Raw genomic sequence first — 144179 nt, 5'->3', positions numbered from 1 at the left:
TTCACTATAGCAAACACGAGCGACTTGAGCCATGTTGTGCCACACTTTGGCTGTGTGGCCAAGTAGATATCACTTGGATGAGGTTTAAAATCGTCTTGTGCTGCCATAACAGTCATAATTGAAAACATTCGAGCAGATTGGAACCAAAAACCTTGATACATGTATAGTTCATCAGTCATCCAACCCTTCTCTTTGGGAAAAGTTATGATTTTGGACTTGTATCTATCAAAAAATAGAGACAACTTGTTCGCAATGTGATCTTCATCAAAAGTCTTTGACGACATTTCAAGAATTGTGTGTAGTTATAAATAATGACAAAAACTCTATGTGCCTTACATTTCTTTATATAGAGGGAGCAATATGATTGATTATATGGCATGTATCTAACAAGTGGTTAACATTTGAAGACACATTTTATAAGGCCCACAGGAGTTAATACATGAACAATAATATGTGACAATTATTATTTACATAATTGCTAGATATTTATACAATATATATATATGCATGTTTATAGGTGCACATAATGTTCACCTATATAATCACGATTCATAACAATTTAATCAATATTGATGCAAGTTAATGTCGTCCTTATTCACATTTTCACTTTTACAAATTAATCTTGGTTTACTAACATTTTTTCCTTTAAATCCAAATGAGAATTTTAATAGACGAGCATAGTGCCCGCGCGTTGCAGCGGCTAGAAGGCGAAGACAATATAAAAGGGAGGTGCTGTTGTTGATCGAGGGCGGTGGTGGAGAAGGAGGGCGGAGGCGGAGGGTGATAGGAGGTCGAGGAGAGCGTGTAATGATTAGAAAGAAGGTAGGGGTGTAAGGGTATTATGGAAATACTGAAAAAATGCTTAATTTCCAAAAATAAAAAAAAAAACAATATGCTTTATAGAATAGTATAGATAGGTCTCCTTACAGTTTTTTTAAAAATAATTAATCCTTACTAATATTTGTCTAAAAAGTGTTACTAAAATCATATCAACTTAGCATTAAAAGGATTTTAGACATATAAATTTAAAGGATTGATCATTAGTTTTTTTATATAGAGATAATTCTTTTACTATCCTATCATTATATTTTAATATTTAAAATATTATAAATAAAATCTCCATCCATCCATCTATATATTTTCATATACAATCCTTTTATTTTTATTTAGGTTTTATGATATTTTAAACATAAACTCATTGTTATGATGTATATATATTAATCATATCGTATATCACATATTTTTAAACAATCCGTAAATCGCACGGGTGTATAACTAGCAAAATAATACATTCGTAATTACCTAAGGGTTATATCGATAAGTCTCGATCTTATTCCATTCAAAAAGTTCAATACAAGTAATATATACATACTAAATTAAACTTGTTCGTTAGATGGTAACATTATAATAATTAAATAATAATATTATAATAAATACATAATAGATGTTAAGAATGCAGAAGTGTTGATGGGTTGATCATTGTTATTATTGATCATATAAGAGGTAATTGATGAGTATGAGTGTTATAAATACTATGCAGGTGCGGAAGTTATGTTCCCTTTGGGGAATGCAGCTGGATGGCATGAAATGAAACTGAAATGTGCTGGTTAGGTTTGGAATGGTTGGTGATCACAGATATATGTTTGGAATGGTTGGTGATCACAGATATAGGTTTGGAATGGTTATGCATGTAATGTAATGAACTACGAAAGTGTTTAATTGATATAAGAATCTATCTGTTTTGTTCTCTCGATGTATGTTATCCAGTTACTCCGACGACTTTATACTCCGGTCATCTTCTCTGGCTAATTTCCGATACTATCTTTGGTAACAACATTTTTTTCCGGAGAGCAAATGTGAAACTATAACTCAATGTCTAACTTTAATCCCGAACACAATTCAACACTAGATATAGATAGATGCATACAGTATTGATGAGCATCCATTTTGTGATAAAAACCCTTAAAGAAAGGCTTTATTTCTATGCTTAAATGAGTTATTATTCCAGAACTATTGGTACATGAACGATGTGTTTATGCACAGAGGCGAAGTCAGGATTTACGGTTGGCGGGGGCTGTGATGACATCTTCTTATATACTAAAAGATAATTGCTCTAATAATTTATCGACTAATCATAGCTTTCGATTTTCTTAAGTAACTATTGTTTTTAATTTTCACTTTAATTTATACTTTTTTTTCCATCATCAATTTACATTTTTTAACAAATAAATTCAATATAATAAATTAAAAAATAATATCTAATATATATCAACAATAATTTTTATATTTATCGTTTATCTTTTAAAAAAATATAGACTTTTAAAAAATGAAAATTACATCAGTTTTATGAACCAAAAGTAATGATAACATGAAGTTCTCTATAGTAACTGTCATCCAAATAGTAAAACATCTTGAAATCTGAAATCATTTATCACCACACACTCATTTCTCTCAGAAATAAAAGTTACTCCAAAAAAGTTCTATATATAATCAGGAACGGAGCCATAACTTTTTTTGTAAGTGGACAAATTTAAAAGTCTCTTATTATATTTATTAGAGTCATCTTTGAGGGGAAAAAAATTTTTAAACAAAAATTAACTCTCAACGAAGAATTTAGAAAAAAAGGACCCTTAAAATAATTTCGTCTGAGTGCCAGTTATGAGAACATTTATCTTTAACTTGAACATTGTTCTTTGCAATTTTAGAGCATGTGATAAATTTTGATACAATTACCCAAACAAATAAAACACTTTTTTCAACTTCTCTTTTTCAACTTCGTTAAAAATCAAAATAACCGAATATTTTTACTTTACCAATAGAAGATTTTATCTCAAAACTAATGCTCCCAACATAAGTAACATACTTCCAAAGAAGAGTCTTATGACAACGATGGTGACATTTGTATGTATAATGTATTTTCTGTTTATTGTTACGAGTATTATTTAGGAATAAAACTATAAATGTACCTCTAAAAAATTACATTGTACCAACATTGGAATGGGGGCAGTTGCCCACACTGCCCCCATTGTGGAGCCGTCCCTGTATGTAACTTTCTTTGTCATCTTGACATTCTTCTCTGATTCTCTCCTTCCAAACCCGTCAACACCGTCCAAACACCACCAGCACCGCCGTCAATTTCCAACGCCTGTAACGACATCTTTTATTATGCATATACATGTCCCTATACAACACCCCATCAACAGCATCGCCGTATCACAGCCGGATCTTCTTCTATCTCGTCGATATTCAACAACCGGTGACAGTATTGTGACACTCACTTGAAGACTGAAATTTATATGGAATATCTCGCTTCTCGATTCATATCTTTCTAATTAACATGACCACATATTACATTATTGGAGATTGGGGGTGGCTCGGTTATAAAAAAGAACATGTGTAACAGTCGGCTATGGCTAGTATATCAACGGAAAGCATGGATGGTTGGCGGGGGCTGAGCACCCCCCAGCCACCCCCCCTCTCCCTTGGCTCCGCCACTGTTTATGCAGGTTCCTGGAAGATGCGAGAGAGGGTAAATGACATCAACTGACTCAAGAAGGAAGCCTATGAAGTTACAAGACACAAGGAAGTGATTCGGGAGCCAAACGAAGACACAAGAACAAGAACAGCAACCACCAGCGCCGCTGGCCAACCATGAGTGCCGCTTCCTATGTCACTAGCGGCGCTAGCCCAGGACCAGCACCGCTGGTCGGCCCAGATCAGAAACCGACTTTTCCACCTATTTAAGTCGAACTAACCCTCAAAACCCTAGGAGAGAGCCGATTCAACAGCCCTAGCCGCCCAGCAACAACCCTAGATCGAAATTGCAGATTCCAAGAAGGTTTTGGAGCTTCTAACACCTTCCGATCTTCACTCTTGGTATAGATCTTGCATCTTTATTTACTTTATATTATCAAACAATGTCTTTCATTTTTTCAGACTTTGTTATTTCTTTAATAATGCTAGGCTAGTAGGCTGAATACTTATTTGGATCGATGTGATCATGTAGACGCTTATTGTTTTACTGTGTTTGTTTAGATTCTGTTGGAGTGTGCTTTATTGTTTATCTTTGATCCATGTTTATTAGTAATTCATGTTGATATTGGTTTTATATCTGAACATATTAGTTTAGTTCTGATGGTTGTCTATGATCATACACTAGGACTAATATGCTAAGACAAAAAACGACTAGTCGGTCTATAACTAGAAGTAAAAAAGTGATTCACTTTTAGCCGAGGGATCCAGAACCATAGTAACTAGAATGAATTGAACATGAAGCTTAACAATGCCAGACGCGATCCTTTGACTTGAAAACGAGCACTGTGGTCATTGGAGGGAATTATATCTGGTCATGACTTAAGAGCCAGGCAATTAAAAGATGAATTAGTAACACAAAATTTAGGTCATTAATGCTTAAAACAATGAATCTAGCGTGAATTTGTTTTAAAGGGTAGTGTGAGTTTAGGGACAGCATTACTAACTTGGCAAAGTGAATCTAACGAGAATCTGAACCGTGATTAAGTTTCCAACACACTAACAAACCAATAGGATAGTATTTGGTCGCACCATGAGATCGAAGATGCCAAACAAGTATTTTAATTTAATTACTGTTATTTGCTTTTTCCAAATATTTTCAGATTAGCCTCTCGCTGAAAAGCGTGCGGTTAGATTTTAATTTACTGTTTAAAAGTATCAGTTTATTCGGAGTTACTGACAAACCCCTAAACAAACTAGATTTACACATACTACTAGATTAGGTAAAACAACGCGTCCCTACGAACGATCTTGTAACTTCCCACTAGGCTATATTACACTGACCGAGTTCTCTGCTCGTTACGTGTGTTTAGGTTAGATAGTTACTTGTACAACATAAATTTAAAGACAAGAATAAAAATGCAAATCAAGTATATACATTTAAAGATTTCTGAACACGATTCAATAATAGTGATATAACTTCCATTTCTAGACTTTAAAACTAGATATAGATAGATTTATATATACATTTATAAATACACTGTACGTAACTATGGTCCTACTGCTTCCTCTTCAAGAACAAATCCCAAATCTTGTTCCTAAAATCAATTTCATTTCATTTAATTCACTTTTTGGTGGTGACAAACCCTAATCCTCAAATTGGATTGTGTTATGATCACCCCATCATCGTTAACCATAAAGATCCGGCCATCCCATCCCCACCACCATCAAAATCCAGCAACGTTGGTTTATAATGGGCTAAAAAGGCACTACAAAAAAATGTTGATTAGTTACGACTTTGTTTAGCGACAACTAAAATTTGGTCACTAATAACCTTATTTAGTTACCATTTAGAAAAAGTGGTCACTAAATTTGGTTACTAAACAAAATTGGTGGCCAAAAAATGACATTTTTTTGTCTCTAAACAAAATTAGCGACGGACTTTTAGTGACGAAAAATGACCACTGAAAATTTTGGTCACTAATATATCATAATGACCAAATTTTGGTCACTAAACAAAATTAGTGACGAAAAATGACGAATTTTATCTAAAATCCATATATATAACCGAAACCAAAATGAATTTATATAATAAAATGTTAAAAACTTTCAAGTGAAAGAGATAATCAAAAAAGTGTTGACGTACAATTTAGTCAGGAAATTAAAACTTAAATGTAATAAGTTTAAATTTTCCCTTTCTAACAGCTAGTTAGTATTTTATATCGGTTAATTTAAATTGACTCCTAAGTTACCTTATATATATATCTTAATATTAATCTATATTATATGACCATATATGATAGTTGAACTAATTATTTATTAATCAATCATATCGTTCGATTTCATTAAATTGATTTTCGCTTACGTCATCATTTAATTCAACTATAAATTAAAAATCTTAATAATCATTATCCAAATATATTATTATATTAATGTTTATAGAAAATTTCCCATTAACTTTTTAACCCTATATTTAATTTTATCCATCAAATTAAGAAAGTTTTTTAACATTATTAATCATTTAATTAATTAAAAAAATTTCAAACATATGAATATTGTTTACAAAAAATTATTTCAAAAAGACTTATAAAACAATTAAATCGCTCAATTTCATCAAACTAACCCCCACTTATGTCATCATTTAAATCTAATTATAGATTAAATATCATAATAGTCGTCATCCAAATATATTATGATATTAATATTTATATTAATATTTGTAGAAAATATCTCATTAATTAAAAAATTTTTTTTCAATCGATAGCATCTGCATTGTGTAATGACTACGACAAACAATTTCATCAATAAGTCTCAGTTAATAATGACAGTAAAGAACCTGTGATTATTGTAATACAACTTGCAATGTGCTACACTTGGAACCCTTTATCTTTAAAATTATAAAATTTTATTACTTAAATGTATGAAAATATAATATTGACAATAATGTAACCCGTGTCCAGGGTTAGACCTGGGTCTAGATTCTAGTACTGTTATACGCATGTCAAAAACGAAAACTTGACTTAACTAGACTAATCCTGCATTGACGTAAAATATTAGTTGTATTAGTTGCTATAAAGTATGGAGATGATAAACGAGGTGGTTAGGAGAAGAATGCACGTTTCACCCGATCAAAGCAAAAACTATGGCTTTTATTTTTATTTTTTAGATTTGCGAATTTCTGAGGGTCTAGACTATGTTATCTTAATCGGACCCGTGCTAGGACACCTCAGAACCGCAACACCATGACCACGTGGGGGGAAAACCCCTAACTAACCGCTTGAAGACATGACATTAATTAGGGTAAATCATGTCCCCTCAGCAAGCATTGAACCCAAGACCTGCCTCATAGAGCACTAGGGCAGTAATTCTTGATTGATTCTTTTCTAAGGGGGAGAGGAGTGGTCACGGCATGGCAAGCGGCTTGCCCAGCCCGTTGAAGGAACACCACCGCCATCAATGCGGCATGACAACAGCATGGAAGTGGACGGGCTTTAAGCCCTCGGCGGTTTGGAAAAGAATGTGACTGTTGGGAGCTAGGGGAGTGTATGGAGGTGGGGTCACACCGAAAATAATGTAACAGCTATAAAAAAAACTCTTATTTAGTTAAACCCATTTAAACTATATTTGTAGTAAGGAAAAATGATGTTTTTTTGGTTTGGTAAATGATGAAGAAGATAATGGAAAAAGAGAATAGGAGATGATGAGAAATAAATTAAATTTAATGAAATTTGAAGTCTCTATAAAAAGCACTTGGTTTTGTATGACCACTCCACTAGATTAATTTCATTGTACTTTTTTTATTTTTTTTACTCCGCTTGCTAGTTTAGGCTTGTGGCTAAAGTGTTTCATTGATTTAAATATATAGTTTTTTTAATTATGTTGATGTATTTTCTAAATTATGTTTATGTTTGATTAAATTAAATGAAAAAGAAAAATTTTTTTTGAGAGGGTTGAGAAAGTAATTAATGTCATTGATTTTGGTTGGGAGGGTTTGTTGGAAGGATTGAAAAAAAAAATTGAGTTGAAGGTATTTAATTGGTGAGATTTAAGAGAGATGAAAATTTTAAGCTTCAGTTCATTACGGGAAAGATTCTGACTCTTACAAATGTTTTTCACATGCCAACAATCAAGAAGTGTCTCTTATCACTTGGCAAACTTACCCCGATTGGTCAAGTTGGTTTGCTAGCTGTCTCCAACTTCTTTGACTAGAAAACGACTTCCAAGCTTTTATATCCATATACATCCCCTTATCTTCACTCCAACTTCTATGGAATACCCCTTTTCTATACCCACTATGTTAGATATAGCCCTCTAGTTCCTGATCTTCATCATAAGGAATCCAATGATATTTGTGCATTTTAGTCGAGTGAGGTTTTCTATAATACTTTTCAATACAACCTGATATAGGATTTGTATAGGACCTTACAAATCACCTGTCTAAGGGACTCGTAGCCTTCCTTGAGATTTGTCCTAGCATACCAAGAAGGAATTAGCCTAGTGGTAAGGCAAATATTTGGTGACCTTAAGGTTTCAGGTTTGATCTCTGCTGGGGATAAAATATAATTGCTTTAAGGTATATGTTACTAATGAAACCTAGACCCATATGTGAAGTTTAAATACGCGGGTTCGATCCTTCGAGGTGCCTAGATCATATGGGGATTAAGATGGAGGTATTTTACTGACATCATATGACTCATACGAGGTGGGTCGATGGATATCTAATTGTGGTACCGAGGTTAGGGTTTTCCTATTACCTTTTTGAGATTTGTCCAAGCATCTCAAATGAATTGGGAGTGGTTCGATAAACTAGTGCCATTGCGGCATTAGTTATAATGCATTTAATAATATTCATTTTTTTAGATAATCAAATTTTTTTATAATACTCACTAAACTTGTAATGTTATCAGTTTTTATGTGAATCATAAATGCAAATTTTCATATGTGAGGAAAGTTAGAGCTCATTATCTACATTTTCACTAATGTCCGAGAGACACTAATTAGCAAATAGCAGATCTCATTTACTAAATTAACTTACAGGCAATTCTATCTCATTGGAAATAAGCCGGTTGTTTCAATAACTTATGAAACAAAGGGTCTAATTCGGAAGATCGTGTATTTTATAAGACTTCTTTTGCATTAAATTACATTACATGTAAATAAAAATAGATTTTATAACTAAATAAATAAATACATCTGTCCCAATATCACCTGTCTTACAAGCAGAAGGTTTTGGGTTCAATACTTTCAAAGTACATAGGAAATCCTTTGATGAAAGTTTGACTTGGGTATACTCAGGTTCAAGTCTGAGGAAACAGAGTTTACCCCTATTGAACGTCGTGCCTTCGGGCGAATTAATAGGGGTTTTATCACATCGGGTATTTGAAATAGATATTTTTACTTCGAGGAAGCCTTCTAGCGCTGACCTGATTAATACAACGTATGTTAAATCTTTCGCTGTCGAATTGCGATACAAAGTTTGAAGCAAAATTCAAAAATATGAAAAAAAAAAAAAAAACATCAGTCCCCATATAGTTATGATTCCAGACAAGCACATGCACTCCTCTCTCCCAAACAAAGACTAGGATGTTACAGAGCTTAGGTGGTCCCATTGCCAGTTCATTGTTTAAGATTTGTTCATGATCTCCAAGAAAACTTTCATTCAACTATAAACTAGAATCTACTCAGTTTATAATAGTTCTATTTAAATAATTGAAATATGAAATTACACTTTTCTATTTTCAATCGGGTTGCTTGATGAAAGGAGAAAGTCATATTAAATTACTTTTTGGGATATAAATAGGGTAAATTACAAAAATCATACCTGAGGTTTATTCAAAACTACACTGGTCATACCTACAATTTAAAAATTACATGAGTCATACCCACTGTTGTCAAAAACTTACGCTAACCATACCTATCGCTGACGGTCGTCTATTTGACCGTTAAGTCAAGTCACGTTTCATGCATGCGAGGTATCAAAACTGTAATTTCGTGGATACTTCAGGTATTATCCTTGTAATTTACCATAAAAATAATTATTAAGAATTTTAGAGTATTATTTATACTTCATTTATTAAGTTGGGTAGATATAACATTTATTATGAAACAATAATTTTTATAATGAAAAGTATATCGAGAAAAATAGTTGATACAAAAATAAATTAATTATTATTAATGTCGTTATTATTTTGTTATATGTGTATAGTAAATATAACAAGGATGAGAACCATCAAAACCACTAAAATTTTCACTTTTATATCTTATTATTATTATTATTATTATTATATTATTACTATTATTAATTTATGATTTATTCTTTTTAATAAAAACCTATTTAAAAAAATATAATTTTAAAAAGCAATATAATTTTTTCGTATGGTTTGTTGACATCCCCCTCAGATTAGAGGGTAAAGCAATATCGAATACTCGTTACGATTTTAGAATATATCTTAAAATTAGCAATTTGTGGTATTTTGTGTTTGAAGTTCCAGGGTTAATCGTTAGTCTAATCTTAGAATTTCTAAGCCTAAACTTGTATCATATGATGACATTCTTTTATAATTTTTTTAATTTTTATTTTGAAATAGGTTTTTTTTAAAAATATATATATGTGTGTATGTGTGTGTGTCTGTGAATTTTAATATAGAATATCTACCCACTTTAATAAATGAAATATAAATATAAATATCGTAATAATTTTTATTAGGGTGAATTACACAAATGATACCTGATGTATACACAAAATTATGGTTTTGATACCTCACATGCACAACACGTGACTTGAATTAACGGCCAAATTGACGGCCGTCACTGATAGGTATGGTCAATGTATGTTTTTGACAATGATGGGTATGGCTCGCGTAATTTTAAAATTGTAGGTATGACCAGTGTAGTTTTGAACAAACCTCGGGTATGATTTTTGTAATTTACCCTAAATTTAATAAGAAGTATTGGTTGAGAGGGGAAGGAGTGGTTTTTGACCTGGGTAAAATACTCAAATGTTTATCCAATCAATACCATCCAACTCACCACTACCCAATTTAACCCAATTTTTACCCAAAACACTTGAAATACATAACCAATTTATTAAACTTACCCAAATTCATTTTCTTTTTCTTTTTATTTTATTCCACCAATAATTTAACTAAACATTTTATTAAAAACTTAAAAAAAACATTACATAACATTTAAAAAAAAAATACATAATTAAAAAAAACATTAAAATAAAAACAATACAAAATAAAAAAACATTAAAATAAAAACACTAGACTTATTTTAAAAAAAAAAAACTAGTCGTCGAGATGTCCCAAGTCTTGAGCCCACACGTGTTCAGTGAGTTCATAACGAAGACGATGATGGATGTCTTCGTTTAGCAACTCCGCGTAAAAGGTATCGTCCCACACCGGTTGGACCGGTTGGTCCATGATGTGAACCGGCGAGATAGCTCGACCATCACCTTTTATCACCATGTTATGCAAAATACACGCCGCGTAAACATACTGACCAATCTTCTCTTTGATCAGTGGTCGGAGAGGACGTCTAAGAATCTTCCATTTTCCTTTTAGAACCCCAAAAGCACGCTCCACATCTTTCATCGCCCCCTCCTGTAATTTCTTGAATCTTTTATCCTTCGAGTCAGTAGGATACGGGTATGCTTTAACAAACGTCGAGTACTTGTTGTAGATGCTGTTGGTTAGATAATAACCGCGTTTGTACTGTCGACCATTAACGACGAATGAACTATCCGGGGCCGTGCCATTTCGCTCCGTGTTATACAAGTCGGATTGGTTCAACACGTTGATGTCGTTGTTTGAACCAGAAGCACCAAAATAAGCATGCCAAATCCACAAGTCTTGAGAAGCGGTTATCTCAAGCATAATAGTGGGAACGGTATGGTTGCCTCTTGTATATTGTCCTTTCAAGTGTCTTGGACAATTTAACCACTGGACATGTGTACAATTGATGCTACCAAGCATCCCCGGCATGTGATGGCGTTCTTCGTGAGCTTGGAAAATACGAGCAACGTCGTGTTGGGTATGCCTACGTAAGTACTCATGGCCATACAACTTAATGATGGCGTCACAAAAATGATCAAGAGAATCGCGGCCGATTCTCGCGGCCATGTGTAAGTACTCATCGTACTCGTTGGGCGGATTGCCCGTTGCGAGTTGGCATACTGCCGATGCGAATTTTTGGAGTGGTTTGAAACTGCCTCGCCCACGTGCATAGAACCCGTCTCTAAAATATGGAAAATTCGCCTCGATGTCGGCGACGATTGTCAAAAACATGCTTTTTTCCATTCGAAATTTCTTTCGAAACTAAGTGTCATCGTATTTTGGCTCATCAACGAACCAATCATTAAGCAAAATTTGATGACCAATTTCGCGTTGGCGCTTTATGGTTCAACGGTTTTGAACCGCGTTGGAAGATGCCGTGTCTTCCATCCACTAAAGTGCGTTATGCAGGAACATACCATCGGATTCAGATGATGAATCCGATCCGAGAATGACACAACGAGATTCCGATGAACTAGACATTTGAGAAGAAAGGGTTTTTTTTTGTGTGTTAAAATGATATTTGTGTTTGGTGTGTGTGTTAAAATGAATGTAAGTAGTAAATGTATATATAGGGAGAAAGGTTTTTTTTTTTAAATTAAAGGGGTATGTAGCCGTTGGGGGGGGGGGGGGTCCACATGTTCCAACGTTCAAATCAACACCACGACTCTCGGCTTCACAAACCAATCTAATACCCGAAATCTACCTACCCGAGTCCTAGCCGAACCCTGAAAACGGTGTAGCCGATCGTGGTCGGTGAACCCGAGTGGTAGCCGACTCCCACTCCTTCCCCCCTGAATAGAGTTGAACAAACTTTATTCCACACCACAAATTATGATATACATATCTTAGTTTATAGTCGTTCTAAACAAGTTTAAAATGACTTGATTTACTTGGACCTTATAAAATCAAGAATCTTTTTTCATAGACTAATAGATGCCTAACAATAGGAGATACGGAACTGAGCAGCTAGTAATTTTGTAGTCATTTCCTATTCCAGTACCGGCCTTAGACTATTCCTTGACAAAGTGATTGTTGCATACCAGCCTACCCTAGGGTGTTAAGATGTAATATTTTATCAAATTTTTTTCATACTTGAGTTTTGACTATGTAGTGTCTTTCTTATGGATCTATAGTACATATATTCATTTTATTTAGCCCATTTCAAAGCCTACATTGGAGAATATCTCCACAGCTTCTAGAAATGTGTTAACTATCCCAACCCAACAAACATAGTCCTAGATAAAGCCCACTTGGGAAAGTAAATGATCGATACCCACTGGATGCATGGATCACCAACTGCCCTTGTTTAAATGGAAGTGGACAACTGGTAACACTAGGCTTATTAATTTATTATTGGACCAGCAAGAGCAGCCTTTACAACTTTATTTTCCAGCTCCAAGGAATTAACAAATGCATATGGCATACTTGCCTCTTTAGCATTTAATAAATCGTTTATTTATATTAATAATTTTTATCGTTATACTTAATGAACTAAGTAACAACCATGCTCAACTATATTTTCCACAATAGATAAAGATGTGAGTATAAATAGTTTTACTTTTATTCAAAGTTAGAGACTAGCAGAAATTACTTCTAACCCAAACTGATAGATATTTCATACTTGGGCCAATAACCATCTGGATTGATCTCATATCAAAAAGTTTACAATTTTTCTTCATTAGTTTATCTACCAACTAATAATTTATTTTTCCGTATGTTATCAAAATATCTTATTTTAACTTAAAGAAATTAGTATGTTAGAGTATATTACTGTCTACTGGTTACCATTTCATTTAAGTATATATCTCAAAGACCTTTTTACTTAGAAATTATATGAATAAAAATCTATTCATATGATAAAAGATGATCTATCTTTCTAACTTTTTAGCCTAAAACCTTTTTAATAATAAAATAATGACATTTAAGACAATCAAGGGACAAGAATAAAAAAGAAAATTAATGTAATTCACATGTCACATTTATAAGATTTTAAGAAAATTTTTAAGTTAATATTTACAAAGATTAATCATCTCTTTCATTTTAATCATCTCTTTCATTTCAATTATCCATATTTAATCATGAGATTTTTGTACGAAAACAATATTTTTGAGATGGAAAGTAATATGCATGCCATATGGTTGTTCCATTAAAGGTAAGAGGCACAGCCGCATTAGCTTTGCGTTGCACATGTGGCTTAAGCCTTGGAATATTTATACTTTAATGTATTTGTATCTTCTTCATTTGACTTTCCTTACTTGATTAGAATGGACGTTTTCCATTTCAATTCACACTAACGAAAACGTTTCAACATCATAGAAACAATTTACGTATTCGGATATTCGCTAGTATGAGATTAGCTCATTCGATAAAAGCTTTTGTTTAAGAGTGATGTCTATTCATGACATATGTGTAATTAGAATATTTTGGGATAATTTACAACTATATTAACATTTTTTTTTAATCTAAAAATGGATTTTTGCTGCAGTAGGTCACGTGACGTGCACCGATTTGGTGGCTGACTGGGCTTTTGACTTGATCAAAGCAGAGAAGCTCGCCTTCTTGGTATTTAAAAGCAAAATTCGGACGAATTTAATGAAAAGGAATGTTAATAGCTTGAAAAAAACTTGTATTTCTCGTATTGAAAGCTTACTAGGTATTTGAATTTTATGATAATGGTTATCACTTGCTGTAAGGTGTCATTAGCAAGAACTTTAAAAAAGTAATTAATTACTAGTAGTTAGTAATTAATAAAATTTAAAAATTATATATGAAATGCTATTTTACGAATTTTAAATCAAGATCTCTAATGGCAAGACTCCCAAGTCTCATTTCCGCTTTGGATACCAATAATATGTCAGAATTCATCTTCGGTTTAACATGGCCTTTAGGTCTAGCATACTAACCGTACATTCTATTGAGCTTGGTATAGTAGAGGAAAGAAAGGTATATTATCCCCACTTATAAATTCCCCAAGTTGGTTACGTGGTAATAGTGGCCGTACCAAATTTATATATCTAAGCCTTTTTTTCTCTTGAATTTTGTATTGAGTTTTTCCACGCATATCGGAAAAAGGGATATTAGCAAATGAGCTCTTGATTAAATGTAAATGGTCAAATATAGTAAAATGGGAGGCTTTGTCTCTGTAAAAAACAACCACGTACGGTTAAATGTAAATGATTAATATATACGTTTAAAGAGAAATAAACATATTACACACCAATCTGTTAGTTGAAAAGAAAAAAAAGGAGTAGTAGGACGAAAAGGGGAAACGACAAGATATGGTTGTTGTAAATCCTTTCTGCTTTATTTGAGTGAACATAATACATGTATATACGACTATGAAACTATTGTTTGTTTAATTACTTTGAGATATAAAATAACACTAGACTTTCAAATGAATAGATCAAGTGGTTAACATAAGACAGAGGTTACAGATTCGATTTTTACCCCATGCAAATGCCGATGCGTGCCGGAGATCATTTTCTATGATTTAGATAAAACCTCTAAGAGTTTTTCTACCTAGATAGTGATATTGTATCGTTTCTGTACAACCCCCATCATAGACCATCGAGGTAAATATTGTCTAGTTTCTGTACAATCACATGAGATACATAGGAATAGACTTGAGGCATTTTATCATATAAATTCGATACCGAAAACCAAATGACAAGTTTGTTCATGGCTAGACGCATTTTATCAGCTTCAACATATTTGCTATTCCAAGAAAAAGAGAGAAAAAAGCTTCGATAAATTTCATCTGAATAAGAGCAAATTAAACTAAACTAGTTAATATAATTGTCGGTTGTTATCACGTAATATATTCCATCAAGCAGTCGAATGTAATACATTGCAATTTTAAATTGAATACTACATCCAAATCTCGAGGGGAGGTTGATCGAGGAGGTGGTTCTTAATTGCTTAGAAAACAATCAAATATTGCAATAATTACTTTGTATAATATTACTATTATACCTCGGGATCGTTTGTTTGCATTTAATAATAGTGCTTTACTTATACCACGACGCGGCTCACTCGCAAGTGCATTGCACCACCAACAACGAAGGTTCTTCACTCGAGAGTAGTTCTACTAAAGTATCATATCTATCGGCTTTATTAGAATTACTATATAATTAAAAAGTTAAAACCAAAAAATATATAGACTTATGTATATAATTTTGGAGAGTTGTGTATGTCTGGTTCAACCATATTTGTTTCTTTGGCTTGCTGGGAGGGAATTTAGGAGAAATTTTACACATACCGTTCCTAATTGTTGAAACCATGTTTGGTAGTATGTGCATATACATGTTTATTACATATGTAGGTTGATGTTTAATAAGTTTAAATGCCCATTTTACTATATATTGTTCATTTTACGCTAAAGTGTGTTATGTGCTGTCTGTTATTCTTCTCTAATTATAATGTAGTCAGACAATACTCGACCAACATGTATGCTTACTAAACTTTTTACACTCTCTATCTTTTTCCTCTTTTTAATCGGAGATGTTTCTGAAAGTAGTCTATCTATCTTCGTGTATGGTTAAGGTTGTCTACATTCTAACTCCCCCAAACACAGCTTTTGCCGCATTAGGTACCGTTGTTATTGTTGTTGTTAGTATGTAATTTGTTGTCGACACATTATAATTTTTAATATGGAGATAGCAACATATTTATAAAGATAAAATTAATATATGAATCCGATTAGGTGATAAAAAAAAAGTAAAACTAACTAGCATAAATCAGTGGTAGATATAGAATTAAAAATAAAGAGAGCTAGAATACAATCGATCATTTTTCATATTAATTTTAAAAAAATATAAGGTTACAAAAAAATGTAAAAAAATAAATAACATAGGGCCTAATATATATAAAAAAAGTTTTTAAGGTTACAAAAATAATATGTAAAAAAATAAATAACAAAGGGCCTAATATAAAAAAATGAATTTTTGATAATAAAGAAAAATAATTATAACATCATAAATTTGTAGAAAATAGCTTTAGAGAAAATATGGGTATGTTACATAAAAAAAAAGTTCTAAAAACAATTTTATTTTATTTATATAAAAGAAGAGAAGAATTAATAATACTACTTTCTAATTACGATTTAAATCTGTGTGTGAGTAATCATTTACGCTAGCGCTAGCTCTAGGTAGAGAATTAATATTTTAAATGAATTGAGAAAATTTGGAAGAAGTATTTGTCTAATTAGTAAAAGATTAATTTGTTGAGATAACTCTAACAACGTCAGTCATGGTTCTATTCAAATGACTTGAGGATTATTTCATGACTCACCCCGGCCCATATCTTCTAAGTCAAATATATATGACGAAAAATTGAAAGAAAAAAACTTATAATTAGTCCCAAAGAGTCTAATGACTACTATATGACCTGACTTTTATTCGTATGAAAATAAAACAGTATAACACCGCTTTTCTCTTTTATCCAAGAAAACAAACAAGCAATGCACACTCAGCAAAATGCAAAGATCTTCACCGAATGTTGATTATTTACAACCTAGCTTCTACAGGTTTGACAAAGTTGTTTCCTACTCTATTGCCCTATAATAAAAGGTACTCGTAATATATAGTAAATACATCCATGGGCGTAGCTTTTAAGGGGCCGGAGGGGGCGTCCGACCCCCTGAATTTTTTTTTTTTTGCGATATAGGGGTTTATTGTTTTCGTGTAGAAAAATTTTTGATATACTCGGTTTCGACCCCCATTTACCCGAAAAATAGAGTTAGGGAAAAAAAATTTAGATCCCGACCCCCCACTGAAATTTTTCTAGCTTCGCCACTGAATACATCTCTTGTTTTTTGTCCAAGAAATTACCAAGTGTATTTCTTTGTAATACCTTGTGTATTTTTGGTCTTTGTATGTTAAGTATTTAAGCCTTATATCCACTCATTTACTACATGGAAAATATAATATACAATTGTTTAAACTGTTATCTATTTTTTTTTAAACGTTCATGTTACGGGACGGCTAGCCATTACATCCATATGGGTAGACAGTCGCTAGCGACCGATCCACGAAGTCAGGGACCACAGGGGAGAGAAAACCCACCAATTTAACCGCTACAAAAGACACGGCGTTAAATTGGAAGTAAAACCTCGCCTGCTCAGACTCGAACTCTGCTCTCCCAGGATCCAAACATCATTGCAGGACTTCGGAATGCCACTGGGGTTTTAATCCATTGGCTCGTTATCTAATTGCTTTTGTGTTCTTTACTTAGTGTTTAACATTAATTGTGAATTAAATATTATGCAATCTTTGGACCTTACAGTTTTGTTGAGTGTAATAAAGTTTTATTAATTGGAATCAACGTTAAAGTGACCTGGTGATTAACTAAGTTTTCTAAATAATATCTTAAACCAGATGATAAAAGGTTGTAAACAGCCATAAAGTTACCCGATCGATTAGACAGGCATATATATATTCGAGTTAACTCGAAAAAATTAGGAAAATCTCCATGCATTATTAATAACTTCATCCAATTTATTTTCATTGTTTTTTTTTTTTTTTTTTTTTTACCTTTGACTGTAAATATTTTAGTTTATATTATGTAATAATGATACAAAATATATAAATATATTGGATTTTAAATGTATTTTTCAGCTATTTAATTTTTATGCACTATATAATACAAATGAAACTATTTACTATTAAAGTTGAAAGAAAAAAACTTTAAAATAAACTAAAGGGTTAAGTCACTAGATGACTAATGTAATTTCACTTATTTTACATGGTTGCCCATTTTTGACCTGATGACCTGCTATAACAAGTTAAATGCTTTTCTTTTTAAAGTAGAGTTCCAGATTTCATCATCGTTGTATATTCATTTCCAGATGTCATCAAACATTTTCAGATTTCATCAATATCACCCTAAAAAAATATTTCTTTCATTAAAAAAATCATTACACTTTTTCCAAATTCAACATTCATCCATTTTTCTATCAATATGCAAGTCAGAATATCCCTCGTTCTCTAAAAAACGGATAAAAGAAAAGACAAAAAGGACAGAAATACTAATAAATCAAAACAAGTCAGTATATAGATGAAAGCAACAATAAGTCTTGGGCTTGTGATTTAAGATTAATAAAAAGTAAAAGAAAATATCAAAACAAGACTTAAAATTCATTCCTAATGCATCTGTTTCCATTGATACATAAACAAATACTCCGCGTACTATAATTATATATATATGTGTATATATAAAACATATACAATATGTGTGTACAAAGTTTGAAAAACAAAGAGAATCTGATAAAAAAAATCGAAGAATTCAAGCCTATTGAATCTGGATTGAAAAGTTCGCATCTGAAAACAAAGAAAATCTGTAAGGCCGACCGGGTCTTCTTCAACTTGAATCTGGGTCTTCTATGGAGTGTTCGGATATGGGTCTTCCATGGGATATTTGTAATATAAACGAGATGTATCAAATTAAGAAGTTGGTTTGTTTTTGTTGAGTTTGTCCCTCACGAGATGATTGATGCCTTCCTGATCCAAGTTGTATATTGGATTTTTGATCTTTGCCTTCCTGATCCAATTTTTTTTTATAACTAATGATTAACCCATATTGGAAGAGAGATAAGCATATAAATAAATGAACTTATGAATTTTGAATTAGAAAAAAAGTTTAACTTATTACAACAGGTTATCAGGTAAAAAATGGGTAACCATGTAAAAAAATTAAAAAGTATATATGTGGGTGATATATATCAATAATCCAGTTTAATGGGTAACCATGTAAATGAGTAAAAGTACATTAGTTATCCAGTGACTTAACCTTAAACTAAAACATTTAAAATGAGAGAATTTTTTTTTTTATTTCTTTATTTTTAGAGTGACATCCAAGCACAATTGTATCATCAAATTCGGTTCATGCAGATTGAAGTGTAACAAAAAAAATTGTAAGCGGGAAAGTACATGTATACACGCGCATATAGAAAAGCGCGTGGGGAAAGAAGTTGAAATTGCATGGGATCATGTCTAAGAGTCCAAATACTATGACTTGCATTCTACGTTAGCTTTAAGCTACACCGCCGGCGTAGTCACCGGCCTTCAACTTTCACATCCCTTCTTCAATTCCTTGACACCTCACAAAATATATATAAACATTATTAACCACTATATAAAACCTTTTTGCACATCAATTTTAGACTGATATATGATCGATCGATCCGATCCTTTTTCGTAAAACAAAGAAAAAGAAAAGATCGATACGTATATCTATTTAGAGAAAAGAATTATAAGCACTTAGTGAGCGTGTGATGGCTTCGTCGAGTGGAGGTGTTCCACCGGGGTTTAGGTTTCATCCAACGGATGAAGAACTGCTTCATTACTACTTGAAGAAGAAAATTTCTTTCCAGAAATTCGATATGGATGTTATTAGAGAAATTGACTTGAACAAGGTTGAGCCATGGGATCTTCAAGGTTAGTTTTGTTATTTGATTTGGATATATATTTAATATAATTAGCTCTTTTATATATGTATTAGAATAGAATTATTGCATGCATGTTATTAGTGTGTTAATAAAAACATCATCAGGCTATATATTGTGTTACGACTTACGAATCTTTTATATATGAAAATGAAATTAAGTATGAAACAAAGTAGAATATAATTGAGTGACAGACCGAACGATTTGATGTTGAATTTGACTAATTAGCTAGTTACGTACGAGCTTGGTTTAATGAAAACAAGCTTTTTTTAAAATTAAAGTTAAAGAAAAAATTATATATATATTCAAAAATGTCACATACAAAAATTAAACAAACTTAAATTTTACTGATTAAGAATGAGTTATCTATAATATATAAACTTATAAATATAAACCTTTATAAAGCATATTAGTTTTTTATATTTGGAAATTAAGCATATTTTTCAGTATTCTCATAATACCCCTATTTAAATATAAAATCCTTATATACCCTTATTTATCTAATTCTCTCTAATCATAATACACTTAATTTCTTCTACCTTTTATCACTCTCCGGACTGCCGTCGCCCTCCTTCTTCACCGTCTCCCTTCATCTCCACGACCGCCCTTCATCTCCACGACCGCCCTTCATCTCCACCGCCGCTGCAACAGGCGGACACTATGCTCATCATCTCAAATTAGTGTTAAAGGACTAACTAAACGTTTTACATCTAATAGTAAAATTGGAAAACAAAAGTAGGCATAAGATATCAATAATTCTATTAATAAAATGTACGAGTATCTAGTAATGAAAAGTAGCTTTAGTCATGTGGTTACATTTAGCCACAGGCGTAAATTTATAGAACAAAGGGGGTAGTCTAGGCTACACAATCCGTTAATAAAGTTATGTGTATTTTGTTTCTTCGGAAAATAAAAATAATAATATATACAGTAGTTTTAGTAGTGTTACGGGTGAAACGAATATCCGATATAGATCAATGTATTAATTATCAATTTTAAACTTGCTTATAAAACTCGTAAAGACGTATTTGTCTAACTTAAGGAGAGATAACTATATATCAAAATGCCTAAAACTCGAAAAAATCATTGAAAACATAGAAAATTTTTAGAAATACAACTGAATTTACAATGACTTAAAGGAATGACTGTAAAGTATAGCTAGTGAGTTAAATATTTGGTAACACTTCCTAAAAAAAAGAATAAAAAATAAAAAAAAACAAAAAAAAACAAGTATGGTCGGATCAGTGGTAATTAAACACTTTGGCCTCTGAAAACAGAGGTCATGGTTTGATCCTCATCCCATGCAAAGGTTGAAGGGTCTTTTCTACCATTTAAGTAGAAATGGAAGTAGACTCTCTACATAGGTAGAGGTAAGGTCTGCCTACATTTTAACCTCCTCCGTACACCGTCGAAGTATTAAGGCTCAAAACCAGCGGAAGAGATAAAGTTTCTTTCTTTCTTTCTTTACTTCCTTTCAAATAAACTATTTGGTCAAACTTAACAAAACGTACATTATCTGTATATACGTAATACAAACGATGACTTTTACTCCTAACTGAAACGAGATTGATGATTCTTACAGAAAGGTGCAACATCGGATCGACGCCGCAAAACGAGTGGTACTTTTTCAGCCACAAGGACAGAAAGTACCCGACAGGTTCAAGGACGAACAGAGCGACGAACGCTGGATTTTGGAAGGCAACTGGGAGAGACAAATGTATTCGCAACACTTCTGAAAAGATTGGTATGAGGAAAACCCTGGTTTTCTATCGGGGACGAGCTCCACACGGCCAAAAGACTGATTGGATCATGCATGAATATCGACTAGAAGATAATGATGATCATCATGATCCTCTCAATCCCTCGCTCACATCTCCTGTAAGTTACATCTTATTATATATATGCTTAATTAATTAATAATCATGTCTAACAATTTGAACTTAGACCCAAAAATTCATTTAATAATTAGGTTAGTTGTGTCTAGCTACCCATTGAACCATGTATAAAATAAAATACATTCATATATATATAAAATCACAGTGTCCTTTAAATCTGCTGCTTCTTTCTTTAATCTTAAGTGAATAGTGACTTATCTAAAAGACTTTTGTCAACGAATTAACCACTTTTTCAGGAGGATGGATGGGTAATTTGTAGGGTATTCAAGAAGAAGAATTTGTTTAAGGTTGGAGGTAACGACGGGTCATCAAGAAGTAGCATGGGATCTGATCAACTTAGCCATGGTCCGAACCAACATGGTTCATTTCCAAACGCTAGAGTTGATAACCATCAATACTTACCATACCATCAAGAACAACAACACCAAAATCTACAAACCTTTGTTGATTTAGGGCTCAACCATGGTCACCTTCCTCATTCTTACCCTCATCTCCAAGCTCAAAATTTCATACCGACTCACAAACCTTTAGGTTACGATTTTTCCAATCTTCCATCTGAAGATTCACCCGTCATGGTTAAACAACTAATGTCTAACCATGGCGACTGTGACAGTGGAAGCTGTGAAAATCAGCTTCCAGTTGCATACCAAACTTGTGAGCCTGGTTTGGAGATCGGAACCTGTGAACCGGCTCAAAGCATGGTAAATGCAACTGGAAACGAATGGGGGATGATGGATAGACTAGTGAATACTTCTCATATTGGGGCAACCGATGGAGACGGGGATTCATCAAAAAGGGTGGTGAGGTATGAGAGTAATACAAATGCATCATCGTCTTCATCAATGCAACAAATCAATCAAGTATCATTACATGGAGAGATGGACTTTTGGCGCTACGGAAAATAGTCTATATATATTTGTATTGTTATTGTTAACTTTCTTCAAAAATATGTAAAAACATGGATTGGGCTTCAATTAACGATGCTTCTAACCATATGAAATTACCGACGTACACTTTAATTATTATTACAATTATTTATGAATTCAATTATGTAAAATTAATTAATTTGACTAATAGAATAACGAGTTCATATCTTATAATTATGTGTATACCATGGTAATCGTATGAGTCTAGGGCTCTTTTAACTCATCAACTACGACAATTAATCATAGTCGACATGGCATGCGGCTTGCAACATAAAAGAAGGTCCTGATAGCGTGCCAATGAGCCAAGGGGTGACTATGCAAAAATATCTTGATGATAAGCAAGGCATCAAGCTCCAAAAAATGAAGAAAGGAGGATTGAATCAATTATGTTCAATAGAACAATGAGCCAATATAATATAACTAAGTGATACCCGTGTATTGCATCGGGCTATTCTAGTTTTCTTATATAGTTCATCGTAAATGAAATGCAATAAGAATAATCTTACCAAAAAACCATTCGTATTGCCAACATTGTTCACAAAAGTGGTCACCAACACAAGCTACTATATCTAATCCCATCCAGGCCACCATTTGTATTTTCATTGGCTTTCATTCGACATTGTTATACCTCTTGACAATTACTAACACATCTTGTTGTCTTGAAAACAAAGTCTCAACTGATTATAAAAGAAATAATGTAGACACACATCAGTAAAATTGTGAGTGATAATACTTCTAGACCTAGTGGAGATTTTCAATGATTCTAGTATTACAGTTTGTAGTGATATTTGCAAACTATGAGTGATCAAGCAGGTAAATATTTTATGAAACTAAATCAACGAATTTCAATTTTATAAACTTAATGATTTTAATATTCTTGGCAATAATACTAATAACAAATATTAAAATCATAATTAAAAAAATCATATAATAATAGCATTGATTTGTAAACCCATTGATTTGGAAATCCTTGATAATACTCCCTCCGTCCCACTAAACTTGTCCACTTTTATATTTTCAAAGTCAAACTTTACAAAATTTGACCATAAATATTTTTATTTATGTTATATATTAGTCGATAAAAGTTATACCAATAAAACACACATCTAAAACACAATCAATTCATATAACTTTCATCAAATATTATATAACACAAACAAAAATATTTATGGTCAAAGTTCGTAAAGTTTGACTTTGAAAATATAAAAGTGGACAAGTTTAGTGGGACGGAGGGAGTAATATATTAATATGATAACAATAAAACCGAGATACATTAATATGATTACTAATAAAAATAATAATAACAATAATATTACCCTAAGATGACGATGAATAGTAAATAAAACTGATTACCTACAATCATCACAAAAAGCCATTAAATTAGCATGAAATCAGACGATCGTCATCTACCTATATCTCTACTTTGGAGTATTATATATTAAACAAAATTTATAAATAATAGTTTCTTTATAAATCAAATACAAGAAATATTTGATGACATATGGTGCTAAAGTATTAAGGAAGATCAAACAAATAGAATATAGATCCCTATACGGGTGAAAGAAGAAAAATAATGAAAAGATTGATGTTTAGCTGTGATCATTCGGTCTTCATTATTTCTTTTTTCAAATCCATACCTAATTACCCATACACATTTCATCATCATCATCTTCCATTTTCTATATATACAATTCATAGAACCATAATCTTAAGGATATGAAGAAAACACATCAACAACAGGAGAAAAGTAGTAATGTTCAAGTAATCTCGATCCCATGACTATTCAAATAATAGAGATAAAAGACGACATCTTTAAATGACAGAAATTAATGGTAAATAAAACTATTACCTGAGATCGGTGATTAATCATATGAATTTTTTTTTTTGGACGAGGTATATGCAACCTTAAACCCAATGATTTTCAATCTTTCTAGTTTAAAAATATTTCTATATTACTTAGAGTATTGTCATATTATTGTAAAAATTTGGTGGAATATCAATCATGATCACAATAAAAAGTGAATTTCACAAATAACAATTGTATTGATCAAATTAATATTAATAACAATAGATAAGCATTATTGAGTGACCATGAGTCATGTAGCCCACGATCAATAAATACTTTAATAAAAAAGTACATGAGTTAAGAAGCTAATAAATTTTAATCTTTAAACCCATTGATAACACGATTATCCATTGATAATATTCTTAATAATAACAATAATCTTATAATCTGTCATATTATATTTAACAACAATAATCATAATATCGTTGTTAAAATAATAATAATAGTATTCTAATAATAATAATAATAATAATAATAATAATAATAATTATTATTATTATTATTATTATTATTATTATTATTATAAAATAACACTAATAATAAGAATAATAAAAATAATAATAATAATAGATGGCAAAGAAAACATAAATCTATTTATTTCCTTTCTAGAATAGCAATTGATGGGAAAGTAATATTATAAGCATTTAAGTAATGTGGTTTTCTAAATTTGAAACAAAAGTCATTGTGGTTCAATTGACAAATGTTATGCCATGGTAACCTTGAGGTCATGGGTTTAATCCCTACCTTTAGCTTTTTTTTTTATTGAAAGATGATTTACTGGTTTATATACATGTTTAAGTAGACACTCCACATCATCGGATAAGTTGCGTACGTGCTGATGACTTGTCACTTGAATCGTTCTCGTGATGCCACGTGAGAAAAAGTTGAGGTGGCGGGCTCAAAGAGCGCCACGTAAGCGCTTTCTGATAGGCTTTTATATATATATAGAGATAGAGATAATCTTAAAGCTGTTCAAAAAAAATATATATATAATAATTTTAAATATATCACCATCCTTTCCAAACATATCAAGTGTCAACTATCTTCACTTTTGGTCGCTCTTTTAGTCTTTGTTTCTTCAAGTATTACCCTTCACCAAAGTGTCTTTCCTATAATCCTATTGTACAACTTCAGTCACTCAAATATTGCTATGATTACATGTGATCATAGCAATATTCGTGCACATGTGATCAATAATCCAAATCTCCACATAATTGTATAACGGATGATAATCCATGCTTCACACAATTATAAACTTCAAAATTACACATAAGTTATTCAGAAAACAATAAAAAAACAATTTTCATGTAAAGGACAATCATCGGTTGGGCTTGATTTGAAAAGTTCTCAAAGGTTCTCGCAAAAAAAAGGGTTCTCAAAATAACTTTACCCTATATATATATTATATATATAATATTGCCGGTAGAGCAGAGAAAAAAAAAGAATGAATTCTCTCGCTTCTGATTGATTGAAAATTTTATTTTCTTGTATTCGGATTGGTTGGATTATATTTAAAAACTATTTTTAAATGTCATTTTCATTTTAACACATCACAGGTTTCAAATTCATAAAAAACTGAAAAAAATATTGTTTTTTACATTCATATATTTCTCCATATATTTTTTTTCATATTTAATGATAACTAAAAAGAAGGCGCATTTCACTTGAATGAAAATATCGACTTGAAATAGCACGTCACCTTTATTCCTTAGACTCATAACTAAAGTCAAACTAAATGTAAAAAAATCCCCAATAATATATTTATTTTCAGCCATAAATTTAAATGCCCAAACTATTAGGGGACCTTAGGCAATGGGTGGTGGTGTCGGTGATGGTAGCAGTAACGTGAGATTATTGTGTAAAAGTTTGATGTAAAATAGGTATTGAGGTTATTTTAAATGTTAAAGGATATATGTTGTAAATAATTTTGTTAAGAGTATTATTGGTATGTTAGGTAGAAATATCTAAATTAGTGAATAAATAGAGAAATAATTTGGATACACATAGTTAGAAAATATTTTAAGTATATTTTAGATAGATGTGGTGTGTTGCTAGAGAATCTATTGAAAGTTAGTTCATATCTTTATTTTATTTACAAGTACATGTTTCGTGTACTATGTATTCCAATTTGTTGTTTTTCCTAGGGGGTCATGGGTTCAAATCGTGTTACATGCAAATGTAGTGAGGGAGCCTTAGTAATGTTATACCTATCTACACATGGTAGATCAAACCTTTTAGGGCATTATCAAGATTCGAACCTGGCGTGGATGCAACAAAGTAGTTTTTGAACAAGTATCTTTAACTCTAGGTTTTAGCTTCTTTGTATGAGTTTTTTTCTCTGGATTAGATATCAAATTTATTAAGATATATCATATAATTGTCCTTAGATAGTCATTATTTTAGTTGAGGTAACTGTTGGTAAGGCATATTATCGTTATCATTGTGGTTTTAATGTAACTGTATGTTATGTGGGTAACATCATTCATTGTTATCCAATTTTCATTGTTTGCTTTAACATAATAATCTCCGCAAAGTACTACACTAAACCCAGACAGCCCGAGATCCTAATTTGGTTCATCTGACTAACCTGGTCCAACCAGATTTTTAAACCTAAACAACTCAATTTCTTTGAATAACCCGACTCATAAACACATACTATCACGTGAATAATGCGAATCGATCATCAATTTCATCATCGGCCAAAGCAATTGATTAGAGCTTTAGTTAAAGATGCACACGATGACAATATGAAATTACCAATACATTGATACTTTACAATTTATGAAGTATAAATCATGTGTTGAATAATATTTTTCTCAACGAAATCCAATGTTACATTAGGTGCAAATATATAATTACATTTGTAGGCTATGATGGGCTATTTACGTACAATAGGGCCAATGAGCCAAGCTAATCACAATTATATACTTTACTAACATCCCCCCGCAGTTTTATCGGGAGGAGAAATCCGAACGTTCAAACTGGATCGAAAATCTGTAAAAAGTGAAGTAGGAAGCCCTTTCATGAAGATGTCTGCATACTGTGACCGAGAGGGGATATGTAGAACCCGAATATTACCCAAGGCAACCTGATCACAAACAAAATGATTGTCAATCTCAATGTGCTTAGTCCGCTGATGTTGAACTGGGTTCGATGTCAGGTACACTGAGCTGATGTTATCACAATAGACAAGGGTGGCCTTAGTAGGAGATGTGTGTAGTTCCAATAGAAGATTACGTAGCCAACATGTTTCTGCTACTGCATTAGCCACACCCCAATATTCAGCTTCTGCACTGGATCGAGAGATAACATGTTGGCGCTTTGAAGACCACGAGAGAAGATTATCGCCAAGAAATACACAATATCCGGAGGTGGAGCGGCGTGTAGTCGGCCAACCGCCCCAATTAGCATCAGAATATGCAACAAGACCATCTGTGGATGAAACATGAATCTGCTGTACAGCATAAGAGATGTCGGGTCGAGTGAATGTACGATACTGAAGAGCACCTGCAAGACTCCTGTATAGTGTGGGGTCTGCAACCGGAGGGCCCGTGGTGTCCAACTTCGACTGTGTGTCAGCTAGCGTTCGGCAAGGGTTGCAGCTTAACATATTAGCACGCTTTAGGATGTCCGTAGCGTACTTCTTCTGAGATAAAAACAAACCACTAGAGCTGCGAGTGGCAGAGATCCCGAGAAAATGGTTAAGAGTGCCCAAGTCTGTCATAGAGAACTCGCGACCAAGCATGCCAATAATGGTGTGCAACAAAGACATTGATGATGTGGTGAGTATGATGTCATTGATATGTGAAATCTAGTCTTAAATTTATAAAACACGAATCACCTTGCGACTGACTACTACACACTAACAGGCAGTGAACCTGATCGCATGCTGATGTGCCAAATCGAGCTTTAAATTTATAAACCAGAATCTCCTAAAAACTCACTACTACGCACTTACGGGGAGTGGACCCAACTTTTTGTAATATAGTTAAAAGGTAAGACCGTGTTCGTTCTCAGGGATTGGATTGACTAGTTGTTTGATGAAATGGTTTGGAAAAATGGGTATTACTTCGCAAATATTTTTGACAATAAATTTGAAAGCCAAATTGCATAAAAGTAAAGAAGAACTTCAAACAATATTAATAAAAGTCATCCACCTTGAATTCACTTTACTTCAAATGTGATTGTATTTAATTAAGAAAAAATTCATTTGAGTTTAAGGATAGTCGTGAAAAGATTAAGGTGCTCACGTAGTACTACCAACCGTGAACAAATTACCAAATCACCTAAGTTGCTAGTTGAATTACCCAGACCGGTACCACCAATGCCAAGATAATTCTTCCAACAATTAGTTTTACTGACTATCAAATTATCAATTGGCCCTATGTAAAAATAACGTGGTACCACCAACCATAATAAATTACGTTGACAAAATTACACTTCTCTTAAAATGATATTCACTACCATGCCATGAACTAGTAATAATTGCTCATAGACAAACAACCATTTTAAAATCACATATACATTCAACTGGTACCACCAACGAAGAATTTATATGCAACCAATATCATAATAATTATTGAAAAGAATTAAATCATCAAGATCACGGAACAATGATAATTAAATAAACCCTTTGAATTAAAAATATTGCAATCACATCATTCGTCTAGTTTCATCAAGGTGGATGATAAATTGTTTAGCCACTCATGATCAATTCAAAATAATGATTAAAATTAAAGAGAAACATGATGTACCAATCGTTGAGAAATTGAAATTGCAAGACAATAAAAGTAGATACGATCTAGATGAGTGCTCGTGAATCTTCAATGAATCTGCCTAAGAAAACTTGCTTGGAGATTGAAGAACCCTTATAGAACAGCTCCTAGAAAGATTTTAGATAAGTTGGGAATTACGGTTGTGTTTCTTATTTTTACTTCTCCAAATCTGATGCAAAAATCGTCCAAGGGCTTCAGCTCCCGTGCATCCACTGCGGCGCAGTGGGCAAGTGATGCTCCCCACTGCGGCACAGTCTCCTGGGTTTGACTTTGACTTCCTACGACTACGACGCAGTGGCTATGGATACCTCCACTGCGGCACAGTCCGAATCCACGTCCAGAATTCTTCATCCAATGACTGCGGCGCAGTCAACCCTTGCAACCCCCACTGCGACGCAATGGGGTTAATTCACTTTGAGCTCCGTGGATAATGGCTGCGGCGCAGTGGCCATGTAACATACCCATTGCAGCGCAGTCAATGCTTATGTCGAACAATCTTCTTTCGATCTCGAATACATGCCGAGCTTCATCATCTTTTCCATTTAAATCAACTCTCGATAACACAAATCAACTTCTAGGCCAAGAAATCTTCCGAAAAAGTACCAAATGAACGTGTAACCTGTTTAGAGCCTGAAAACACTAACAAACACCGTAAACGCGCCAAATGCACATAAAATCGACTTAAAACACTTAAATATATGGCCAATAATGATGTGGACGATGAGTATAAATTGGTCACATCACATGCAGTATAGTAAATTCGGTAAATCTGAGGTCGAACACAAGGACTTCTTAAAGCAATTGTTCAAATGAAATGATTCAAATAAAAAGGGTCTTTTGTGGACGAATTGTCACGTTGCAAATAGTTAGTAAAAGAGTTAGTAATCCCTCAGGATTAATCGAAAAGAGGAGTTGTTGTATTAAACAATAATTTAAAGGTCACCCATCTTGATTTCGCTCAACAACATGTTCGGATTGCATATGAAATGAAGTTCAAACCCAATTTACTTGACTAAATAACCGAGACTCAAATTAAGCACCAACCCCGTACCCGTCAAGTTAGTGAAATACTTTGATTCTCTTGTATAAACTAGTTCCGTTATAAAGACCGGTACCCCAAGACATCTTTTATAACTTTTCTAATTCAACAATGGTTTTGGTTATTAAATTAACAATTATACCTATCGATTGTACCCAACTGTCAACACATTTATTCCTATTATCTTTGAGTAATTATCTACTGTACCCATCATAGATCTAATCATTTGTACCATTTAAGACTCATATAAATCACCAATCAATTCAAGATAAATTATAAAGAATAAATACACTGAGATTTCGATATAACGTTAAATGTAATCAACTTTGAATTCTAAAATGTATGCAATCCTTACATATTGTTTTACTCCATCAAGATGGATGAAAAGGCGATTAGTCACTCATATGAAAATACAAATACAAATCAAATTAATGAAGAGAATTCATCGTTACCGAATACAAAGGAATGAAAACGAGTAACAGAAATAATCCAATCGTAATGAAGTTCTTCGAAGAAAAGAAATCTGACGAAAATCTGCTTCAAAGCTCTAGAAATCGGCTGGAAGTAAAAGTTAGGGTTTTATGAACGCCGCAGTTCCAGACTGCGTCGCAGTCTTCCTTTGACTTGCTTTGACTTTCTTTGACTTTATCTGACTTGAGTTTGGTACCACTGCGTCGCAGTCTCACATGACTGCGAAGCATTTTAATCCTTGAAACGTGAAACTGCGACGCATGCTCATGCTGCGCCGCAGTGTGCGTTGACTTTCGTTGACCAGCTTTGAATCTTCAGTTTCGTGCCTCGTAAAACGTCCGTAAGCACTCATTTTACTCTAGAAACATCGTTTTCTCCAAATTAACGCTTAAATACATGTTAACACCCTGAAACACTAACAAATACCAGAGGCCGGAGGAGAGCATGTTCAACCGGTTCAGTGGAACAAGGCCTACAAAATATATTGGGCCCAACTTTTATATACTACGGAGTATGTAATATCAACCAAGTATTAATACTGATTTATGTATACACCTTTCTATGATTCATGTTTTCGCATTTTAATTCCAAGTTTCACAAATCAGCCCAACGTACACATATTATATCATTTAAGATTTGTATCTGTGTATTCTCCAAATTGAATTATCTTAGCTTATGTTTACTTTGAGATTTTTTAAGTTGGTGTTACTGTTAAGTTAAAATGTTAATATTTTTTTATAGTCAAGAAGAACACTTTTAGTTTGATATAATTTGTACAATAAATCTTCAATGAAAATGGAAGATTAAGAACAAAAATATATAGATACTCTGTATAAGTAATATGGTTAATATTTATATAACAATATGAGGGCCTACCTTATAAGATTAGAACAAGGCCTCTAAAGTCAACGAGACGGCCCTGTGAAATACCATTAACGCACCAAATATATATGAAAACGACTCTTAAACCATATAAAAACAATTAACTAAACCGTGGGAAATGGGTATAAAATACGACATATCAATCATCAACGTATAAAAGAAGGTCGACAATTAAGGACCCATGGTGATAGACAAACAAGGATGAGTCAGATCTGCTACGTTGAAAACCATGTTGCTGCATAAAATCAGCAAAACGTTGGTACCAAGCACGCGGGGCCTGTTTAAGACCATATAAAGATCGTTGCAGGTGGCAAACATGGTCAGGAAATCTAGAATCACGATATCCAGGTGGTTGATGCATGTAAACATTCTCTTGTAATCACCATGAAGAAAGGCATTTTTCACATCTAACTGATAAATGGGCCACTGACGAGAAACTGCAAGACTTGGGACAGTGCGGATGGTGGCCGGCTTAACAACAGGACTAAATGTTTCGTCACAATCAATGCCAAGCTGCTGACTGTTACCATTAGCGACTAATCTAGCTTTGTAACGTGCGAGGGAGCCGTCAGCATTAAATTTTTGCTTAAAGAGCCACATACAACGAACCACATTAGTTCCCGGTGGTCGAGGAACCAGAACCCAAGTACCATTTTTAATAAGAGCCTGATATTCCTCATTCATGGCTTTAAGCCAGTGAGGGTCCTTAATAGTCTGTAGATATACCGAGGCACCGGTGTAGCGGAAGTGGTGTGAAGATTGAGGCGATCTATGGGTTTAGTAATCCCGCATTTACCACAGGTCAACATAGGATGACTAGGCGGGGCGGGTGGGGGTGGTGTGGGGGTCATGGGTAAAGTGTTTTGGGTGCTGGGTGTAGGAAATGACGTGGGTGATATGGGTGAGATGGGGTTGTCTGAATCCGAGGACATCGTTAGTGGTGGTGGCTGGAACTCCGGACGAAATAAAGGAGACAAAGAGTCAAGGAACTCGTATGAAGGTGAGTGAGTGGGGGTAACAGAGCCGAAGGGAAGAATAGTCTCATCAAAGACAAAATGACGAGAGATGATGATCTTTCGAGTAGAAAGATCAAGGCAACAGAAACCACGATGATCAGATGGGTATCCGAGAAACATGCATGGTGAGGATCGGGGGGCGAGCTTGTGAGAGCTCAGGATGTGAGGGAAGCATAGACATCCGAACACACGGAGATGCATGTATGTTGGATGTTGTTTGAAGACGCGGAAATGGGGGGTGTCATTGTGGATAGTGGATGAGGGGAGAATATTTAGGAGATGGGTGGACATGTGAAGAGCTTCCACCCAATATGTAGGAGGAAGGTGTGCATGAAACAAGAGGTTACGAATGGTATTATTGATGGTACGAAGCATGCGTTCAGATTTACCGTTTTGTTGTGAGGTATGTGGGCATGAGAAACGAAAACGGATTCAATGGGTGGCAAAGAAATCATGAAACTCTTTATTATTGTATTCACCACCATTATCACATTGAAACGATTTAATCTTACACTTAAATTGATTGTTAACATACGCTATAAAGTGCAAATTCTTTTAAATACATCAGACTTATGACGAAGTGTATAATATCAGAGATGTCCAGATATCAGAGTGTATAATATCAAAAGGCGAACTAACAACTGAATTAGAAAGATGAAACGGAAGTTTGACGTATTTGCTAAGTTGACATGCTTGACAAAGCACGTTAGACTTTACTTTATTACATGAAATAAAATTACGAGAAATTAAATGGTGAAGGGCTTGGTCACCAGGGTGTCCAAGACGTTGGTGCCAAATGGATGGAGTGGTAGCAGTGAAAACTTGAAAGGGGGTCTATGTAACTGGGTAGAGAAGTCCAGTACTGTCATATCGGATCAGAGGCTGACGGGTGCGATAGTCCTTCACAGTAAAACCAAAGGGATCAAATTCAATTGAACGGTTATCATGTGTAAATTTACGTACAGAGATGAGGTTTTTAATAATTTTTGGTGTAATAAGGACATTATTTAAATGAAGCGTGCGAAATGGGTTTGGTAAGGTGGTGTGCCCAGTAGTCACAACAGGAGTTAATGAACCATCACCAACAAAAATAGAATGAGTATCAAGGTTATTAGAAATGGATTTAAGTATACTTGCATCCGAATGAACATGATCAATAGCACCGCTATCCATGATCCAACCTGATTGTCCCGGGTCCTACAAAGTCATGGTATTAAATAAATAAGGCAGTGTGGTTAGTGGGCAGACCAGATCCAAATAAAGGCCCATTTGTGGGCTGTAAGTTGCCTGATGGGCCTGCTAACGTTGCTGATGGGCCTGACAGGTTTGCTGGAGTGGCTGATGGGCCTGCTGGATAAGTTGTATAAGCTATTGGGCCTGTTGGATGAGCTGCATAAGCTGTTGGGACTGTTGGAGGAGCTGCATAAGCTGTTGGGCCTGCTGGAAATGCTGTATAAGCTTGTGGGCTTTGCTGATTTGGACCTGCTGGATAATAGGCAGGTGGGTAATTAATTGGACGGCCAAGAATGCTAGGCTTATTCCAATTTGCATGAAAATAAGTTTCTGTGGTGTTGTTTCCAGTGGGAGGTCGAGACATATGTTGTCTTGTGTTAGGTCGTGGTGGTGGAATAAACACCCACCCGTATTGTTGGGCTAGCTGATTATTTCAGCGCCCACCATTACGACGATCGTTTCTTCTCCCGTCCGCTGCATTCCCGCGTGATGATCATTAGATCCGGTGAGCAAAACATTAGGAGAGGATGAGTTGTCAGTGGAGATGGGATCTGCAAGACGTTTTTCTTCCAACTTGGATTCCTCGCCAAGCAATAGCGCTCGAGTTTCCATCCATGTTGGTAGTTTTTCACGTAGACGAAGAGTGCGGGTTACCCCATTCCATTTTTAGGGTAAACGATTGAGAGTGTATGCCACGAGATTGTTATTCGGAACAGGAGTGCCGATGTTTTTAAGAAGGTCAGCCATGGTCTTTATTTTTGTGCAATAGTCGTTGATAGACATATTGCCAAGAGTAATGTTACGGAGATCATTATCGAGTTGAAGGGACTTGGCTTCTTTGTTTGTTCGAAAAAGGGTTTCAATAGCTAGCCAAGTTGCACGAGCGGTGGCCTTTCTAGCATGGACGTTGGCGAGGACATCCGATGTTATAGTATTATAAATCCAGTTTTGGACAATATAATCGAGTTTGGTCCACTCGGCTTTGGTTGGTGGTTTGTTGTCTGGATTGGTAGTTGTAGCATCATATGTGTCGTCGATGTGATCAATCACATCGAATGCGATACAATGGGTTTCGAAAAGGTCGGTCCATATATCATAGTTGAGATGGTTGAGATCAAGGGTAAGAGGGATTTGCGATTTGATAGTAGTGATACTATATGCTTTGTGAAGTGGAGCGACAGGAGGTGTTGATGAACCCGTTGTCATGGTTGTAAGATATACTTATGTGTACATATAAGAGAATAATTAAAAGAAAAGCAAGAAAACAATCTTCTGTAAAGCAAGAAGACAAAGACTAATTCGTGATAGATGCAACGAATAATATATTGGTGTGCTTTCTAATCATTGAAAAGACAAACCAACATATAAGAAGAAAAAGAAAATAAAGGGTGTCGGCTGAACCAAGAACCCTAAAATTAGATTGATGAGATAAGAAAGAAAGGTCCAGGATTTATTAAATTTCTGATACCATGTAGAATCAATGAAATCCAATGTTACATTAGGTGTAAATATATAATTACATTTGTGTACTATGATGGGCTATATACAATAGGGCCAACGAGCCAACCTAATTACAATTATATACTATACTAACATCATGTGCCTTATAAACGCTTTATCTTTTGGGTAAAAAGTCCATTCGATGAACATTTTATTTTATCACACCTTACAGTCGAACTTTTAAAACAAGTAATTAAGAAGCTCTTAGACTAGATTTGTCAAAGACTACCACAATCATAATCCACATGACCATTTTTGATCGGAAACAGAAAAGACAACACCATAAAATACATAACCTTCTTTAGGCGCGAAGTAGCTCCAAGTAGCATCCCGGTAAGATAAGTTTCTAATGACAATCGTAAAACTCTCATCCGCCGTTGTTTTGCATACATATTAAACGCTTCCCCAAGCCCCTCAACCATTATCTTCCTCTCATTTCCTACTTGCTTCAAGCCCTTTTGAGTTATGTGTCTAGCCAACACAACTGAATCTTCTAACCCTGCTGAACCACCCTGGCCCAAAAATGGACCCATGACATGTAAAGCATCACCAGCAACCACAACTGCTCCTTTATAAAATGTCCCTGTTAACAAGTCCCATGGAGTGCGATACCTTAAGCGTGCCAAAGAGAATGAGTTTATGTCTGCATTTTTTATCATCTCTTCAATTTCTTGCGGATGGGCGCTTAGCACTTCCAAGGTTGATCTTCTAATCAACTCGGGACTTTCCCAAGTTCTTTCATCTGTATATCATAAAATATAGATAAAATCAGCTACGAAAAGAAGAACAACGAAATAATTGAATCAAACTCTACATAAACATAATAAACAACCTTCAGGAAGATAAGGATGCGCACAAAACCAATAGACCATATTATCATCCATTGGAATCCTCCCTACAAGAATGTTATCTTTTCTGAAAAGACCAAACTCATGGTCAAATGAATGACCATTTGGATAGTTTGTGAAACCTCTAACTCCACATAAAGAGAATATCTTAGTAGGCTTGAGGTTAAGATAATTAGCAACAACTGAATTGCCACCATCACAACCAATTACAACCTATAAGTGGAAACATGGTGAACAAGAATCGTCTAAGCATACTTGTATTTCTTTTATGAAAAAAGTTAATACCTTGGCTATAATAGAGCTTCCATCAAGAAACCTAAGAACCGATTTAGCAGTGTCGGTGTCAGTATTTATAGATTCAAGTTGGCAGCCAAACTTTACAGTTGCTGGAGGAAGAGCATCAAAAAGGGTGTCTATAATATCCTTCCTTCTTAAGGCTCGAAATTCACCATTGCTATTGTTCATCATTAGACAAACACATTATGAGTACTATACAATAATAATCTATAATAACAACTTATATTTTTCCTTGTCTGTCATGGTGGAGGTTCATTTACATATGATTCATTAAAATTTCTACTGATCAAATGTGTGAATAAATCAAATTTGATCTTGACCATCCCTTATTTTTTTTTTACTAAAATCCAGATTAGTTTCATCATTGTCAAGTTCTTTAACTGTATCAGCTGAGGGGAAAAATTTAGAAATGGCATACTGTAAGGCTACCTACCTACATCTAAATTTAAAAGACCCATAACCATTTACCCGTTTGAAACTACAAAACATATATATTGTTACTTCTAATTTTGTTTTATTAAGAAAAAGGGACAATGAAAACCAAGAAAAACTATGCTTCTTTTGATGTTTTTTAACCCAAGAATTTTAACATAGTGCAACTTACATGGAGATTAGTTGCTCTTTCCCGTCATCCAATGATACAATTCGTTCCCTGTACATAGACAAAAAAAAAATATGTTAAAACACATAGTTTTATTAGTTGGATAGCTCGTTAAGACACATTAATGATTGTGAAACACAAATTCAACATGTAAACTAATGAACTACTCCTTTTATCACCAATTGATTTTATAGTAAAACTCCATTAAGTAGGCCATTGTCCTCTATTAAATTTATATCTTCTGGGATATTAATATCCGTATAAGACTCGTAAAATGTACACATACCCGCACAATAAAAAATTATTGACGTATCAACATAAAAAGTAGTTTAATTAAACAAGTACTCCTTATCACTTCTAAAATTATTTCTCACTATTTTCCATAAGGAATATTTATATAAAAAGGTGGTGGGTAACACGACCAGAAGGAGGGTAACCCAACCACATTATCCCCGACGATGTTGCCGCGGAAAGTCACGTACCCTTTTATCCGTACAATGTTGACTATGACGGTTGACATACACTTTTTTCTTATTCTACTTTCCGCGTGTCGCCGCGGAAAGTCGAATAAGAAAAGTGTCTGTCAACTGTCATAGTCAACAGTAAAAGTCTCTGTCGATATCGATGTCGCCGCAGATAGTCGCAAAAAGACAAAACCAAACTGCAGATCAACAGTGTACTTTGTGTATATAATTGCGTTTTCGATTTCATTTTCAATGCAATTTCATTCGCTTTCGTTTTCAAAACACACCGCAATTTAATTCGTTCTCACTCTCTATCATTTTCATATCCCTTTCATTTTACTGAAAATTTTGATCTTCAGGTACGTATCCATCCATACATTTCGGTTTCATTTTACAATAAATATCCGTCCTTATAATAGAAATGTTTATATATAGTATAGAACTATTAGTAATATATATATCCATACTATTAGTAATATATGTCCATTCTCTTTTTTACCTTTATATATGTATCTTGTGTAAACATATATATATATATATATTATGAATATAGATATAGATTTTATACTTATGTGTAATTATGTATATAGTTATTGTAGTAACTATATATATAAATAAGGATCATCAATAGTCACTGAACTAGATGTTGACTTGTTTACTTGAAATTGTTTCAGATGGATAGTTTGGAGGATATTTGGGCAGACCCATAACACGTACGTATTGTAGTGCCAGATGATGAGTTTGAGATACCTGATGTAGACGGTGAATTTGACTGCGAAGCTGGAGACTTGGAAACCGAGGAGGTGTTCGCTTCCGTCGAAGAATTGATGGAGTGGGTTCAAAGAACAACACTGGAGTTGGGTTACGTTCTAGTCAGACAACAGTTGAACAAAAACTCGTTAAAGGTGGTCAATAAAATGACACTAATATGTCACCATGGTGGACCACGCGATAAAAGGTTAATTGGGCCATCCAAACGGTCCAACAAGATAGGGTGTCCCTTTACTCTGGAAGACCGCCTAGGGTATGATGGTGGTTGGAGGGTCACTGTCAAGGGGTGGAAACACAATCATGATTCAGCTATCGATCTGCAGGGGTATGCATACGCGATACGGATGACGGAAGAAGAAAAGGAATTTGTGGGAAACCAATCGGATCGCGGTATGTACTTACGCCAGATCCTGGTAAACCTCAAAAATGAATTTTCAGGAAACTTGACTTGAAGAGGAGACATTACCAACAATCTGAAATCGAGACGAAGGTCGGGCCAAGCAGGGCATACTCCAATGCAGGTACAAACATCATATTAGTGATTATGTACTACGTTGTTGGAAGTGACTTATTTACTATATCTTGTTCACCTGTCGCATGTTATGTTCTCACTACTGCAGGAGAAAAACTACTTTTACCAGTTTACTACAAATAGTAAAAATAGACGGTTGGAGAACCTCTTTTTCATGCATCCAACATCAATGACCTTATGGCGCGCATTTCCATGAGTTATTGAAATAGACTCGACGTACAAAACCAACATGTACAACATGCCACTTGTTGAGATTGTCGGTGTGACTTCAACAGGCAGGACCTTCAGCTTAGCATATGCTTTTATCGTAAACGAGTAAGAGGTGAATTATCAATGGGTGTTAAAATCTCTCAAGTCCACCATTGTTGAAGGCTTTTCCGTTCGTGTCGTTCTAACTGACAAGGAGCTGCCCTGATGAGAGCATTGAAGGTTGTTATGCCGGAAGCGAAACACCTACTATGTAGGTTCCACATATGGCAAAACATAACCAAACACTGCGAACCGACATTGCGGCTGAAAGATGTTGACATTGAAAGGCTTAACGTCTGGTGGAAAAGAGTCTACTAATCTCGGACTCATGACGAGTTTAAATCATACGAGAAAGAGTTAAAGCCAGGTAGAAGCTGTTCATGAAGTCGTAGGTGATCTTACGAGTTTCTTGGTTGAGCAACCCAAGGCCCAACGGAAACATTGGTTGTCAAAGATAAAGGACATGTTTAAGTCGGGTAACACACAAGTGAAAGACCCACCTAGGCTTCAGAAATTCAAGTCCAGTCGACCGAGGCCTGAAGCTCCCTGAACAAGTTGTGTGTATCGGGGAGATGTCAGGATTGGGACAGCTCGTACATAGTGTGTTGCGCACTCTGTGGGTCATCAAAAAATCAGGTGTGTTCGCGAACCCTCATTTGGTGGGCGCGTACTCACTTTGTCTCGCGGGCTGCATAGGTGGGTTTTTGTTCAGATCGGGCACCTCTTCAGGCCTCGGTCGACTGGACTTGGATTTCCGAAACCCAGGTGGGTCTTTCACTTGTGTATTACCCGACTTAAACATGTCCTTTATCTTTGACAACCAATGTTTCCGTTGGGCCTTAGGTTGCTCAACTAAGAAACTCGTAAGATCACCTACGACTTCATGGACAGCTTCTACCAGGCTTTAACTCTTTCTCGTATGATTTAAACTCGTCATGAGTCCGAGATTGATAGACTCTTTTCCACCAGATGTTAAGCCTTTCAATGTCAATATCTTTCAACCGCAATGCCGGTTCGCAGTGTTTGGTTATGTTTTGCTATATGTGGAACCTACACAGTAGGTGTTTCGCTTCCGGCATAACCTTCAGTGCTCTCATCAGAGCCAGCTCCCTGTCAGTTAGAACGACACGAACGGCAAAGCCTTCAACAATGGTGGACTTGAGAGATTGTAACACCTATTGATAATTTACCTCCTGCTCGTTTACGATAAAAGCATATGCTAAGCTGAAGGTCCTGCCCATTGAAGTCACGCCAACAATCTCAACAAGCAACATGTTGTACACGTTGGTTTTGTACGTGGAGTCTATTTCAATAACCCAGGGAAATGCGCACCATAGGGTCATTGATGTTGGATGCATGAAAAAGAGGTTCTCCAACCGTCTATTTTTACTATTTGTAGTAAACTGGTAAAAGTAGTTTTTCTCCTGCAGTAATGAGAACATAACCTGCGACAAGTGAACAAGATATAGTAAATAAGTCACTTCCAACAACGTAGTACATAATCACTAATATGATGTTTGTACCTTCATTGGAGTATGCCCTGCTTGGCCCGACCTCCGTCTCGATTTCAGATTGTTGGTAATGTCTCCTCTTCGAGTCAGGTTTCCTGGAAATTCATTTTTGAGGTTTACCAGGATCTGGCGTAGGTACATACCGCGATCCGATTGGTTTCCCACAAATTTCCTTTCTTCTTCCGTCATTCGTCTCGCGTATGCATACTGTAGCTGGATCATGATTGTGTTTCCACTCCTTGACAGTGACCCTCTAACCACCATCATACCCTAGGCGGCCTTCCAGAGTAAAGGGACACCTTATCTTGTTGGACTGTTTGGGTGGCCCAATTAACCTTTTATCGCGTGGTCCACCGAGGTGACATATTAGTGTCACTTTATTGACCACCTTTAACGAGTTTTTGTTCGACTGTTGTCTGACTAGAACATAACCCAACTCCAGTGCTGTTCTTTGAGCCCTCTCCGTCAATTCTTCGACGGAAGCAAACACCTCCTCGGTTTCCAAGTCTCCAGCTTCGTAGTCAAATTCACTGTCTGCATCAGGTGTCTCAAACTCATCATTCGACACTTCAATACGTACGTTTTCTGGGTCTGCCCAAATATCCTCCAAACTATCCATCTGAAACAATTAAAGTAAACATGTCAACATCTAGTTCAGTAACTATTGATGGTATCCATATTTATATACACTAGCCCGGTGTCCGCGTGTTGCGGCAGCTTTACGGTGATCACATACGAAACATTCAAGAAAAACAAACAAAAAAGACACCGGTGGGGATCTGATTCCTGCGCCGGAGGCATCTATAGAAAAATAAAGAAAGATACCGGTGGGTTTTTTCTTTGTGTGGATATGTGTTTCTAAGATGTGTGGGTTTTTTTTGTGTGGAATGGTAAGTTTGAAACTTTAGAAATAAAGTGGGGATATTTTGGGAACAAAAATTATGCTGAATTTCTTAAACTCAATCCTTTTTATAAAGGATTATAGATAGTTACTACAATAACTATATACATAATTACACATAAGTATAATATCTATATCTATATTCATATATATATATGTTTACGTAAGATACATATATAAAGGTAGAAAATAGTATAGACATATATTACTAGGTTTTAGGTAAAATAAAACAAGTATTAAAGTAAAACAAATAAAACAATAGGTTTTTCTTTACTGAAGATCACCGTGCAGCATGAAAATCATTGTGCATCAATTGCTTCGTGAATCTTCGTGCATCAATTTAACTATGATCCAAGGGTCAAGATCATGTCTTATTTATTTTACTTTAATACTTGTTTTATAATACCCAACCCCTATATTACTAATAGTATGGATAGTATGGATATATATTACTAATAGTTCTATACTATATATAAACATTTATATTATAAGTACGGATATGTATTGTAAAATGAAACCGAAATGTATGGATGGATACATACCCAAAGATCAAAAATTTTAGTAAAATGAAAACGATAGAGAGCGAGAGCGGATGAAATTGTGGTATGTTTTGAAAACGAAAGCGAATGAAATTGCATTGAAAATGAAATTGAAAACACGGTTATATACACAAAGTACCCTGTTGATCTGCAGTGTGGTTTTGTCTTTTTGCAACTATCCGCTGCGGCATCGACAGAGACTTTTACTGTTGACTATGACAGTTGACAGACACATTTGTCTTATTCGACTTTCTGATTCGACTTTCCGCAGTGATGTCGCCGCAGAAAGTCGAATAAGGCAAAAGTGTCTGTCAATTGTCATAGTCAACAGTGTACGGATAAAAGGGTGTGTGACTTTCTACGGCTACATCGCCGCAGATAGTGTGGTCAGGTTACTGGTTGGGTTACCCTCCTTCTGGTCGTTTTTTAAAACACAAATCAAAGTTGTCTATATATACACTTTTTTCTTAGTCAATGGTACTATCTAAATATTAACTATTGTTTTTTATGCTAAATATTTCATCCATTTCAAAATCTGCCATTTTATTTTAGGTTGTCTCAAATAAATAAATGTTTACTTTTAAATATAAAATAAAATAAGTTATCACTTATCAACTTACCTTTAATACAATTTTTCAAAAACTGATTCAAATGAGCCGAGTATTTCAAAATTTATAGACATTATTGTAATCTTGTCACTTAAGTAAAACATTATTCAATTTGAGACAATTATCAGATTGTTAGTGAGTAAATATATTTAACAACAAATCAATAGAAGAAAGACATTATTATTCTAAAAAAAGGAAGTACTACAAAATATATAAATGAAGTACTAACTAGTAAATATAATACAACACAATTATTAATTAATAAAATTGTTCTTTAATTTAAAATTCATACAATGTAATTGAAGAGAATAAAAAAAGAATTTGAAAGAATTAAATTTGACAGAATTTTTTGTATTTTTGATAATTCAAGGATGGAAAGAAATTCCTTCTCCTCCCAATAGAATGAAGATCTCATAGACGAGAAAATATTTGCATTTGTACAAAATGAAATTTCTTCATCTTTAAATAACCAAATACATTAAAAGGTCAATTAAGTTTCAATTTCAGAAAATTAAATTTCAATTCCAATTTGAAATATGTGAACCAAGAGCGACCTCAAAAATAAGCTCAACATTTTTTTCTTAAAAAAAGATATATATATATATAGAGAGAGAGTTACCTGTGAATAGGGATGACAGTGGAGCGAAGACTGTCGGCGACGCCAAGCTGATCCAAAGCTCGCCACCCATTTTGCCATATTCCAATTGCCGTCCCGGTGTCGTTCCTAAGGCTTTCTGATTTCTCCATTACAACACTTTTGATGCCTTTCCTATGAAGAGCAACTGCAGTCGCCAATCCACAAATACCCGCACCAATTATCACCACTTCATACTCACCATCATCCATATCTATATCAATAATAATAAAATATAATCTCTTAATATATATCAATCTATTGATACAAGATTATGTATGCCCTGTATACATATCTATATGAATTTTTTTCTATCTATATATATAACGAAATCTCTTTGTTGAAAAACAAACACGTAAATTGGTTTTGCATTGAACATGTCATCTCTCTGAGAATCACCCCAAGGAGTTCTTTAAAAGCTCACATGTGGCATCTCTAATATGACACGTATGTATCTCTTCTCTTAATATATGTGTTGTTGGTGTGGATAATTTAACATATTGTTTGGATAAGGCGGCTATATATATGATCTTTCTAAAAAAGGAATTGTGGAAGAGATTTGTATACAGTTCCAGTTACACCATCTACAACCCGAGTACCATTGTTTTCGATTTCTTTGTCAGAAACACATTGAGTGATTGAGGTTATGGGCAAAACTAGTCATGGCCAATAATTGGTGGCAAATAATTGGTGATTGTTAGCTCTAGCTAGTTGGCTTTTTAAATATATTTAAGTTTTTGATAAAGTAGTATACTTAGTTATTTATAAAAAAGAATGGACAAAAACTAATAATTCAATAATAGATATAGTTTAAAATTGAACAGTTATATGAAACTATTATAGACTAGTCTTGAAGTTATAGTTTAAAAAGGGTAGATTATAGACTAGTCTTGAAGTTTTATGATATCACTGATTAAATCCAAAAGTTTAAAATTAAGCAGTCTCCAAAAACAATTTCAGTTGTACTGTCAAATTAATAAAATCACTCCATTAGGAGTATGGAGTGATAAACAAAGAAGTATACAAGCAGAAATAACACGATCAACGTAATAAACTAACGCGACACAAATTCAACTTGATACAAAATAAATGAGCTGAAACTGGCTATCCTAAGAAACTAGTTTCAGTTTAAGCATGCGCATATCAGATTAATGTGTCACGATTATCTTGCTCCGAATTATGAAGTCATTTTGGATATCATTATTCATGTAGAACCATATTGGACTCAAGTATGCCTAATCCAGATTGTCGAGACTATTTTAGACAAACTGGGGGCACAAGATAACTTCGAACAAAATAGACGACAATAACAAACATCAACACCAAAGGATCCAATCGTACAAACATTAACAGAGGAGGGTCCGAGACTAATAGTGTCAATGAAGACGTAAAAATGCTAACCATACCATACACAAAGCTAGAGGATCTAAAAGTATTTCAAATAGCACCGCAGATCTGAACATATAATGATAATCCAGTATATATGTAGGTTTAGGAAAATTAGTATGGCCGTTAAGGCTTTCGCTCAAACTTAAGGATAAGTATCCTGAAATGTAACAAACTTTAAACGAATGTCTATAGTGTAAAATAACTAAAGTTGTGTTCATTATATGTAATCATCTTTAAATTATGTCTATTATATGTAAAAAAAATGTATCCGACCAATCAAAAACTAACAAATGGCAGCTATATATGATTTCCACGTATGCCTTCTTACATACAATAGACATAATTTAAAGATAATTACATACAATGAAGACATTCGTACAAAATTTGTTACATTCCAAGAAACTTATCCCTCAAACTTATCAAACTAGATTTTGTGTGTTGCAAATGTTTTCATTTGTCTGGTTTCACTAAACATTAAACACCCGTCATGTTTTGAAGTGAAAAGATTGTCTTCAAAGTATAAGATTTGACAGAAATATAGTTAAAAGGGGGGGAGGGGGGCACAAAGCATCAGATTATCAGATATATGTAACTCTTGCATAAAATACTTGGGAGGGTTCCCTAAGCGAGATAGCTAGCCATAAAACCACATTTACTAGAAGCATATGGTGCACCTGGTAAGATAATGAGAATTTAACCTTTCAAATAATCACCTTACGAGGAAAACATATGGATAGTGTGTATATATATAACATGACCATATTATTTACATATCTAACAGCCAAGAGGTGAATAATATCCATCAATACCGTTACCGTCTCCATTTTTCAACCTCTCTGTGAGTTGCTTTGATTAACTTCTTGGTGTTCACAACAACCTCCTCAATCAGAAAACCAATCTCGTCCCTGGTATCAACATGTCAAAGTTTTGAAAGGTTAGTAAAAAATTTTGGAACCATGAATTCAAGATTGTTTCAAGAATATAAACTTTTCGGATTGCTACAAAAGACTAATGAATAACTCGGAGTATGATTTTTAAGTTAATGACACTAAAATTCTATGTTTGTCAAAGCAAAACGGCTTTCACATGAGATACTAATTGGAAGGAACGAATTTATAGGTCAATGTGTGGTCAACAGTATCATAGAATGGTGACAGATGATCAGTTACAGGTACATTGACCAAATTGATAGATTAGTTGCATATATTTCTTTTAGTATATCTACGAAAAAGCTGTTAGTTGGTGGTCAAAAACCATGGAAGAGAACAACAGTTTGAGCTTTAATTCCGGTTGAGTTGGTGAGGCATTCACCAACATTCAAGATACCAATGCCACCTAGTTCAGTCCATCTATTTACTTGATATAATGACCATTTGCAATCACCCTAATGGGAGGAGTTGAAGCCACAATGTCTTTATTTCTTGATCACTTTCTAACAAAGCTATACTATTATTACATGAGTAATCTAGGCTAGGACTCCTATGATATTATATCAATTACGATAAAGCAGTTTGGATCCCGGTAATCCACAAAGCCTCTAGAAAAATATGAGTTAAAGGCCATATAAGAGGAATCAATATTCCTATTATTTGATTCTAAAAAGTTCAATCTCAGGTGTGATTGCATACAATGTAATATATGGGCCCAAACAACAACTAAGAAAAGATCAAATTGCCTTAATATTCATATACTGGTATATAAAATAAGCACAAGCTGAAGGATTTAAACTCAACTAACAAAATTTAACCTATGTATATACACTTTAATTCAGTTTTTAAATTTAAATATAAAGGACATAAAGTCATAAACACAGAAATGGAAACTCGTCATTAGTTTCTCATGAGACAATGTCACCACAACCCAATCCTTCTCAGGCAGGTGTACGTTGGTGCCTTGGTAGTAATTATTTTTATGTTGCAAAAAGCCTGTGACAGTGGTAAGTATACATAGAAACCAAGTCCCATATAGCCCAAATTTTAAATAGTTGTGGTTACATCTGATACGTCTCCATATTATTTATTATTAGTATTAGTATTATTATTAGGAAAGTATTTTTATTGATATATTTATTATTATTATTATTTAGTTAGCTTGTTAACCAAGCTATAGGATTAGTATAAAAAGAATGGGGCTGTAATTCTGAAGTGTGGAATATTATTCAGAAGTTTATTGTTCTTGTTTGATCAATTTAGGAGTTTACTGATTCTCGAATACCAGCCTATCCTTCTTATTGTTCTTATCATTTGATACAAGCCATTGGTTCGTATCAATTGGTATCAGAGCTATCCTTCTTGCAACCTGTGGTAGTGGAAAAAATATATAAATAAATTACTGTTCACACGTACTGATCACTGCTACTGTTCATTCATGGGAAAAAATCATCAGTTAACATTTAATTTGCTTTGGAGAAGATTATGGCAATTAGCCAAGAAGGTATTGTAAAAGAATATTGCATTTCGTTTCAAATCTTATTCCAGTTAATTCTGGAAGAAATTTCTGAAACGTACGCTATATACCTATTCATCTATGGTTTAGATCCTGAAATTAGGGAAATCTTTGTTGAATGGCATCAAATAGTTGTTCTAAGTTGAAAGATGTGATGTCATTGGCTTTAAAAGTTGATTCTCATGACTTGCAAGATTCTTTCTCTCCTTTTGATCCTACTTCCCTTTATAAAAAAGATTTGGAGTTTGATTTGAAAAAAGAGAACAAAGTTGTTTTTAGTGTTGAAGACATAGACATCATAAAGGTACAAAATCAGATAGTCAAGAAATCAGTAAGGAGCTCAGGGAAGTGACAGTGGTGGTTAAACCAACGCTGATCAATGAGGATGAGTTTTATGTTGATCCTATCAAACCTACAGCTATCATGGTGGTGTCAGAAGAATTAGGTCATCAGTTCATTGAAAACAATGAGGCTACTTGGGTGCTAGGTGAGAGTGCCTTGCTGAAAGTTTTACCTAATCAATCTGCTATCGGGAAAATATTTGCACAGAGACCTGATATGAAGTTGAAGTGGCAGTTTAATAACTTTATTGAGCAGTTTCAAAAGACTCTACTTATTAGCTTAAGGCATGGTTGGAAGACAAATCCATGAATGAGTCTGCGTCTCATCTATACAGTCAACAAGCTTTGGAATTTCAAGTCATCATATGTGATCCAGGAATCACCTAAAGCAATTTTGAAGTCACGCCTTGAGGACAAGGTGTTTTTGGGGATGGGAGTAATGATATGGATCAGAAGTTACAATAGAAATAAAGTTAGGGGGTTAAATGTTGTTTTCGGTAGTTAGTTAATTAAATATAGTAATTTCTTAGTGGACAAGTTAGGTCTTGTCCGGTAGTTCTTTAAATAAGGCTAACAGCCAATTGTTTAGGTCGTGGAGATTTTTATCATTGTTCTAAGGAACTAGGGCTACTAGGGGTTTCATGGGAGCTACTCGAGCTATATCCATCACTATCTTTTATCATACAACTTACGTTTCTTCGTGTTATCACTGTTTAATCATTCTTTTCATGTTATAATCAGCTTCATACATATCAACATCCTAAACAATTCAAAAGGTCCTGCTTTTGTTCATTAACATACTTATTTCAATGAACCACAAAACATACTTGTTCATAAAGAAAATAGAGAATTAGCAAAAATCAAGCAGTAAACTTTCAGGTTTCAGCATAGTTGCAAGATTTTTGGATAGATCCACAAAATCATTGAATTTTTAAATTTCCCTAAATCTGTAATGATGATCTCATAAAGAATTTTCTGCCTCTTAAAGAAGAGATTATAAAGTGCAAAGGATGGTTGAATAGACACAAAATCATGACCTAGGCACACAATGAGCTTAAGAAAAACTAATGATTTGATTATGAGATATAACCCCTCCATAGAGGTCATTAAGAATGTGGCAGGTCTAGCATTTCCGACTAAGGTATGCACTGTGCACTGCTTTAAAAAAACAAGAATCGAGGAATGGATTTGAATTACTATTAGGATTACATATCCAGTTAAAAAAGATGTTTAGCATATGCATAGTGCATACTCTGGCTTGAATGCAGGCCTGCCAAAGTAGGGTTGCATTTCTCTTCTATTTATAGGCGGCTTAGTGTCTATGGTACATTCTTACAATGAAACTTATTTAGAAAAACTGAATCATAAGCAAAGCGAAAAGACATACAAACACACACAACTTACTGAGTAGGAAGATTGCCCTGTCCATTAAATAACTTCCCGACATTAGAGTATTTACGATTCTCATCATAAGCAATGCCTCTCCCTGCACCATAACCAAATCCAAGACCAACTCCACATCCAGCACCAAATCCAAAACCAAGCTGCATGCCAGGAATTCCAGGACCTAACCCCGCACCTGAGATAACACTTCTCTTAGTTAATCACCTAACAAATTCCAACCAAAAAAAGAAAGTCTTTCCATCCTAATCATGTCACCTATATCTAAGATTGTGCATCCAAAAGAGAATATAACCTGACCCATATTGGTAGTTAGGAAACCCGAAGTGGAATTTCAGATGAATAAGTGGAAAGAAGGGGTTGAGGTTCATTAGGCCTAAAGCCGACCCAAATGCTTTCCTATATAATTTATGATTCCATCGTTATAACTATTCCTAGTTAGAGTTTCCATCAGGTAACACTTTTAAATAAAATTAAATAATATACATCTCTGGTTCCTATGAATGGCTTTAACCGATCACAACAATCAGACATTCAGACATAACCAAGTTAAATCCTTGTATTTTTGTCTTTAGAATCTCAATCCTCTTTTTGCTTTTTCACTTGACACCATTTCATTAACATTACAACTTTATATCAGTTTGTTTTGCCAACAGCCTATAATAAATAAAGTCAATCTCGTTTTAATTAAACAAACTCTGTTTTTTTATATCACCCCCAAATATAATTATTATACGTACACCACGTGGCAACTTCTACAAATGCGCGCAGCATCCATATAAGTTGCCACGTCAACAATACAACCACCACATACATACAATAACAGTATTTGAAAGTTAAATACACACGATAAATCAATGATGAGTTGGTGTAGTGGTTTGGAGTTCCCCTAGTGACCTATAGGTCTCACATTCGAATCCCTATTCCACCAACTTTGAGATATAGGTAGTCCCTCTATGAGGGCTTGGCTTGGGTATACCGAAATTCAAGTCTAAGGGGCAGGGTATACGCTATTAATCGTCGTGCCTTCGGACGGATTACTAGGGGTTTTTTTTCCCCATTTGGTATTTGAAATAGACAATTCTACTTCGAGGGAGCTTTCTAGCACGGACCCGGTTAAGACAACGTATGTTAGAACTCTCGCTGTCGAATCGCGACACGAAGTTTCAAGCGAAATTCACCTTTAAAAAAAAAATACACACGATAAAAATGTTCTAAGTTGAATACATACAATAGAATCTAGACTAAAGGCGGATACATTTCTAAACACTTATCCCTAAAGTCTAAGCAAAATTAGTAAAGCCACAAAAATAGCAACAATTAGTCAAATGAGTAGTACAAAATAGTTGAAAATAATATGTTGAATAGATAGATAGAGAGAGATATAACCTCCGATGAAACCGATACCGAAACCGACGCCGCAACCAGCGCCAATACCAAAAGCAGGGCCTAGTTTACCTAATTTATCTGAATATGACACCGGTAATTTCCATATCAATCCTTTTTCCTCATCGTTGTTGTTGTTTCTTCTGTTGGACATTTTCTTATTTAATTTCTGGGGGTTTTTTGTTATTGGATTATTAGGGGATAAAGTTGAGTGATGGAATGAAAAACGTGAAGCAAGTCGTTAAGATGTTTTTAAGAAAATAATGATTCGGATCTGTAGATGTATGACAAACATATGATACTATTTAAGAATCTCGTCCCGTGATTAGGAGATCAGACACTCGCGTTTGGATTTGATTTTATTTTACTCGAAATGTTAAATCAATAAATTGTAAACAATATATATGACTTTTTAGTAGTCACTTTATCGGATTTTTATCATACTCGAAATATTAAATATGTTGAACTCCAAACGATTAACTTCAAAATTTTAGCAAAATTTCAATTCATAATTTTGGTGTTGCAATGTTTTTAAAAAAAAGCCCTCAAGTTATTTATTGTAGATAACACATGTAAATAGGATCTTTCAATCCGATCTAATGATTTCAGTCTTGTAACAAAAATGATCATAGATAAAATCCCAACTTTACAAAGCTTGCATGAGACTATAAAGAAACCATCTATATTAGTTGATTATATTCTTATTCATCGAGTTATATTTTAAAAATATTATTTTTATATTCATGTATTGTATATTAGTTATATAAAGCTTTTTGTTATGTCATCAATAATATTAAGAAAATTCATATCTCAATAGAGACTAAATTTGATATTCAAAATGAATTGTTCTTTTAATGATACTAAATTACAATTAACATGAAATAAAAGATAGAATCTTCTTTGGTAAATGAGTATATTAGTCTTGATGGCTCCGCACAATATATGGATAAAATTATGTATATATGCAATCTAAAACTTCATTGTATATAAATCTAATTACTCAGAGTAAATAATTTTTACATAGAATTTTCTGTGCCTACTTGATCTAATGATAAAAGAAGTAGGTTAAAGCGAGGAGTACTTAGAAAGAAAAAAATATAGATCATTAATGCACATCTGTTCAAAGAGTCTAATATTGAGATAAATTGCGCCTCTTTAGAGACAATGAATGGATCCGAAGACATAGATGCATCTCGAGAAGTGGTTGTGTTATTAGTCCCTAGATTTGAGATGCATAAGTGTGTCTTTGGAGTAACTAGCTTCATATTTTGATAACTTCCTAACATGTTGTATAAAGGTTAGTTTGGGTGTGTGATGTGAAAAAATGGAGGATGCGTATGTAGTAAAAAAAAGGATTTGTGCCTCAATTGCTGGATAAGATTATGTCTGGTGGTCACTTAATGAAGAGAATTGATTATAAGTGCATGGTCTGGATATGAGTAGTTCAATTCGCATATCGAAGATACCTGTCGTGCTAATGAGTATGTAAGCTTATCCTTGTCTCAAGGTAAGCTAATCCATGTCTTAAGGCTTGATGTGATGTCGAATGCATAAAGGGGCATCTAGACATTTCAAACCAAAACATTAAAGAGTTAACGTACATCATCAAAGTGTAGATGGTTGATTGTTGTCATGGTTAGTGCCAAGGAATTGTTCGTGTGTATGAGATAAGAGAGGTGTTCTACTTTAATTGTGTTAAAAATCAACCTTCTAAAAAAACGGTAGATTGATAATAACCGTTTGATCCCATGTATCGAATTGGTACCCACATAATCCCCAGCAGTGATGGTATCAAGATTCGAACTCAGGTTGCTCATAAAAGGTGACAGCTGGTGGCCAACTCTTCTATGAAGAGTTTGTTAAATCAACCTTCTATTTTCATGTTAAAAGGTTGATTTTTGTCGTATCTTTATATTATCTAGTCTAATACAAAATATTGCATGCAAAACAGATACTCATGGTACCTTTTTTGAAAGGTGTGGATCATTTGCTCGCAACAGGAGATCTAGCTTACGTTGTCTTAACCGGGTCCACGCTAGAGAGCCCCCTCACCCTTAATACCTAATAGGAGGAGAAACTCCCAACTAAATCGCCCGAAGGCACGACATTTAATAGGAATAAAACCTTGTCCTCTCTGCACGACTCAAACCTGCTTCACTAGAAGACTTTATTGTGAAAATCCTTCAGATGTCCTTCCTATGTCTCGAACTTAAAACTTCCAGCATGTAAAGCTGGTGTTCAACCACTGAGCTATAATGAGAAATACAGATACTCATGGTACCTAATTAGTTAATGTTTTGTTATATGCATTTTATTTGATAATTGATTCACTTTTAAGATTGTTAACAATATCTTAAGTCTTAACGGGGTAGTCTTCATGGATACAATCATACAAGTCGGGACCCAAAGATTAAAATACCGTTGAAATTGGGAGTTGACTTTACAATGCACATAAAAAGCCAAAACGTAATGCACAAACTGCCAAAATAGTCCAAAAAAGGTGGTATGAAAAGTAAAACTTACACTACAAGGCCGCCCGGCGGCAATGAATCCAAATAAGTGACAAATTATAAGAAGTTAAAATGGAGTGTCAATTTTGGCACATAGCCAACATCGTGTTGGCTACGCGTTACCAATCCAGACTAAATATATTTGTAATCTTGTACAAAAATGAGAGTAAGCGATGCACAATGAGCCATATGACTACGTGAGATCTATTATTCTAACGCGACCATTGGTTCTACAGGTTTGTATTGTTGTTTTGGTCTTTCTAGTGGATTGTACATGTTGTCTAATATTTCACCTCTCTTTTACAGGTTTGCTTATTTGAGTATTGTTGTTGTTATTATTGCGTGATAGGTTATTAATGATGGGTTCGTTTGAAATCTATTATGAAAGAGTAAAAGACCATTAATTAACTGAACGGATGATATTAATATATAAAATATTATCGGATTAGCAAACAATGCTTAGGAGCTGGCGTATTACAAATGAACAATTAATTCACTAAATGCCTAGAACAACTATCAATGTTTCGTTAAGTCATGAACCATGCATCAAGACAGATTTAAGTGTCAATGCTCCTAAAAAAACTTATCTCTAGATAATCGCTACATCAAAAATTAACCATCTAGCTAGACGGGTTAGAGGAAATATTACCGCACGTACGAAGATAAGCAGATGAATCTAATCATGGATTCATGGCATTAATTTTGCTCTTTTTATCAAAAACTCACATCCATAAGCTTGTAAAATCATTGGGATTTAAGGAATGGTAAATTAATGCAGATACCAAAGTGCCTTTGACCTAGTGATAGGGAGATAATCAAACAACTTAAAGGTTGTGAATTAAGTCACAAATATTTGACGCAATTAAGTAAACATTACTATATATTTGGGTGTCTAAAATTTTTACTTTCATCATAGCCGAATAATGCCAAACTCATACCTTAAATTACAAATTAAATTTATTCACATATTTACGTCATATATAATATAATACAAGACAATTATCAAATTAACATATTCATTAAGGGAAATGCTAGATACAGCCCTAAGGGCTGTATTTAACGTGCATAAAAAACCTTGTACCTTCCATATTAAAAGTCCGCCCCTGATTTTCATGGTAAATGTACAAATAATTTATGCACCTTAAACACAGCCCTAAGGACTGTATTTAGCAAACTCCATTAATTAATAAACAATATCTATTCCTTATATCTCATAAAACATTCGCTTTATTATGCCCCTCCAAGCGACTTGAGTCCCCCTAGTTGCACTTTCCATTTGTCGACTCCATTGATGAATGAGTTCTATATATATAATTTTTCATAAAAACCCACATAAAATACTTTTCTAGTAGTCCAAACAATATCATGTTTTATCTATTTCATGAAACATCAAAAGATAGGTCCATTTATGGAATTACGGATAAGATTTGTCCAAATGCAAACATCACATTTATGTTTCCAAAATATATATATATCTGTTAACAAGACAACGACCAGTTGATCACAAACTCATATCATCGAACTTTGGAAGTTAGCGGTTTTAGCAATACATATCACATATGTTTATGTTTATATCACGGAGGCTCTGAAGATTTACAAAATTGATCAATTTATGGGGCACAAAAATTCAAACGTTTTAAGAATTTGGAGATTTACGATACTTTAATTTCCTTCAAATCTCAAAAATATTATTCCATCATTTTCATATTTATTTTCCCAACAGAGATACGAGCTACAAGATTATTAGTTCAATTCATATTCTTTTTCATTATTTAATTATCATGATGTTAGTTTTAACATAGGATTGAAGATATGTTTATCCCTTTGATGTTTTGTTACATGCTCTTTTTCTAGTAATTAAGCTTCCAGGAAAGTTCCATAATGGAAAATGATATTTTACAATAACATTTAGTCATCTACAACAATACTTGCATTAAACAGTTGTACACTGTATCATGAAATTTATATATTTGTTATAGATGACTAATTTATGTTGTAGTAATATCACTCCCCTTCTATAATAGATTACTAAAATGAAATTGTATTCGATTATCTCAATACATAATTCTAATTTAACAACACAAATGAACTTGTGACACTATATTAAGCTTTCTTTGATGAGTGATCAACCACTTGAAAACATAAATAAACAATTTAATTACTTAATTAATCTAATGAAGCTTACCGGTTTTCGAGAATTATAGGAGACAAAATATCTATGAAATTGAGGGAATTGAATATGAACTTTCAATTAAGAAAAATAAATAATTGCGTGAATTTCAAAGGAAAAAAAAAATACTAAAATGCACTAATAACATTGATTAAGGAAAGAGATATAACTAAGGATGTAGATATCATTTTATTAAAAATAAAACAAAATTTGGCTATATGATAAGGTAGCTAATATATCCCATATATATATATATATATATTATGTTCTTTTAGATTCTTTTCAGTTGAATGTAACGTAAAAATCTTACATATCTGGCACTTTTATCAATAGATTTCAAAATCAGACATCAATATATATATAGCCTGAGGGAGCGAACCCGGCCCAATTTGGACTTCTAGACTTTCTTTTTTCTTTTATTCTTTTTATGAATTTTACAGTTAAGGACTTGAGAACACGTTAAGGTGTGTTCTTTTGTAAGTGTTGTAGCTCTAATTGATATTTGCTGTAGCTAATATATCCCCTATATATATATGCATATATTATGTTCTTTTAAATTCTTTTCAGTTGAATGTAACGTGAAAATCAGACATCAATATATATATATATATATAGCCTAAGGGAGTGAACCCGACTCAATTTGGACTTCTAGACTTTCTTTTTTCTTTTATTCTTTTTATGAATTTTACAGTTAAGGACTTGAGAACACGTTAAGGTGTGTTCTTTTGTAAGTGTTGTAGTTCTAATTAATAATTTTTTGTAATTATTTTATTTTATACAGTTGGCGCCTTGCTAGCTTGTATTTCTTTAATAATTTTCTGTAGTACTTTTAAAAAGATGATTCATTGTTATTTATATAAATAAATGTGTGTATTTATTTGAATATTTTAAAGACTACATATTTTTTTCTGGTTTGCCATGGGCACGTATTCAAAACCAGTTGTAGGTAACCCATAGCAAAATTCATTCAAAACGTTTCCCCAAGAATAATGATTACGTAGTATTCTCGGCAAAACCGGCCAGCCGATAGCTGGATGTATCTTTTGGTATTAAAGTTTGTTGATGCTAATATATACTACTCGATATGGGGTCAAATGAAGAACTTGAGTTAATTAAAGAGCATTTCTTCCAATTTAAAATGTATATGATAATAGATTTTAATCTCATAAAATATGATTTTTTTTTTAACGTTTATGTCACGGAACGGCTAGCCGTTACATCCATACGGGCAGTGACCGATCCACGAAGTTAGGGTCCACAGGGGAGGAAATTAAAAACCCACCAATTTAACCGCTACAGAAGGCACGAAGTTAAATTAAAGGTAAAACTTCGTCTGCTCAGACTCGAACCCTGATCTCTCATGATCCAAGCATAAAAATTAAAAATTGCTTCCATAAAAAGACTAATAGATAAAGTTTGCACACCGAACCATACAAATTTAAAATATGTTAATTTGTTCATAAAAAATTTATACGTTTTATATCAAAAGCATAATTTTAATATTGTATGGCAAAATTATAATTATTTCATGCACTTTAAATGAAACTTTTAAAGTTTCATCTAACAAAACCTTAAAAAAAAAAAAAAGATAGCAAGTTTTTTGGACATCATAAAGAAAGAAACGTTGTTAGATTAATAATGCAAACATTTTACTATCCCTTTATTGATATTCTATCTTCTTTTAAACTAATATGTCATATGTTCGTTTTATAAAAATTCTATAAACAGTTGTTCATATATAATTTTTCAGAATGATACGATAAAACAATACCTAATTTTGATAATAACCATCAACAGCAGCGGTAAATCATAAACTTAAAAGAGATCGGATAGCCAGAAAAGTAAGCAGAAACAAACCAGAAACCTCAAAAAAGGATCGCCGGAAAAGCGAATATCAACCATGGCTGGCGATGAAATGAAACCCCAAATAAGGACATGCAAAATGCCAAACAAGAAGATGCAAAGCCCAAAACCGACAACACATAGTTACGTCGGAAAATGTAAAAAGGGGTTTGAGATCTCTCCAGAAAAGGGTCTAGTATGTTAGGAACATCGGCTCATCGGTTCTGGCTTTGATTCCGACAATACGAGACAAGAAAACATAATATTAGTCTCAAAAATCGAAAACCCCTAATTTATAAATTAGGTTTCTAACGAAGAAAGAATTGTCACCACAACATAGAAAAAAAATGGTCACATATCACACTCTCAACGTTTACAAGCATCGGCACAATAGAGCCGATATATATATAACCAATGCTACTTGCCAATTTTGGCCAGAGAAGATGGTACAAGGGAACCGAAGTACCGATCTTAGTCGATGAAAGGAACCGCTGAAACTTGCCGATTACACCTTTGGCTTTTAATGATTATAAATTAATGTGAATGTATCACCTTGCTTATCAATGACATCAAAATCTAAACATTACGTGTGTATACTCTTAACATTAAAAAAAGTGTCTAATCAAACAATCCTATAAAAGTATGTAATTACTTATCAATTTGTTCTCAAATACCCCGTAAATGTCAAAATCATGCATGTTACATTAACATCAATCTTAATCATAGTTGGCACATAAAACGGCCTTTCGATCTATTTCTTTTAAATTTCTGTAAAACTACATTCCCATATATTAATATAAAGTTAGTTATGATGAGAGAGTTACATACATATAATAATCCCTAAAGAGATCGATTAACTCTAGCTACTTTTGTAAGATAAACTAATTTTATTCATGATTACCATTGAGCTACTCATGAGTCATGACATTCACTTAATTACGAGACAAAATAACCACATGTTGCGAAGGTGAGATGCTGAGGGTAATAGGTCATAGAAGGTGATAGGTCATGGAGTGTGATAGCTAAATGCCTTAGCCGTCCGGGCTCCGCCATCGGATTTAAAATTTCGTCGAAAGTATATATTGAATGACATCTGTAATGAAAGAGTATGAAATTTTAAAAGCACCTATATAATTTTTATAATTTATCGATGTACTGTTTTTGAGATAAAAGATTTTGAATGAATTAGAACAATAAAATAATTTATGCTGGAGAGAGAAAAATAAGTGGTTGAGATTTGTGAGAAAAGAAAAAAATGAGTGGTTGAGATTTTTTTTAAAGGTATCATAAATAAGTGTTAGGGGTAGTTTGAGGTTATCACTTAGTTAAAGTTGAAAAATGAAAGAACCTATACTGTAGTAGAGATACTGTATATTCATAAATTTAATAACGATTGTAGGTTTTATATATAGTAAAATTAAAGTAAAGAGAAAGAAACGGCAACCTTTGGAAGCTTGCGGTTGGCCGGCATCTCATCGCACCTCCAACATAGTAATCTTCGAAAAGAATTAAACTACTTTTCAAGTTTACAAATTGTTTGGATCTACCTCCAAGACATATATTTGCACATGAATCATCGATCATCATACATTCGCGCGTGTCACTTGGGATCTAAATAACTTTTCAAAAATCGATAACTAAACAGAGGACGTACGTTTCACTTGACAAAAAAAAAAAAAACATAATGAATCATGATGTGCAAATCATTAATTAGTGCGTGATCAGGATTGGAAACAAAATCTCCTATATGTAAAATAACGATAATAACTGATTGTTATGTTTTGGTGAATTTAAAAGATTTTTATACTTTTTTTTTTCTTTTATCAATTTTTAAATATTTTAGCACTTTGTTGGTTTACATTTAACATTTAGTTGCACAACTATTGTTTTTATGAGTTTTATGGTTAAAATATATTTATTTTTTATAATCAATAAAAAAAAATACATCATCTTTCAAAGTAAATTACATTAATAAATCTATCTATAGCTCAGGTTCCACCGGATTCCACGCTGGTTCCACCCGATGTTTCATAACTTACAAATGTTATAAGATAATGAGTATTAGATTAACATATGTTGAATGTGATGAGGTTTTATATTATTATTTTTTTCTCATTAAAAGTATCCTATTTTAGATTTTTTAAAGTCTAAATATTGTAACTTTGATTTTAATTAAGTTTGTTTGTGTTTGATAATATTTGATCGATTAGAATTATATGAATTGATTATGGTTTAAAAGTATTTCATTAGTATAACTTTATCAAGTTTAAAAAAAAAAAAAGTTAAATAGTTGGGAAGCCTCTAGTCTCATACTCTCATGTACCAATTTTGATATCCAAAACGTACACCATATAGATATCATACCCGGTAGGTCACCATCTTCACACATGGGATCACGATATAAGATCTCCACTTTCCTTACAAATTTTGAACCTTTGTCTTTTAACCTTTATTTATGGGCTCTACTACTAGAGTTTCACCATATTAACGAGTGTAATATAATTTCTTATTTCCATGTCTGCTTATATTGCAGTGATGGCATTTGGGTGTAGTATTGAAAGTTGATTAAACCACTAGAATTCTACTATCTATCCAAATGAATAGTCCACTCAATCATTGAATATTATCTTTGAAAGCTCAGTTATCTGCATGCAGTAGCGTAAGTTTTTCAAGAATCATAAGAAATTGGCAATGGCCGGCCACGAACACTAATTTCTTCTTTACTTACTTCTGTTTGTCTTTTATTTCCAATCAGTATGATTCTTCTTAAAATATTACCATTAATTTCACCATATAAATCAACCTTCAAACACCACTCAATTTCATGTAACAAGTCCAAATTTTTATGAGGTGTACGCTTTTGCAAAAAATCACCATTTTAGTCTTTTTCGTTATGTCAATTTCTTTACCTTCTTTCTCTTACGAACACGAACACGATAATCATGCTAAGAATCAAGAACAAGAAGAACCCGCAAATGTTTTCACTTCTTGTTTAACTAAGTTTGGTATCCGTAACTTTACGACCCATTCGAATTCAAACAATGATTCTTCGGTTTATTACCAACTTCTAAATTTTTCCATACAAAATCTAAGATTTTCGAGTCTGTCGTTGCCAAAACCGGCTGTTATCGTGTTTCCCGAGACGAAAGAACAATTGGCTAACACTGTTGTTTGTGCAAGACAATCTTTGCTCGAAATTCGGGTTAGGTGTGGTGGTCATAGCTATGAAGGGACATCATCAGTATGTATGGAAGGAAGACCTTTTGTGGTGATTGATATGACTAGATTGGATAGTGTGTCGGTGGATGTGAACTCGGGAACCGCATGGGTCGAAGCCGGTGCAACGCTTGGTCAGACATACTATGCCGTCGCAGAGGCGAGTCCGGTGCACGGTTTTTCGGCCGGGTCGTGCCCGACCGTCGGAGTCGGTGGTCACATTTCGGGCGGTGGATTCGGGTTATTATCACGAAAATATGGACTAGCGGCCGATAATGTGGTTGATGCAGTTTTAGTGACAGCTGACGGTGAGTTATTGGACCGCGATGCGATGGGAGAGGATGTTTTTTGGGCAATACGAGGCGGTGGTGGTGGGGTTTGGGGAATTGTGTATGCTTGGAAAATTAAATTATCAATTGTACCAAAAACAGTCACTTGTTTTGTCGTGTCTAGACCAGGCACGAAAGGACAAGTGACTGATTTGGTCAACAAATGGCAACACGTTGCACCTAAATTGACGGATGATTTCTATATATCATCTTTCGTAGGTGCATGTTTGCCCGAGCGGAAAAACAAACCGGGTATATCAGCTACATTCAAAGGGTTCTATTTGGGACCAAAAACAAAAGCTTTATTGATCGTAAACCAAACTTTTCCTGAGCTAAAGGTCGTGGAAAGTGACTGCAAAGAGATGAGTTGGATCGAGTCGATTCTTTTCTTCTCGGGTTTCGGAGATGAAAGTATGGTTTCAGACTTGAAGGACCGATTCTTACAAGATAAATCGTATTATAAGGCAAAATCAGACTTTGTTAGGAAACCTATTCCACGATTTGGCTTAACCACCGCACTCGACATACTTGAAAAGCAACCAAAAGGATTTGTGATTTTGGACCCGTATGGCGGCGCAATGGAAACCATAAGTAGTGACTCGATTCCATTTCCCCATAGGAAAGGCAATATTTTCACTATTCAATATCTAGTCGATTGGAAAGAAACTGATAATGACAAAACGAGCGACTATATAGCATGGATACGAGGCTTTCATGGCTCAATGACGCCATATGTGTCGCAGGAACCACGAGCTGCATACATCAACTACATAGATACTGATCTTGGGGTGATGGACTGGATAAAAACTCAGGTCGAGTCAGAGGATGCTGATGCAGTTGAGAAGGTCAGAGAATGGGGTGAAAAGTACTTCTGTAAAAACTACGATCGACTTGTGAGGGCAAAGACACAAATCGATCCCTACAATGTTTTTAGGCATCAACAAAGCATTCCTCCGATGTTGTCGGGGAACAAGAATGACAGGGATAGGTTGAGCGAGTAATCTAAGGAGTGATATACATCCAAGTGTTCTTTAATTGTCTTTGTTTCCATGTAAAAACCTGTGAAGTATCCAACAAATACGTTATAGTGTTCGTTTTTTCGTTCCATACTCAACAATTATACGTGCACTATAACATATTCCACATTACGTATTACTTTAAGGTCACAAGTTTAAATCTTAAAAGCCAAAACATATTCCTTATGGTCACAGAGGTTTACCTGCAATGACTCGAGGCTATCCACATTGTATAACGAATCAAAAGTCACATAAAATCGGAAATCTGACCCTTTTTCTATATTCCTGATTATTGGTCAAGATAAGCAGGTTGTAGTTATAGAATTAATCGGCTTGCAAACCATCATTCCAATCAAGTTTCGGAGATCAGGTATGCAGAACAAGTTCATTAATTATAAGTGGGCTTTCAAACAGAAAATATACTTGGGCTTCTTATTTTCAATTCACAATTGTGGTTTGGAACTACGAAAATAAATCCTACATGATAAGGATTAAAATTTGAAAGCAAATTAAATTACTGCCCAAACCAACAACATATATGGATAATAAGAATAAGAATGGACTCTAAACAAAATTTAAGCCCATTATGTAACCAGCCTGTAGATATAAAAAAAAAATAATAATACCAAATTACTTATTAAATCATCCTGAAGTATTCGGTGGCAGGAAGCGATATTATTAGTTGGAGGTACGAATTCTATAAATCTAGCTTCCTCTTCTTCTTCTTCTTAAAAAATTACTATTCTATTTGTACTAGATACCTCTATTGGAGTTCGTTATTGTAAAACTAAGTATTAAAGTAAAACATAAGACAAGATCTTGACCCCATAAAGATTCACAAAGCACAAGCATGCATGACGATTTCCATGATGCACGACGAAAATAGATTTTCGGTAAAAAAAAATCTATTGTTTTATTTGTTTTACTATAATATTTTTATTTTAACTAGAACCTCTATTGATATTTGTATCTTTATTATGATTTAGAAATCTAAGCTTTAGACAAACAGTTTACTTTATTTTAACTAGAACCTCTATTGGTACAGTATTTATTTACTTTATTTGTTTTACTTTAATACTTTTATTTTAACTAGAACCTCTATTGGTATTTGTATTTTTATTATAATGTGATGGTTTTTTTTTCTTATAATATATTTTGAACATCTTATTAGATGGATCCGAAGCAAGATTCTAAAAAACATGGTTCACTATATGATAGACTACCTCCCCTATCAGCAAACTATTTGTGGTTTGTTGCTCAGAACCTCAACGAAGCCAAAGACGATGCCAATCACATTGGTGATCAGATTTTCTACACTTTACACAAGCCGTTATTTCCATACAGGTGCCGAATCCCCCAGTTGCACAACAGACGTATCCGGGGATATTTCCATGGCTGGCTAATTCTCTCTGATCAACCAAGCAATGTGAATTGGTCTCTTTGGAATCCAATCACTTCTAAGATGATCCATTTTCCGCAGTTGAATAAAAAGATTGGAGATTTACATGAATGTTGTTTGTCGTCTCCTCCTGGGGATCCAAGTTCCGTTATCCTGTTAACAACAGTCGAAAAGCCAACTATCATTTTTTGTCGGGTAGGTCTTAAAAGAAACAAATTAACATGGGCTGAAATGTCATACGCTAAACAGCTCAGGAGCATGAGCAAAGTAGATGTAGATGGTTTCCTAAAAAATCCAACTTGTTGCGACGGTAAAGTTTATGCATTGGCTTTGGGATATTGGCTTGTCATACAGGTTGACATTGTAGTTAAGGACAAACAAGTTGTGATAAATCTATTGCCATTTGTGAAATTGCCTAGTACTTACTGCGATCGCTTGAATAAGTGTCCTTGGTATGGCTATGTCGGCTTGAATTCTTACCTAAAAGGGTCTTGTACAGACTTGTTCTACATTGACATAGTTTTTGAAGATGAAACAAGTAAAAAAGTTATTGATGTGAATCCTCGTAAACTTAATCAGGCTAGGATGATGTGGGAGGAGGTGAAGGACCTAAAAAATGGTATATTTTTTGTTGAATTCGATTGTGATGAAGACTTTGTGTATTACAGACCGGAAATTTCCTCAGAGTTTGGTGGTTATATACATATGATTGACAAAACGAGCAAAGTAGTATACTCATACAACATCAATGATAGAACCATTTCCCTATCTTCTATGCCTTGTCTAGTACAAGACGACCAAAGCCAAGTGACAACATCGGCATTACTTGAATTCAGGTATTGCATTTGCATCGTTTTTTCTTCATGTTACTATATATTAGCAGACACTCATTTCTTAAAATCATACTTTGTGTAGGTTAGGTGATCATGCTGATGATTCCGAACAAGAAGAGGACAAGGACAATGAGATAGTGGAAGGATTTTTTTCAGGTGATGAAGTTAAGCTTCAAAGCAGGATGGATGAATCACACTTGCTAAATGTTCCCTTTGATGTTTTGGCAATGATTATGGAACTTTGTGTCGGTGTTGACTACCTGAACTTCCGTGCTGTATGCAAAGGTTGTTATATTGCAGCACCTCCAATGCAATGGAGCAGCGCAACCTCATTAAAGAGATTGCAGACATATTCATTAGTTTCTCCATGGTTAATGGTGTTTGACTACCAGCAAGGCGTTATCACTTTTACAGATCTGTTGTTGGGTGATAAGTACTACAAAAAAATACCTGAACAATTGATTGGTTTCCAAATATATTGTTCCAGGTATGGTTGGTTGTTGATGTTTAAAATTGATGGACCCATGGTGTTTTTTAACCCCTTCACGAATGATATTCGCAAGCTTCCAGATGTGAGTTATTTAGAAAGCCTCTGTTTCTCCGCACCACCCACTTCCCTCAATTGTATAGTTGTTGGATTTATAACAAGAGTGAACCACATTTTCATCCATTTCGTAGCTAAGGAATCCTATTGGCATGTACGTAGTTGGGATGATCCATATTCTTTTCGGTTTCCTACCTTTTATGGCCAAGATCTATATGCCTTGTGTAACGATAAAGGGATCCATGTTTGTAGAAAAATGGGCCATGAGGACTCATGGGAGTCATGGGAGGAGGTTGTCGTTGAAGCCCCAGGAAGTTGTTGCAGGACTCAAGCTAAACGCTTCTTAGCTAAATGTGATCAACATCTTATCCAAGTCATTGTGGGCGAGCTTGGAGAGTCCGTTGAGGTATTCAATCTGAATGACTCTAATAAACAATGGGAGAGAATATATGGTTTAGGAAAACACATGATTTATATTTGTCGTACCAATTGTCTCTGTATTCAAGCCAAATCACCGGGAATGGAGAACAAGATCTACTTTCCAAGATTACATTCTGCAAACGGGGGAATAGTGTTCTATTCTCTCGAAACATGCAGATATGGTACATTCAATGGTAGAAATGCAGAAGATAGCTTAGGAGATTTCTTCGAAACTTATTATCACACCAGCCCTCACACCTGGATTGAACCAAATTGGTCTTAAGGAATTTTTTTTTAGTAACTTTGTCATGTATCCTTACACTATCTAAAAACATTGAATCGAAGTGCTTCAGATCTTTTGATTTCTCATTCTTGAATTTTCATGTGTATTCAAAGTTTACTACAGTACTTATTTGATTTAGATCAATATTAATGTTTCTAATATTTATTTATTTTGTATTTATTTTAATAAATCGTTCTTATAATTAGATACATTTTTGTTCGAGAGGTTTTCTATCAGTAAGAGATACTTTGATTGTCATGAACAGCAAGTGTTCGGTAAAAATTTTCAAACAATCATTTGTTGCATTTGGCTGGATATTAATCCAACTTTCTGTATTTTGCATTTACGGTAGAATTTACTTTTTAACTCGTTAATTCACAAGCCAACTCTATAACAATAATTTAATATTTTGGTCAATATAATATAAATGTCACTTATAGACTTTTTTGTTGATTGTCAATCTACATTAACAAATATGCTAAAAGACTTGTGCCATTAAAATACTGGAATTTTGGATTCTATTTCTGTTGCACTGTTGTCTAAGTAAATCTTTTAAGTTTCAATTATTCACCTCTTGCAGCCAAAACACTAGCAAGCATCGGGGATATACAAGTTACAATTTGACTAGTACTACTTGAGGGGCTTCATACCCTGCACATGTTAAGCAACAACAACAAAAACGGGATTAGATTATCGATATGTTAAAGATCATGGTAGTTTCTTTAAATTGTTATCATAATAGTAAACGATAAGGAAGAGTAAAGGGAACGAAAATGATGATGAATTGTTAGAATGATACCTTGGATGCACGGAACTCATTGACTGCCTGGCGAAGAGAATCATCAGATAAAATCAGACGTGAAAGAGCTCCCGTGCTTAGCCTGCAATGACCAGCAGATACTGTTAAGATTGACGAGTGCTTCATATATGAGAAAACAAGATAACAGATGTAACATCTGAAACTCTATTAACTTGATCTTCAAAAGTGGTGGCAATTTCAACTGACATGAGTTATATTTCAAACTGAATAGTTTGGCTGGAAAGATGGTTAAATTGAGTAAAATGAATTATTAATCCCTCCCCACTCGGTTTGTGAATTGAGTAGATTGAATTATTAATCCCTCCCCACTCCACAATAGGCATGAGCACGTGTCAAAACCCGGTCCAAACCGTGCAAACCCGTGACCCGGAAAAGCAACAAAATCAAACCTGTGACCCGGCCCGTTACTCCTTCGAACGGGTCAGTTCGAGTCAAGTTCGGGTTGGGTTCTTGGCTTTAAGGGACATTTGTTCTTCACTTGTAAAAACCCGCCCGAAACCCAGTGGAGCAACAAAATTAAACCCGTGACCCAGTCCCGGGCAGGTTGGTTCGAGGTGGACAGGCCTGGGCCGGGTTTCGGGTTTTAGGGTCATATGCTCATTTCTACTCCACTCCCCTGGACGTGTATTTTTAATGTATACAGCCAAAACCACTTTATTTATACTTTTAGCGATACTTTGACAGAACTTATCTACAAATATTTGGATCTGGAGTGTTACAGGTGAAGCAACCCTTCCATAAAAATGACTGTATGCTTTATCCAACCTGTCCAATTCACTACGAAAAGAAAATCCAAATACAGGAAGGGTACCCTAGTCAACAACCATTGAAACGGATAACTTTTATATATCATCTCACATCAAGGTAAAGCCTGAGGAACACATGGCTAAATTTAAATCTCCTTATGGAGGAGGCCTCTCTTTAAGATTTTATAAGTTGCTGATCTTCAGTAGTACTAATAATAATAATAAAAAAAAAAGCAGTTAAAATATATTTTAATATTCAACAAGAGACATTCTATATAAGTTAATACTTATAAAGAAGTGGCATGTCACTTCTAAGTGGATTGTTGCTTTGTTGCCCTATGGGTGCATGTGTGTTGTATAGCCAGCTTGGTAATAAGCCAAGTTGGCTAAACTTGAAAGTGATATATACAAAGGGTGAACCCTTTTACCCAAAAAAAGAGACATTCGTTATATGAGACAACATTATTTAGTTGGTTCCTAATTTATATTTTATTAGAAGAAACAAATACATCCATATCCAAGTCTTAACATTTATGGAAGATAATTAATTCACAAAACAAATGGGACATTTATATATCAAGAGACAAGGGGCAATGCATCAAAGAATTAAGATACTGCAAGAAACTTGTGCATGCTAAGATTTGTACATTAAGTTCATTATTTGTTAGTACCTTGAATGCCATTGGAATACACTTCTTTAGTAATATATGCAAGAAAATAAAAGAAGATCAATAGATTATGCCACATACCCCAATTTCTTTGCAGCATCAGCTACAGAACCTTCTACAGCGAAAATTAGATCTAATAAAGCTTGCATTCCCTAAGAAGGCACATTAGATGATAAGTTAAAATAACTCTACAATAGTTAAAACTAATGAGTAGGGTGGAAAAATATATACCAAAGCGAATTTCGGGTTATTCGGCCCGATTTGAGGTCCACATTCTGATCCTCTTATAGTTGACTTTGGTGGAAGAACTTGAAGAAGCTCGGGAGGAGGCGAGTATGTTTCAAGATCTATAGCGTTCCTGACTAGTCCAATACATAAACGTACATATCAATTACCAAATACGTCAAATACCTAACATTAAAGATATCTAGGTGTTGTGCATAAATTTTAAGAATTAGCATCCAAATTCAGAAGGTTGCATGCAACTAAGACAGATAATAAAAAATAACATGCACCTTTAAGAGCTAAAAGACTTCGCAATCGAGCTATAGCAGATGCACGATTTTTGTGCTGGGATCTATCCTCGGATGCCTACATAAGCAAAAGAGCACAATCATGAAGCACACTAAAATACAAACAAAACAACTCAAGTGACCTTGCCTTTCAGATGGCCACAGAATTGTATTATTAACACATTGAGAACATAAGTAATGGATCCCCCTATAGTAAATGACCTTGCCTTTCATGGTTTCACCTGAGTTTTTTCCAAACTAGTATAATTGAGAAACTTATTTACCAAACTAGTATAGTTTTAAAATTATTTACCATTTTAGTTAAAACTTAATTTAAATTAAATCCATTCATTAGCTATTCTCCATCTCTGTTTTCTGGATTGGATTTAAAACCTTTTTTCTCTGTGATAATTGTCTTGTGGTAACAATTGTAATATTCCCCATGTATCTATGTTTAATTACGTACACATAGCAAATTTGATAGTGACATTTTTTTTTAATCTTAAATTGTTTTTTTTTTCTTTGTGTTTTCTCATCTTTATTGTGATGTTTTTATCGGCAACTAGTACAATGAACCAATTGAACACGGTCCTTTACATGACCCGAATTAAAATTTTCAATATAATGTATATCTCGTGCTGCTGTTACGAATAAATTCGATGTTAATAATGCTTTAAAAGATGAAATTAATATGGACGATGTTTTTGAAGAAGATGTAATTGAGAATGAAAGTGAAACACAAGATCATCGAGATGAAATATCAGATGGTAACATCGAAATATCTTCCACTTACACCAGTTTAGATGAAAATAATTTACAAGTTAATAACGATTGGTTAAAATCATATTCTAAGCGTAAAAATAATTTTGTTCTTGAATTGAAAAAAATTCTTTCAATATTGACACTTGAAATCATTTCATTTGAATTATACTTCTGTTGGCACTTGGTATCATATTAAAAAAGTTTTGATGATGATGGTCACATCTCAAGTGTAGGTACATGAGGATTGACCAATGTCATATTTTAGTTGTTAGAGTAGTCTTGTATCATATGTTACAAACTCATAGTATGGTCTTCGTAAAGTGCCAACGGATTCCTTTTTCAAGTTGTATTTGATGTTTAATAAGGTTTTAACTAGAATGGTAAATATTTTAGAAACTATACTAGTTTGGTAAATAAGTTTTCCTATTATACTAGTTTGGAAAAAAACTCGGTTTCACCCCCTCGGCCATATAAACTAACTTTCTGAGTTCAAAACTTAACTGCACACTATACTTTCTATTAAGAACTTTAAACAATTATATTTCACTTTTTGAATACAAAACAATTATTGATGATAAAACTAGAGACAGATAACATGAATACCAATCAATAAATTTGAAAACTCTGTTTCGGAGTTCTATTAGAAGCCTCTTTTTTAGTTTTACTGGGCGCAGGTAATGTGAAACTTATGACAAATTTAAGCTACACACATTGAACTATAAATTTCTATACACTCTTCAAAATGCATGTCGAATTAGCACCACAAGTGTATATTAGATGTGCATTTTCAAACATGAACATTACAACGGAACCCTTGCAAGTTCAAAACTATATATATGAAAGCATTAACTTCTAAACAATCTTATAATCGATGTCAAATTTGCACAAGAGTATATACTAAATATTCATTTTCAACCTTATTAAGAAGAATCAGAATGACAACCACCATGTAATTCTTCAAATGTAACTATAGTAACAAAACAATCACAAAATCATGAAATACAATGCAAGCAGCCCCTAAACTGTAGTATAAAAATTGGAAAAGGATCCCCTCAAGTTGTTTTTAACTTGAGGGATCAAGTTAAGAATATCTCAACCCTTGGATTAAATCCAAGGGTCAAGATTCAAATATCATCTTTGAATCTTGACCCTTGAATTTAATGTAAGGGTTAAGATCTCCCTAACATGACTCATGTTAGGGAACTTGAGGGAATCTCCTCCCATAAAAATTATAGTCAGATAAAAATAACTAGTTAAGTTTGTTAGTTAACGATATCAACTTTCTTTTTATAAAAAGACTTGGAACTGTATTACAGATCCAAATGAAATTATAACCAAAACCCGTATTGGATGTTGACAAACCAAATGTGGAATTTCAAAAGGGATTGGTAGCAATAAGGGCGGCCCAAAGTTGAGACGGATACTTATGCCAAGGATGCAAAATCTAGTTAAGGTTTCCTTCAAGTAACAGTCACAATAATATCAAACACGATATCTCTGGTTCCTTCCCATGGACTAAACCAATCGCCTTGATCGGAACAGACCACACGTTGTTTCAGTTTTCCTGTTTCTTGTTAGTATCCATAAACAAACTCCTCTAAATTGTAACTTATAATCACATTTCTTTATTCGTCGCCGTGCCTATGGGCAAGCCGGTTATTGGGTTTGCCCCCCGATATGGACTAACTTGGGGCTCTGTGTGGCTAGATTGGCCAGCTAAGCAACGACCTTTTGTCAATGGGTCAATCCATACAAAGTACCTAGTCGATTCTGTTAGTTGGCCGTTTAAAAATTAAAAAAAAAACATTACATTCTCTCCTTACTTTCTATACTAAATTTATAATCTTGCTTAAACATTAATCATCAAATAAAAGGAACAATTATAACATATATATATATATATATAAGAAATAAAAAACCTGAGCGACAATGCCAGTAGGAAGATGTTTAATCCGAACAGCGGATTCGCGTTTATTTCGGTGTTGACCACCTGGACCTGATGATTTATATGTATCCATTTCGCATTGACTCAACAATTTATCGTCAGACATTGATACATATTCTTTCCCACTGCTTAAACATGAAACTGCTATTTGTGGTGTTGTGTGATTGTAACGAAATAATGGATGATGGTTTGGTGAAAACGGTGTCGTTTTGAGGGTTTGGAATTGTTTTCGGAGGAGGAGTATTGATGGTGGTTTTGGGAGTGGAAACGGTGTCGTATTGGGAAGGAATTTTGTTAAGGATTTTAATAGTGTCATTTTGTGGAGTGAACGGAAAGGTGGGTTTTGGGCAAACATAAATAATCGGGAAGAGCGAATTACCCACTGCCACTGGGTTTTTTAGTTCTGCGGATTTTATTCATATTAATCCTTGAGTTGGAAGAGCCTTTTGGGTTTTTCTTTTGTCGTTGTTACTTGGCATTAGGTAGTGCGATTCGGTTTAGGTAAAGACCTAACTATTTGATGGTCAGGGGTATGTTTTTATTCAAAAGTCATATGTAAAAAAATAAATAATAAAGTAGAGCAAGTTTTTCATGTTTCGACTCCGTGTAGTTTTGGGTGTAATAATATGGGAAAATCATATATGCAGTTGACTGCAAAGTTCTTAGATGTAGTCACACACTCACACACACATATCACATAGATGATTAATATATTAGTACAAAAATGCTCTCTTCATATTTTTATAATAACTGCATCATTTTATTGCATCCAAGCTAAGCCCTAATAATATTTACTTTGTACGGTTTACGAAATTAGAAACAAAAAAAATTAAAAATCTAGAAAAATACTTTATGGATATCAGTTAATATTGAACCATAATCGTTATTATATTATGATGAAAGTTTGAACAAACAACTCATCCCTATTAAAGGATACAACGGTGATCTATGCATAGGTTAGGTTGTTACACTTTAAGTTTTAAGTGTTTGATTGTGTTTTCAGTGCAACGTTCTCTTTAATGGCCAACGAATAAAGCCGGTTATTTGGGGTACTCATGGCGAAAGACAATTCTATATGTACTTGAAATCAGGTAGGATTATTCAAGTCGTGTAGTTCTATAAAAAAGAAAAACCAATGAAATGTAAGTTAGGATTTCAATACCCAACCTCATAAGTAAAATTTGAATGTCTCATTACCCCATATGTAGATCTGTAGGTCATGGCTCAGTTTAGTTCTAACCATTAATATAGTGATTTAGATTAATAATAAACTTAATTTGAATTGTAGAATTGAAAAATGAAAAACATTTGCTTTCTTGGAAAATATTATTAAAAAGTATGATTAAAAGGTTTTTGTGTTTTTTTTTAAGGAAATTGATATTCATACCACAAGAATCAATATATTTACCACAAATCCGTTTTACTGACTTGTACAGTTTGTTATAAAAATTATACATTGTAGTAAATAAATCAATTTATGTGATACGAATATCACTTCCCTTTCTTGAAAAACAAAATGAGAAACAATGAGTGTTTTTCTCACCCGAACGCGCCCTTAGTATCTCTTTTGCCTTTTCACCAAAAAAAGGCAAACATTTGGGGAATGAAATATATATATAGACTAACCAGACACATAAGTTAGCTGGAATTAGACTTGTCTGGTGTAGGACCAGAGACTCCGAAAGCACCAAAAGGGGTTTGTGACCATATCTTGATCCATTTACCCGTCTATAGGTTAAGAGATGTTCAAAAAATCAGGAGAATACAAATAATGCCTGGGCAGGCGAGAACACCAAGTAACCGTGCATAAAGAAAGCAACCAAGAATAGTCTGCATGCAGCTAGAGTGTTGCATAGTTGCAAAGTGACAATTTAAAACTACAGAATGTAATTTCTATTGGTCCTCTCTCCCCTTCAAGTAAGAACTGTTCCAAGTATTCATATAAAGAAACAACAAATAAATTACAAACAATGTAAACAGAATGAGATTAGCTTTTTCCCAATCATCATCCTGCACCTTACTAGTATTCGTTTCTATAACAAAAAAAAAAAAAAAAGAACTACCTTTACATGGGGAAAAAGATGATTATAGTACATTTTGCCGCACAATAATGGCAACAGGTACAAGATCACCCAAAACTAACCCAACAAAAAACAGACTCCTACATGGTTGATTGTTGAAACCAAGTACTGGGAAGTTTGTTGTTGAACCATTTACAATTACTGATTGAATTCTTCATGAAGTAATATGAACAACACTCTTTTCTGTCTAACAATTCCCACATGCCTTTGTCATCACTCATCAGCTACCATGTCATGTTCAAACACATTATAGTACAGCAATGAAAGCTAAATGCCATGTCAAGAATATTTACAACTCAGTCATCAGGTGCCGCTAGCAACCTCGGCTGCACGTTGCCTCATCATCTCCATTACAGCTGCTCTCCGACGGCTGTCTGCTTGTTGTTGCAGCCTTCTCAAATGTTCATTCAAATCTCTGTTTCGGGAAAAGTAAACAAATTTACAATGAAGATAAGTTCCACATATTGCATCAACATGCTTGGTAAAAGACACTGCTAACAAATGCATATATGATGAATATAACCATTTACAAGGAAGAAGTGCTTGTTCATTTCTAATTAAGATATGCATGTTTTTCTATTTCCGTTCTGGAACTGATCATGTCACTATCCACTTTTAGTATTTGTATAAACAAATTAGGCCTCTCATTATTTGAAATAATCGGCTTTTGGCATATTAAAGCAAACAGATCCTATTTACCCCTTTGTTGGTCATCTTATCTATCAATTTCTCAAATATATAGCTTCCAAATCTGAATATCTTAGTAGTGGAAATCAAATAGTATAAGCACACATAACGTATCTTCTTCAACCAAGGTTTATTGCAGTTGATTATCATATTTCAAACGATAAATATTCATATTATCACTTTTCAGCTGCACCCAAACACAGGCGGAGCAAATTTATGAATTTTAGGCAGGCCGAATATAATCCATTTTTTTTTCATATTCTATATTTTTGCCAACTTGTAAAGATATCTATTTGAAAGGAAAAAAAAACTTTTGAAGATAATCGTAAATGCGAAGATGATTGTATATTTCTTACTATACTTATAAGTGAGGATAAGTACAACTTATGTGGCAGACATTCGCGCTGCCCATGTCATATCTTACGTGGCTCACGTGAGAACATAGTTGTCTTACGTGGCATTCGCTTAAGCTATCCACGCAATCATTGACATGGCATGTAGGTAGAGGAATGAGAATGTTGAATTCGTATATATAATGAAAAAAATCAAACGGCAAAGCGAGAATCGAACCCGCGACACAAGGATTCAAAGCAAATGCTATTGCCAAATGAATTAAGCGCCCATTATGAAATTCATTCTTCCTAAATATAATTACCTTTAGTACAAATTAGTTTGTTTTAATTTTCTATTCCTTGTCAGTCCTCAATTTAATACATTGTTTTTGGAAAGCGATCTGCATACCACCAACTTTTGGATATACACCACTAAATATGTTTCATATTGTTGTACACTTGTACTGTACAACAATGTAAAACACGTTTGGTGGTGTATATCCAAAAGTTGGTGGTGTACAAATCACCTCCCATTATTTTATCGACCTTCCTTTTAGTTTTAGAAAAGCTAACACTTTCCAAATAGCTGGAAATTAATTGTAAGTGTATTGAAATATTAAAAACAACATTTCACTAGATGATGATGCTTTAACAAATTTTCATTTCCACATAAAATACAATAAAAGATACTAATCGGGGTAAAAGTTTTTTCTTTAAAATTACAATAAAAGATAGTAAATCATGCATGAATATGGTCTTTTCACTTTACCTCTAAACAATCAATGAAAAAGGTGAAATTGTTATTATAAGACTTCTTATATAATATTCTAATGGTTCTCTTTATCCATAGACCAATTTACGTTGCTTTATCATGGATGAAACTAGGCTTTTCTCTTTACCTTTTAAACAATAAATGAAAAAGGTGATTATGATTTATAACAAGCAAAAATAAGACTTCTTATATTATATTCTAATGTTTTAGGTTATCCATAAACCACTTTACGTTGTTTTATCATGAGTAGAAAGCAAGTAAAAGTTCAAGGTTTAAATTTGCTACAATGAAGGTCAAGTTGCAAATCACACAACAAAATGTTGTTGAAATAACCAAACCGTGCATTGCACGGGTTCTAACCTAGTATATGTATAAACAAGTAATGTGATATTAAACTGATACTGGAAAGAAACAAATGACGGACCTGCATCGAGGCACATGACATTGAGAATCTTTACATGAGCGAGCATGAAGTTGAAGGAGATACCACATTCTCTTGCAAAGAAGACAACCCCCAACAGCACGTACTTTGCAATTAATTCCATGTCTAAAAAGTCCCTTAACTTTACGACAGTTTGGATACTGGCAAAGCGGAGATCGACACAGAGATGCATGCACCAGGAGATCAAGCATTTTTCTTAGCTGCAAGCAATATATGGATTCTGTTAATAAGTTGTAAACGAGCATGGAGAAAATGAGTTGATTTGGGTTATCTTTATCCCTAATGGGTCATCTGGATTTATGTTTCAATAACTAGAGGTGGATATTTCACACAAGGTGTAATTATTAATACTTTACAGTGAACAAGGTTGGTTAGGTTGGAAATCAGCCAGAGGGTATATATTTAATTCATACAACTTCCCCAAGAAATATTATTTCACTTGCTTTACAACTGAAATGATAATAACTTTTGTTATTATCTGACAGACTGATTATTAATAATACCAGTCTTAAGACCCGTGCGAACAACAGGTAATGTATGCTTGTATGGTAACGATTTTAACTTATTTGAATGACTAGTTTCTACTAGTTAAGTTGGAGTTTGCTAAGCATACCCCTTGGGGATATGGTTAAGCAGATTAATATATTGTACATGACCATTGAAAATTATTTTTAGGAGGCGGTTATGTTTATGTACAAGAGTTTATTGCATAGTTTCTTTTCTCTGTATTGTATATGAATCCTTTAGTGACATAAGATTTATATTCTTATTTATTTCACTTTAGTTTTAGATTCATTAAGTTAGTTTCATATATAACGTATATTTGTATTGCATTTGCATGATATTAATATATGATATGATGGTTATTTACATAATTTTATTTGTTTTAAGAAAGAAATTCAAACTATCCGTAAACATAGCCTTAATTGTTAATAAATATTAAGTCAGTTTCTAAATAAAATGTAGTTTTTGTTATGTGTATAAAAATTGACAACAAAAAAGAAACACATTATACTTAGATGTTTATTAATTCTAATTTAGCAAAGTTGATATCTAAAAATAGTTAGTCAACTAATAAGTTAAAAATGTGGATACATTAATAAGTTAAATTGACAAGTTAAAAGACACAATTGCATTTATTTAGATAAAATTTGTTTTTGGAAAGATTTATAGTTATATGGTAGATATATATTATAGTTCAAGACTAACACGGTACCAGCGCAATGCGGAGGCGGTGACTGGTGGTGATGGCAGCGACTATTGGTGGTGGTGGCGTTGAGTGGTGTAGGTTGATGTAGATTTAATTGATGTAAAGATGGTAGTGTATTTTAGAAGATTTTAAGGTGTAAATTAGTAAGGTTTAGAGTGTAAATTACTTAATTAAGGGCATATTGGGTAATTTATTATAAGCCTTTCCTCAAAATGGTTCATCAAGGGCAATTAGGTCATTTCCAAGGTCGCATTTTATTCTTACTATTTCCAAATGGGGAGGGGGGATGAATATTTTTTAAGGTAATATAGATAATGACATGAAAGGACCAATTAAATTTCATAGGAAATAATTCTATTAGAAATTCAATTTTCCTTTTCTTATAATTATATTTAGATCCATGTGGACACACAGACTGTGTATGGTAACGATGTACAAATATTTGATGGACTAATAAGCACTATTAAAAATTTTGACGTATAAAATGTATAAATCCTTAATTTCGTGATATATGGAAATTTTATATTCTTATTCGTGATATTAGTGTTATGTCAGTTTCATATAATCACCGAACATTACACAGCAATAATACTATAATAGCGAGGGTTCTATTGGATAATTATAATGACGTTTTCCTATAATTAAATTAAGATTATGTTATGCATTATTTATGAGGAATAGGTGTACCGGTCCACCCACACCAATGCGGCCCATTACTGTTACATCATAAAACTACCTGCTATGAACTAGCTTGTTTCCCAACTAGAGACCAATCTACAATGCCACCTCTAGTAACTTCATTAAAAATATATTAACAGATTTAAGGCAAGCCAACCGACCCGAAAACAACCCATTCCGAGCTAGAGCTATAATTACCTGCCCATTTGAGATAATGAAAATATGAGATATATCAAGCATACCTGTATAACTCGTTGTTGCCTTGCTTCTTTATTTTGTGCATCACGTTCAGCAATTGATGGATGATGTGTCAACTTATGAGGATGATCAATTCCCCCATCCTTGTAATAACATGAATTGCAAACATCATAATCGGGGCAGGTCTCGCACCGCCAACCTTGTCCAGTTTCAATATCAAGATGGCATCTATTGCATGTTGTTACAAATGCAGGTGCAGTTGGATTATGGAGATGATATAAAACCATCATTGATGAATGTTTAGCACGACGAAGAGTGTCATATTGATAATGATTTCCTTGGCAAAGACTAAGAAAAGCCTGTCGAGTATCAAAAAACTCACTCTCGAGAATTTCATCTTTATCTTTGGTATCTGTAGGCACATCATTAATCTCCATCTGCAAAGTTATTTTGAAAAGTAGTAAGGAAGTTTGAGGTGGAAATATCAGATCCACTTAGCAATGGTTAATTTGGGTTGATGTTTTATCTATTTACAAATTATTCACAAATTAAACACGAAAGTGCTTGCAGCTCGACCCAAACCCTCTATAAAGCCCACCCATCTTGCCACCTATAGCACAATGTAACAGCTCAAAGACGACGTAACTTACAGGATAGAGTGGATGTTTCTCCCTGTGATTGATAGGATGTCTCTCCCTATCCTCACGCGTTTGCTCAATTTCGTGACACCTGCAAAATTTGTTAGATTAATAATAAATATGTTGTTTAACTAAAAAAGGCAAGTGATCACTGCTTCCACTTATTACAGTTACCTTAAAGGTATAAATTAGTAGTCAAACTGGTAAAATAACAAACAAACAAAAATATCTGATGGGCTGAAAGCCCCTACCAAAGTACATTTTTAATGAATGAACGATAAACCATCTAAATCATTCTATTTAAAACACTATACTACTAATTTACTAAAGCTTTTGTAGATACATTCGAGAATCGAGACACCAACTATCTATAAAAGTTATTATAGATAAGAACAAATATGGGTTTTGGGTCAAAGAGACCCCTTTCGGCCCATACCAAAAAGTTCTGACTTTCACCTATTACCCAACCTGTCGATTTTACCAACTCTTATTACAGGTTTCTTGCAAATAGTCAAATAGAGGGACACCGGCAAACCTACAACTAGTAAGAGAGCATAATGCTTGCCTTTCACAAAGCTGAAAATTCTTGCAGATACGGCAAACCCAAAGTTTTCCAGATACCATTAGAAGACAGCAATGTGTGCATGCAGGTTGCAAGTGAACCATAATGAAATCTTCCTTCATTGGGACAATTGTTTCTCCAAGCTGTAAGAATGAAAGATTATGTTATACTTTTATCATCTAAGATTAACTAAGTAAAGAAAAGGCAGCAAGGGAATTTCCCTTATCAAAATGGTAATGATTGCATTTCCATTACAATATATAACACTAGTATTTCTACACAGAAGAAACTCCAAAAATAGAATTCTAGTATTATACTTGATTTCATGTTAGAATTAGATTCAATTAAGTATCACTGTGAAAGAAGAATATTCAATAATATAATAAGTTTAATTTCTTCCTACCGATTTTCAGATGAAACAAGAATATAAAATGAGAAAACAAAAGATACAAAAGTGCAAGGAGAACTACCCTATGCATCAACATAAGATCTTTGGACGTATTTCCAGAAAGATCAGTTTGACCAGAGGCCTTCAGGGCTCGTTTTGTTATGGGCTTTTTGATCAACCCTTTTTTATTTTGTTTTCTTCCTTCTTCTTCTTGACAAATTTGAAAAATTATATCCTCGGCCGCACCCGGCCAATAGTCACCATCAAAATATGGCAACCGCGCTGCAGTAACCTTAGCTTTACACTCTCCAGAGGTTATGAAAAAATGGTCATATAGATTGGTGAGCTCAACAACAATGTTTTCCTTTGTAGCCTTTCTTAACATCGACAAATACCTAATAATATACATTACCCATAGACAAAATTTATCAAATATGATAATAAATAGTATTTCAGAAACAAAATAATGTACATATTACATACACTCACCATTCCCTTAGTTTATCAGACTTTGGTGTCTTCTGAATTTCAGGATGGCAATATAAGATATAGTCTTCACCCTTTAGCGGAGGGCATGCCCATATATAGCAACTTGTGAAACCACGCAATTTGCAATATTCTAGGTAACCGATCTGGAAGGATAAAACAAAACTAGTGGTCAATAACCAATTTTCATGTTCTCAACTCAGACAACAGGTTTTGCTATTAAGCTGTAACAAATCTGAATATCTATGTGTAGAATAGAGGACGCTTCTTTTAATTAAATTTGAGAAAATGTTTTACCATTTCACAAACCATCCTTAAATCTTCACACACAAAAAAATCAATTCATCTATTTATGTCTTATATAAGATTCGTAGCCAAACACTATCATTTGAATATCTGTCTATTTACTATTTAGACTTAAAACAGGACAGGCTTATCCAAACACTATGTCCTACAACCTTTTCCTTTGAGTCTAATTTCAGATATTGATTACTCATTATATCACACACATTCAATATACACTAGAAACACAAACAGGGAAACCAAAAGATAGTATAAGAGATTGAAGTTGAGGAAATGAAAATAACTACCAGAATTTCATGATATACATATGTTCGGAGTGCCTCCCCAGTCACCGCTCTAATCTCGGGCCTGAAGTATTTAACTGAATCCAAATAAGAAAGATAAACACGGCGATGATTCGGCTGCTCACATTCTGTTCCAAATTCTTGGACATACATGCCAAACAAACATACTTCTACCCCTTCAATTTTCTGGAATAACAAAACCACCTAAAACAAGAAGCAGTATTTAAGGACCAGTTAAGGTGGAAGATGGTGATATTTTTATTATACAATTAACGTGTAACATATGATTTCAACACTATATGTATCAGCAGAAATATAATTCTAGTAAATAAACTGACCCAGGAGGTTTACTTTCGACTCATATGACCCTGTTGTCCTTTAAAGGATTTTTTTTTTTTTTTTTTTTTTGAACAGCAGATTTAAGCTATTTTTTTAATTACTAGCGAAAGATAAAACATAACCATAATCGATCATTCATAAGTAACTTGGTAGAAACTGCCACCTCTCACTCAAAGTAATGCATTCGCAGTACTGATCTGTTCTTAATACCTTAGATTTATACCCAAATTCCTTTGGATAATTCTCCTCTTGAAAGATTTCAAGGAATCTCTGCTTGACTTCCAACTTTTTGTCAACAGATGAGACAACTCTGACGACAAGTGCTTCTGCTCCTGGAACCTAATTTACAAAGAAGTATAGTATTAAATACACTTCACAGTAAGTACGACACCATTTAAAGCAACCAAATATAGGTACAAAAACAAATAAACAATACCAGAAAGAACCATAAATTCTCAAATGTGGAGGTGCAATTATGGTGGGTTATGCTTCTGTCCAAATGGTTTCAAATCAAAAGGAGTAGCTTTTAGCGTGAGTCAAAAATACATTAGCCCGATAAGGTTGACCACAAGCACTTTTTCCATTTACTTTAATTTTGTTAAGGATTTAAAAAAGACTATATATAAGGGGAAAGTGAATATGGTGTTGTTAGGCATGTAAGTTTGATGAAAAACCACTCGCATATTAATTTTTAAAAATTTTACAAAAATCAACATGTTATATGATTAGCAACACTACATTAAAATAATATTACTTTTTTGGATAAATCGAACTAGAAGGTTGAACACATCCCAGCAATAGTTTTGGTAGCGCTCGTCCTGTTCAACAAGTTTCATTTTTAGCCAGGTCCTTCACTTTAACCCGTGAGAGTAAAAAAAAAACAGATTGGCTCATTTTCAAGTAAATGGGCTGAAATTTCACCTCGACTCTAAGATCACTAGTTAAAACAAGTCAAAAAAATCTTGGTAGTAAAACAATCATAAGATCACCTCATCATAACTTTTGCAAAGGACCCTTGCCCTCTCCATTCTTTCCTGCTTTAATTTCTTAAACAGCCGGTTCTCTATGTGATCACTGAGTATTGTTCGAGGCAAATCTTTTGCACCAAGAACAGCACTTTGTGGTAACGGTTGCCTTTCTCCTCTTTCCACTTCTTCTGTGTAACAATTTGGACAAGTGTAATCTGCTTGCCCTCCATCATTTCTTCGACCATTAAATAATGCACAAATTTGGTGTTGCCAAGCTTCACATTTGTCACATTGAACCCACTGCAGGGAGCCAAAAGTAGTCAATACTTACTGTAAGAGGTTATATGCATTATAAATTAACCCCTGGTAACTCCCCCCCCCCCCCCCCCCCCCCCCCCTTTCAATTGACGCTTTCTATTTGATCCAAAAGGAGTCAATACTTACTGTAAGAGGTTATGTGCATTATAAATGAACCCTGGTAATTCCCCCTTCCCCTTTTAATTGATTCTTTCTATTTGAACCCACTGCAGAAAGATAGGACTTAACACTTACTATAACAATTAAGGTGGCAAATGGTCAGGGTAAGTAAAAAGGTTATTTTTGATATGGGCCAAATCAATATGGATCAGGTTAAGTTACGCAGAAACACTTTCTGTTTCCATTTTCAAATTATATACATAAAGTCATAAATAGAAAATCATTCCATTAACAAACATCAGGGAAAAAATAGTATATTAGTCTTCACAGCTATGAACTAAATCTTTTATAAAATGACTTAGAAGGTCGGATGCAATGAGACTAGTCTCCGCGCAACTTCCAACAAGCTCCACCCACATAATGGGTTCTCAGTGAAATGTTTCTAAGCTACATGTTTGACTCCGTAAACATTTAAATCAAAACTCAAATCGGCTCATTCATGAGTAGATAGGTCAAACTCCTACCTCACTCATGATGCAAAGTGAACCTATATATATATACACACACACTTACCCATTCTTCAGTCTCCTCGTCGTTTTTCTTTTTCTCCATTTTTGCTTTCAAACAATTGGTTCCGTCCACGTTAATCGAGTCTCCACGGGTCTCATTATAGCAGGGAATGCAGAAGTAATGACGTGTATCTCCGGCCCCAATGGTGTAATACATTGCATTCCTTTTTATTCGAGCACCACAAGGAGTACAATATATAGGTGGTGGTTCAAAACTGAGCTTTTCAACAGCACATAGCTGACAAGAATTCTCACTCATTGAATTCTCCATGGCTTGGTTCTTTTCTGCCTTAGCTTTGCTCTGCAAGAAAACATATAAATAAATTATAATTAAATTTATGACATACAACCACCATTATTTTCTATTTTCCCTCAGAAAACCATGTTAACTAATAAATGAAGTTTTGATCCACCCGAAATTTACCCACTATGCACCATTACCTAACCCATTTACAGGTGTCACCCAACCATCCGATTTCACCACATCTACTTAAATACATTAGAAAGAGTGACCTACTATAATGACTCCATTAAAGAACAAGAGATAGCAATTTCGACCCATCTAACGTGATTGGGTTACAGTTTTCCCTCCAACAAGTAGCCTTAAAAAAAATTACAAAAAAAGGGAAATGGGTCAAAGGAGGTTGAAAGTTGACCAAAGTTTACAACTAAAGCTCTCCTAAATGATTGTATTTATAATAATATTAGAGGTTCTATGATCATATTTAACCTATTGATTACTTATAGTATATCCAGATATCTGACCTGGCCGACCCATTGTCTGAGACCCATGATATGCTCCCGAACCTGCTCTGGTGTAAACAACTCCATCATGGATACTCCACTTATTTTTGGCTTACCGGACTTGGTTTTAACAGATGTTTCACCTGCTGGGACACCAGTTCCCGGTTGGGCCTGATACACCTCTTTCTCGGTCTTCATAAACTCGTTAGAGGACGCCATCGTCTCCTTTGGCACAATCAACCCAATTTCAGATTTCGGACGACCTAGATCTTCGATATTATCATGTTTTACATCACTAACCTTAGAAAATCCAGTTATTTCAGGCTTTATTGGAGCAAGCGGGATATCAACCTGCCGTACTTCAACCTGTTCAACCCGAGATTTCTGAACAGCTTGTGGAGTTGTAGACTTCTCATTGTCAGTAGCTAGTGACTGTGATTGGGATTGGCATTGTGATTGCGGCTCAATCTTCATTCGTTTCATAGATGGATGTAAATCTTCTGAAGTTTCAACCACAGTTGGACCAGACTTTGTGGGATTTGTTCGCATGCCAACTATAAGTTGCCTATAACGCCTTACGGGAACACAAACCGGACAGCATGTATCCTTACAATTATTGAAATGAGATATTAATTCTCTTGTTTTAGGACACCGGGGATGTTTACATTGGACGTCATCTTTACATAATTTCATATGATTCAATAATTTTTGAGCATCAATGCAACGACGTTCAAGGCATTTGCCAGGTGGATGACTACAACTACGTGCATGCATCAGAAACAAAAGCCATCTTTTTTGATTGTTGAATTCTAATTCCCGATTTGAGTTAGCAGAATTTAGGGGCTTTACAGTTCTATTAGCAGTAGATCCTTCGGAAGATATACTATTCCCTGTTATTCTTTGATTAAATTCCTCTTGAACATTCAAACCATCGGATATGTTTGACTTCCATTGACCCCGAGTAAGATCATTTTGGGGGTCCACAGCCAATTGGTGTGAAGTTTCTCTCGATGGTAAGAACATGTCCCGAGAATCTGGTTGATTAAATCTGTCATGGTTTTCTCCGGAGACCTGACTGAAGTTATTCGCTGCCATGGATGACTGGTATTGTTCACTTTGAGCCTCTAATCCAGGCTCGGATTTTACTTGTCTGCCAGGATCAGGTATCTGTTGAGATTGGCCATATGAAAACTGCTGATTCGGTTGACTTTGATTTTGCTGCTTCTGTTGCTGAAGATGAGGCTGCTGAGTAGTATGTAAGTTCGACTGATTTATCATCATCGGGGCGCTTGTCTTATGCAACGCCTGTAAGCTTACAGCGTTCATGTTTTGATTATTCATCATAGAGGAATTGGAGGTTGTTGGACCATAGAGATTCCCAGCTCCTGAAGAATCAATGATGCCACTCCCATATCCATCACCTGTGAAGTACACTTAATTTATAAACCAAGAAGAAATGGAAATCTAAGTTCCATCCCATATGAACTACAATCATGTAAAGTTCGTAATATAGAACCATTACTTATCAATGAGTCGATTCGGGTTATACCTTATCACTAGACGGTCAAAAGTTCAAATGAAAAAGTAAATTTAAAACATGTCAATGCGCCAAATGGGTCACATATAAAAAAAAAATCAGCGAATAACACATAATTACAACAAATCCCTCTATTTCCAAATCTGGAGCATTAGCATATAGATACGGAGTACTTTTCTTGTAACCATATTAAGCATAATGATGTTTATTTTATTTTTTTGAGAATTAAAGATTTAGACAAGTGCTTTGGGGCAAACCAATATGACTCCAAATGTTCCAACAAATTACCCAATTTGACCATCACTCAACCTGACCCACTATTAGTACCACTAAAATATGGTAAGCAACAGATACTTTTTGCCATCTAAGGTTCAATTCACATTCATCAAAATTAAAGAGATCACAATTCCGGGAATATAGTAGTGAATGGGTCAATTTGGGTTGTATTATATCACAAACCAGACAAATGGGTCAGATAAGAAATTAGCTAATCCAGGAACAGGTTGAATAGGTCGAATGGGTAGAACGGTGCCTAGAGATGTCTTTAATGCATAAAACCTCATAAATCAAATTACTCAAAAAAGAAACTACGGTTTTGTAATCTTATTTGACATGCTCATTAATCATAAATTATATATAATAATTATTATGGGTTGATGAAAAATGTTCCAGATTAACCCTATCCATCTTTACCAAAAATATATATGGTTTGACCCATTAGCCAACCATCTATTCCTGCTCATTTCCCCACCAATATTAAAATTAGGGATCACACATATGTATGCAAACATATAAGTGCATAAAGACAGATAGTACCAAGTGACATCTGGCGCTGATGAGGGTCAAAATGTTGTGACAGTGGTTTGGGCGAGTTCCCATAATGAGAAGCTAGTTGGTATCCCTCTGAGGTTCCTGAACCATTCATCATTTGTAAATTGCTACCCATCATCCCTACCCCTCCATTCATAGACCCATTCTGGAGACCGTAAGCTTTCTGATGCAAACTAGACCTGATTCCCCCATTCATCTGACTTCCAAGGCTATGCAAGATTCGACTATTTTGACTTCCAAGTTGCTGTACTTGTTGTAATGGTTGAGATACCATTGTAGATTCCACACCCAAAATCCCAGCATTATTTGATGAATCCATGTTCATGTAAGATTGGTTACTTAAACTATTCCCATTATTGCTATTATTATTGTTACTATTGTTACTGTTGTTATTATCACTAAATCCAGGAGTAGGTATCATTTGGCTTGCCATTCTTTGTGCCCCCATTGATGAGATTAAGCTGTTTCCACCTGACCTAACGGCAAAATTAGATGTTGACTGTTGATATCCATTACTCACTCCTGTAAAAATGGAGACAACTGTAATCATATGTCAAAAAGAGAACTGGAGATATCAATATACAATTTTCTAGGGTACATTGGGTAAAGGGTCAATACTGTGCCTAACTGAAAGGAAACCTATTTTTATTATGGGTCAGGACATCAGGGTAGATTGACCAGAAAATGTTATTTTACTCGTGCTTTCCATTAATTTGCTACAAACTAAGAGATATACATTATCTACTCATGCTTTCCAATAACGCGTTGCACTTTCTTTCACCTTGCCATTAATTTGCTAAAAACTAGGATATATACATACCGTCTGATGAGGTGAAGTGGCCGCTATGCATCCCACCAGAAGGCCCCATGGTATTAGGAATGAAACTTCCAGTATTGACCATGGTATTACCGCCATTTGCCGCCACAAACGAGTGATCCATGGATGACTGGGCATTTAAGCTTGAATTCGCACTTTGAGAAATACCGGGAGTTGGAATCATTGTTCCCATTGCAACAGAGGTATTGCCTTGTTGTTGATATTGTTGAGCATGATTATTTAAGGAAACACGTTTAATTATATCATGTAAACGAATTTCCAATGTTTCCAAGTTCACATATTCCTCCTAAAAATAAAAACAACTTATAGATAAATAGACATAAAAAAATATAATTCATATAAATGAAACACAGATAAACCTTTGAGGTAGCTGTTTTATACAGTCCTTCCTCTAAACGTTTAACAATATCCAGCAATTTCTTTGGAGGTAAATCTTGACTTTGTTGTCGCCGCATGAGATATTCATAACTGGAGAGAAAAAAAAAGTCAGGGACAAAACTATAGAAAGGATTTATGGTGTAATATGGATTCATAAAGCACATATCCAAGACATTGTCAATATACACAATTTAAAATAAGAGTTGATATGGAAAAACTTGAATTTTCTGCCTCGAAGATCTTGACTCCCAAAAATAGAGAGAAGCACTAAAATGCAATATTTTAGTGGATTAAAAAATAACAGATACCACAATGTTAACAAATATAAAAAATTAAATTTAAAATAAAGCCAATGGTAGTAAACTAAAACCCAGAAGTTTTATACCCAAAAGCACAAAACCTAATACTACAAAATTCTACAACTCCTGAAGCATTGAAATCCAGAAATTCATAGAGCCATAAAAATGGGACAATTGGAAAATTTGAAAAGAAAAGAAAAAAAGAATTCTATCAAACATGTGAACAATGATAGAGAAACAAAAACCGTAAAGCTAGCCTTTGATAGAAGAGATGGGCACATTGGTGGAGAAGGAAAGTCATCTACGAAGACAAAATGAAACTTACTACATGTGAACGTAGTTCATATTTAAGTGCGAGTAAAGTGACTTTCCGGAATCTTTTGTCAACTTCAGCTACTTGAAAACGAGGGTGACCGAAAATAGTATTTAATGTAATCAAAGTCAATAGAAAAAGAACGCAAATTTGCGTAAGAACGTAATGTACTTTTAGAAAATTTTAACTTCGGCTAACAAACTTTGTCTTCACCATTATAATCAAATTAACTATCAAGAAAAAAAGATTTAATCGGTTTCCAGCTGCATATCATAGGCACAAGAGTAGTGGGGGGGGGGGGGGGGGGGGGGGGGAAGTCAACATAGTTAAAGTTACAGCAATATCAACAGCCATATCAAACTAGAAATCTGCCTAAAGTACTTCTTATACTCACAAGAACAAGCACCAACATATTGCCCGTCAAACTCTTCATGCAAACTAGGTTACCCATAAAACAGGTAGCATGTAAATAAGGTTATAAACTTTCGACAAAATCAATTACCATTGGAATATTATAACTTTGTAATCATTTTTGATACATTGATAGCATTTGGAAATAAAGTTATAAATTTTCGACGATTTATTGTTTCGGGTCAACCCGTTTTGACCCGTACTAAACATAACCTTGTTTCCCAACCTGCCTATCTAGTTACCACCAATAAGACATACAAGAGCATGAAGAGAAAGACTTACATTTTCTCATGTATAAACTTCCGTGCCTTCAGAATAACAGGGTCCATAGTAAGTGTACTACGCTGACCTCCAGAATTTTGCATCATGTTCTGCTGATGTTGGATAGCAGGAAATGAGCTCCCGACTTGATTGGGTACCTGCCCGGAGTACTGTCCAGTGATATGCGTCTGTAAATTCATATTTAACCTGTTGGTTTCAATATATGATCTACTTCATAACAGAATGTCACAATTCGGTAAACTTTATGAGTATCGCTTGTTAAGTTGTGATGCCTAATCATTTACTCAAGCTCTATGCATGATTAAATATACTGCTTCAGGTTTCCTTAATGCTAACAGAAACTGGGAAACTCGATTCCTGTGGGGCAAAAAATATTCAAATGAACTTAATATCATCATAGAAGATTATAAACTAGCAATATTCACAATTCTAAATAGAATAGACCTTACATTCGATACAAGACAGCCAGAAAATCAAAACTTTTTCCGGTTACATTATTTTTACTTTATCATACTCTCAGACAACCTTAACAACTATCTTTACTCGAACATTTCTGATCAACTATTTCACTGTCAACAAATAACATCTTTAGCAAGTTTCTAAAATAAATATATTACAACCCAAAACCCACAATTTAACTACCTATAATGATATAAATTTCTAAACTTTTATAACAAACTCACAAATTTATCCAAATATATAAACACCCAAAACCCACATTAGCTATATCAGATAAATTTCATGTTTTTAAAAAATTTCCACAATTTAATTCAAAATAAGCACTAGCACCCAAAACACACGATTATTATAACTTTATCATAATATTATTAATATATATATATATATATATAACCCAAAATAAAAAATTTCATATTTGTATTAAAACCCACAATTCAATATAAATAGCCATGAGCAGGGTATACAGAAAACCCACAATTTAACTATAATCAAATAAATTTCATGAATTTACCAAAAACCCACAAATTAATCCCAAAAATATTGATACCCAGAAGCCTCAATTTAACTAAAGCATCAAAATTGATAACAATTAATGATAAAAATCACACAAAAACCCTAAATTCCAAAATTCAACAAATTGAGATAATTAAACACAAATTAATTAATCAATAATAATTAAATGTGATCCAAGTAAGATAAATTTACCTTAATTTGTTAATGTTATTATTTGAATTTGATCAGCAGATTTTTGACGCCAATATGACTTGTATATAGAGTAAAGAAAAAAAAATTAGAGAGAGAAAATCGGGTCGGACCTTGTTATTGAAAATTGAAATTACTATGATAAAATATATAGATAAAAATAAAATAATAATTTATGACCTGGTTTTTATGGGTTATTTGGGTTGTGTTTAATGACCCGGAACATAGCTGATAGCAGTACTTTCCTGATTTGGTTTGTCAACTGGGTTCTGTAGTGAAATTTTTTTTGAATGATGATATTGTTTGTTGCTTGTTTTAGGAAACAAAAAAAAAATAGGTTCTTGTTTTGTCTATTTGTTATTTTTGAAGGATATCATTCCATACATTGATATGGATAATCTATAAATCTTAAGTTCTTAACTAATCATAATAGTTAATAATCTTTTAGTTGATCAATTAAAAATTAAATTTGCTTAAAAGTTATTTATATTAGATAAGTTAACTAAATCTATACCTAGGTCTGTTTGTTTTTTTTTATCAAGTGATCTGTGAATTAAGTGTCTGTCTAAATTTAGTGTTTCTAAGACGGATAAGACGATAAATAAATCATTGTTGTTTTGTTATGTGTGATGAATTGACGTACTAAATAGTTTAAATTATTATAATACCCTTGAAATTTAATGAGTATTTTTTAAAGAAAAGTTTTGAAACGATAATTATGTAAAATACTTTTTAACTGCATTTTTTAAATAATGATGACTTATTAAATAAGTGTTAAACAAACATTATATCCAACTTAAACAATTAAGATTAAATCATGTCTTATTTATTAAGATGTTATTAAACACCATCTAATTTGATACATTACCATAATTTATTAAATTTAGTTCGAACTCAAATTACGTAAATTGAACATTATTATCTATCATTATTCATAATCTAGGAAAATTTTAATTTATATAAATTTTGAATTTTCATTTTTATTTTAACTTAATTGAGTATATAATTATAAATTTACCTATTTATTTTAAACTTAATATTATGCTATAAAAATCAAAACTAATAAAATATAACCTATAAGACCATATTTAAAATGTTATTACATGCATAAAATGTTTTACATTAGATCTTATTCGGGAAATATAGAAGATGGTTATGTTTAATGTACTTATTTATAGGGGTGGGTTATTTTATGACCACCTCTTATTTTAGAACCAATTAGGATATGTATTTTTTGTAACTTATACATCACCATCATCATCTACTATGATATACAAGATTTTTTTGTAAAAACACTAAGAGTTTCCGGCGATGGGCCTACCGTAAAATCATGTGTAAGTTAACTTACACATGTGTATACGGTACGGGCCAGAGGCCCTTATCTGTTCTAAACTTAGCCGTCAAGGGACGCATATGGGAATCGTATGGATTGATGGGCAGCGATCCAAGAGATAGCGGCAGTGTGCTACGGTACGGGCTCCGCCCTTGCTGTCGGCTTCGCCGGAAAGTCTTAGTGTAAGTAACTTATTACACATGATTTTCTGATGGGCCCGTCGCCGGAAAGTGTTTGTGTATTTACAAAAAAGTCTTGTATATCGTAGTAATGATGATGGTGGTGTGTAAGTTACAAAAAATACATGTCCTAATTGGTCATAAAATAAAGATGGTCCTAAAATAACTTTTCCCCTTATTTATATTTATATATGTAATAAACGTGTTAAACATAGCCTCATGGGATGTATTTATCGATTTCCTAAGTTATAACTAAATAACGTAATTATATAAACTAAATATATGAGTAAATTAAATAAAGAAAGTATAGTTAGTAAATTAATAAGTAATTATAGGTATATCAATAACTTCTTATAACCACTCGTCTTCTTGTAAAAACAAGTAACGTAAAATACTAAAATACCCCTGACTTAATATTATTCCACCTACATCCTTAAGTGTTGTCCTTAAGATACTTTTAATTAAATAATTTACAAATTTATCTCTCAACTCATAAAATAATTACATTCTTTTTACATCAATTACCTATACATCAAATATCCTACAATACTCGCCACAACCGACAATAGCCACTGCCATCACCACACACCTTCGCCTCCACTTTCGTCATTTTGTCGGGGTTTCTCTTTAGAATTTTATATAAGAGATTGAAGTTATCTAGCATCAAATAAAAGTCATGCAAAACAATTAAATAAAATAAAGTATTTTAAAGTTAGTTAAAAGAGTGTGTTAATAAGTTATTTTGGAGATTCATGCAATACCACTTTGTATTATTTTGTGTAACGATATTATCACACAATACATTAGTAATCAAGTAATAACACTGTTAACTTTATCGGACCCTAAAGCAAGGATTTGGTGATCTTAAGGTCTCAGGTTCGATCCCCGCTAGGGACAAAAAATAATTCCTTTAAGGTACCCGGGACCAATGAAGCCTAGACCCACATGTGAAGTTTAAATACGCGAGTTCGATCCATCGGGGTGCCCAGATCATGTGGGGATTAGGATGGAGGTATTCTACCGGTATCATATGGCTCATACGGGATGAGTCGATGGGTATCCAAATGTGGTACCGGGGCTAGGGTTCCCCCCATTACCCTATAATCAAATCAAAATTTTAATAATAACCAATACTTACCATGAAATCCTTGTATACAACTCGTGTAATGACACAAGTCTATAATCCAGTTAATATTATAAGTACAACACCCAACATTTAAAAACAAGGATTTCTAAAAACTTTTGCCTAACGGCGTTAAAAAAAGCGGAATTAACTTTAAAAGTCCAAACCAGTAAAATCTGTTTGGTTTATTCATTAAATGGTGTTACTAGCCATATCATCAAAATAAGTCTAAATGGAAATCCATCGGTTGCCCAACATTAAGCAACCGTGTACATTATCAATACAAGTCATTAATATTTAAACATAAAGCAAATGTCTAAAGCGAGCAGCCACTATGGGTAAACTATAGCTAGCTTCAAGATCGTTTACCCATGTCTCACATCTTCTCACATCTACCTGCTCACTATTGTTGGACCTGAGGGCACAACATATTTAAAAGAGCAAGTGTTAGCTAACGAATTAGCTAAGTAAGATAACACATAAGTTATAAAACGTTTGTCCATTTAAAACATTATATAAAAGTCATATTAAGTCGTTAAGGCACATATCCTCAAACATATCATCACACATACATATCATATCATCAACATCATTTATATTAGGATGGGTCATCCTAAATGTGCCTAGTCATCTTTTGCATCATCACATATTACATTTGAACATCTTTATAATTGTGACAAAAGTCACGCATCTCATATAACATATGCATCTCGTTAAGTGTGACATAAGTCGCACCCGACTAGATGAACCACCATTCAGTAGTACATTAATGTCGTTAAGGAATGGCAAGCCAATCCAGGAGTAATCCGTATGTTCAATGACAATGGGGCTGGTAAAACCTCCAGTATTACTCTTCACATTGTACCTCATTGCAAGGAACCACCCGAGCAACCACATCAACGCACTTAACCGGGCTAGGGCAAGTACGGATTAAGCTTAACACTTTCACGTTAAATTTACGAGCTCGATTTCACATCACATCTAGTTTAGGTATTTACACAACCTAAACAATCATCACATATATACATCTTTACGTTTGGGCCCTTAAACGTGCATGTGTCATGGCAACTTAATAAGTCTAGTGAACTAGATGAACAAGCCATGTAATCATGCACATTTCACATATCATCATCATACATCACATTTCATAGCATTTCATTTCATATCATCACATCGCATACATTGTTACATCACGTACATCGTCATATATCATTGCATTTCGTATATCATTACAACATTGCATATCATTTATCATCATAGATCGTACATCATTTAATATCATCTATCATCTCATGTCATATATCGTTGCAAAACACCTATTATCTCATATCATATTTCATTTCATCTATTAAGCATACATAGCATCTCATATCAGTACATATCATTGGGGTAGCATTTCAGGCTTCAATATGCATCTACATAGCCCATATCACCTCCCGTATAATCCCGAATACACATAAGCAAACAAGATACCATTTGGGGAAGTTATTATATGAAAACTATGTTTTTGTTGAACCCTCAGCGTGTCAAAGTAGTGTATCTTACCTCGTAGAAGAGCACAAAAAGATAACGTAAATTACCGAGCTTTGCAAATATTCCCGACTACCTATAATCATTAAACGATATAATAAGCTAAACAAGTACCTACTTACTTTTGTTCATGAATCAAGCCTAAGTATCTATAAACATAACCCATGACAAGGCTTGATGCATCGGACATTCGATTAATACTTTAAAGCTTACATAACTCGACGAAACTCGACATTCACTCACTAAATTAACCTTTCTGGAAACTTGACATCACAATCATCTTTTAAAAACATAACCATTAGAAAGTAGACTCTCTTACGATTCCGTGGATAGCTTATTTGTTAAAAACGGAGTTACGGTTCAAAAGTTATGGCCATTTGAAAATTCTGTCGCTGTTGCATCGCAACTACCAAGTTGCGTCGCAACTAAAGGTCACTGTTTTCTAGTTGCGCAGCAGCTTAGTAGCTGCGGCGCAGCTAGCCCCGAATCTGCACAAACCTTATTGTTTAACCTCCAAAACTTAACCAAACACACCCCAAACGACCCATAACCTTATGAACGACTTTTGTACCTCAAAATTCACCATTTTAAGACCATAATGATGAAATGAAATCATTGATTAATCCTTACTTGATTTGCATCACATAATTAAACGTTTTAGGTCAACGAATCAACGTTTAAGACATCAATTGATCTTCTAATAACCTAGACCAGTTTTGGATCTGATTATATGATTGAAAGGACATAAAAATCAATGTTATTATACCTTGGATGCCTGGAGATTATAAAGAGGATGCAAAAACTTGATCAAAACACTCTCGAATCAACCGAATAACGATGAAATCGAACAATAGGATGCCATGGAACAAATGGAACGGATAGGGCTTCAAAGGAAATGTATATTCTCTGATTTATGAGTCTAATGACAGATTATTAGACCCTTAACCCGTTTTTTAGTTTCCAGCTTTATCAAAACTAGTTCTTAGACTTCCTTATGGCTCATATTTAGCTTAAAACACCTATGGGGAATACTTACAACACATTAAACACTTTAAGCACCTCCAAAGACATTAAAATATACCTTTAGACACATTAACACATGAATCATTAAGGCTTTAAAACCTTACACATAATGCACATTAATCACACATAAACATTAAATCTCTTAGAGACTTAACGGACACGTTGTGTTGACTTAACGACTGAAGTCAACCGTTAATTAAAAGTTCGGGATGTTACAATAAGGCTGGGTAAAATTATCATGCTTTACTGCAATCTTTATCCACAACTTCTCATGTATGAATGACGAACAATGCATGTTTCCAGGACTAGAGTTGCGAAATCAGTCAAATTAGTATATATATCGATATTCATTCAAGATAGTGTACCTAAATTTGAAAGAGAGCACACAACACTGTGAGCAGACTAGATCCTAAGCAAGCTACTTGTAGAACGAAAATTTGATAATGGAGTTGAACTATTGAAGTAATACAATTACAGTGATACCAACTACATTTTCATTTCTGCTGTGTCAGCGTAATCATATATTGTAAACATTTGAATTTTTTCAACTTAACTTATGTGGTTGTCATGTATTTAAGTTAGATATAAAATAATATTTTAATATATATTGTATAATAAATAAATAATTATCTCATGTTTTTATGGATTAAAATATTTAATATGTGAGGGGTTTTATTAGAGTAATATTTGCCTTTGGATGAAAGTAAGTATCAAGATTCAAAGATGACATTTAAATCTTGGCCATTGATTTTTACTTAAAGGTCAAAATCTCCCCAATTTGACTAGCTTAGGTATTAGACAACCCTCATCATTTTAACTTTACTAAATTAAAAAAACATCAAAACTCTTTTGGATATCACTTATTATGTCAAAATATTTTTACAATTTCCGATTACTTGACTTACTAAACACTTTTAATATGACAATTGACAAACAATCGTTTCGACCAATATTTAGCCCATTTTACACATTTGGCCATTTGGGCCATCAATCCAACCCAAAATATACACTAAACCGGCTAATATCTTAACATCTTTGGTATTATATATTAACATTAAGTATATGTCGGTTTGGTCACAGCACCATGTTTGCTGCAATTGCATATTTGGACTTTGATATTTCTTCTCCTAAATGGTATTATATATGTAACACACTGTTTATTTTGCCACACGAATGATGTCCTCATGTTATAATTTAGTTATATAATCAACTATAGCATGAAATCATTTATCCTTAAATTTTTCATGCATCAGACGGGTCTTAAAACATGAATGTTTCTATTCACATCCATTTACAATAATAAGTGATACTCCCTCCGTCCCAATTTAAATGTCACGTTGACTAACTTTGACCGTAAATAACTTTGTTTGTGTCATGTAACACTTGATATAAAATATATGAATGGATTGAGTTTTTAATGTACTTTTCGTTCATATAAGTTTTATCAACTACTATATAGTACAAACAAAGTTATTTACGGTCAAAGTTAGTCAACGTGACATTTAAATTGGGACGGAGGGAGTATAATATAATATAATATAATATATAAAAATTCTTAGTTCCACTATTATCACGAGATTCTTTATTATATTCGTATATCTATATATATGTTTGATATTGGGTCCAAGAGCTTAATAGATGTCTAAAATATATATAAATAGTTACAGGAAGAAAAATAAAGGAGGGAAATAGCTGTGAAAAGATTAATAGTTACTGAAATTTTGGAAGAAAATACGAGTATTACTTTTACCTGTTGAACCCACAAACAACGTCACTCAAATACCATATATGAACAAAATTTGATAAATTGTTGGGTACATAGGGCAATAAATAAATAAAAAAAACCTTGTGTTGCAACTGTATTCATGAAAAAAAGGGTGAGAATTCCTTCAAGTTGAGCCCCAACTTGAGTCAAGTTGGGGAGATCTTGACCATTGAATGAAAATCAAAGGCTAAGATTCAAAAATGATCTTTGAATCTTGGCCATTAATTTTCATTCAAAGGCCAAGATCACCCTAACATGACTAGTCATGTTAGGGCTAACTTGAGGAAATCCCTTCCAAAAAAAAAATAAAAATTGACATTTTAGTTGTTAAAGCCTTATTTTAACCTATGCGTGGATATATGAGATTGAAGTCTAATATTACATAAACAACTAAGGGTATGTTCTTGAGTTTTGTTTTAAAAGGAAAGAAAAAGATTGTAAAGGATTTTAAAAATATTTGGGTTCTTGAGTTTTATTTAAGGGAAGAAGAGAAAAGAAGGGAAAAGATTTGGAAGGAGAATTCTATAGAATGTGTTAAAGATATTTTCCTCCCACTTTTGGGATGATTTGGAAGGAAGGAAACTTCACCCATTCTCTTCCATTCACCCCTCTTTTCTTCTTTCCCCTTCCTTTACATATAAACTCGAGAACACAGGCTAAGGGTGGAGGGAGGGGAGAGTTCAACCCTCTCATCTCCCTTCAACCATCCAATCAAATTACTCCACCTCATTTCAACCCTCCAACCTTTTTTCAACCTTTTTTTAGTGGCATCCGAAACTCTCAACTTTTTCTTCACATTTTAATAATTTATCCTTAACTTTATAAACTAAAACTAACCCTTTTAAATATAAACTAACCAAATATAAAAAGAAAACACATACATTTCATTTAGATATTAAAAATTTAAAGATACAAAACATAAAATAAAATAAAAACACATACATTTTATTACGAAGTATAAAAAACTAAATAAATAAATCGGCAATCTGTGTTGGTTGAGCCGCCGGGTCGTCGAGGTGGGATAAATTTAGTCTCCCAACGTGCTCTGTAAGATCATATCGAAGAAATTGAAAAGGCAAAGGAATTGAAAATTCCGAAGCCAAAAAAATTGCTTCGGACGACGATGATGATGAAGATAATGGATCCATATGATGAATATATGTTAATATTTGTGTTTGAAATGAGAAATATAGAGTAAAAATGGTGTTTGGTTGTGTTTTTGGTAGTATACATTCGGCCCTTTATATAGAAATTTTTATAAAAAAAAAGTTTCCCAGACTTGTCACAAATGGTCCCTGGAGCGTGTAAAGTTGCACCGACAGTCCTTTTAACGGTCATATGACCGTTTGAAATGTTTCACCTTTGGTCCCTGTCTTCTTCAGCCCTCCGCGAGCTATGAACTCGCCGGTCCCAACTCGCGCCCATCTCCCCTCACCGGCATCCGAAGCTCGCTCCATCTCGCGAGCTCGCCGCCATCTCGCGACTCCATCTCGCTCCGGCTCCCTCCCCCTAATTAAAATTATATTTTTTTAGAAAAATTAAAAAATTAATGGATTGTTTTTTTCTAACTGTCAATGATGAATTGCTTTGAATCGTCAAATTATGTCTATGAATTTAAAAGACCACATATTAGCAATGTGGAATTAATGGTAGTTCCAAACAGCATGTGGCAATTTATATTTGTTAGAAAATTTTCTTCTAACGGTATTATGTGAATTTCTTAGAAGTGAATGGTCCCAAACTGACGATGGAATGAATGGCCCTATCTAAATGTGGAAAGTCTTTTTATTTTTTCATTATGGATTTTCTATTAACCTTCCGAGCAGATTAATCCAAAAAGCTTATTTGTTTTACGAGTTTAGAGTCACTGATTTGTTATACCAGTCTAGAGTTGAGTCAGAGTAAGTGAGTATGTCACCACTAGAATTTTTCGTCCCTGAAGTTGACAGTTTTTACATTTTTTTTCGCTAAAGTTTAAAAATTATAATTTTAACCTTAAATTGGCAACATTTTGCAACTAAAGTCCTTCCCTTAGACGGCGTTCATTTTTTGCCGTTAACGTACGCACGTGCAAAACACGTGAGGGTATTGATGTCATTTCCTTGTTACACCCGAGGGATTAAAAGTGAAAAACGTGACATGTTTAGGGATGAAAATTACAAAAACTATTATCTTCTTTTTCAGCTACTGTTGTAAAAACTGTAAATTTTTGAATAAATGAATCAACTAAATAATTATACATATACAAACCCTATACTTTTTTACAGTATGCTTCGATCTTACGCATATATTGAAATGCAACACCATAAACCCTAAAATAACGCGGTTGGGGTGGAAGAAAGGAGGGACGAACTTCCTTTGTGCTCTTAAACACGTCTGCCCTGTGATAGAAATGAGGATTATGAAATGTTTGGTATGTATCATTGTTTCCAAGTACGAAATTATTGTTTATATGGTTTGCAAAATTTAGTGATGGTCGGACCTGAATGGGTGGTGGCATTGCTGTGGTTGATCTCAGTGGTGGTGATTGGATGTTTGAGAGAGAAGAAAGGATGTTTATGTATATTATAAATAAGAGTTTTGTTTCTTGAAATAAATATATCTCCAATCAAATTAATAATAAAGACTGGGTGGTGTTTGGCAGCAACAACAACAACAAAATATAAGATCTTTTTCGAGATCAATCAAGATATGTATCACATGAGGAGATTAGCAGCAACAAAAGAAGGAAGAAGAAGATAAAAGTTTTTGCAACTTTCCTCCCTAAACATGTCACGTTTTAACTTTTAGTCCCTCGGGTGTAACAAGGAAACGACATTAATACCCTCAAGTGTTTAGCACGTGCGTATGTTAACGGCAAAAAACGTACGTCGTCTAGGAGAAGGACCTTGATTGCAAAATGTTGCCAACTTTAAGGTTAAAATTATAATTTTTAAACGTTAGGGATGAAAAGTGCAAAAGCTGAAAACTTCAGAGACGAAAAATGTAATTTACCCTTCTTTTTATTAAGAAAACAAATATCGTATTAAATATTTGACTTCAAAGAAGTAAAACTAATGCCGTCTGTCACGGGTTTTAGTATGAGAGTAGTTAAGATGTACACAATGTTAAAATATTTGCCTCCACATTCGGTCTAAGATAATAAAAGATCTCCAACAAAGCATGAAAATGGAACCTTTAATTTTTGTCTCTAGGGGCAAATACGTCAAAAATGGAGGTTCATTTGACCTCAAAGGAGTTACACAATGTTAAAAGTCTCGCATTTAGCAATTTGTATATATTATAAGTTTTTCTTCTTTTCACATTTGTTGGCACTCAAATGATGTGATTTAGGACCTTATAATTACCATTCAATAATAAATACAGATTGACCAAGCGATAGTGTTGACTATAATCAAGGTACATACTACTCTTTCGATCAAACTTCACTTATATATAACCTTCATTTTTGGATGTTCATGTATCAGCTAGCTAAAAGAAATACGGAGTAGCAAAAGTTTTTGATATATACAACATGATTTCAAATATGTGCCATAATAATATATTTACACTTTCTCATGTTTTGATTATTATTATTATTATTATGTGGTTTTCGTTTCATTTTGTTAATAGTAGTACTTCTATAACAATAATTCCTAATTTCTTGGACAAACAACCAGTAGCAGCTGATAAGGAGATCAAGTGCATCGATAAGGAGAGAAACGCTCTCCTTGAATTCAAAGTTGGCCTTCAAGACTATAATCATGATTGTATGTCCGCATGGGGAAGTAAAAAGGAAGATGATATTGATGATTGTTGTAACTGGACGAGTCACGTGCAACAACCAGACTGGTCACGTGAATGAGCTTGTACCGGATGATTGTGCTCTTAGAGGTGAGATTAGCCCTTCATTGTTTAACTTAACCCACCTGACTCATCTTGGTCTTTCCCTTAATTTTTTCATTGGAACCGTTCCCGAGTCCATTGGTTACTTGACCGAATTAAGGTACCTTTCCATTTCTGATAACACTTTTAATGGAACCATTCCGAACTCCATTGGTTCATTGACTAGATTAAGGTATCTTGACGTTACCAACAATTCTTTTAGTGGAACCATTCCCGATTCCATCAGTTACTTGACCGAATTAAGGGAACTTTACCTATCTAGTAATATTTTTAATGGAACCATTCCCAACTCCCTTGGTTCATTGACCAAATTAACGGATCTTTCCATTTCTGGCAGCTCTTTTAATGGAACCATTCCCGAGTTTATTGGTTACTTGACAAAATTAAGGTATCTTGACATTTCCAGTAATTCTTTTCATGGAACCATTCCTAAGTTTATTGGTTCCTTGGTTGAATTACAGACTCTTGACCTTTCTAGCAACCATCATCTAAGCGGCACCATCCCTTCAGAATTTGGAAACCTCGCAAATTTGTTGGATCTCTCGCTAAACCAACTTGGAAATTGTTCGGTTGAAAATATAAGTTGGTTGTCTCATCTGTCTCATTTGGAGCACCTTGATATGAGTGGTATTTCACTAGCCAAGGCAGATCATTGGGTAAATGTAATTCTAAGTCTCCAAAACTTAACATCTCTATGGTTAGAAGGATGTGAACTTTCACAGGTTATGCATCCATATTCTTCACCATCATCTTATGATCATGTCAACTCTTCTGAATCTTTTTCATCGAATATTCATACCATTTCTCTCGGTGACAATAATCTCAACTCATCCATATATTCTTGGTTCTACCTATTAACTAGCAATATGCTTCGATCTGTTCATCTCGAGGGAAACAAGTTAGACAAATTACCAAAATATTTTGGAAATCTGTGTAATTTGACTTATCTATATTTCAACAACAACTCTGCAACTGTACCACTTTCTGATTTTCTGAAAACTTTGTCCGCTGGATGCACGTCACATACATTAATTGACGTAGATGCTTCAAGTAACCAATTTACAGGGTCAATATCGGATGACATCCAACATTTCCCATCACTAGTAGATTTGATACTTGATGATAATCAGTTAAACGGAACTGTAAGTGAGAAATTCTGGGAACTTCCTAACCTTGAAGCAATACATATTTCATCTAATTCTCTTAGAAATGCCATCTTTATAAAGACTGCAAAGCTAAAGCATAAGTATATTGATCTTTCGAAGAACAACTTCTATGGAGGAATCTCCTTTTTGTGCCAAATTGTTGATGGGTTTTTAAGTTATCTCGATCTCTCACATAACTCATTTTCCGGACAAATTCCAGACTGTTTGTGGCATTTGAAAGAACTAAAAGTTTTAAACTTGGCACACAACAATCTATCGGGAAGGCTCCCTGCATCTGTTGAATATCTGTTTCAACTTGAAGTGTTGTATTTATACAACAACAGCTTCTCTGGAGAATTGCCTTTGTCATTAAGAAATTGCACTATGTTATCATTTTTAGACTTGGGGTCCAACAGGTTTTTTGGTAACGTGCCAGTTTGGGTTGGTGAAAACTTATCAAGATTGTATGTTCTTAACCTTGGTAGCAACAAATTCTTTGGATCCATTCCTTTACAAATTTGCCGACTTGAAAATCTTCAAGTTCTGGATTTGTCAATGAACAATCTCAACGACACCATCCCTTCATGTTTCAATAATCTTACTTCCATGGTTCAAGAAAGACTCTTAGCGGCACAAATCGAACATTTATATGATCTTCAAGTAAAAGGTTTCAGCTATTATCCAGCGGATTATATTGATAGTACGATTGTCCGGTGGCAAGGGATTAGACGCAAATTCACTACCAACCTTGGATTGTTGAGAACCATTGATCTCTCAAGCAACAATCTTACAGGGAAAATCCCTAATGAACTAACTGATCTTCATGGATTGCTTCAACTCAACTTGTTCAAGAACGCTTTATTTGGGGAGATTCCATATAAAATTGGTCAGGTGAAACAGCTTTTAACGTTGGATTTATCAAGAAACCATTTTTCAGGACGGATACCACCCAGCATATCTGAGATCACTTCCTTAAGTTGGCTAGACTTGTCATATAATAACCTGTCGGGGAGAATTCCATCTAGCACTCAGCTCCAATCATTTACTGCTTCAGCCTATACGGGAAATGCAGGATTGTGTGGACTTCCTCTGTCCAAATATTGTCCTGGAGATTTACCAGTACCAGTATCATCCCCCGTTCGGGAAGCAGACACAGATGAACTTGAGAGATGGTTTTATATAAGCGGGGCCATTGGTTTTGGCATCGGATTTTGGATAGTGTGTGGCATTTTACTCGTCAACCGTCATGGAAGACATGCTTTCTTTCACATTATGGATACCATGGAAGACTGGGTTTCCGTGAAGGTTAAAGAGTTCAAAGTAAAATTTCAAAGGATAGCACAATAGAACATGAATTATATAGTTGTTTGTGTTTAATATTATACATATATATATATATATAGTTGTTTGTGTTTAATATATATATATATATGGGATTAGTTTCCTAGAATGTAACTATCTTTGACCGAATGTTTATAGTAGGAAAAAACTAAAGTTATGTGTATTGTATGTAAGCAACTTGAAAAAATGTTTATTTTATGTAAAAAAACATACATGGCAACCATATACAGGTGCCACTTGTCAGATTATATTTTAATTGGTTGAAACGAAATTCTTACATACAATAAACATTATTTCAAAGTTGTTTACATACAATACACACAACTTTAGTTATTTCCTACTATAGACATTCGTTCAAAGTTTCTTGCATTCGAGGAAACTAATCCCTATATATATATACGAGTATATATTTTGTATTTCTCATTTCCTAGTTGTTTTCGATTACCATGTTTCTTCTTGTATTAGCAGGGTTGTTTAAATCCTGGTTATCAATAAAGTTGCCACCAAACACCATGGGTGGCCATTTTCCAGTGTTGTGTCAAATCGGACATCCATTGATTCCATTTCTCAACAGTTTTTTTTTTTCATGAGTCTACCTACTATGTTTTAATACAGCAAAAGAATTCATGCAATTTGTAGAAAATAATGAAAGCAAATTTTATGCCGGGAATATATTTTCTAGGCCGGTTTTGGAGCGCAATTGCTTTCAATGTCGCCAATTAGTCACATAATGATTGTTCTTAGCCAAAAGTTTATGGTTAAAAAAGAAGTAAGCATTTAGCATTCAGAGAACTATGTGCACCATTTTAGCTAGTGTTTGCTTCCATAATTATTAATCGATATATCTATATTCTATGTCTATATATATCTAAAAGTTCTATCAAGCAAGTGGAAAAATTGACGCATTCTTGACGCTTTATTGATGTGTACTTAATAGGGTTAATTAGGGTACTTAATAGGGTTCATTATTCTGGTATGATTTATTTGTGGGTTTTTTTGGTTTCATTATATGCATTTTGCATTATACATAATAATTAGTTAATACGAGTAGTGTTTAATTTGGATCGGTTGTTTCTTGCAATTGGTTATTATGTCATTGAATGCATTGTTTGTTTTCTTATAATGCCAATTGAGCTTATATTATGTTATTGAATGCAATCTATAGTGTGTATAATAAATCGTATATGTATATCTTGCATTGATATTAGGATGTGAAGGTATTTTTATGAATGAACTAATTCGTAAATAGTTGTTATCATCATTTAGCGATTTTTAGGCACTAAATTTGTTAATATGACTATTAACCAATAAATTCGTTACCATAGTTTCGCGTTTCGGTTTGTTATTCAATATTAGTGTTATTAAGTATATATATTTTAGTGTACAATATATATAACATATAAGTCGTAGCTATAATTTTCTTTTTAATTTATATATTATGGTTAGGTTATGGTTATGTTTATTTTAGATTCACTTAGTTTGGTTTAAGCAATTGTATTCGTGAATTTCAGTTGAATATATATATCAATGTTGTAATCAATGATTTTGATGTCTTAAAATGATTGTGGTGAAAAAAATTACGGATGGTTTAATGAATGCGTGGTTATTGTTATCTTTTCGTATTACTTTATAAATAAATTATTATATGCTAATAAATGAGATTTTACACTTATCAGTTTGGTAACTGAATGGGCACATAGAACCAACATTTACAATGGAGAAGTGATAAGGTTGGCGTTGAAGAGAATTTTGGGACTAATGGGGCAATCTTGATTTTTGATAAACACCCACTTTTCATTAGTCACATCTTCATTCACGTATTCTTTTTTTCTTTATTTTGAAATGCTATTTTTCTCTTTTATTTCTCTTGATTCTTTCGGGCCATGTTCTGTGAATATATATGTACAATCTAACATGACGTTTGAAAGTATACAATCTGTGGATCTATCTTCTTCGTTTGGTTTCTTCTTCCTCTTTTTCTCTAATCTTGTGTTTGTTTATTGCAGGACATGTGGTTGCTTTCAAGGTGTTTGATATTATGCCTCAAAGAGAAGGTTGTGTGTGAACAAGGTAATCATCTTCTCTGATTTTGGTTTTGGTTCACTGCTATAGTAATTTTTTTATTAGAATATATCAATGTTCTTTGGGTTCTTTAATATTTTGTGAAATTTATGTGTTTTTTTTCAATATTTTAATATCATGTGGTGTGTATTTTTTTTGAAGCTGTTCAAATGAGTATGTAATGATTAATGTAATCTTAACTCAAATTTTTTGAATTTGTTTTTCCTTATGTGAGAATCAGTAAGATTGGATTATGACCCATGTACACAACATGTCCCATGATGACAAGTTTCAGCATGAAAATTATGTATATGCAAAATTTGCTCAATTAAGTTATAGTCATAATTTTGTGTAGTATTTATTATTTAATTTGCCTTTGTGGAATAAATTTATTTTATTTATTGATTTATAAAGCGGTAAAGTGTATGATTCTGGATAAGCATATTGTATACTGTACAACGAGTTATAAGACAACTTTGCAAAACTGAATATGTACCAAAGGAGGTATGACATGTGTTTTCGTTGTGAAACCGGGCATTAGTTGGATTGTGTCGAGTGCATATGATATCGAGTACTTAGTGGTGAACAATGACTTCATATTTGGAGCTACTAAAAATGGGACAACTGAGGCATGTTGAAAGAAAGGTTAACAAAATTTATTTCCATGAAGATGGGTAGTTTAAGGATCACCAAATTCACATCTTTAGCATCAAATTCTGAATATGAAATGCTCTTTGATGGCACTTCTGATGGCAAAATCCAGGTTAGAAGCTCATCTTTTAAGTATCTTAATCCAACTTTCAAAACATCTATTACTTGGATAATTTTTGCAGCTTATTTTTTGGCTTATTTTGCACTTAAAAGTCACGATAAGCTCATAAATCAACAAATAAACGGCACAAAAAAAAAAAGACTTATTGTATAATAAGCCAATGCAGATTTTGATGTTCGCCTTGCAAGGAGAATAAGGCGTGATGCATACGAAAAGGGATCGGATATCGGTATAGTACTCGGCTAGGTTAGCTAATGATTATTATTATTATTGATTTTTTTGCTATAACTAATTTCCAATATATTTGATAATAATAATAAACTTAATTACTACTGGTAGGGCTTTATTATGTATAATAAGATAAATTTGTTAAAAGAATTCTTTTTGCGTGCCAGTACCAAAACCAAAGCAAAGTAGTGTTCTCGAGTTTTCATAAAGTATTATTTTGTATGTTTTTGTCGTATCTTTGCTCTTTTTTTGATACATTTGTTGGCAATTATTGGTGGTATTAATGTATACGTTGAGTTGGTGTTCCCTTATTTCAAATCAGATTGCTTAAAACTTAAGATGCCTGAAGTGGTTTTCGTTTTTATGTTTAGTTACGAGGTCAAGGAGCCGAAGTTCCAGGCCAACGTAAATAAATTTCTAGCAAGTATAGTCTCTTTCCCTTGCTGATGGATATGGGAAGTTTTCCGTCAATCCCTTTGAGGTATAAATCTTATCAATTGGTTGTGAAAAAAAATGCTAGGCGACATTTTAATGACGATTAGAATCGTTCTGTTACAACAAACAAAAAATGAATTCTTATGTAAGGTTGTTATTTATGTTGGTAATTATTAGTTATTTTAGCAGTTGGTTTAAGACCTTATTTTGTAGCAAATTGTGTCTAAACCAACATGTCGTTTGATATCTTTAATACATACTGTAACCTATATGATTAATATGCAGGATAATGCTATGATGAGGAGATTTTAGAGGTATCAGTGAAGTACTAACTAAGCTAAAAAAATTGCAAGTAAGCCCTTGAGGTTACATAATGTGTGCTTAAAAAGAAAAGTTATTTTGATGGATTATGTTAAATGGGTAATGGGTCAAGAAGGATACTTTCCAGTTTCCACCTTTGGGTTGGGTGTTGTTGGATTGTGTTAAATGGGGTTTGGTTGATATGATTTGGGTTATTTGGGTTTTGTTGTATAGTTTCGGATGACGCTGGTAGAATTTTAAGAGATAGACTACCATCTTTTAGAGATGCTTCATAGGGTTTGGTGGAATTAAGAACATTCCTTTTAAAATGTCTTGGTACAGATTTGTAAGCTGGGAGTCATTGTTATAATACACCGCTCGAGGACTACACACGAATGACAAATCCAAAGGCTTGCGGTGTATCGCACGGTTGGTCCATATCAGTAGCAATTACTTTATTATTTTGTTGAAGCCCGGAAAATCTTCTGAAGCAGAAAAGGTTTATATATGAATTGTTTATGTAACTTCAATGTGTTGAGAAGATTGATTATAATAACTCCGGTGAAACAAGTGAGCCCGGAAAAGGGAGGTACCGGATTCAAGTCAATGAACCTCATCAAATAGAAAAATATATGAAGCCGAAAATAAAAGATCCAACTCAGCTATTGCCTAAATCTTTATCGTAAGTTAATACGAATTCACTTTGTTGTTTTTGTTACTAAGGTGCATTGACAAAAAGTGATTTGATTAATGCTTATATAACTTGGTATATTTAGTCTTAATTTTATTTGGTTGAGTAACTTGTGTTTAATGGTCATAAATTATGAGAGTGGATATTCTTTGTGTTTGTTATTAATATATCATCACTTTTAATAAGAAGTTACATAATTTACAACTCATGAAGGTGATAAGGTGAACAAGCTCATAAAAGGAATGCACCTTTCATGATCTAATATATATCTATTTCCTTTACTTTGAAAAACAAGATGGTACCAGCGAATGTCAAACCAATTTGCTTTTTGCATTATCAAATAAGAGGGATTTTGAGTCATGTTTAGGGGAACATCTATGCTAGTATTTCTGACGAGCATGTTACCCGCGTGTTGCGGTGGATATCATAGACAAAGCATATCAAGTCGTGACTATCGTGATTGAAGGAGGCGTGACTGTATTTTTTCTTCCCCGGGTATATCATATTGGGAGATGGAGGATAACTATGAGAGAAGAAGTGAGGGTAAAAAAGTAAAATTGTATGTCTTAAATATGTAAACTTTTCAACAACCCATATAATTTTTAATGAGTATAGATTATATATGTTCAACTACCCCAGATATAATCTCATCGGGGCATTTGTAAAATGCAGCCTCAGTCATATTTAGGTGTTTCACCACCTCAGCATACTCCATCTGTGTTACATACTTACATTGCATTACCTCTCCATTGCATCATCCGGTTTAGATTAATCCCCGCATTATTTGATGAATCCATGTTCATGTAAGATTGGTTACTTAAACTATTCCCATTATTGCTATTATTATTGTTACTATTGTTATTGTTATTATCACTAAATCCAGGATTAGGTATCATGCTTTCCAATAACGCGTTGCACTTTCTTTCACCTTGCCATTAATTTGCTAAAAACTAGGATATATACATACCGTCTGATGAGGTGAAGTGGCCGCTATGCATCCCACCAGAAGGCCCCATGGTATTAGGAATGAAACTTCCAGTATTGACCATGGTATTACCGCCATTTGCCGCCACAAACGAGTGATCCATGGATGACTGGGCATTTAAGCTTGAATTCGCACTTTGAGAAATACCGGAAGTTGGAATCATTGTTCCCATTGCAACACGTTTAATTATATCATGTAAACGAATTTCCAATGTTTCCAAGTTCACATATTCCTCCTAAAAATAAAAACAACTTATAGATAAATAGACATAAAAGAATATAATTCAAATAAATGAAACACAGATAAACCTTTGAGGTAGCTGTTTTATACAGTCCTTCCTCTAAACGTTTAACAATATCCAGCAATTTCTTTGGAGGTAAATCTTGACTTTGTTGTCGCTGCATGAGATATTCATAACTGGAGAGGAAAAAAAAAGTGAGGGACAAAACTATAGAAAGGATTTATGGTGTAATATGGATTCATAAAGCACATATCCAAGACGTTGTCAATATACACAATTTAAAATAAGAGAAAAAAAAAAGTATTTGGATAGGAACCCCTGGTCTCATGTACCGAATTGGTACCCACTAGAATAAGAATTGATATGGAAAAACTTGAATTTTCTGCCTCGAAGATCTTGACTCCCAAAAATAGAGTGAAGCACTAAAATGCAATATTTTAGTGGATAAAAAAATAACAGATACCACAATGTTAACAAATATAAAAAATTAAATTTAAAATAAAGCCAATGTTAACAAATATAAAATAAAACACCTAATAACCGCTTTTCAGCTTTTAAAAAATGCAATAAGCATAAGCACCAACTTTCATACATTAGGCAAATATATTTCAACCCGAAGCTTAGCATTGTAAATTTCATTCAAACTTGATACAAACTTTGCCTCAAACGTACAAGTTTCATAATATAATTGGACAATGTCGTTTCAGCAAAGTCCATCACGATATTCACACCATTTTATCTTAATACTTCTACCTATATATCTCATGGCAGAACTTAACAATAATAAGTCTTATACTACACATTTTAAACAATTTCTATGCATACACACAATTCATGATATAGCAAACATATATACAGAAACTTACAATCATAATATCTTTTCTCAAGCCTCTTATACCAATAGCCTGAGCATAAACAAATTTACACAACTCAACGATTTTTTTCAAGATAAAGCAGTTCGTTTTTAGTTAGAAAAATACAGTTCGTTTTCCGGCGAGATTTTGAGTTTTCCGGTAAGTGTTGAATCTGAGATTTTTTTTGTTAGGATTCGTGCGGAAATTAATTTTGAGAAGTTTGGTGGTGGTTTCGTGGTTTAATTCGAAGAAACGAGTGAGATATCGGCATTTTAAGTTTTCCGGCGAATTTTCCGACGAAAGTCAGCCGGAGAAGATGAAGATGATGACAACAGAAAAGTAAATTTCAGTTTTCGTCCCTGAACTTGTCATTTTTTGCACTTTCAGTCCCTCACGTGTTTTGCACGTGTCAGACTTAACGGCTGAAACTTAACACCGTTTGGCGAGGGACGTCGATTGCAAAAATTTGCCAAGTTTAGGGTCAAAATTGTAATTTTTTCACTTTAGGGATGAAAAGTGAAAAACGCGCCAAGTTTAGGGACAAAAAGTGTAATTTACTCTAATTTTTGATTGATGATATTGTTTGTTGCTTGTTTTAGGAAACAAAGAAGTAGCTTCTTGATTTGTCTATTTGTTGCTTTTTTAGGATATCATTCCATACATTAATATTGGATATGGATAGTTGATCAACTAGAAATTAAATTTGTTTAAAAGTTATTGTGATTAGTTATCTCTATAACAAAGGAAGTGATCCATATATAATACTTTTTTGCCATACATAATAATATATGCATTATTTAGTTGTACAGTATAACTGTATAATGCATACAATGTTGTTATGTATGACTAAAAAATGTTGTGTAGGGATTATTATTCTTACTACAATACCTACTAATTTAACATATAACTATAATTTATTAAAATTAGTTCAAATTCAAATTACGAACATTATTATCTGATGTTATTCGTAATCAATGAAAATTTAAATTTATACAAGTATTTGAAACAAAATATTTTCATTTTTTATTTTATATTAATTTAACAGAGTATATATGCAAAACTAAAATTTAATAATTATTAATTGACCCTATTTGTTTAAAAATTTAAATTATATCAATAATATTTAAAAGAAAAATTATTAAAACATATCCTACAAGATCATATTAAAAGATGTTGTTACATGTAATACATTACATCTTATTCTGCCAATATAAAAAGTGATTATGTTTAATGTACAAAATGCATATAAGAACGTGTTAAACATAACCCCATAGGATATATTTATCATTTTTCTAAATTATAATTAAATAACGTAATTATATAGATAGGAAATTTGGGTAAACGAAAGTATAATTAGTAAATTAATAATTAATATACATATATCTATAGCTTTATTTTCTTATATTATCCCCTCTTCCCTTTTTAATGGAATAACTTACAAAATTTATCCCTCAATTCCTATAACTACATTATCACCTTTTACATCATTACTATATACTTTTTGCCACTGTTAGTCAGCGGCGTCGCCACCAAACAGTTGCCATCATCACTACCAAACCTTCGCCTCCAACGTCGTCGCGTTCATATATCTATACTCATTTATAAAGATTATCTACCCCCTAAAAATAAAAAGTGTTACACAACAGTTACATACGAAAGTACGAAATTGCCCTTAATAAACACTCCCTATGGAAAGGGTTATTAGAGATTACCAAATTTGTCCTTAATGAATTAATTTACTACCTAAACCCTTATCTTGCTAATTTACATTTGAAGTCCTCATCTTATAAAATATTTTCACTATTATCTTTACATCAACCTACACCACTTGACACACCAATTGTCGATGTCATCACCACCTGTCACCGACATCACCAAACCGCCGTCGCCGATAACTCCGCCGCATTGTGCGGTTATTATCCTCGTAAAAGATTAAAGATGATATGATATAAAAAAAAAAGCCATGCAAATTCATTAAATAAAAATGAAGGATTTTTAATTTAATTAAAAGAGTGTTTGAATAAGTTATTTTGGAGACTCATGCAAAACCACTTTGTATTATTTTGTGTAACAACATTATCACTCAATACATTAGTAATCAAGTAATAACACTGTTAATTGTATCCGACCCTATTAATACTTACATTCTATTAATAATTACTGTGAGCAGACTGGATCTTAAGCAAGCTACTTGTAGAACGAAAATTTGATAATGGAATTGAAGTAATACAATTACAGTGATACCAACTACATTTTCATTTCTGCTGTGTCGGCGTAATCAAATAGTGTAAACATTTGAATCTTTCCAGTTATGTCCCATAGAATATAACGAGTAATCAAGAACAATATGAGTCTGATTTTGAGTGTAATCTTTAACCAATTATGTAGAAACTAGTAACAACTAATTACATACACTTTTCAGGATTCTGGGGCTGAGAAAAACCTTGCAATCTCTGAAAAATCTTGAAATCTTCTCGGCTTTTTCTGATGAAATGTCAGTGTTCTCCAAAATGTTTTCCTTGGAGGCTTTAGCAATTGCTTCTATTGATCCTATGGTTTGAATTAGCTGTTACCAGAAAAGAGAACACCAGAAAAATGAGCATATGGTAAAGCAATATCTAGAGGTGGCAAAATGGATCGGTTGGGCCAATGGACAAAAACAGGCAACTTTTTTTCAGGTTTGCTTCACCAGTAATACTGTTGGTCAAAAACAGTAGAATCATTAAAAAGTAATGTATTAATATAAAATTATCAAAATAATGATTATCAAAAATGTATTAGGAGGTTTTGTGCATTGAAAATGCACTTTGAAAACCCATTTGACATGTTTCCTCTTAAGGCTAATGTTTTAATTTCACTAGTTGACCCATCCAAGATAAAAAGCCCACCCAACCAAACCATTTATCTTAAAGCACACAACTATTTTATAATATTAAACAATGCATGGTCTAAAAGGAAGTGATTTAATACCCCATTAGCATCATGAGTTTCAACATGTGGGATAGAAGATACCACTCTGAGAAGAACATCCATCCCTTGAACAGATCTCTCCTTCTTAACAAAAAGAAAGCACATAACAATCAGTGGTGATAAATGGGCAGCCTAGGTAACTTGTTAAACTGGGTAAATTTTGTACAGCTCAAAGCAATCAGGGTTAACCTGAACACCTTTTGTCCAATATTTGTTAACAATTCCAAATCAATAGTGTTAAACATGTAAGAAAAATAGACAGAAAAATAGGCTAATAGCATTTCTGATAAATCTCCTAACAAAAAATATCTACTTTTATTAGTAAAGTGACTAAAAATTCAACTTGGGTGATTTCACCCGTTCGGCCCATTTGACACATCTTTTTAGCAATTTTCTAAATTTTTCGCATTATAAATAGAATCTAACCCGGATTAACCAGTAAATGGGTCAAGAATATGACCCTTAGCAACAATGACTCTGCAAAAACACTGAAAAGAAGAGAATGAAAGGAACAGAAGTTCACCTCAGCATTCAATTTGCATAAAGCATCCTGCTTCTTGCAAACTGTGATACAGCAAACAATTTATGTGATGGCAAAATAGGCACCTTTGGTATCATCTAACAGTTTGGGTAAAAGTTTACAATAGACATGTATGGGTACAAGTGGATACGTGTTTGCCAGTATTGACATGGAACACTCTTTGTTCAAACTTTTTAAACTTTTATAAATAAATAGTGTCTGATATGATTAAACAAAAGTTAATTGATAATAGTAATATAATCAATTGAATAAAATGTTTTAGAAGGTTTTATGCATTTACAAATACACTTTTGCGACTTGCAATCCATTAAACCCGTTTCGTCTCTATATACTTTTTTAGTCTATATGTTTGCCTAGAGATATTATGTTATTCAACTGAACCCATTCATATGTCAACGGGTTGAAGCTGCCACTTGTAGTTTTTTCGGAAACTTACCACCACGTGCATGTGCTATTCTTACAATCTTCTCAAAGCCCAATTCTAGATCCGGTACCGGAACAAAGGTCGGGTTACCAACATTCATGTCATATCTGAATCAAACAAGATCAGTAGCATTGTTTAATAATCATCTCAACCCAATTATGAGGAAGATTAAAAAGCAGGTGATGGTTGTGTCTGATCACCTGCCATAAGAGCTTAGAAAAGAATCATTCTGCTCCTTTGTTGGAAGGGTGACAACCACATAGAGATGTGCAAATTGAGTCTTCAGTTTCTCAGCTCTGTACTAATAACATAAGTTTAAGCAGATAAAGCTGAAGCAACTTGAAAGATATATAATGTCAAGCTACCTGCTGAAAATAGGCCCTGGATTGTTGCAGTCATAACTTATCACAAACATGAAAGCTAACGATAAACCGCAATTGAAGATGAAATCCTGAAAGGTTAAACAATAAACTTTGAGGCAAAGTAGAAGAGGTACAGGGTATAAAGTGGGTGGCTGGGAAGTGGGAACTGGTCAAAATGGGTATGGGTCATTACAAGCTAATTCTTATTTGCAGGTTAAATAATGGGTTGCATCAAATTGGCCAGCCTGCCGAAACTTTCTGTCTTTACCATTTCATTTTTTACAGATATAATTTAAGGTATTAAATATGACCAAAGGTTATATTGTTAAAGTAATAACTAAGAAATCGATTTTTTTAGATAGACAATCTAGGATAATATAGGCATTTGAATAAACATAAGGTGACTTTTGACCCAGTTAACCCACTCGATCCATTGCACCCGTTTCCATTTTCGCTAATCTTCTTCATTTAATGAACTACATATAAGAGGGTTTAAATTGCCACCTCAAAGTCAAGAACTGATAGATTCAAATTGAAAAGGTGACAAGTCAAATGGACTTTACAGGTGCAATTGGCACAATGTTTAACCGGAATGAATTTGCACTCAGGAAGCTGGATATAAAGTTTATGAACGATGGATGTTGTTCGTCTCTCCATTTGCTACTCATCATGCACACCCCTGCAACACCTGTATCAATGCAAATCACACTTGATTAATGATATTACTGTTAGAAGGTACATGCTGTATCCCGCTATCAATATGCTTAGCATTAAGCTCCACAAGTTACGAAAGTTTTCTGAGGAAACTCTTAACTTAAGTTTGTTGGTTACATAGCATAAAGAAATTCTCATGGAAAACCATTTATCCTAAATACCATTTAGCACAACTTTTTGGGCATTGTAAGTCATTGATAATACCTAGTTAGAAGGATCACAAGTTTATAGTTACATAAAGTAATATGACTAATGCAACCAATCTCCAGGTCTCTAAAACTAACTCAGAAAGCATAGATATATCTGTATCATCTTTGAGTAATAAAAGCACCACAAGCATGTTATGTTCGAACTTGCATCCTAATATACCATTATAGACCTTCCATTTAAGATGGAAACCTGAGTTAAATTAAGAATTTGAATTGCAAGATCTAAGATCTTGTATTGTGATGATAAAACTGTCAGGCGAAGATTAGTGTAGGGTACAATTCCTGAGTATTTACTTTTTAGCACACTGCTGCAAACCAGGAGCAAGGTGCTGTTACGAAAACAATCCATGGAAGTTAAGTACTTCATTCCACAAAGTATTATTTATTTCACTGTTAAGACTCTGCATAAGAGAGTAAGGTGATTCCACAAAGCATAACAATTTTTCAATAGTAGAAGGATCGAATGGCTTCAATTGAGTTAAGTTGTCATCAATCAAAGGGTTGATAATTGAGATGGAAATGGATTTTGCCTTCAATCCTGTCTATCATGCTAGAATCAAGTATATAGGATGTAATACCATCTAAACATAAAGCAGACCTTGCAACGAATAGAAAGTGTGACATATTCCCCAAAAATTTACAGAAAGCATGTCCATTGCCATATTTTAGGCAAGTTAGTGGTGTGTGAATCCTTTAACACGTTCAACTTGTTTTTTTCTTTCTTTTTATGGAAGGTGAAGTGGTGTTTAGGTTTATCACAGATGCTTATTGTGATGTCAAATGCTACAAATGAAGCAAACAACGCCAAAGGTCAATTGGTAATACGAATAACGCTTCTGCTGATCAAGACTTATATAGTTATATGTTCTTGTATATAGTTATATATTCTTGCTAATAAGGGGTGTTTGTGTCAGCTTATTTTGTTGAGCTTATGCTTATTAGCAAAAAGCATATTAATGCTAATAAGCCGATGTAAAAAACCTTTACATTTTTGTCTTTCAAAAAAGCTGATAAGCCATTTGGATGAAAAACAAGCTTATTAGGCTCGTAATAAGATAATAAGCCCGTTTCATAAGCTACGCCAAACACCCCCTAATTACCTCGAAAGTATTCTACTATTCTAGTCGCTCTGTATACAAGCCCTCTTTTCTTCCTCTCGTAAGATCAAGTCACAAGCGTATGCAACAAAAAATAAAAATCATCAAACTAGTTACTATAAAACACATAACGAACTTCTTATAACAAGCAACTATACACGATAAATGATTCCAAATATAAGTATATAGCAACTATACAGGTATGTGCTATCAAGTATCAACCAGTCCTTTATACAAAACTACCAATACATACAGCCGCAAAGAACTTACCGCATTCGATAAATCTAACCTAATTTTTTTCATTCCTAATAGGCTTATGCTTTTTTGCAGTTATTCAGTAAACAAGTCGAATCCATCTCATTTCGAACCTTAAAATTTCGTGCTCAGGTCATTATATAACTAACTACAAACTGTAATCATAAATCTATATCTATATCTATATCTATATCTATATCTATAACTATATCTATATCTATATCTGTATCTATATATAAAATTCCAAAAAATTCATATATATACAACTGCAATCATAAGTAAACATGTATCAAATAGATATGTATATATAATTACAATAAAAATGTTAGATGAAATTAAAAATGTAACGAGCTAAAAATCCGGAACAGAAAAAAACCTAAAAATAGAAATTAAAAAAAAAAAATTAAACCTAAAAAAGAGAAGAATGTATGTAACCTGAATTACGTACAGAAACATCGTTGTGAGTGCCGATCATCGAGATACTGAAATTTGGTGATTAAAATTTAATTAAACTATATATAAATGGCGAATTTCAGGATGTAGTAAAAATGAGGGTTAAGAATAGGAGCTATTGAAATAGTAGAAATGGAGTTTAGTTATTATAGTTAGGCTTAGGGTTTAGATTATGGTGAAAGATATATCTAATTCGCGCTAAAGAGAATGTTATATATTAAATTTGAAAACTTTCTTTTTATGATTTCCTTCGTTTATATATTATCTCTTCTCTTTTACTAAAGTGAAAAGGGTTGAAAATTAAAATTAGTCAATTACCATTTACTTTAGCTTATTAACCCGGATGATACCCGGATGTTATTATGATAATTTTATATAAGCTTTTAAATATATAATAATCATTGTTAATGTTAAAATTGAAAAAAACGATAAGCTAATTATCAATGAAAAACCGGATATTAGAAGATATAAATTACGCTCATGATTTATTTTTATTATTTTTTTTAAGTCACCATGGATTTAAAATACAGTATAGAGACACATTAAGTAAAAATTAAAATCTTGTAGAAATAAATGATGTCAAACTATTATTCTTATAATGAAAGTGTCAACCATAAACAGTCACGGTTGTGCCACATAAGAAAATTGTTAAAAAGATGACTTTATAAGAATTTCTTTTATTACTATACTATCATATAAACCCAGGTGATATGCGGGTATATTTAAGATATTAAGCTTATGAGATACAAAAAGATAAACATCAAAAACATTACTACTAAGTGCGTAGACTAAGTGCATACATGCGACAAATTTCTTGTAGTGTGAGTAAGTTATAAAGAAAATGATAATAGAATTAGTGAGACGTATTTGATAAGACATGACATATGGTTGGATAAACAAAAATGTTATTTTACATTAGACTTTGTCAGGTTTTAAAAAACTTCAGAGTAAAAAGATTGAAAACAAAAAGATGGAAGATGATGTCATAAAACAATTAAACTAAAAGAAACAATTTTTAAAAAAATTTCTAAGGATGTCATGCAAGAATTTTTTTGAAAATAATTATGTCATTAAAATTTTGTTTTATTTATATAATAGATACTCTATATATAAGTATGGAAATGCGTGCAACATTTTTTTATTCTTTTTACCTTTTTAGCAATATTCATCCCTTTCGTTAAAACTTTTGCAACCCTGTCATTAGCAAAATTACAAAAGCTCTAACAATCATTAACAACCGTTAGATTTTGTTTAAGTGTTTAACTCCAGTTAAAAAAACTGTTGTACATGAGGTCCTTCTCCCTAACTAGGAGTTACGTCCCTTTGTTTTAACGGTCATTAACAATTGTTAAGAGCTATTTGAGTGTCTAACGGAATTTACAAAATTTTCACTAAATCAACTCTATTTCTCTAATGGGCGTAGGAGGATGTCGTATTTGTTTCAAGTTAGTATTGTCTACCTGTCGCTTAATTTATCTGTTAAGGAGTCATATTTGGCCAAGAGGTTCAACCAACCTCAAAGGTACATGTCGTTTATGAACAACATTATACGTTACATTGGTGAACATAGGTTATTTTGGGAACAAATTATAAATTTTAAAGTTACTTCACACAATATATGTAATGTCTCTCAGGGCAGCGCCCGGGTGACGAACTTCGTTTATATATAAGACAAGATTCACCTATTCTTTTTCTTATATACTCAATCAAAACGACGTTTGTTCTGATAAGTTATCGACCAGTTACAATTTTTGATTTTTTAATTAATTTTTGCTTTCAATTTTGATTTTACTTTACACCTTTTTGTTATTTATCATCAATTTAGACTTTTTAGTCAATAAATTAATTATAATAAATCCAGAATAATAACTAATATATATAATATATCCAATAAATTAATCTATCTTTATTTTTATCATTATTAGTATTTTTATTTTTTTCATTATCTTTTATATATATATATATATAAACAGTTATTCTAATAACTAATCGACCAATGACTCTCTCAATTTCCTAATATTGACTTTTGCTTTCATTTTTTATCCTATTTGGTACAAAAGCTTTGAGCTGAGGCTCATCGTTATCTAAACTATAAAGTTAATAAAACATTTATGTTAGGTCGAAAGACGACAAAGTATAATTTGTCAAAAAAAAAGTTGAAACTAATGAACATACTTTGTATAAACATCTCAGCTTTAGATTGTTCACCAAAGCTTTACTTAAGTCAAAATCATATTAACTGGAGCATTTATCTGAAGTCGAAGACTAAAGACTAAAAAAAGATAATCATCTCAATGGTGGGGCTGAGAAGAAAGTTCTACAACTGATCGAAGACTGAAGCCATTTCAGTGGAAAGTCTTTACTAAACTTTACACTGATTACGAGGAAGACCATTTATTTTACAAACCTTCATACATATAATACCATGTTGTCTGTTATAAAGTACAAGGTTGTGTAAAAGGTGTTTGAGAATAAATGTCATATCATAAGTGACTTTTATAAACATACTTTATATACGCATGTTAAGGAATTAAATTTATTCTTTAAATGTTCTCAACCACATCACATTATCATGAACTTTACCTATAAATAAAAAACATTTCACAAGTTGCAAGGTGCTTGAAAGTTTAACCGTGCAAACTTGTGAAATTTACTTTAAGATATTTTTTCGAGTTTGAACATTTCACTTCTTAGTGTTTGTATCTATTTGAGTATTTTCAAGTATTTTAGATCACTTGTATTTCAGGGTTGTTAAGATATTACACTTAAGTATTTATCTTAATTCCGCAACAACCTTTGTATTTTATTAAACATAACTGATTACATATATTTGAAGAGTATACATTGTCTTCCACTGGTATTTACTTTATTATATAAAGTATTATATAATTTCAGTCTTTAGTTTCTTGCATTTACATTAAATTTATTTTCCTGATTAAAATTTGGATCGTTTCACTGAACTGGTTCAGTCACCAAACCAGTGAAACTTGTTAGCCATTGTTATTGATATAGAGGTATTATCGGGTATTTGCACACTTAGACTTACACTTTCACTAGAATTAAACTTCATAAAAAAGTTGATCCTCTATTAGTCAACCGCTGGTTAACACTTGCTAAAGAAACGTAGTTAATGTCTTAAAATATGGACCTATTCAGAGATCATAAAAGTTATACGACTAAAATATAATTCATCTGATCCAAGTACACGATTTAATACTTAACAAAGTGTTCACAAACCGAGATCTATTGACATGATTCCTACGGCCCGTTTACCTTCTTTCTTTATTGAATGGATTAAGTAGTGATATCAAAGTTTACACTTATACATGTGGCAAAAAGTCGACAGTTACGTAAAAGATATGAATTCTTTATAATTAAAGGGTAAAAGTTAAATTGTAATATAAAATTTTAAAAAAGAGTAATTAATTATGAAAAAAGAGTAATGAAGGGAACCTAATCCCAGTATCACAATTGGATACTTATCGACTCACCCCATATGAGTCATATGATGCCGTACAATACCTCCATCCTAATCTCCACATGATCTGGGCACCCCAAAGAATCAAACCCGAATATTTAAACTTTACATGTGGGTCTAGGCTTCATTGGTAGCAGGTACTTTTAAGGAATTATATTTTTTGCCAAATACTTTTAAGTGCAAATAACAGTAACTTTGGTTTCAACATCATACATATTCCATTAAAAAAGTTATGTCTCTATATTTTTGAAACATCTTTTTACACCAAAATTTTAACCCTCAAGTTTTTTCAAATATAAATTTTGGTGATTGTTCGTATGAAATAAGTGATATTTATTCACGTTTATAAGTAAATATTTATATTTATTAATCCAAAATATAAGTTAAAATCATTACGATTTACTAAAATTCTTCATACTTAGTAATATTAACATTTTCTTTCACATATTTTCAAACTTTAACAAGTGAAATTACCAAATGTCACGCGTTGCTAAGAAATGTCTTGGATATATTATATGTACGTCTTGGACTCTTAGGTCGCGTTTGTTTCACAGAATTTGATGGAATTGGAATTGAATTCCATTCCTTAGTGTGTTTGGTTGGTTAAAGATAGAGGAATTACATTCCGTTGGAATGTTAACATTCCCTCATTTGATGGAATCTCCATTCCTTGAGGATGGGGGAAGGAATCTCATTCCGTCCTTCACTTGAATCTTCAAAAAATCAAAAACATTCCGTCAAATTTCATTCCTTCAGATTCCAATTCCTTTGAAAGATTCCATTCCTTCCAAAAACATTCCGCGAACCAAACGCGCTCTTAGATATGAATATTTGTAAAGAGGGGCGTTTGGTGGGGGGTTTTGATATAGTGGTTTCTTAGTTGTTATATAACACAAAGTTACATAAGAAAAGCAAATCGTTTGACCTTATGATAAATGGTGTTAGTATGTGGTAACTTCATGTTACACGAGTTGGTCGTCTTTCATATTGAGCCATTGAAGGAGCACGTGTTGGTCGTCTTTCATATTGAGCCATTGAAGGAGCACGTCGAGCTAGAATTAGGCTTGTTAAGAGTTTAGAGTACCTACATCTATGTTCTTTTTTACAAATTCATTGTTCTTTTTGAACATTTTTATTTGAGAGACCATTTGATAAAGATAAATATATTTATTTATTGTTTTTAACAAAAAAAACCTTTAAATGCTTTCAGAAAAACTAATTTAAAAGTTTAATGTTTGTTGGAAAATTTGATAAAAACAAATATATTTATTTAAGGAAAAATAGAATATAAGATTGTCCGACACTTAAGTTAATGTGTGAAACTCCTCATATACAATCTTTTTTAATATTTTTTGATTAATGAATAAATGATTGAGCTCATGAATTTTATGGGTTAAAAAAACAATATGTGAGTGTTTCACACCTAAGCTTAGGTACCTAACAACTTTATATTATCATCCCCTTTATCTTTTTTTTTTGTAAAGTTAGTTTCGATTCAGACGTGCTGGAGTCAATCTTAACCAACAAATCGCTAGACCTCCAACCCCTTCCTCATGGAAAATACCTTGAGATGAGAAACCCAAGACTCGAACCCGAGATCTTGGGAAAAACTCATCTCTGGGGTCCATATAGTGGATTTAGAAGATACCCCTCATATTCTATATGTTATTATAAGTTTAGATGTATTGTGTTTTTAATAAAGTAAAGATGGGTTTCAAATGATATGAAGGAGATGAATAAAATGTGATATAGAAACTAAGAAAATTGTAGATGAAAAAGTCTACTGTAAATAGTTTATGCCATTTTACAAACAGTCAGACGGTAGACTTCAGTTTATATACGCAATGATTTATGCCATTTATATATACGGTTTTGTACTAGTTTTATATATCCAAAAAAACATATCACATACAACACATACACAAACGGCAAACCCAAGTGATCAGAGAGTTTTTTTTTTGTTGTATCATAAATCCCAAAAACTACCAGCTCCTCCTTCCTTCCACATAATAATTGTTTGTATATATATACAAGCAGAAAACATATTATAAGTTTGAATTGGAAGTTGGAGGTGGAAATAAATTATAGTACCAAAAAATGGGTAAAGATGAGCAAGAAACAACACAAGTGATTCATTCATGGTCTGCTCCAAGATCTTTAAGCACTAGTCTTATGTACTCTTTTGCTCAGGTACACATATTTTTATATGACTGGTTCATTTCATCAAGTTTGTGTGTGTCTATATAGATTTGAATCTTATAAATTATATAATATATCCAAGTTTGGAAAGTTTTGTAGCAAAATGTCATAGATATTCAGTGAATGTTCTTCATCTTTTACTATTTTTTGCTTTCATTTTCATGTTACATATATGTTTGGATAAATCCAATCAAGTTGAAGGTTGTGTCAAGAAAATTTATGTTAAAAGTAATACTAGTTTTTATTATTACTAGTAACAACATATGATTTTTCTTTGACAATCTTTAAAAAGAAAAAAAGAGAATAAGCAAAGTACTATTCACAAAAATTATGATACTAGAAATATTATTATTTTATCTATCTTATAATCACTATAATGTAATATTTTTTCTATGGGAAGTATAAGCAAAGTACTTTATTTGTTTGATATCTATGAAAGGGACTAGAGGTTTATCTTAAAACATTGACCGTCTAATGTAATGAGCCCCTAGACTAGACTAGACTAGACTAGACTAGACTATGTAATGAAGTTTAATATATATAATGGTGATTTGAGGTTGGGAAGTTCATGGTATTGGTCCCCGGGCAGTATTTTAGAGTGTGGTAGAAAAAGATTTTAGGTACCGACTGACGACTGTGAACATTTTGGTGATAACGAGAGAATGGATTTGGTTGCAAATTTAAGATATATCTATATTATAAAATATTTTTTTTCTTTTAACTTTTTTTAATTAATAATTCTTTTATTTTTTTATTTATTAGTTCTAACATCATACATCTATCTATCAATAAACTAAAACAAGATTGTCATGTTCTTAAAATTACACGTGGTGTAATCCTTCATCGACACGTGTCATTTTAATTTATTTATTTTGCTAAATTAGTTTTTTTAGTTGTATATAAATTCAATTTCCTTATTAGACTTGGAACTAAACTCCTCTTGGCTTATTAATACAAAAAATACTACCTTATTTAATTGATCGTTTTCTCATTAATAAATTGTCTATTTTTCTTTCTCAATTCTTCAACTCCTATTACTTATATTAATTTATACTCGTAATAAGTTATTAACATTAAGGCTTCAAAAGTTTGAGTTTACGATCCGGAATAAGGCTATTTGTTATCATCCATTATGCTTACAAATTCCGATTTTGATGTGGTTCTAAAAATTTAAAGTAAATCTAAAATTCAAACTAAACATATATTATATTTATCATTATTACTGTTTATTATAATTTAGCTTCGCTCATGGATTTACTTTAGCCACAATTTATTTCATACTCACAAATCATGTATAAGGCATATTCGAATTTCTTTATGATACAATTTATATAGCTACCGCACATCATACGACTATTAGGATTGGTATAATATATACCTCGAATACGTATAAATTTAATTTTTGATCATCTCAAAATATTCTTTTTTAACGACATATATCCAATTGATCTATTGAATATTGATATGGATCATTGCTACTTTTAGCCCTATTTACATTAAAATTTAAACGTATAAACACATATCAATAAGGTTTTGCTAAACGTAACGTAGTTAAGGTGTATTAAATAACTATACACTTACTATAAAGTTCAGGGTGAGCTTTTAATATGATATAATTTTTTTTATGCACATTAAATGCAACTTTTAGGGTTGCATTTAGCATTTTTCATTATATATTTACTGATCTTTCTGAAAAGATATGAAGGTCTTGGAACATGTATAAAATAATTGCCATCTTATCATAAAATTTAAGGGTTGCTTTTGATTAAAAAAATACATATCTTTTATGCTGACTCTAATTAAAAAAAATCCAGAATTAAAGTGTGGTTTTTATTGAATTAAATGAACTTATCCTCGAGAGGTTAGAATTAAGAAATAATCAACTACACATACCTACCATCTAAAATAAACTAACACGGTGCACGCGTAATGCGGCAGTGATCATGGCGACGACTGTTGGTGGTAGAGACGGCATCGAGTGGTTTAGATAATTGTTGTAAAACTAATTGACGTAAAAAGTTAATAGGGATATACATCTATATACATTATTTATTTAGGGGTTGAGTATTGTAAAACAACTATTAAAGTAAAACAAATAAGACAAAATCTTGACCCTTAGATCATGATTAAATTGATGCACTTAGATTCACGAACCAATTGATGCATAATGATTTTCATGATGCACGGTGATCTTCAGTGCATAGATACATAATGTTTTATTTGTTTTACTTTAATACTTGTTTTATTTACAAGATTCACGGACCATCTTCTTAATTTATACAAGTTGAGTCCATATTTACACCTTCATGGCTCTTGCAATTTGATATGATTTACAAGACGATATCATGAATCACTACATGCTTGCTAGCCAAAAAATGAAAATGGAAAATTAATTTGATTAATTGGAAATGGAAAGAAGTCATTGATGTGAGTGATAATGAGTCAAATGAATAAAGAGTCCCTACTAATGGTTCGTCGATGCAAAAATTGCGAACATAATTACCACCACCTATTGCTGTTGTGTCTACCACCACATATAAGCAACGTTTTTTGTATACCGTATCATTGCATCGCGCGGTATACTACTAGTTGCCAAAAAAATTATTCCGTTTCATACAACAACTTGCATATTTGGAAAGAAATGGCAACCAACTCTGTTGCTCAAAGTGTGTTACCTATATCGGTTATACATTGAATAGTGCGTACATTGCGTTGTCATGTAGCTTTGCCATATCATTTTGTTGGATTTTCGAACCTATTTGGTCACCAAGTAGTCAATTATCAGAGGATGATTACTTTCTAAAACTACTCTATAAGGCCGGTCCTTATAGCTACTTCCTTGGTGCGGCCGACGCATCACCAAAAACAGACGCTAGTAGCACGGCAGCGTCCATTCCCGCGTCCGGACCGTTTGTTCCAACTATAGATGCGCATTCTTGCTTGCTAGTGGGTCCCGAACTCGAATTTGTTAGCTTTTAAAATTAAAAAAAAAAAAACTTTTTGCAGTTTTGTATGTAGTGTGTGTGCAGGATATATATACATATATTATGTAGTGTGTGTGTGTGCAGGTGTGTGTGATGTGTGTGTAGTATATATATATAGGTGTGTATATATATATATAGACATAGGAAGAAGATGCTCGATCCGTATTATATTATATATAATATAATATTAAATTTTGTTTTTAGCCCCTCAACTTTAAGTTATTTACGAAATAGTTTTTATAGTTTTAAAATTTTACTTTTAAACCCTAATTTTTGATCTAGATTTTGTTTAAATTTATATAAGATTTGTTATTATTATTAATAAAACTATAAAAACTAAATAATGGATGAATAGTGGAAGAAGTGGGGAAGAAGTGGTAGTATAAGGAGGGGTGTTCTTGGGGTGTTTTTGTAGAGAGAAAGCTGATGAATAGTGGCAGAGATTATGTCATAAAATTATATGCATACATTAATTTCTTGCATTAGCCAACATGGTACATGGATTTGTCCGAATAAGTAGTGTTGAAAAAATAATTTTCTCACAATTTATATTCGTCAGAGGGATGATACAGAAGTTCTTGATGAACCTCTATATGCACACTATTTAAGGGTGACAGGGGCTGATAGGCCGTATAGAGAAGAACTTCTTTCAACAATGGTAATTACATATTCCTTTTTTTAACCGTAGATGTTAATACAATATCAGTCTATGAAGTGCTAAGCCCATTGTGTCTTACTTTTTGTTTTTGAAATTCACAGGAGCCTGACGGAAATAAGGTTGTGAGGAACATCATTTATGGTCCGGGAGAAAAGAAGTATCGTTATTGTAAGGTAATTAGTTCTTTATTCTTGTTTCAGGTTTTAGTTGTAGTTGATGTGTTGAGATCGATCACCACAAACAAAGAAATCAGCACACAAATATAGTCAACGATGGAAAAACAGAAAAAGCAAATGACACAAGGATATACTTGCTTTGGGTTGTTAAGCCTAATCGACAACTACAAATCACTATATAAATGGGTTTACAAGAATGGAGGCTCTCTCAACACTATAGAAATCTCTCACAATGCTCATCTATAGGTTAGATTACAATAATCGACCCTTGACATGATTGTATAACCGGAGGAGATACTTATAAAGCGACTCTCATTAGCGATCACTTTTTTCTTGACCTCAACAAAAACCTAACATATGACTCTTATTTTAAAGGATCAATAACTTAAACTCCAAGTTCAACTCACTTGAAATTAAAAACATACCAAATTGATTACAACTAATTTAGGAAGTAGAATCAAACACCATTATGCTGCATACTTGATATTTTTGTTACATACTATTTGCTATTGTCCCTTTTAATGAGCCCATAGCATTGTTTTTGCAGCATATAGCAAAACAAAATCTTCCTGGCTTAAGTGATGAGTTGATAAAGAATGGAAAACACTTTATATTGATTCGGAATCCCCTTGATATATTGGTACGCTTCATATTTTTGTGACAATAGTCTACCTCGAATTTAAGAACCAGAAAAACGGGTTTCAACTTCTAAGTTGATATTAAGTTATTTATTGTTTTTGTTACCAGCAATCGTTTGACAAGGTTGTCCCATCATCCTTCCATGAACTGGGCTTGGCAGACCTGGTTTCTGTATACAGTGAACTTTGTGCAGCAGGGAATCCCCCTCCTATTATCGATGCAGCTCAACTTCAAGAAGACCCGGAGGTTCTCCATTCATTTATCAACACACATCATTAATATTATTAAGCTGTTCTTATGCATTTCTATTGATATTAAAACTTTGTAGTTCAGAACCATAGGTCCATAACTAATTCAATCGTGTATTTTTACCCTGAAACTAAGGGTTTGTACAGCGTCCGTTTCTATTGTTATTTGTCGATATTTAAATTTTTTGTCTCTCTGGTTTTACTTCGCATGCAGGCTGCCTTACGTGGACTTTGTGAAGATCTTGATATCCCATTTCAGGCTTCAATGCTCAGGTATGTCATTGTTGTAATGGTTAGCTGTTACTTTTAGATACTTATGTGAAAGTAGCTTGTATGGTTTCATGGATGTGAAAAATGGACATGTTGGGTAATGGGTCATAGCAGGTTTAGGTAAAACAGATGTATTTGGATGGGTTGGGCTGACCCAAAACACTTTGGACCAAAAAGCTAAACAGTTTTGGTAGTAAATGTGTCTCAAATGTGCTATTTTAAAATAAAGTGAGTTAATGAGAGATTATGCATTAAACTTACACCAAGGGTGACTTTCCACCAATTTAACCGGACAAATATAAAATTACAACCACCCAAATTTACTCATTTCTAAGTAAATGGGTCAATATTCCCACCTAAAATGGGCGCTACATGTAAAAGGCAGTGGTGTAATTGTAGTTCACAACTATGTGCCCAGTGTCTACAAGCAGAGATAATGCTTCTTTTAACTTTGTATCATCTCATTGGACTTGTAGACCGGCATGTAATTTGACTAATTTCTTTGTTACAGCCAAGCCTAATATATCTTAAAACTGAAACTTGTTGAAAATATTCATTTTTCATGAAATTATATATGAGAATAGTGCTAATGTCATTTAGACAGGTTCATCAAGTTCATATATAGATATAAATCATTTTATGCCTTGTCTATATATATCCAGATGGGAAGCTGGTCCAAAATCTGTTGATGGCCTTTGGGCTCCATGGTGGTACAAAAGTGTGCACAAATCTACAGGATTTTCGCAATCTATAAAATATCGTCCGGTATGTAAGTCATGCTTATGAAGTTGGTAGAAAACCCTCTATTTGGTTTTGATTTCTAGGATAAGATGAAGTATAAATATTCGAACGGTACGAAAAAGACCAGTTAGTGAAGTAGAAGTTTCTATTTCTTTTGAATCTCATTTAGTTTCAGTTTTTCCCATTTTAGCCATTTCCGCAATCGCTTTATGACTTGCTGGAGCAAAGTTTACCCTTCTATAACATGCTAAGGAGTCATGCAAGACAAAAAAGATTTCCCAAGCTTCCAAAACCATCTCTTCCAGTTCCTGCCAACGAAAAGCTTCTTGTGTGGGTTGGTGATGAAATTTTACCCCGTGACAGTGCAATGGTACACCCATAACATCCATCTATAAAGACTATAATTTAAAAAAATATCATACTCTTATTGTTTCTCTGTGACCTTAAAGGTATCAGTATTTGACTCGGTTGTCCAAGGTGGTGATTCGGTATGGGAAGGACTAAGAATTTATAAAGGGAAAGTGTTCAAGCTAGAAGAACATTTAGACAGGTCAGCAAATAAAGCCAAGTTATTTTATTCTAAGATGATAGTGATTATCAATTAAATTACTTTGTATTTCAGGTTGTTTGACTCGGCAAAAGCTCTAGCTTTTAATAATGTACCAACTCGTGATGAGGTTAGATTCTTTGGATGTTATGCGCTTTTTTTTTTGCTTATTTAAGTTTGCCGCATTTGATTCATCTATATATATCAATGATTATAGGTTAAGGATGCCATATTCAAGACACTGATTAGGAATGGGATGTTTGACAATGCACATATACGTTTAAGTTTGACACGTGGCAAGAAGGTTACTTCAGGGATGAGCCCAGGTTTCAATCTTTATGGATGCACCTTAATAGGTATGAAGAAATGTAATTGAAAACAATATTTAAATTTGTTAGAATTTTACACCCTTGTGAGTTTATAATACCTAGCTAGATTTTATTGCACCCTTAATAACCCTTTCAGTCTTTGTCTGATAACCAAGAACCATAGACAAGAATCAAGAACCCCTACGGTTTGTTCGAGCCCAAACCATATAACAGTAACTTTACTGTTATTTGAACTAGTACGAAATCAAACACAAATACTAGCTGATCGAAAAGAAAGATAGAAAGACAGGAGATAGTTGGTTGACGTGAACCTTGTATATTAACCAATAAATTCATATTGTGGAATGAACTTTACAATCAGCTTCACCCTACTAACAATAACCTTATTATTATTCCTACATGTTTTAGAATTTGGCCAACAGATTCATAACATAACTTTCAGAATATATAAATCCTTCAACTCAGTTCTGGTATGCTAATTGCCTAATTGGTGACCAAATTTAACAGATATTTCCAATAAAACGCTAAGTTTTATTGTTTTTTTATTTTTGTTTTTGAACTTCTTGTGCAGTCCTTGCAGAGTGGAAACCACCAGTCTATGACAATACAAAGGGTATTACTTTGGTGACTGCAACCACTCGTCGTAACTCACCAAATGTAAGACATTGGATTAAATACAGGCTCTTATACATATGTAATAATGTAATGATGTCATATGCTTCAAATGTGTTATTTTATCTTGGTTTTTTTCTCTCCCACACATAGTAAGCATTCATCCATAACTCGTTGTGTGAACTTTGTATGAACCATTCAACCGCATAACTATGAAGATGCTACCAGCTGTTATTAAGCATGAACATAATAGAAATCCATGAGAACTGTTTGCAACTTTCTTTGATTAGTAACGTCATCTTTTTTCAACCTTTTGCCAGAATTTGGATTCCAAGATTCACCACAACAACCTCCTCAACAATATACTCGCAAAGGTAACATATTTCTTTTCCAAGTTTTTATGTTCTTTAAAGTGGTTCAAGTTAGTAACTCGTTAAGCTGATGCAGATAGAAGGGAACAATGCAAATGCTGATGATGCAGTCATGCTCGACAAGGATGGTTACGTGTCTGAAACAAATGCTACAAACATTGTATGTCTACGCTTTTATCATTTCAATAATTCCAAATTCCTCGAATAACTTATTATTATATTTACTAACACATTTTTTATTTACAATGCAGTTTTTGGTGAAGAAAGGTATTGTTATGACACCTCATGCTGATTACTGTCTTCCAGGCATCACTCGAGCAACTGTAGGATTTTATATATTCCATACTAACAGGTTAAAATATTCATATCGACTGTTCTAACATTTATTACTTATACATATAATGTATATACTTGATGAAGGTCATGGACCTTGTGAAGAATGAGAACTTGGTTTTGGAGGAGCGGCGGATCAGCCTATCAGAGTTTCATACTGCAGATGAGGTTCGAATGATTAAAAGATGTTTTCTTCACAAGATGTTTCTCTTCATGATAATGTATATACATTCTTTGAAGCTGTAGAGCTTTACCAAAATAATATCTAATTTCAGGTGTGGACTACTGGGACCATGGGAGAACTCAGCCCTGTAAGTGACTCTATTGCAACTCTATGTCTCCATTTGCCATTTGTATACTTAAGTCTTTGTCATCTCTGAGATCTTTTGATTTCTACTTCTGCTAGAGTTGGCAGAAGGACGGGCCAAGCTGTTGGGTAACGGGTCAAAAAAAAAACAAGTACTTCGTTTAAGTTGCCGGCCCTAAATACTTTTGGTCTAAAGTTTTGAGTAGTTTATATCTATACTATATTATAAAGCAAATTCCCTTTTTTAAATTTTAAGTTTCAACATTACTTTTTCCCAAAATGTCCCTCTATCTATTCTATATTTACCTAAAATAGCTATAATAACCTTTCTCTCTCCTTAAATCTCAACCAATCATTTTTTTTTTCTCTCTCCTCCATAAATCATTTATTCCTCCAATTCATTCAAAATCTTTTATCTCAAAAACCGTACATCGATAAGTTATAAAAATTATATGGGTGTTCCTAAAATTTCATGCTTTTTCATTAGAGATGTCATTTGATATACTTTCGACGAATTTTTAAATCCGAGGGCGGAACCCGTACGGTTAAGGCATTTGGCTATCACACTTTATGACCTATCACCTCCACCATATCACCGCCGCAACACGCGGGTACTTACTCTCGTTGAATATTAAGTCTCAAATATGATCACAATAACTATATCATTTCAATAATGACATATATACTTACTCAGTAGGAAGTCTTTTATATTAAAATGTGATGGGTTGACTTGTAACCCGTTCAACCATTTGACTTGTTTCCGTTCTAGATAATGTAATACTTCAACGGTTTAACCCATTAAAGAGGAAGCATAACCTCTACCCGATCCATTCTTATGCTAATTAAGATAGTTTTAGATATTGTATGTTCTTTAAGTCTTTAGTCAGTACTTCATATTCTTTAATAGTCATTCTTTTTTGTATATGACCATATTGAATTCTTAGTGATGCCTCAAAAACTTATCCATACTTGTCTAAATATCAAGTTAATTTGCTTTATGGTCATAGTCAAAACACGCAACATTTTGATAACTGATATAGTACAAGTTGTCAACAATAACAGGTTTTAAAGATCGATGGGCGTGTAGTAGGTGATGGTACAGTCGGGCCAGTTACTAAAAGATTGCAAAATTCTTTCAAAAAGCTAACTGAAGGACTTGGAGTACCTATACCTGATTATCAGCATGCCTAAATTTTGCAGGTTCGCTAACTGTATTTCTTTCATGTTAATTAAAGTTGCCCCGTCGTCCATTATCATTGTTATATCAAGAACATCCTTCTAGCATGGCAATCTTATCAAACACATTACTTTCTCCTATGATAGCATGGTTTCCTTGAGCAGGTAACTGGATGGCATTTGTGAAAGAGGTCGGAGTTGAACTGGAGAGGTCGTAAAGCTTATGATGTAGAGGGTAGTTTGATGAGAAGATCCTAATAAGCCAAAAATAACTCATGTTCCTATGCACACAAAAACTTATAATTTATGAATCTTGAAAGGTTTACCTTTTCAAGTTATGGCTTGAAATAAAAGAAGTTACATATATATGTGGTGTAAAATCTGTGTAAATATATCTTTAGAGGACCTTGTAGCAATAGCAAGCAACACATTTAAAGCAAAAGGAAACCAACAACCTTTGCTATGCAAACTGGAACTTGGCGACGTTTGATCAGTGTGACATGAAACCTGGTATAATACCTCATATAAATGCATGTTTAGAAAAATATGAAGTAGAACTCTGTTAATGTTCAAAATTATAACTTTGATACTGGATCAGTATACTTCATGGACCAATGAACAAGATGACTAGATTCTGCAGGTTGTCACTTTGGTCTAGAGATTTACTCATATATAATTATATAAATCATGACACTAAAACGAATTGTTTTATTAAAACTCCATGCATATGGTATATGTTAATCAATCCATTCAAATATCAATCTAATATTGGCTTGTGTAATATATTTATGGATATATATTTATAAGCAAAATTGAAACCTATACTGGTGATGTTTAAACTCTATATATGTTCATGTTACTGGAAGTGAAAAATACGTCAAAAACATTTTAAAACTATTAGAAATAAAAAGGTATAATCACTAGTTTGATTACTAATTTGGCCAGAATATTTTGCAGCACTTGTTAATTGATACAATGAAATAGCCACATGAAGAGAACATGGTTTTGTACAGATTAAATAAATTTTATCGGCCACAACTATAAAATGGTTAAAAACTACAATAAGCTATGTTAAGATTCAAAAGTGGTTCAAAAGTGGGTTAAATATTTGCTTATTCATACGTTACCGTGTCCGTGTTTACACACCCATATTACAAAGAATCTTGCTATCTTATGTGATGACATTGAAATCTTCTTGTCTTTTGTGGTGACATGGTTTCCATGAGCAGGTAACTGGATGGGTCGCCGGGAGATGCGTTAAAATTCAAAAATTCATAAAGCTTGTGGAGTGTTGTCTAACAAACCGAAAATATGTCATGTGACAAAACAAATGAGCTCTACTATGGTGTAATATATGATTCGACCAATTGCCAAGCAACAAACTATCACGACAATGAAAACCTTTGAAAAAGAAGAAAAGAGAACTACAGAAATATCCTCAATGACTTACAAAATCCGTAAAACACAATTATGACATTGGATTCAACTATCCTAAGAGCTCGCACTAATACAACCAGAGCAAACAAGGAACTATTCATAATCAGCGTTGTGCAGTGTACATCTGGCTACTATCATACTGACCATAACCCGCTTGTGGTTGTGGATGTGGCTGAGCCGCATAGCCACCAGCTTGAGGGCCAGACTGGTCATAACCGGGTTGAACCGGAGCTGGAATTGGAGCAGGTTGAGAGTAAGCAGGCTGAACAGGTGGGGGTGCACCATAACCCATTCCTGGACCACCACCATAAGCAGGATCTGGTGCTCCTTGATAACCGTAACCTGCACTGGTTGGAGCTGTTTGTTCAGCATACCCAGGTTGAGTAGAAGGGTACTGGCCATAGCCAGGAGTTGGACCTGCCTGAGCATAACCAGGTGCCACCTGTTGCCCACCAGTCTGACCATATCCAGACACTGGCGGACCAGCTTGCTGACCATAACCAGCAGGGGTTGCAGCCGAGTTATTATACCCATCATTGGCCGCAGGAGCTGGAGCAGTACCATATTGTGGGTAAACTGGCTGCACTGGCCCACTCGATGCAGGATACAGCTGTTGCCGAGATGGTTGACCATAAGATCCCTGTGGTGGCATGTTGTATCCCGGCTTACCATACTGTTCAGGCTGGCCATACCCTGTTTGAGCAGTGGCACCATGAGGGAAAGTTGAAGGCTGAGTTCCTTGACCTCCATACGGATGTTGACCAGGTCCTTGGTTGTCGTACCTGGCTTCACCATAACCATGACCATACCCTTGCGGTGCAGTCTGTGCATAGGGGGCTGGCGGCTGCCCGTAATCTGGACCTTGGGGTTGTCCATAATTGTAATTTGCTTGAGAAGGAGGTGGACCGGCAGGCCCAGGAGCATGAGAATGGATAGGAGGGTGTCCAGATGATGCAGCCATGTGACCCCCTGGCCCGCCATAGTAGTCGTAACCAGGCTGTTCAGGTGGCCCTTGCATGTTTGTTGGAGGTCTTTGGTCCCAACCATAATTGTTCTTTGGTGGAGGTTGCTGTGATGGATAATTTCCATAACCCTGTGAGGAATACAGTGGATTCTGAGATGGATAGGCAGGTCCTCTTGGAGGATAGTTGTTATAGCCAGTTGGCTGAGGGGAATGTCCACCTCGGGGTCCCCATTGTGGACCGGATCCACGTGGACGAAAGTTTTGCTGAATATTACCGCCTGATGGGGTTGACCTTATAGGCTGTAAAAAAGACATTGACACAAAAAAGCAGAAGTTAACATCATGATATATAGAAAATTCAGAAGTCAATATCACCACATAGAAAACAAAGTAGAAGATATCAGCATACATATAATCAAAGATGCAAAAATAATAATATCTAGAATCACAGACCCAATGAGCATCAGGTTATTTAGTTATTATGGGATGTAAATACTAAAGTTATACCTTAAAGGATCATAGCAAACACAAAGCTGGAGGCAGATGAAACTTAACAATCATAAACCAATTAATAGACAAACTACTTTATAACTATTAGCATATTAACTTCAAAAATAACAACCAAGTTGCTGAATATGCAGCCAAAGTCACAAGAGAGGAAAGCTAATAATGAGGAATGAGCACGAGAATTAGTAGACTAACCACTTTATAACTACTAGCATACCAACTTCAAAAATAACAAACAAAAGTCACAAGAGAGGAAAACCAATAATGAGCACAAGTGAACCCAGAGATGAAAGTATGTAACTACACCTGCAACACATCATTAACTTATTCTATAGCACTGTACCAAATTGATTACAAGAAAATGATGCTTCTCTGTGTTAATTCCAACCATGATAAAAGTAATGCAACCACATTGAACATATATTAAGATAACGGTAAAGTGACTAGGCAGAAATAAATCATTATCAAGTATAACAAAGGTACGGGTCTTAATTGGAGAAGCATTAAGCTACGGCGTTCTTTTTAAAAAAGTTTCATGTAATGGCAAATAAAACTTCAGCCCCACACTCATCACCTACAAAAATATCAACTCGCATACTACTGAAAACCAGTGAACGTCAATATGAAAATACAAGTTGGTTAAGTGCACAATACCAGACAGATATTTAAACAGAAAATCTGCCAACAATTGCTCCTCTGCAGTAGATAGACAACACTATCAAGCAACTTCATGTCTCAAAAGAACCAAATTAAGATACGCACATAATCTATAATTGAGGCATGATACTTTCTTCCAACACATATCTTATGCATAGATCAAGGTGATGTCGAAGAGCACTATGATGGTGACTAGCATATAATAGCCTATAACTAATAACGGTATTACGGATCTTAAAGTCTTGAAGCAATCTTACCAACTATTAACCTCCTTTATAAGCAAGGGTTAATGCGTGATACCTTTCCTCAGAGTGAATGGTAGCTGTTTATTGCTACACCAAGAAAGCAATGCTGACGGGTATGATGAAAGAATAAGCCAAATCTGCATTTTTAAAGCCAACGAATTCCAAAAAAAAGACACCTTTAAAATAAATCAAATCATCGCAGCCCAAATCTCATTTTCAAATCAATGGCATTCATTTAAAGTCACCATGGCATGAAGAATCATGTATCATGTTGTAAACGGGCATGACCTACAAGTAACTTTTCTTTTAAGCCTAATGTATATCTAAGACCCTTTCACATTTAAAAAATGGTGACACATTATCAGCAGATCACATGCTAGCCATAAAACTATATCTATAGAATGAGTGTCGGTAGGCAAAGTTCCTATGGACATACCCACTACTTAAGAACCACTAACTCAAACAAATAAGAGTTTGCTATTATGAGTAAACCATTTCTAAGCATCAGAAGATACAACATTACAAAACACGATACTACTGTCAAATTGACATCTACACAGGTACACTCTAGTTGGAAGTATTTTCAACATACACCATTCCTAAGCATCTTACCTAAACAGACTCTACAAGGTATCCTTCAATTATTTTCATATAATAGTACCTGCCCCAACTCCCCAAGCATAAAAGATGTCAAAAGTATCATGATAAACTCATGCCAGTGATAAACCTAATTCAGATGTCAGTAGATAGACAAGAATTGAACTTAATAAAAAAGCGTGTGGTTTCAGAATGTAACACTAGACAACAATTACAAGAACCACTAAAGATCTAATTACCAAATTTCCGATATAGATAACCAAATGGTGCAAACAGAGAGTACAATTCCAAAAATTTTAGAGTTCTCGAAAAAGGGTATGATAAACTTGACTAATGAACATAGATAGAGCAAAGAAAATAAAATCACAACAATGAAACTATAAATCAGAAAAGTGTTGATAAATGAGAACATAAGAATAGCTACACGCATCCAGGATAAAAATGACAACTCCGTAAAATTTAAAACGAGCATCATAATCAAGAAGATACAGCTATCAATAAGAATCTATAAGTAAAAGATGAAAGAATTGAACAAACCTGTTCCATCACTTCCTTGATCATTACTTTTGCTGCCTCAATCTGTTGTCTTTCACCAGTTACTCTCACGGTTCTTTCCATAGACTGGTCTCCCTCAGGAAGATGTTGGGGAATCAACTACGTTTGATTAAGAAAAGTTATTCCATTAGCATTTGTAACTGACATATTTGCTATTCTCAAAACCTTAAAACAAATCAAAGCTCCAAATCATCTCATAACTACCTGAATGCGGGCTCCAGATCTTGCCTGCAGGTTTTTAATAGTTTCTCCACCTTTGCCAATAATTACCCCAACCTATTGAAAATTTATTAGGTAAAAAATATGCGAAGGTCGTAATCTAAAAGAACATGAAGTGATCAAAGGACCTTGTCATTTGGAACTTGTATATGAACTTGTTCACCAATCGCTGAAGAATGGACAGAAAAACCCCTGGCAACTAAAGAGGGGGAGCCACCAGCATCAGCCTGCAAGACATAAACTTAACATTGGTAAACACAAAAAATAATAATCTTAAAAAAGTTACCATGGTTGATAAAAAAAAGTCAAACAAAAAAAGTAGAATGACACAAGAAAGCAAAATAAAAGTACAGGAAGGGTTATAAGAAAAATTTCACACCTCTGCTATAACTTCTTTTATCAGCCTCTCAGCCTTGTTTATATTTTCTGTAGAACCTATTAGTTCCACAGACCTAGAGGCTGAATTAGGATCAGCATCAGCATCTCGTGTGATTTGAATCCTTGCCCCCGAGCTTTGCTGTAGAGTTCGAATAGTGTCTCCAGCCTTGCCAATTAGCACACCAACCTGCACCAAATAGCAAACTAATCAACTCATTTTAAATGCGAAAACATAATATTGGATGAGCGTCCACATCAAATTTTTGTGAAATGCTCTCTAGCACAATTACACAATAACTACCTAAGTATCTAGCGTCCAATAATTCAACTTTATTTGTAATTTCTCATGTTAAATGGCATGCATTGTACAAGACTGGCAGTGTGATACAGAATCAATTCTAAGACAAAACAATATGATTATATAAACAACTTAAGATTATATAAATATGATTATATTTTGTTCCGGTTTGGTTCGACTTTACACCAACTTAAAGACCTGCTAATATATTACCATCTCCATCCTAAAAATGGAACTCAGGCACCAACTTAGAAGGCAAATGAATTACATTTTACCTCCAAAATTTACAAAAGTTATATTTCTGGGAGCAAAACAAGTGAAATAAACTTGGATATGTAAAGTATATCGAGTAGAAAAAACATTGTTGAAAAAGAGAGAGAAGTCAATTCCACGTTTGCGGTTGAAAATCACCATGTTGTTGCCTCACAAAATATAATTGATTCTTTCACAAACTAAAAGATTGTATAGCCATTCAAAACTAGAGTAATGTCAGCAATTATATACTATTTGCTCACCTTATTACTTGGTACCTCCATTCTGCGTGAGGTAGGTTGACCAGTAGACGTAGGCTGCTCTTTGAAACCAGACGCATCATCTTGTGGAGCTACATCTGAAGTGTGACCATCAGCTGACTTAGGTTTGTCAGTAGATGTGGCTTGTTCTAAACCAGATTCCTGATTATGATCCTCCTTAGCTGACCCTTCGGGATTCTCGGCAGACTGCAATTCGATGGAATCCAAAGGTTCATTGGCTTGTTCTTGATCTTCCTCCAAATCAGTATTTTTAATCAAGGGTAATGGTTCAGCAAGGTCTTCCTTTGGTTCCTCTTCCTTCTTTTGATACCCATTCTCACCAACTTCTACTAATCATATAAGAGAAAAACACATACGGTTACAACCTTATAATTTGTTCAAACTATACCGAATATCTCGATTACCAAATCCCCGCTCGTTAATGAGCATCAACCTACCGTAATGCTAGCTTAACAAGTTTAATAACACAGCTAATGATGCAAGTTACAACATACTGCACCCATTCTAAAAATAGGAGTATTTGACAACATTTACGAACTTAAATATTCTTAAACACTCGTTAATGTAACATAATGCATTGTTCGTGTGTTGCTAGACCTGCAAAGATCTCAAAAGTTTTTAGTGTATGCTGAGCGATAGTGAAGCGTGTGCTTTAATAGTCATTGACTCATTGTTTTTACACCGACATTTGATGTATCTATATAATTCTGTGTGTGGTGTGCTTAATTCAAAACTTAATATTTTAATTCCACATACTCACATATCCATATCTATATCTATATTACATATTTATCTTATAAAAGAGGAGCACCTTTTTTTTAAGAAAAGATGATTTGAACCGACGAAAATACCCCTCTTCTTCACTAATTTAAACATCTCTACCTAATATACCTATAATACCCTTGAATCTTAACAACTCATTTTTCTCTCCCTCCTCAAATCTCAACCACTCATTTTTTTCATTCTCCTCCATAAATCATTTTATTCCCCTATTTCATTCAAAATCTTTTATCTCAAAAACCGTATATCAATAATTTTTAAAAATTGTATGGGTATTCTTAGAATTTCATGCTCTCGATATACTTTTGACGAATTTTGAAATCCGATGGCGGAGCCCGTATGGCTAAAGCATTTGGCTATCACACTCTATAACTTATCACCTCCTATGACCTATCACCCCCACCGCCGCAACACGCGGGTATTATCTCTCGTATTACATTATAAAGATGTCCCTACCTTTTATTCATTATTTTAAAGGGAGAATTTCATATTTACCCAAAAAAAACACACTTTAATATCATATTTTATTATTTACCCAACTTTTATTAAAAACTTCATATTTACCCAATTATTCACATTCTATCAAATCTACCCAAATCACTTACAAAATAATTTATAACCAAATTTATATTAATAAATTCCCTATATGCCTTTAAAAATAAATAACTGAAATAATGCATCCGAATTTGACTTCTTATGCCAAGCAAAATGTTCAGAATGTTCACAACTGTGAATTATATAAGATTAAAAAATTATATTAATAAGCAATAAATAGATATGAGTTTCAAATTTCATTTACTATAGAAGACCTTTGTATATGTAACCTAAAATTTGATGATACAAGCCAATCATAAGACCCAACTAAAATGCATTATATCTAAGCAAATGTACTGATTTTCGTTTTAGAAAAACAACTACTTAATCCATATTTTATTTAATTTAATATCATCAAAAGTCATGCAATATCATTGAGTAAGTAACATTACGTGAGTCGTGAGATACAAAGTTCAGGTAAAAAACTATTATAAATGGTTTAGAAGCAAATACAAAGGCTATTCAGATGCAAATTTTAATGGTCGTATGTCTATTGAGGGATCATTGAGATGAACGGTATTAATAATCTTTTCCACTGCCATGAAAGTATAAATGGTTTTGCTAATTGGCGATTTGGCTGGAGCGTTTTCTTTTTCCGCTCATATAAGGGTATATTAGAGATTATGTTATTAATGGATGGTGTAAAAGTATATATAGTTTTAAACATAAAATAATTTGTGATTTGGTAGATTTGATAGAATGTGAATTACAATTGGGTAAATATGAAATTATTAATAAAAGTTGGGTAAATATGATATTAGGGTGTGTTTTTTGGGTAAATATGAAATTATCCCTTATTTTAAACATCTCCACATACCTATAATATCTACATGAAATACCTATAATACCTCTAAAATAATTACACTACCCCTTTTACATCAGCAGCCACCGCCGCCGCCAGCACCACCCGTCACCGCATCGCGCATAGATACGACTAGTTATATATTAAAATGCTGATGTTTTTCTAATTAGAAATTTCTTGAGCTGTGTGTTTGTGTTACATACTCCTACTGATTCAATATACATACAAGTATATATATATATAGAAAGAGAGAGAGATAAATATACCAAGGCCATCAGTGTCGTCATCAAAACGAGGTCGTTTGGCATCAGGATCATCATCACCGTCTTCTTCACCGTCACCGTCAGCTACGGGTTCCGAATCGCCGTTAGAATCAGCAGTAACCGGCGGTTGTTCTAACGGCTCGCTATCCAAATCATCAAGCTTCCGTTTGTGATCAGACGGAGCGGGGCTTGCTGAGCCCAAAACCTCTTCGTCCGCCATTGATATTACAGAATATAATAATAATAATAATATAAAATAAAATAGATTAGAATTGTTAGGGTTTCAGCGAGGTTTTTGTATAAATTGCAAACGGTCTAATTAGATCTATTTTTTTTTTTGTTTTTGTTTTTTGTATTGGGGGCTTCTTTTATATCCATAGACGGTGCTCGGATAAAATGATTTTGTTGATTTGGTCTTTTGTCAACCTAGGGTTCAAATGAAGACCGGGCCAATTTGGATGTTTGTTAAGCCCATATTACTTAAAAAGGTTAGCCCGGGAGAGTTCAGGTTTGAGAAATGGTTAGACAATCATCGCCATCCACCGCCATTGATGTTCAACTAATGTTGGCTGTCGGTTTTTACAGCCATCAACGACCATTATATGACTTTTAATTTAACAAAGTTTACTCACAATATGTTAAGCCCGCAACAAAGTGCGGGTAAGTTTACTAGTTTTATTTTAAAACGGAAATTTCTTTTTTTAGTTAAACCAAATTTTAATATATTATTTTATAATTTATCTATTGTACCACATCTACATTTTCATGATTCTGACTAAAATTTGTTTCATTATTTTAATAGTTAATTAATGTTGTCTAAAATATATGGAAAACATGGTTTTCATTTTTGTCGATATTATTTATTATACTGATTTTGCATATAAAATTTGTTGTACAAATGGGCTACGTACGACCTCAACCACCATGACGACGATTTTGACTGACGGCTTATGCCTTTAGCCAAACGGGCTACTTCATTTAAAACAAAAATTATTTTTTAGGAATAAGTTTTTCTAAAAAATATATATATATAAATGGAAAAACATGGTAAAAAATAAAATGGGAAGAAAAGGAAGAACAATAGAGGGAAAATACGTGACAGAGATTTGTCTATTGGTTTTCAACTTAATTACATCATTTGTGGTAAATAAAGATTTACATATAACGTTATACATATAAATAATAAAATAATTAGTAAATAACATGCATGGAAATATTTAACGTTGACTGTTGTCCCTTGATCCATTGAAGTGATAATGAAATAGCTTATAAACCGACATATGTACGCACTTCCGTTCACATGGATCGGTGATCAAAAAGCAACTCTTTAATTAGATGTCGCTCAAATCCTTACAGCAATCCAAATGAATTGCGTACGCGCTGCATTGTTGACACTTGAAGATCATCGTGTTGTGCAATATTGTATGACACTTGCTGCAGATACCATCACTCTGAATCCCTTGAGAAAAAAGGAGAGAGTGATGGTGATCCTTGATACTATGCGTACCCCCAAACTTTATATTCACAAACTTATAAACTCCTGAGCTCGAGAACTGCGAATATGTAGCAGCTCTTTCAGATTGAAGTATTAGCGGCGCGCAATGAGTGTGGATGGATTGGGCACACTGATAACAGTGGTAGAAACAAAGCTCTGGATCAAATTCCTCCTCACAAACTTCACAAAAGTACTCGCTTTTATGATTTTCAATCGGGTTGTAACTTATGCTCATAAGGTGCTTGTCATACTTGTGCTTGATTTCTCTAGGCAATAACATAGCACATTTGGCATGTACCCATTCATCACTACAAGTGTCACAATGGAATACAAGTTGTCTATTTTTTCTGTTTCGACATAAACGGCAAGCGCTGAAGGGATATTTTAACTCAACCCTTGACATGAGGTGACTCGGGTGAGCTTCATGTGTTATTTTTTCTGGTAGGAATGCACATTTAACATCAATAAGATAATCACACTGCACACATGTGTAGACAAACCCGTTACACGAAAGCTCGCATACATCACAATCAAAGACAGAGAAAAACTTATTAGAGGCATTTGTTTGGAGAATGAGTGTATGTTGTTTGTGATTTGTGTAATCCTGGAGCTTAGCAGGAAGTCGGGTGCACCATTCATGAAGAACAAAGTAGCATTTGTTATCTTTGTCAGCACATTTGTAATACGGCATATCGGTGATTGGTCTCAAACAACCATTGCATAGTAACTCGATCTTCTTTGTTGGGTCATGACATGATAAAAGAATAGTAGTTGTAGAGGATGGAGTTGCCATATCATTGATCAAATCTGCACGAACTAGAATTAGCGGGTGTGGATGGCACTTATAATTATGTTTCGGGTTTTCATCATCAATTTTTTCACATCCAACTTGGTTTGGAAACCGGTGCTTTAAGATGCTATCACTTACGGTAGGGAATGGGAGACGGAGGAGATCCGGATAATCAGAATCTTTAAAATTTTGTATTGTCTGTTTACCTGGTCAACAAAAAGAAATTATATCTAGGGATTATAAAACAAGTATTAAAGTAAAACAAATAAGATACGATGTTGACAGTTGGATTATGATAAACTGATGCACAATGATTTTCGATTAAAAGAAAATGATTGTTTATTTTAATCATAACCATTATATGTAATAATAACATTATTAAGTATTCTCCAATCAAAATATATGCAATCACTTGAAAATAAATAACATATATAAATAAAAGGAAAAATTCTTACCAAAAGAGGAGGACGAATTACGTACAGATGTTGTGCAACTTAGATGGGCATAGTACCGACATTTATCGCATTTTAAAATCCAAAGGTTCTCAACGTATTCAAACTTACCACATACCCTACACCTGGGCTTAAGCTTAGCATCTTGTTCTCCCTTTAAAAAAGAGTAAGAAAGGGTGAGTGGATGGACATGAGAGAAAATACTATTTGTAATATCCTGAATAAACAACTTCTTTGGTAAGGAAGCACAATCTATATGGATGAAAAGGAAACACGTTGTACAGAGATAAAATTTCCCTTCATGTTTCTCCCCACAAGCATCACACTTGCTCAAAATCGGTTCTGGAAGAGCTACTAATGGGTGTGGATGGCTCGGGTGGTGGATGATTGGATATATAGCACAACAAATATCAATAAAAAAGTTGCATTTCGAGCATTTATATCCAGAGTTTTCTCGTGTATCATTATAATAGGTGCGACACATATCACATTTCCAACTCTTTTTCGTGCTAGGAAATAGAGTTAAAGTATGAGCTTTATGGAGTTTATGATTTATTTTTTCGGGAAGCTCAACACAGAACTTATGAACCGCGAAGTCACATGAATGAGCACACTCATAGAAATACCTATGGAGCCAATTGATTTCCTTTCCACACTGCTTACATAAAGAACTACGAGAGTCTTGAGATATAATGATATCTTCATCTTCATCCTCGTGTTCATCTTCATATGTTTCATATTCCATTAGCAAATCTTTGAGATGAAGTGGATGCTCGTGTTGAGGCACCCGCACCTCCATTGTCGGATATATTTGAATATTTTTATTTAATTTGTTTAAGATTTTTAGTTGGTCGTCTGGCTATGTTGTTTATTATGAATTTGTGACGGTCTTTATTGGAGTATAAATCTAGAAAGATTGAAAGTATATGTTCTTTCCTCTTATATTAAGTATTGTATTATTTGCTTTTGTTGCCCTTTAGTTTCCTAAAGAAAAGGATGAAGTGTAATAAAGGTAAGAAAAGAAATATGCATTCTAAAGGTAAATTGAGCTATAGTAAGATCAACAACAATGTTATGCTGGAAAGCACTATGCATTTTAGAGGTAAATTGAGTTATAGTAAAATCAACAACAATTTTTTTTTTTTATTTTAAATATCAATCAAATCTATATCATTTTTTTTATAAAAAGATGATAATATACATGGAAAACTGCTGCCATTATGGAGGTTTGTGATGTTATACTTATTAGAGTTTTTGAAGTGTTGATATATATAGGTTTTTTAGATGTTAGAGGGATAAAAATGTTAGTAATTTTATAATTGGGTAGTGATCCTTTCTAATTCTTCTCAATCATCTGCCAATGATGACTAGTCCAATTGGCCAGAGGCATCTCAGGTTTTACCCAAAGTCTTGAGTTCGTTCTTTAGGGATGACAAATCTTGGAATTTTTCCACCGAATACTTGTAACAACTCATGGTCAACATTTCATTGTCTAGGGTACGTACAATGCTTCATCATTATACAGTGAGGTTTTCCTGATATCGCATACTAACTGAATGTTTGGAAAAAAAAAAATTCTTCTCAATCATCTCAAAACTCTAGAGGACAAAAGTTTTGAACAAACTTACAATTTTTTTTGTCTTATGATCATCTCACTCTTTTTTTTTAAAGGTGAATTTCGCTGAAAACTTTGTGTCGCGATTCGACAACGGAAGGTTTAGCATACGTTGTCTAAACTGGGTCTGCGCTAGAGAGCTCCCTCGAAATAGAAATGCCTATTTCAAATACCCGATAGGGGGAAAATTCTCTACTAATCCGCCCAAAGGCACGACGATTAACAGGGATAAACTCTACCCCTCAGACTTGAACCTGTGTATACTCAAACCAAGTCCTCATAAAGAGACTTAATACCTATGCTAAGGGATGGTCTTCAACCACCTTGAGCTTTCTTTCCTTTTTACATGACATCTAAAACTTAATAATATAATTTTTATTTTT

The 144179-nt window shown here is 33.6% G+C and overlaps 14 protein-coding genes and 1 long non-coding RNA gene across 23 annotated transcripts in view; 5 read left to right on the top strand and 10 right to left on the bottom strand.

Annotated features, from left to right (window-relative positions):
• The window catches only part of LOC122606797 (cytosolic sulfotransferase 15-like), a 1223-nt gene extending 900 nt beyond the window's left edge, over nucleotides 1-323 (bottom strand). Inside the window, exon 1 of the mRNA XM_043779653.1 lies at nucleotides 1-323. This exon is cut by the window's left edge and continues 900 nt beyond it. Within this exon, the coding sequence (XP_043635588.1) occupies nucleotides 1-284 (284 nt within the window). The 5' untranslated portion in view covers nucleotides 285-323.
• Nucleotides 324-10760: 10437 nt separating this feature from the next.
• LOC122608867 (protein ALP1-like) lies at nucleotides 10761-11771 on the bottom strand. The gene has a single exon (XM_043781942.1). It carries the CDS (start codon nucleotides 11769-11771, stop codon nucleotides 10761-10763), a length of 1011 nt encoding a protein of 336 aa, XP_043637877.1.
• Nucleotides 11772-19797: 8026 nt separating this feature from the next.
• LOC122609534 (protein BEARSKIN2-like) lies at nucleotides 19798-22768 on the top strand. Its single transcript, XM_043782570.1, has 3 exons — nucleotides 19798-19960; nucleotides 21551-21846; nucleotides 22100-22768. The coding sequence occupies exons 1-3, from the start codon at nucleotides 19798-19800 to the stop codon at nucleotides 22766-22768; spliced, it is 1128 nt and encodes a 375-aa protein (XP_043638505.1).
• An 11949-nt stretch (nucleotides 22769-34717) lies between these two features.
• LOC122608866 lies at nucleotides 34718-35257 on the bottom strand. The gene has a single exon (XM_043781940.1). The coding sequence runs from the start codon at nucleotides 35255-35257 to the stop codon at nucleotides 34718-34720; it is 540 nt and encodes a 179-aa protein (XP_043637875.1).
• Nucleotides 35258-35671: 414 nt separating this feature from the next.
• On the bottom strand, nucleotides 35672-44202 carry LOC122607178 (monooxygenase 1-like). Of its 2 annotated transcripts, none has more exons than XM_043780105.1 (5): nucleotides 43492-44202; nucleotides 37301-37348; nucleotides 36685-36853; nucleotides 36384-36612; nucleotides 35672-36293 (listed from the first exon to the last, which is right to left on the bottom strand). In XM_043780105.1, the coding sequence occupies exons 1-5, from the start codon at nucleotides 43716-43718 to the stop codon at nucleotides 35770-35772; spliced, it is 1197 nt and encodes a 398-aa protein (XP_043636040.1). In that variant the 5' UTR covers nucleotides 43719-44202; the 3' UTR covers nucleotides 35672-35769. The 2 variants fall into 2 exon arrangements, with proteins under 2 accessions (XP_043636040.1, XP_043636041.1); XM_043780106.1 differs by lacking the exon at nucleotides 43492-44202 and adding an exon at nucleotides 37780-38186.
• Nucleotides 44203-45578: 1376 nt separating this feature from the next.
• Nucleotides 45579-50852, bottom strand: LOC122607922 (protein TRIGALACTOSYLDIACYLGLYCEROL 5, chloroplastic). The gene is made up of 3 exons (XM_043780997.1): nucleotides 50472-50852; nucleotides 49086-49260; nucleotides 45579-45800 (listed from the first exon to the last, which is right to left on the bottom strand). The coding sequence occupies exons 1-3, from the start codon at nucleotides 50620-50622 to the stop codon at nucleotides 45707-45709; spliced, it is 420 nt and encodes a 139-aa protein (XP_043636932.1). The 5' UTR covers nucleotides 50623-50852; the 3' UTR covers nucleotides 45579-45706.
• A 9031-nt stretch (nucleotides 50853-59883) lies between these two features.
• On the top strand, nucleotides 59884-61536 carry LOC122606519 (reticuline oxidase-like). Its single transcript, XM_043779377.1, has one exon. It carries the CDS (start codon nucleotides 59884-59886, stop codon nucleotides 61534-61536), a length of 1653 nt encoding a protein of 550 aa, XP_043635312.1.
• Nucleotides 61537-65421: 3885 nt separating this feature from the next.
• On the bottom strand, nucleotides 65422-70953 carry LOC122607309. 2 transcript variants are annotated; one of them, XM_043780259.1, is made up of 6 exons: nucleotides 70458-70937; nucleotides 67780-67855; nucleotides 67496-67626; nucleotides 67346-67416; nucleotides 65830-65911; nucleotides 65422-65681 (listed from the first exon to the last, which is right to left on the bottom strand). In XM_043780259.1, exons 1-6 carry the CDS (start codon nucleotides 70836-70838, stop codon nucleotides 65661-65663), a joined length of 762 nt encoding a protein of 253 aa, XP_043636194.1. In that variant the 5' UTR covers nucleotides 70839-70937; the 3' UTR covers nucleotides 65422-65660. The 2 variants fall into 2 exon arrangements, 1 of the variants encoding a protein (XP_043636194.1); XR_006325029.1 differs by having other exon boundaries at nucleotides 65664-65681; nucleotides 65830-66627; nucleotides 70458-70953.
• Nucleotides 70954-72353: 1400 nt separating this feature from the next.
• Nucleotides 72354-107288, bottom strand: LOC122606613 (histone acetyltransferase HAC1-like). Of its 4 annotated transcripts, XM_043779458.1 has the most exons (17): nucleotides 88812-88934; nucleotides 87471-87637; nucleotides 86147-86255; nucleotides 85770-86073; nucleotides 84935-85489; nucleotides 82603-84002; nucleotides 81842-82138; nucleotides 80873-81151; nucleotides 80094-80222; nucleotides 79548-79748; nucleotides 78961-79103; nucleotides 78554-78866; nucleotides 78087-78226; nucleotides 77534-77612; nucleotides 76928-77320; nucleotides 74780-74997; nucleotides 72354-72979 (listed from the first exon to the last, which is right to left on the bottom strand). In XM_043779458.1, the coding sequence occupies exons 2-17, from the start codon at nucleotides 87554-87556 to the stop codon at nucleotides 72868-72870; spliced, it is 4758 nt and encodes a 1585-aa protein (XP_043635393.1). In that variant the 5' UTR covers nucleotides 87557-87637; nucleotides 88812-88934; the 3' UTR covers nucleotides 72354-72867. The 4 variants fall into 4 exon arrangements, with proteins under 4 accessions (XP_043635393.1, XP_043635391.1, XP_043635392.1 ...); XM_043779456.1 differs by lacking the exon at nucleotides 88812-88934 and having other exon boundaries at nucleotides 87471-87827; XM_043779457.1 differs by lacking the exon at nucleotides 88812-88934 and having other exon boundaries at nucleotides 84935-85471; nucleotides 87471-87827.
• Nucleotides 99328-101961, top strand: LOC122607042 (receptor-like protein EIX2). Its single transcript, XM_043779965.1, has 2 exons — nucleotides 99328-99492; nucleotides 99853-101961. The coding sequence occupies exons 1-2, from the start codon at nucleotides 99328-99330 to the stop codon at nucleotides 101959-101961; spliced, it is 2274 nt and encodes a 757-aa protein (XP_043635900.1).
• On the top strand, nucleotides 104999-106545 carry LOC122606614. The gene is made up of 4 exons (XR_006324961.1): nucleotides 104999-105017; nucleotides 105388-105497; nucleotides 105737-105803; nucleotides 106094-106545. It is a non-coding gene; the product is annotated as an uncharacterized LOC122606614 (long non-coding RNA).
• Nucleotides 107289-110713: 3425 nt separating the features above from the next.
• On the bottom strand, nucleotides 110714-115714 carry LOC122607692 (protein PARTING DANCERS homolog). Of its 3 annotated transcripts, none has more exons than XM_043780716.1 (8): nucleotides 115530-115714; nucleotides 113383-113507; nucleotides 112823-112908; nucleotides 112658-112753; nucleotides 112470-112564; nucleotides 112016-112056; nucleotides 111493-111573; nucleotides 110714-111088 (listed from the first exon to the last, which is right to left on the bottom strand). In XM_043780716.1, exons 1-8 carry the CDS (start codon nucleotides 115567-115569, stop codon nucleotides 110924-110926), a joined length of 729 nt encoding a protein of 242 aa, XP_043636651.1. In that variant the 5' UTR covers nucleotides 115570-115714; the 3' UTR covers nucleotides 110714-110923. The 3 variants fall into 3 exon arrangements, with proteins under 3 accessions (XP_043636651.1, XP_043636650.1, XP_043636652.1); XM_043780715.1 differs by having other exon boundaries at nucleotides 111493-111576; nucleotides 115530-115713; XM_043780717.1 differs by having other exon boundaries at nucleotides 111493-111576; nucleotides 115543-115712.
• A 5221-nt stretch (nucleotides 115715-120935) lies between these two features.
• On the top strand, nucleotides 120936-131160 carry LOC122607191 (branched-chain-amino-acid aminotransferase-like protein 2). The gene is made up of 19 exons (XM_043780116.1): nucleotides 120936-121215; nucleotides 124768-124866; nucleotides 124968-125039; nucleotides 125590-125682; nucleotides 125790-125927; nucleotides 126144-126202; nucleotides 126862-126964; nucleotides 127131-127310; nucleotides 127390-127490; nucleotides 127563-127617; nucleotides 127705-127843; nucleotides 128388-128473; nucleotides 128749-128802; nucleotides 128876-128959; nucleotides 129051-129122; nucleotides 129220-129300; nucleotides 129408-129443; nucleotides 130502-130639; nucleotides 130781-131160. Exons 1-18 carry the CDS (start codon nucleotides 121123-121125, stop codon nucleotides 130628-130630), a joined length of 1674 nt encoding a protein of 557 aa, XP_043636051.1. The 5' UTR covers nucleotides 120936-121122; the 3' UTR covers nucleotides 130631-130639; nucleotides 130781-131160.
• An 857-nt stretch (nucleotides 131161-132017) lies between these two features.
• LOC122606924 (far upstream element-binding protein 1-like) lies at nucleotides 132018-139772 on the bottom strand. Of its 2 annotated transcripts, none has more exons than XM_043779817.1 (7): nucleotides 139448-139772; nucleotides 136988-137334; nucleotides 136176-136361; nucleotides 135925-136023; nucleotides 135782-135853; nucleotides 135560-135676; nucleotides 132018-133316 (listed from the first exon to the last, which is right to left on the bottom strand). In XM_043779817.1, exons 1-7 carry the CDS (start codon nucleotides 139662-139664, stop codon nucleotides 132156-132158), a joined length of 2199 nt encoding a protein of 732 aa, XP_043635752.1. In that variant the 5' UTR covers nucleotides 139665-139772; the 3' UTR covers nucleotides 132018-132155. The 2 variants fall into 2 exon arrangements, with proteins under 2 accessions (XP_043635752.1, XP_043635753.1); XM_043779818.1 differs by having other exon boundaries at nucleotides 136988-137331.
• A 793-nt stretch (nucleotides 139773-140565) lies between these two features.
• Nucleotides 140566-141925, bottom strand: LOC122608591. Its single transcript, XM_043781687.1, has one exon. The coding sequence runs from the start codon at nucleotides 141730-141732 to the stop codon at nucleotides 140776-140778; it is 957 nt and encodes a 318-aa protein (XP_043637622.1). The 5' UTR covers nucleotides 141733-141925; the 3' UTR covers nucleotides 140566-140775.
• Nucleotides 141926-144179: the final 2254 nt, after the last annotated feature.

This window comes from Erigeron canadensis, chromosome 7 (genome assembly GCF_010389155.1).
Source record: "Erigeron canadensis isolate Cc75 chromosome 7, C_canadensis_v1, whole genome shotgun sequence".
NCBI lineage: Eukaryota > Viridiplantae > Streptophyta > Magnoliopsida > Asterales > Asteraceae > Erigeron > Erigeron canadensis.
The sequence above is the reverse complement of the archived record's forward strand: the minus strand, read 5'-3'. Positions and strand labels throughout refer to the sequence as shown.

Coding starts and splice junctions, on each gene's coding strand:
- LOC122607178 (XM_043780105.1), bottom strand. CDS start 43,718: ATGGATGATGGTGAGTATGAAGTGGTGATAATTGGTGCGGGTATTTGT. Junction 37,349..43,491: donor ACTGTCATCCCTATTCACAG/GTAACTCTCTCT, acceptor GTCTATGTACAG/GGAACGAATTGTATCATTGG. Junction 36,854..37,300: donor AAAGAGCAACTAATCTCCAT/GTAAGTTGCACT, acceptor GATGAACAATAG/CAATGGTGAATTTCGAGCCT.
- LOC122608866 (XM_043781940.1), bottom strand. CDS start 35,257: ATGACAACGGGTTCATCAACACCTCCTGTCGCTCCACTTCACAAAGCA.
- LOC122606519 (XM_043779377.1), top strand. CDS start 59,884: ATGTCAATTTCTTTACCTTCTTTCTCTTACGAACACGAACACGATAAT.
- LOC122607692 (XM_043780715.1), bottom strand. CDS start 115,569: ATGATCGGCACTCACAACGATGTTTCTGTACGTAATTCAG. Junction 112,909..113,382: donor ACATTGTGCCAATTGCACCT/GTAAAGTCCATT, acceptor TTAACCTTTCAG/GATTTCATCTTCAATTGCGG. Junction 111,089..111,492: donor AAACTCATGATGCTAATGGG/GTATTAAATCAC, acceptor TTCTGGTAACAG/CTAATTCAAACCATAGGATC.
- LOC122607191 (XM_043780116.1), top strand. CDS start 121,123: ATGGGTAAAGATGAGCAAGAAACAACACAAGTGATTCATTCATGGTCT. Junction 125,683..125,789: donor GGAATCCCCTTGATATATTG/GTACGCTTCATA, acceptor TTTTGTTACCAG/CAATCGTTTGACAAGGTTGT. Junction 127,844..128,387: donor TTATGGATGCACCTTAATAG/GTATGAAGAAAT, acceptor CTTCTTGTGCAG/TCCTTGCAGAGTGGAAACCA.
- LOC122608867 (XM_043781942.1), bottom strand. CDS start 11,771: ATGGAAAAAAGCATGTTTTTGACAATCGTCGCCGACATCGAGGCGAAT.
- LOC122608591 (XM_043781687.1), bottom strand. CDS start 141,732: ATGGCAACTCCATCCTCTACAACTACTATTCTTTTATCATGTCATGAC.
- LOC122606613 (XM_043779456.1), bottom strand. CDS start 87,649: ATGAATTTACAGACGCATATCACTGGACAGTACTCCGGGCAGGTACCC. Junction 84,003..84,934: donor TCAGCGCCAGATGTCACTTG/GTACTATCTGTC, acceptor TGTACTTCACAG/GTGATGGATATGGGAGTGGC. Junction 81,152..81,841: donor ACGAGGAGACTGAAGAATGG/GTAAGTGTGTGT, acceptor GGCTCCCTGCAG/TGGGTTCAATGTGACAAATG.
- LOC122606924 (XM_043779817.1), bottom strand. CDS start 139,664: ATGGCGGACGAAGAGGTTTTGGGCTCAGCAAGCCCCGCTCCGTCTGAT. Junction 136,024..136,175: donor TAAAAGAAGTTATAGCAGAG/GTGTGAAATTTT, acceptor TATGTCTTGCAG/GCTGATGCTGGTGGCTCCCC. Junction 135,854..135,924: donor TACAAGTTCCAAATGACAAG/GTCCTTTGATCA, acceptor AATTTTCAATAG/GTTGGGGTAATTATTGGCAA.
- LOC122607042 (XM_043779965.1), top strand. CDS start 99,328: ATGATTGTATGTCCGCATGGGGAAGTAAAAAGGAAGATGATATTGATG. Junction 99,493..99,852: donor CATTGTTTAACTTAACCCAC/CTGACTCATCTT, acceptor TACTTGACAAAA/TTAAGGTATCTTGACATTTC.
- LOC122607922 (XM_043780997.1), bottom strand. CDS start 50,622: ATGTCCAACAGAAGAAACAACAACAACGATGAGGAAAAAGGATTGATA. Junction 49,261..50,471: donor CGGTATCGGTTTCATCGGAG/GTTATATCTCTC, acceptor GTGTTATCTCAG/GTGCGGGGTTAGGTCCTGGA. Junction 45,801..49,085: donor CAGGGCAATCTTCCTACTCA/GTAAGTTGTGTG, acceptor TGTTGATACCAG/GGACGAGATTGGTTTTCTGA.
- LOC122607309 (XM_043780259.1), bottom strand. CDS start 70,838: ATGTTTGCCCAAAACCCACCTTTCCGTTCACTCCACAAAATGACACTA. Junction 67,627..67,779: donor AAGTCTTTTAGCTCTTAAAG/GTGCATGTTATT, acceptor GTATTGGACTAG/TCAGGAACGCTATAGATCTT. Junction 65,912..67,345: donor GATGCTGCAAAGAAATTGGG/GTATGTGGCATA, acceptor TGGTCATTGCAG/GCTAAGCACGGGAGCTCTTT.
- LOC122609534 (XM_043782570.1), top strand. CDS start 19,798: ATGGCTTCGTCGAGTGGAGGTGTTCCACCGGGGTTTAGGTTTCATCCA. Junction 19,961..21,550: donor TGAGCCATGGGATCTTCAAG/GTTAGTTTTGTT, acceptor TGATTCTTACAG/AAAGGTGCAACATCGGATCG. Junction 21,847..22,099: donor ATCCCTCGCTCACATCTCCT/GTAAGTTACATC, acceptor CCACTTTTTCAG/GAGGATGGATGGGTAATTTG.